We start from the raw sequence: 133,648 nt of genomic DNA on the forward strand, positions 1-133,648 counted from the left end.
GGAGACATGCTCATGGCACATACACATAATTATATATAACCAAATGGTATTATCATAGATATGATAATTTAAAATAACCGATATAAAAAAATACGAATAAAAAATACAGAGATAACATGACTTAAAATTTTAAAACAACTATAAATAGATTTAATAAAATTAAAATTTTATATTTTATATTTTTATGTTAACATGAATTATGACATATAATTTTTATATCAAATACGATACGATACGAATATAATATTTTACTCGCCAAAATAACACAAATTATTAAATCTAATTGTTTGTTGCTGATTTCCAATGCGTAGTCCAAGCTAGAAAATAAACGTGGTTGTGATTATACATGTCATAATAATGTAATGAAAAGTTCGAATTTTCAAACCAGCATCTAATATATATATATATATATATATATATATATATATATTACAACATATAAAGTTACATGATTAAAATTACTTATGAGAATGTTTAAGTGGATAATCTCTTTTAATGACACATAGTATAATATTTATATTATTTTTTTATCAAATAAAATATTTTAATAAATTATTTAAATTAAATATTTTGGATAATTATTTAAATTGAAATTAATATTTATCTAAGATTGAAATTTTTGCATAAAATTTGAATTCAAATATATTAAATCATAATTTATCTTTTCCTTTTAAAATTAATGGCAGTTTCAAATATATATATATTTAATAAAATTTTATTTTTTGTCAAATAATTCTATTTAACAAATTATTTAAATTTAATATTTTTAGATAATTATTTAAATTTAAATCAAAATCTATAAAAAATTAAAAATTATTTGATAGATTATTTAAATTTAATACTTTTAGATAAGTTAATGAATTATTGATCAGAAAGCATGTATTTTTAAAGTAATAAAAGCTTATATCTTTATATGAAAATATGAGACATTTGAATGCCGATAAAAAAATTACATAAAAATATGTTTTTGCTTTGAAAACAAATATAATGTTTTATTTATATTCTAATTCAAATATGTTTATATTATATATTTGGTTAATTTATTTGTTTCTCTTTAGTCCATAACTTTTTTAAACTTTGCTTAGATTGATTATAATTAACTTTTTGTATTATATATTTTTTTTGTTTTGTTCATTTCTTCAATGTTTTTATTCTTTATTAATTTATTAACATATTTGCTTTTATTATTGTATATATATTTAATCTTAACAAATTAATATGTAAATTTATATTCTATATTTCTTTTTGCTATACTTTTTATTATTGAATTTCTTTGTTAATAATGGATGATAGAAGAAGAATAATGATCACTACCATATCTAACTCATAAAAATACTATCAATTATGTTAAAAATGATTAAAAATAAAACAATATTTCTAAAAAAAATGTTTTTAAGCATAACATAAAGAATTATTGTTTTCTTTTTATCCAAAAAATAATTTTATTTTGTTGACATATATAAAAATAATTGTTAACTCAATATATTTGTGTAATAATTACTTAAAATATATAAAAAATGAGAATTAATAAAAAGTAAATGATTATAACAAAATTAATAATTATGATTTGTTGTTCAATCAAATATATCTACACCACCTAATCAACATGACAATAAAAATGATTATTAATTTTAATTATTTAAATATTGATTATTAATTTTTTATGAAACAAAAAAACAATAACAAAATTTTTAGTATTTAATAAATAAATTGAAGAAAATATTTTTTAATGAAAAAAAGATTTTTATAATTCTTGAAATTTACAACTTCTTTTAGATAAATAATATCATTTATAATATATTATGTATAATTTATCATTTAATTGGAGCTTAGCATTAATAAATATATGATTATATAATAGATAAATAATTAAAAAATAAAATTTTAATTTAAAATGCCGTACATTGTACGGATAAATGCTAATATTCTAATATAATGAGAAAGTGATTGAGACATGCCCGTGGTTTCAGGTAGTTAATAATACCATTAAGAGATGGGCAGGGATCCCATGGGCTCGGCTTCATAATTGGGAGGTATATATGAATTCTAGAAATTGAATTACAACTCCTTGAGAAAGTAGTTAGAATAAATTTTAAATCTATAAAAAATTTGTTAGAACTAAAATATAAAATTGATATAAATATTTTACATTTGTTTCCATTTTATTTTCCCCATTTTTAGTTTAGCTGAAATCAAATTTCTTAATTTTGTTAAGGATGGCCCTACATTCCCTTATATCAAATATAGGATGTGATTAGCATTATAAAAAATTCAGGTTGATTCTCTCCCTATGCAGAGCTTTTATACATTTGTTACTAACTAATTTTTAATTGCTATAATGTTCATAGCATGTATTTTCCTTCTTCAGCTGAGGAAAGAATTTTTTGTGGCTCAGGTATAACTATAGAATGTGACAACATTGCTTAATGCTTTTTTTTTTTTTAATCATTTGGCTATTATTTTTATACTATATTTGAAATTTCTTCTATAGAATTTTTAGTACATTTATTTTATTAATATTTTTTGTTGGTTTCAATTATATAATAAGCTGAATAGATTCTGTGTTTAGCTTGTTTAATTATAAAGTAATCTTTCAACCGTTATCTAATGTAAATCCCTGTAGAAGTCAACTTCAATGCTTTCCTGTCACCGTAAGCCATTCCATTAAATAATAACAACTCAAACCCGGGATGATCTTCTAAATTCTGGTTCTGTCATCTAGCAGTTTAACTTTTTGGAACAAATAGTAGCACAAAACAAGACATTCCTATGGCCGGCTCTTACTTTTGTTTTTCTAGTAGTTTTATGCATCTTTGTTTCATTTTTCATTTCTTCTGTTGTCCTCATTGTGTTTCTCCATAAACAAGAACTGTGTTTTAATTCATTCATTTACTGATTGATTTTTGGATAAACAACATTTTACAGTATGATATCATCGGAGATAACAGAGGAACAGGAGGAAGAGAACCCTTATTTCATCAATTCAAGAGCTCAGAAGGAAAGTATCAGACGGATAATCCAGTGTCAGAAATTTTTGTATTGGTCTTCATCTTCATCATCTTCCCTGTCTTCTGCAGCTGCTTCCAGTTCCTCCATTTCTTCTTCTCGCTGAAGTAGCGGTTTATTAGAATTGATGAAAAGTGGAAGCATGTCTCTGAAGAGATTATTTGACATGGAACATATTAGTTTGCTAACCCATTTTGAGAATTACAGTGGCTCACCAATTATAAAGTCTATAGCCTTTTGGGGAAGTGAAACAGAAGGTGAAGTACGAGATCCTTGGGCATCCATCAAGCAGACTGGTTGGTTTAATAATTTGGAGATTGATGGGCGAAGTGATTTTGCTTCAGATGGTAGTTTCATGGATAAATACTTCAGCTTCAAGAATAGGAAAACAACAAATAGTAACCGTAGATTGAGCAGGAAAAAGTCATTTAGAAGGCTTCCAGGATTTAGATTCAGGTTGAGTTTTAGAAGGCTTAGGATCATGATTTGTGGTAAAATGTTCTGATTTTACTCCACAGCTTTTGCAATGACATTTTGAAAAGCTTTCAAAGCAAGCAATCATTTACAGATAATTACATTTGCAATAAGAAAAAGTTAAGGAAACTATTTCTCTCTTTTCCTTTTCATCTATATTTAATTTACATGTGGAAGAAGAATTACAACAAGAAGAAAAAATGGAATCAGACAACCAACGTAAGTCTTGGAAAGAAAGAAAAATCACAGCCCTTGAATTGGGCCTTTTCAGGCAACAAACTGTACAAAATTTTGACACTGGAGACTCTTGCAATTTTGCCATAGGAAGATCTGTTTTGATGGAAGAAGCTTGACCATCTTCAGGCTGGAAAATTTCCTTTCAAGAACTATATATATGTTTACACAAGAGACAGTGCTCTGACATTAATCTTCCCATTACACTTCCCTCTTCAACCATTAGTTTGCTACTTTGCTTATTCCAGAGATGTACTCCATAGGTTTGGCCATTTAGCTGATGCGGCTTAGCTTCTACCCATCTTGAGCCAGCTCTGTCTTTAGGCATCTTAAAAAGGCTCCCTATTTTAATCCAATCAACAGGATAAAAGGCCATTGGAGGCAAGATGGTGAAATTATAACCAGGTCTTCCTTCCACTCTGCGAACTACTCTGGAAACCATATAGGGCCCGTTATGTCCCCATTTGTTTCCGTCAAAGGTTAAAGCGAATTCCTCCATGAATTTGAATAGAAGTGGATGGTTCATATCAAAGACCAGAACTGCATTGTTCAATCTTGTCCAGTTCTTGGACACCACATCAATGCTTTGTGCTCCGATTGTATTCTTTAGCCCTTTAAAACTTTTCAGGACTATGAAGTCCGTATCCAAGTAAACACCTCCATACTTGTATAAAACTGCAAGTCTTATTAAATTAGATAGATTCTGAGCCAGTGGTATCTCACCGGGGTCCTTTTTCCCACTCTTCATTTCATCAAACCAAGCTTTACCCGGTGTATTCTTGAGCAGAAATGGCAAGTCCGGCGTGGTTGCAAGCACTTTGAAGCCACGATCAAGTAGCGGTTTCAGGATCCTGTAACCTTGTTTAGAGTCCATGGTTCTTGATAGAATCATCAAGCAACCATGAGGATGGGCTTTAAAAACACTTTCCACAGCTACGATTTCTCTTCTTCCAAAGGACCCTGCCGATGAAATCCACGTCATGAAGAATTGAATATCACATTCCTGGTTGAAGAATTTCAGAACTCGACCATGAAACCTCTTTGTCAGGTCATCTGACCTGAAAATCTCAAATTCGGGCAGTTTTCTCCTGAATCGCCCAATTCTGCGTTCTTCTCTAACACCCGAGGAAGAAATTACTAGAGAATTCTGATTGTCACTATCAACTTGAATGATCTTTTTTTGTTTAGAAACATTCAATGGTACAGAAGGAACATCCGACTTGATTTTTCTTATAACTTTTGGAGTCTGTAACACTTCAGAATCTTCTTTTTCAGTGAAGGCAGCAGATGGCAGCGACATGCTAGAAATGAGACTGTCAGCAAACATGAAAAATATTAGAAGAGCAAGTAGGATTATAGAGATTACAGGCGATTTGGCCCGGCTAACTAACCGATAACCAAAAATTTCAGGAGAAACTACTCTTTTCACTGCCATGATAGTAGAACACGGAAGGGCTTGAAACTATCAGAAATTCAGAATCTCAGAAAAGCAATTAGACCGCCCAAGTTATAAACCATTCATGGTGGTCAGACCAAAGAGATTATTTCAAGTATAGACAGAGGCACATTCCAATAAAGCGGCTCTACCATAGTATAACATTGTATATGACTTTCCCTTCTTTACCTTGGCTGATATTTGCCTTTTTGTTATTCTTGGGTCAAAGCCTGCCGTGGTGATCCGGGTTTGATTGAACAATTCTAAATGCAATGTTTTTATTTTGTTTTAGTCATACATGGAACGTTTGAAAAGCCCGCAGCGTGACTCCAGGGATAAACCAGTTTGAAAATAAGTGATGTGGTGAGCATTTTCTTTGATCTTTTCTTCTTATCCAAGGCATCCTTTTAAGGAGAGGAACATGTTTTATAGTATTGGGACCCTTTTACTTCTGTTAGTTATTCAACAATTTAGTAAGATTTATTATTTTTTGGATAAATAATTTTTTTTAATAGAAATGAACAAGTACTGCTATAGAGAATCAATTACTTGCAATAATAATTCAATGTACGAAAGAATTTTAATATGTCCTTGAAATTATTGTAGGAAAGTACTATGGGTTTCTGACTTTAGGAATGAATTAATATTTGAAAATCAATGTACTTCCAGAATATGACTGGATCAAGTTTAATACAATTATTATTATTATACAAGTCTTACCTGATTTCTTTACTTTTTTTAACGATATTTAAGTCATATATCCAAGTGGCTAATTTATTCCAATGACTTGCTGTGAATGATAATGATTTCTCCTTACAATTGGTACATATGAGAGGCAAAAATCAATATCTATACATTGTCATATCTTACAGCAGCACAGCAAAGCCTAAATTTCAACGTTTAAGTCCCAGACGATGCAGGTTTCCTTGTATAATTTATTAGTATATAATTACTATTGGTCCCTAATTAAATTTTTGGTAGATGAGAAGTCACTGTTGAACTATGTATTGTAAAAATATTTGTATTATTTACAATAAATATCCAATGTGAGTTATTAAAAAAAAGAGAACCCCATCAATTATTATAAAAATAGTCATGGATCATGGGGCCATATCGTCTAATTATGTATTAATAATTATGATCAAGCCATATCTCAATGTCAAAGTCTTTATCTCTAAACGATTATTATAAATTATTATACATAATATAATAAAAAAAGACAGTTAGTTGTCAATCAAAATTCGATTCTTGTGAAAAGTATTAAGAGTAAAATTTTGAATTATCCATCTGAGCTAAGGTAGCACGCCTTTTGTATCATTCAAGTAAATGATCTAAGTCCAAAAAAATACTTAAAAAATACCCATAACATGTAAAAATATATATATCCAAATATATAGTTTAGCAAATCAAATGCCATTGGTGCTAAACCATTGTTCATCCTAGCAACTTGTTTTCAAGTTGAGCCCACATGGCACTATCAACCAAATTATTATAGGTTTTGTTTAGATGCTTTTCTTTTTTTATAGGAAACAAAATAAAAGAAATTGAATGTTTGTTTCATTCTCTTTTCATTTAGAATTTGAATGAAAAGAAATTTAAAAAGAAAAAAGAATTTGAATGAAAAAGAATAATTTGGTATGTGGAATCTGGCTTAATTATTGTGTTATCGACTTTGAAATTACCATCAAAATGGCGACCACAAAACTCTTCTCTGCAGAAAACTTCAGGCAGCCAAAAAATGACGTTTACATTGACTGGTTCAGCTACAAAAGTTAAAGTCCGACATTGTAATCTAGAGGAAACCATGAAGAAGCATTGTTTTCAAATGTCCAAAAGTTTGATCCTTCTTAGTTATTACACCGAGTTTGATCAGTTTCCGATACAATGGGATATGCTTGTTTTTCAGGGTAGACGACTCTTAGCCTTCGGGTCAACTCGCCATGGCCAGTCTGATAAATTAGGCTCCTAACCCATGCAGTGTTCAAGCGCTTACGATGTGGTCTGATAAATTCCACTGTTATTGGGCCAGCTACATAATTACAAGGCAGGTACTAAAGCAAAGCGTGGGTACGTCAAGTTTGGGCCAGCACAAGCCCATTGTAACCTACACAACCAATGAGGATAATATATCCTCCTGCAAAATAATTATTTTAACTTCTAAAATCAATGAAATCGACAAGATAAATGCCGTAGTCAATCTGTCAGGTTAAGATGAACAAACACGAGCCTATATTAAAGGAACCAACCTGCAAAAAAAAAGCAAGTTAACCGGATATTTACAGCCAAAGAAAGAATCACATTGTTTATAAAAGATAAATAAATTTCATTGAAGGAACACCTTGCGGCCAATTAACTTTCTTCAGCAACAAATAGTTTCTGCAGGGGCAGGTCTAGTTCTTTTGGTTGGTCACATCACAAAGAAAGTAGGAACAGATGAAATTGAAGAATGGTCTAAGCAAATGTAAAAAGGCTTGCAAAGATTGATGGCATTGGTGGTGGCATATATAGTTGGTGTTGAGACTTTGGTTTAGCTGCTGAAAATTAGACTCACCTGTCGTGTGCTGAAATATTGCCAAGTGAGTGGATGACTATGACTATTGTTGTAAAGAAACAAATTGCTTGATATCAAAGACAAGTTTCTTGGATTGAAAAGCTGAAGTAATTGAAAAACAATAGTGTCTTGACTCTGGAAAGAGAATCAAAGTCATTAGATTTATGGCTTTCCAAATTTCCACTGAGCAAGCAAGCCCTACCATCGGTGTTCCTGTCAAGCTGGTCCTTTTGTGATTTCTACTAGGATACGAATGTCCTCATTGACCCATCTTAGTAAAAGGAACTCAGAACTAGGTTGCGAACCAATTCTGGGTTGGACTGCTTCAGTGAAGACCTTAAGTTCCAATAGCCAACTTCCCAATGTCGATAAGTGAATTAATATATCAACTTCTCAGGAATCTTGCAATCCAATTCAAGAGCTGAACAAAAAATAGATGAACTAGATATAGTCCATTGAATGGTATCGAAGGCTGGGTTGTGGAAGTGGATGGTGTTAACCAAGCTTTATTGGCTGGACCTGGACCGTGAAATGCCTCCAAAACTCGTGGCCCAGAGCAGCAGAAATTTCTATATTTTCTTGGCCACAAATGGAGGAGCACCTGGAAGTCAATTAACACAATGAGACAGATGTCACCGCCATCTTTAAATCGAGCGCGGGGATCAAAGCAGGGTCTCTTGAAATGCAAAAGCAGTTGCCAGTTTGTTGAGAGTCTTGAGACTCGAGATTCTCACGATGGAATGATACGTGTCAAAATGCCACGTGACAGCGGATCCGATACCTTTATCCCAATCCGTTCAATATTTAGAGTGTAGAGAACCACCAGAGGCAGATTACTGGGTAAATCACTGTTTTTTTCATGAACAAAAACTGAAGCTCTAGTGAAAGGTATAGCGAGAGAGTTACGGTTTGAAACCGGAAGTGATGAAAACCTTGACGAGTTCTTGCTTCAAGGCAGTCATTGACAATAATAGAGATAAAGGGTCTTCTTGTTTTAAGGATCTTTCTCTTGGTAGAACTGAAGTATGCTTATTACCTTCAAAAAAGCTTGTTAGAATCCGGTTCCTGCATTTGCTTTCTGTGCAACACAGGCGTCTGCAGCCTGTTTTTTCATCTTCTTCTTTGTCACCAGACTCACAGGCAGGTTCCTTTTTTCTCTTTTTGTTTTTTCTTATCATTTCTTTAAGTTTTTTTTGGTGTTTTTTTTTTTTTTTTTTTTTTTTTTACTTCTGTTGATTTTGAATGGTTTTGTTTCTGGAAACTTAAATTCTTTTCGTTTGTTGTTGAGGAAGCTCGTTGCTTGATTCCCAAGTTTTCTTTCCCTGTTACTGCTCAATACTATTATATTTCTTCCCTGTGATTTCCAAGCCAGTGTGGCAGTGACTGCCTTAAATTATGCGTTCATGGTTTCTTTTACAGCCAAATGTATTGCTTCATTTACAATTTCTTTCAAATTCAAGAGAAAGACTAACTTGTATTGAAGTTCAGTTTCAATTGGTAAATTTTCTTCATGTAGGTGGACTTGGAGACAGCAAAATCTCAACCTGAAGAAGAAAGTAAGATCTTCTAGCCCTTTAACTATTTGTCTATTATTGGGCATTCTGAATTTTGAGTCTCATTTCAGCACCTCTGATTCACAGATCCATCAAAGACTACTCATGTCAAATTCCAGTTACGGAAAGAGTGCTCATTTGGCGAGCATTTTTTCATAGTAGGGGATCACCCTATGTTAGGCTTATGGGACCCTGAGAGTGCTATACCACTGACTTGGTCAGAAGGACATGTTTGGACACTAGAGCTGGTAAGGAGGAACTTATGAAGAATGTGAAATATTCTTGTTGAAGGCTATATTGATGAGATCTCTTGCTTTATGCTTGCTCAGGATATACCTGTTGGAGTATCAATCCAGTTCAAATTCGTTCTGAAAACAAGGACGGGGAACCTTTTATGGCAACCAGACCCTGATCGAATATTTAAATCCTGGGAAACTGAGAATACGATTATTGTTTGCGAAGACTGGGAAAAAGCTGAAGAGCAGAAAGTAATAGAGGAAGAACCATTAGCTAATCAAGATGGACCTCTTCTTGATTCAAAGATGGCAATCGTTTTAGAGAACTTGACACCTTCAAAGAAAGAACTAGTCTCTGACATAAATCTGCTATCAGATACTGATAGTATCACCTCTCCTGGAAAGAATCCACTACAAGCATTATCTGAGGAATTGGCCACTGGCACTTTTGCTCCACTAGAGAAGCCGATGGCTATTGTTGCAGAGAATATTAGTTACCCAACAGAAGACTTTATCGCCAATGCAAACAATGGAGTGCTTGGTGTGAAGAGAACGAACTACCTAAATGATGAAGCTTTGGCTATTTCAAATAAGAATGTTTTGGTAGCAGAGGACTTTGGAAGTACCAGCAGAGCAGAAACAGTCCAGAACCCCGCAGCTGCAGATGTTGAGCTAAATGTGGTAGCAAATGAAGGTACTCCTGTTTTAGTACCTGGCTTGACTCCATCTGCAACAGTGTCAACTGAAGAAACAATGTTGGATGAGGACGAGGAGAATAGTACCACTGATGCATCAATTGGAGTTATTGAAACTAAACATCACAAATTGTCAGAGGTAATTGCCTGATGAGTGTGTTATTCTGTCTTTTTTTTTTTTTTTTTCTTTTTCCTCTCTTCCATTCCTCTAGTACTATCACCTAGCGAGAAATAAAACCTCATCATATCCATGAACCTTCTTCTGTGTTAAGAAATCCCATACTACAAAGTTTCAGCTTGTATCTTCTTGAGATGATGTGTAATCAGCAATGCAGCTCTTTCAATCCATCATCATTGATGTTTTGTACATTAATCATTAAGAAGACTGGTATATTAATTATCACGAAATGGGACAAGAAAATCCTTAGCATATGAGAATAGATAAGTGGAATCCCCGCCCTCCTACTTTTCACACACGTACTTATATTTAAAGAAAAAAACTTTGCTGCATTTGAGAATGTTCAATCTAAACTTGAACTTCACTACCTATACCTAACTTGAAGGATATAATTATTTTAAGCCACAAATGATGCAATGTTGCATTTCCAGTAATTCTAATGTCTGATGCCAAAAATGTAAAGGAAAGCCTTTGCTGCTTGAACAGGAACAGAATTATCAATTACTTTCCCTTTTGACAATCTGTGATACTGTGATAGATTGCTGGTGTGCGGTGTACTTTAGAATCATGGGGTTAAGGCAATATCTGATTCTCCTCTTGAAAAATTTACCATGGCTGTTGGTAATTGCAGGTGATATTTTTATATCTTTTCCATATTTATTTGACTACAAATTAATAATTCAGTTAGATGAGAAGCAAGAACCTGAAGGTGAACCACGGGAAGAAAAAACAACTGCAGTACCCGATGATGAGGAACAGCTTGACAACCATCATATTCAGAAGCCCAAACTAGTTAGAGAAGAACAGCCTGACCTGGAGCCTTTTCAAAGTAATGTCTTGCAAAGCGATGTCCAGTGGGGTCGTAAAACATTACAGAAGCTTCTGAAAATTTTAATGTTTCTATAGATAATCTAGACTTAAACTGGATATTCTCAAGTCTATGAAAGACTGTTGCCATCATGTTTCGTTTGTGTTAAATTCTAAAAATGCCCTGGCAAATAAAAAATGTAGGTTAGGTATTGGTAGGGGTGTTGGTATGTACATACAAAAACTGCTTCCTTGATTCTGTTATTGCTTCTTCTACTCTGTGAGATTCCCAGAATTTTGTGCTATTTGTTTTAGTAAGTTTTTTAGACCAAGAATCATTTATATACGCCTAGTAGAAGTAAGTGCTGGACAATTCTGTTCGGGGCAAATCCGGATGTTCTTAGTTCAAATGCTCTGTTTATTTCTGATCTTTTCCAGGCGTGTTTGCTGATATGTTAACATTCAAAACCAGGGAAAATAAAGTAATTCTGTTATAATTTGTTTATGAATCTTCACAATATAGTTTCATATCAATCTTGTTCTATTTCTGCTATAAAACAAATGAGCATAACATTATTATATTTTTTTAACCATTGGTGATATTGAGAGCTCAGACAATAGGTGAAAATGATTGTAAGTGGGGAAATATCTTACACATGAATTAAGGCTTCTTTCAGTAGGTAACCTCGAAAGGAGAGTCAAAGATGATTCCTAGAATTGCTTCCCATCTCAAAATGCAGCTAGCATTTATAATCTGTCACTGATCCTCTGAGTTCGAGCAAGGCATAATCATCATAAATATCATTGAGGTAATTGAGAACGCATCTCAAGAGGGCAAGGCCGTTGCAGAATTATCACTGCATTGATGTCCTGAAAATTGATGCTCTTTATTACTAGTATAAATTACTAAATGACAAAACCAAAGGCGTGCGTCAAGGAGTGCCTGAATTGCCTGCATCTTTACTGTCCTGCTGCTGAGACAACATGTTCAAAACCCAAGCCAGATTCCTAATTGGGATGGCAGAATTCACAACCTTCGAAGTCCATCCATTTTCGTTGTCCACTCCATACTCGAGCAAAAACTAAAAACAAAAAAAATACCATAACGCACCAACAATGTAGTTCTTAACCAAAGAATTATTAACATTTATCATAATCACACCACAATCATTAAATCTCTCAAAATCTTGTAAAAATTGTTGTTTAATAATGCAGCCTTCTTCCTATTTTCTGGTTTCAGGATATTTGGGATAATTCTGCATAAATTTGTGCAAGAGTGTGAGTAAGAAATGCAAGATGGAGACCACCGATTGGATTATCTGGCACTGGGAAATTTTAATCGGTGGATCAGGTGAAGAAACTAGTCTTTGATCATTGGAATAGTGGAATTTATAAGATTAGATCGTTACAATATCCAAGGACAAGCTATGCCTTTGATCATATACAGACCAGGAAATGACGGGGCAAAATGACAAAAAACGGATTGCCCATATTTCCAAAAGAGAAATAAAATTCACATCAGCATTAGTTAACTCCAACCCAACAAAGATTGGAATCCGCACTTCTGCAATCCTAAATTTGTTTCGTCTCAAAACCCTTCTGTGCAAAATCATTACTTCCTATTCTCATGGCTTTTCATGAAACAGGATGCTCATTTTTAGGTTGCAGTGAGGATGATAGACTTCGTAATTGATGCGCAACTTCTTCCTTTGATCGTTTGCTTGGCATAGATTCAGACAATCTGGTAACATTCAGAAATAACAAATGTAAGTAAAACATCCATGTCTAAAAGAACCAAGCTCAACAACAATCCTTTGATCCTAGTACTTGTTAAATAGAAACAAACAAGGTATGAAAAGACAAAGCCCTTTCAAGAAGGAAATTTCCCACAATAATACCGAGTTCCAGTCTGAGGAAGCTTTGTAATAGCAGTCATAACTAGAGATAAAAATGCAAATAAGCTGCCCAATACTGGCAAGCCGTACTCAAAATAAAAAGGAAATGATGTATAAGCCATGCAAACCATGAGGTAAGGACAAAAAACACCCAAAAAAAAGGAATTCCATCATCCATGTAGGAATGCATATAGGAAGTACGTGCCCCTTGAATGTAAAAGGTGACATGCAAAACAAAACAAGACGTAGAATACAGCACTCAAATAGATCAAACTCAGTCAGGACTCGGGGGGGTGAATCCTACTTTCCAAAAATTTCAAGGGTAGGGGTCTGAATACACCCTTCAAACAATTGAGGCAAAAAGAAATCCTACATATTACTTTAGATTCCCCTTGACCTCAGCCCCTTCTTTTGTTACCTTGGTGAATTGGCACGCTTTTGCACTGGTTGATTTACCAGACTGGATGAATTACTCCCAGGTTCCACTTCAGCAGCCTGAAATTTATTTATCAATTAAACAAGTGGTTAATCTGTGCCAGTTGAAATCACTAAATGCAATGGTTCCTGATGATTAAGGAAAAGAACAATAATTATTAAAACCACCATTTTAAAATCTGATTTCAAGTGTTAAGAATCTTAGTCGCCCTCAAATCGTGCCCCAAGCAAAATCAGATGAATGAACACTCTCCAAGTGAATACATAAATCAACTCATTTTGCTAGACAAATTCATTAACACACTTGCTCATGACAATTAATTTTCAGGTGACTATAAAAAATGTAGAATTCACATTTAGCAAAATGTGTCCAGGAAATCAACTTTTAAGAAAGAAAATAAATAGCTGAAAGTATTAATTGGGAGTACTTGGATAATGGGTAGAGACTAAGGACTGACACCAAGTCCTTACCTCTTAAAACGATAAATTGAGCCAGTTAAGGCAGCAGTAGCAGACATGAAGCCAGCCCACTCTACTTTCAGTGTTTTAGCCGTCACATCTAGGTGAAATGCAAAATCCAAAGAGGAGTGGTTTCTCTCCAGATAACCACTACATCTTATCTGGAAATTTCTTGCCCACATACCCTTTATCCAAGCATCACCATTTTTTAACGAAGAAATCAAATCAAGTACTGAAAGAATCGTCAATCAGATTCCCCACCTCAGAAGTATTATCTTTGGGTAACCCATCTTCTCTTGGGGCTTCATTTGATGCAGGATTCGCATCCCATAGAAATCCATTTTCAGTTCCAAGAGAAAGCTTATTGAAATCTCTATCCACAGCTCCCGAACGTGGTGCTATATATGCTACATATTTTTCTGAGAAAACGTGTATAAAAATAGTCAGTTCCTTCCTGCACCTCTTCTCAATCTCATAGTTGAGAAAAACACAATCAACCAGAAGAATAAACTAAGGTACATGTTCAAACCTATCATATCGAAACTAAGGTACATGCTTCAATCAGTTTTGAAACAAACTAACTCTTAAAATAACAAGAACTGCAAGGAAATGACCAAGAATAAACTCACCTGCTAAGTTATGAAGAGCAAGCTCAGCAGCTTGTTGCTGAGCATCCCTCCTTGTCTTGCCCATTCCAACACCAATCTTCTCTCCCGTGAATAAAACCTATATAAAATAAGCCAGCAAGAGAAGCTGGTTTCTCAAAAGACATAAAACAAATTGACAAACTACAATCAGGGAAGTAAGGGAACAAAGGGCATTAGTGCAAGCTGGCTTCTGGAAGAAATACATGTCAATCTCCCCCCGCCCCCCCAAAAAAACAAATAAAGCATTTCACATTTAAGAAGACAAACAGGGTTGAAAACTCAGATCAATCCAGAAGAAATTCATGGATAATCAGCAAGGAAATATAGCTTTCACTGACCTCAACAGAAAATTGCAAATCCTTACTGGTGCTTACCACAGATCTGAACTCAACCTGTAGAGTACAAATGGAAAAACCACTAAATGGACTAAGCAAGGCAATCAAGCTTAAGTATATATAAACTTGCACCTAAAACAATGTACCTTTGAACCACATCTTCGTCCAATTTCTTGTAGAACACTTATTGACAAATGGGAGGGTAGAAGATTTAATTTTCCACAGTCAGACTGCAATTCTCTGCTAACAGAAGCTACATGATTCTGAGTACCACCAATGTCTGCAAGAGAAGTCAAACAATCATTAATTGAATTCAGGAACCAGTCCTCTAAAACAGTCTTAATTCCAAATAGTAATAACAATGCATGTCCATTCCAAATCTTGGAACCATGTTCTTGTCCCACAAGATTTAAATTAACACCAAAAACAAAAAAAAAGGCCAATTCAACTGTTCCATTCCATGTTCAAACTCTTCTACCAGCAATGGTTTTTCTAGACAACTTTTTTTTGTTTATATGTGTCTTTATATAATTTAACGAGCATATTCCATAGCTTATCCTACATGCAGAGCACTTGTGGTTATTCAAAATTCAAACTACTTTACTAAGTAATAGATTCACAAGACCCCAAGCCTGCTTTCCATAGCATATCATGCAACAACTGCCTGAGAAGAAAGAGATGGAGCAAAAGCTTCACATACCTGACACATGACCTGCACGCAGAACATTCTGCTTTGGTGTCTCAAGTCCAGCACGTGCCTGAAATATACAAGATTAAACCAGATATCATTAAGGATGACACATTTTATATGAGATAAATATAAAAGAATTTTGAACAAACCTCTTCAACCTTCACTTGGTATGCATGTGATGGTAAACCAGTGGAAACAGAAACTGGTGCACTAGGAGAGAATCCTCCTAGCTTATCAGTTTTTGTTGCATCAGATTCTAGAGCAGAGCCTGATGATTGATCATTTAGATATGCTTTGTTCATGTTTTCTTCCACCAACCAACCTCCCTGAGGCAGTGTTGACGATGAAGATATCTGTGTGGGTAATTTAGATAGGAGTGGAGATTGGACTGAGCTCTGATTCCTTGAGTCTAAACCCTGTTTTGTGCCAAGGGCTCTTCTCTTCATGTCATAATCACTATCACTAGTGTTGCTGTCTCTTCTTACGGAAGTTCCAAGCAAGGTAGGAGGCGAAAGCAGACCAGAAGCTCCAAGCACACTAGGCATAACCCTACTCTGGGAAGGCAATGGTGCTGTTGAAGATGCAGGCCCAACGATATTGGGAACAATTGCAACAGGTGGCTGAGAGGTGTCAGACCTCAACAGAGGGTTAATTGTTACTGGATGAGTGGAAGAGTCCAAAACATGCTTCTCCTCCTGAATAAACTATAGATATTATAATAATGAAAATTAGGAAAACGTGTTAATAAAAATAATAAAAAATCCAATATGACACACATCAATATAAGCAACTAAAAAGAATGAGCACAGCCAAAAGAAGACAAATTGACACATAACTGCCTCACATGTATAGTTTATCACTTGCTTTAAGAGCATATGTTCTGACCAAGGTCTGTGACATAAATTCATATTCATTCACCATATATTTACCTAAAACTTACCGATTGATTAAGTCTCTGCTCAACTTCAGCTCCATTCATTCCTTCATTAATAGGAGCACCATTATTCCCATTTGGAGCAAAACCAGCATCCTGCAAGTTAGTGATAAGTAAATGCTTTGGATACAACTAGGAATTCAAAGTTTCTCTCAATTAATTAATCAGCATATACTGCCAATTTAAGTACCTCTGACATCAAGTAGTTGCTCACATCAGGAGCAAGTGGCAGATTTACCACCTCATCTTCATAAAAAACTTCAGATGTTTTCCGTAATACATTCTCATCAAACTCTCTGGTAAAAAGTAGAACCAGAAATTAGAAATGCAAACATGAGAGGTGATTAGGATGGATAGCCATCTACAAAGATTTGACCCCACAAAATTAATGGCTTACTTGAAAAACAAACCCCTGACATTGCATGCAACATTTCTTGCTACACAGAGGACTGGAACCGCATTTGCTGTCTAATAAAGGGGGAAGAAATTTTGCCAAAAAAAAATCAGAACATAAAATCATATCTCAATAAGTTGAATTACAAAAAAGGCATTGCATGTACCTCAGCCTGAGGAGCATGATATGGAGCAAACGGAGGAACTACGTGAACTCGAGGCTGATCCTTATCCTCCCAGACCTTTGAACGGTCATCAATTACCATCGCCATTTGTGGATGGCACTTGCCATCTCGGAACACATTTAGCAAAGATTTCCTGGAACCTGCAAAATTAAAAACAAATGGACATTACAAATTTGTAAAGTAGATGGGAATGTGGCCACCAGCAAGAAAGGGAGACTAGCTACTACTATAGGTTCGTTTTCTGAACCATCAGTTTTCAAATATGCTAACAGAAAATTCAAGAATCAGCAACTTAGATTCCAGAAAATAGCAGAATTACTTTCTGGAGTTTCATCTTCAGCATGATAAGGAATCAATACCCAAGAACAAAAGTAGATATTTCAAATTGTTAGACTTGCCAGATTTGACACAAACTACTCGGTCCCTAAGTTGCTTTGGAGCTATCAGATGTGCCTCTGGATCAAGAAGCCTCCACATCTCTAATGCATAATCTCTTTCGGCCATAGTACAAACATATACTTCAAAGCGTTTTCGTCCTTTCGCGGTCAAATAGCTTCTCAATTCCTCCCACGCAGGACGTAACCTCACAAGCACACTGGTGTCACGAATCTGAACAAAGCAAACTATTCATAAATGAGATAACATACACTGCTTCATATTCCAAATAGATGCCATAAATATTCATCAAATGCTCTGCAGAAATGTGATACATTAACTACTTATCATAATGCCTATATTACGGGATGATAATCAGCTCAAGAAATTCCATATGACACTCTTAAGTCCTAAGTTACAACAAATCCAGTTTAAATAGACCATTAAAAAGTCATAATTCTAAAACATCCAATAAAATCTAGTTGAAATATGCTTATCTAATTTTTCAATGAACAATCGTAGTCGATATTCACATATAATGAACACGACTCCACTAACATACAAACAACTAAATGAACACAGTACATCGCGTCAAGAATTCTTTCTCTAACCTCAGGATTGATACGAGTAAGAACAATATTCCTCTCTTGCAACCTAATCACGGGCCGTACAACCTTCTCATTGTCATCAGACAAAGGAGGAACCTCTTCCGTTTGAACCTTAAACACTTTTCCATTATCAACGACATAATCACTCTCCGTGTACTGTTTCAACAGCAACCGATCATCCATGTACCTTCTTAATTCAGCTGACATCCCCGAATGACGAATCGAATCAGTCTCCCGCGCAATCCAACCCCTAAGAGCTTCGATTTTATCCTCGAACGACTTCATTGTGTTGGCAACAATCAGCGTTTCGTCAAGATCGAAAACAATTGCGAGGCACCTTAAATTAAGCATCCCTAGGCAGGAATTGTACAGTCCTGAAGGAATCGAAAAGCACCAAAAGCACGGAAACTTCTTTTGTTTACTCGGCATTGCCACTAAGTGAACCTCCTCATCTCCGACCAAAACCACCGCCGTCTGAAAAACACAGTCAAAAACAGTTGACTAAAAACTAAAACATTGAAAAGTAATTGAAGTTTTGAGTAGAAAACGAAAGACAGGAAAACCTTGAATTCGTAAAAGCAAGAGACGTGGAGGTGAATCAAATGCGGTTGTTCGACTGGAGAAGAGGATTCGAGCTTGCAACGAACGGGAAATGAGGAAATCGTATAGAGAATAGAAAGAGGAATGCATCGTTCGCTGGTAGGGGAGATGCGGTGGATTCGAATTTCGTTGTTTGGGAATTGGAAATTCGTGTCCGAAACAGGTACAGTGTCCAGTTCTCCCAAACAAACGTCCCTGTGATAGACCACCGATTTAAACCCTAAACGACTCATTTAAAAAAAAAATCCACTTCGAACCGATAATAAAGTGATCAAGAAGAAATTTGAATGACGGATGGTAAAACAGTAAATGTGCAGAGTTTTGGGGGTGAAAGAGTAACCCGGGAAGTTTCCCTCTATTATTTTTCTTCACCTCTCACTTTCCCTCCCTTCTTTCGTTGCTGGGCTTTCGCTCACTCCTTCGCTATTCTAAACTACGGGTTTTTCCCAGCAAGCGGGTGGCCTCTATATTTATAGGAGCAGCGCACTGATCTTCTCATTTAAATAGGCATTGGGTTTGTTGAAATTGCGGAAATACCTGGATGTACGGTCCGCTTCCCTTTGGGCCGCGAAAATGCGAATGTAATCAAATCATCATGATTAAGTTCATTTTAATGATGGGACCACTGTTCGTGGCACTATATATGGCTTGTGATTTTCGAAATCGCTTTTACACCGTTTGATCTCCGTGGTTTAGCCATGTTCAAATAAAAAATTAGAAATATTCCTAAAATTTTCCATATGATTAACAAATTTCAAGGATCAGATAAATCCTTCACAACATGTGTAAAAAATAAATAAATATAATTAAAATTGGAATATAATAACCAAAATAACCAATCTTATTGAAGTTTACAAAATTTGCTTTTTTTTTTTTTTCATATATATATATATATACACCTCAAATTCAAAATATTAAAATTTACAAAATAAAAATAAAATATTGGAAAATAAGTTCAAATCTCTTATATTACATTTATATCTCATCTCCAAGATGTAAAAGCATATATGTTCAGTTTGTTTCAAAGAAATTCAAAAGAATGAGAAATGTGTTAGCTTTACCATAATAATTGGTTTAAGGAGTATGGATTGATGCTTTAATATTTGATTTTTTTGGTATTAATATTTATTTTTTTAATGAATCTCATTTATTAAAAAATATTTGATTTAAATAATAAAGTTGAACTGAAATTTTATTTATGATTCATTTGAAAATTCGATTGAAATTTTTTTACAATATCAAAAGATGCATTTTATGATTGAAACCCTTCAATCATATTTTCGAATAAACCCTTGAGATTATAAATTTATATCTTAACATATGCTATTTATTCCGTACAGATTAAAAAAAAAAAAGACAAAAACTTAAAAAGCTCAATTGAGCAATTGACATGCCATTAAGTTTTTAATGGTCCCATACTTTCCTTCCCAATTTTTTAATATAATCTTATGAACCCAAATAAATATGATATATATATATATTTCAGATAAAAAAAGCTATATACAAATAGAAATAATGGAATAAATTATATGACTTACGGATACCAATTTATGAAGGTTAAATTGATTTCATACATTATGTTGTTTGGTATTAATTTGACTGTTAAAAGCTACTTTAATTTTCCATGGAAAAAAAGTAGATGACACCATTCAAAAGTACAAGCTACCACTAGTACCTGCCTGATGTTCAAACATAAAGGGGTAATTGAATGGGTGGAATCATTTCAAATTGAAAAATAAATTCGAAGGCTGTAGGTTTGAATTATTTTGATTTAATATTTGATTTTAGATTATCAAATTTGAATTAAACAAGTTTAGATTGTTAAATTTTTTTAATCAATTTGGATTGAATGACTAAGAACGAGTGAATTTTTCAAAATTCAAATAATTTTTTCATCTTTTAATAAAAATACTACCAATATATATAAAAAATAAATTTCATTTAATAATTACATAAAAAGGGTTGAAGCAAGCTTTCATGAGAAAACAACCGATACATTTATGTCTTACTGAATGTTATAAATTACTACGTTAGATTAGATCTGTCTATCCATGAGAATAGTACAGTTCTAATTATGGATGGAAATATTTACTTATGAATTATCTGAATTATATAAAAATGTTTAAATTCAGTTTAATTATTATCAAATTAAATATGAGTGTTTGATTAATCAAATAATTTGAATTAAGTATTTTAATATATGTTCAAATAATTTGTGAGGTTAATCAAAATTTTAAATTATAATATATTTTTATTATTTTAATTAAAAATAAAATTTTTTATCAATTTAAAACTGAATTCAAATTCACGTAATCAAACTTAAAATTAAATAAACTCAAATAATTTAATTTTTATCTTAAATTAAATTTAAATTTAAAAAATAAATTTTGATTAAATTTAATTGAAATTATAAATAATAAATTTTGAATTGAATTTAAATTTTTTATTATATCAAATTCATTCGACTCATTAATGCTAATTGTAACCAAAGCATAGCATACCTCACACTGCAACAGAGGCTTCTCCTCTCAGCACGCAATTGATGAACATCGGAGGCAGTGACCAATGGGGACACAAGTCAAGCAAAAGGTGGCGCTCAATCAAACTCGAAAAGCATTCGGAGCCTACAACTCGAGAATAGTAAAATACGTGGCAACACCTCATTCACCATCTGGCAACTCTTCGTCAGCTCCAATGCGCGGTATTAAATCATCTGAGATTCTGTTCTGTAGTTTTTGAGAGACACCATGATGAAGCAAACTCAAAGAGAGAGGTTCACCAAAACCGCAGGGATCGGTTAGGGTCAGGGAGAGAGGGAGTCTAACGATGTCGTCTCGTCCTTTTGACGATGATGGCTACATAGGCTACGACCCTCGCCTCGCTTCCCAGCGTTTCGAGTCGTACTCAAACTTCGATGCCGACTCAGTTGCTGATTCCCCTCCGATGTTCAATAATCAGTCATTCGATACGGGAGATGATGTGTTCGTATCTCAAACAATGCCCGAAACACCTTCTCCACCGCCGATCTACGGTATCGGCAGTGGATATTCTGCTTTCTCATCGGAGCAGAACGGGAAGGGATTCAACAGAGAGTTTGGAGGATTAGATAGGCTGATCTTCCCGCCGCCGGCAGAGATGGAGCCAGAGGAAGGCTCTGCTTTGAGAGAGTGGCGCAGGTAACCTTAGGACTACGAGCAAAATTTTCCATAATATTCAGACTTTAGAAGACTTTTTATTTTTATTTATTAAAAATTAAAATATTACTATTAGCTTTTTTTTATTTAAATAAATTTTGAGTTGATGAAGTGTCTGGAAGTTAATTTTTGAGGATCTAACGGTTGAGATTGAATCTATGAATTCACAGACAGAACGCGATTCGGCTAGAGGAGAAGGAGAAGAAAGAGAAGGAGATGTTGGAGCAAATGATAAAGGAAGCAGAGGAGTACAAAGTTGAATTCTACAGGAAGAGAATTACAGCTGTTGAGAATAACAAAGCCTCTAACAGGGAGAAAGAGAAGGTGATAGATCAATCACTAATTTTATTGGCCAAAAATATATCAATCGTAATTGCTCATAGTACAATGTTTTATGCTATTGGAATTGACTACAATATTTTTTGCCCATCACTTCCATTTTGTGAAAAATTGGTGTTGTAATTCAAGTAGAAACACACTTTATGGCCTGTTAAACAGTCTGATTGAATGGTTAGAGGCAAAGTATTAAGGATGTGTTTGGTATATAAGATTATGATAGGATAGGATAAGATGATATTATGAAAAGGATTAGATTAAATAATGTCATCCTATCTTATGTTTGACGTGTGCAAGGATTAGAATAGGATAATTTATTTATTAGTCAAAATTATCCTTATTCAAAGTTTATATAATTTAAATTATTAATGTAATTTTTAAGGGTATAATAAGATATGTATGTTTAATCCCATGGATTAAAAATAATCCTCTCCACTTTGGGAGGATTGAATCATCCTATACCAAGGGAATGATTAATTCTTCCTGTAATCCTATCTGTTTCTTTAGATACAAACCAAACATAATATAAGATGATTACCGTACTATTCTATCAATCATCCTCTACACCAAACATGATCTAATATTATAGTGTTGGTCAAGGTCGACTACCTTAAAGTTGATAGTGTGTATGTGTATGCCTGTATGGTTACATTAAAAGTTGTCCTGAATTTATGTTGAGACTTCTGTCTCATCATCCTACATGGTGGAGTTGGTGAAATTGCTTTACCATTGACTATGTTGGAGCTTATTGTGTAATTCATTCTTCTTTGTGGTTGACTTGTCATAATATATTAGGTTCAAGTATTTAAACATGCACAGGTTCTTGATACCAAATAAATGATATGCGTAATTGCTACGTTTAAATTGCTGGACATAATCATGTTGCTCATTGTGATGCAAATGTCAAGCCAATGACCTATTTAGATTTCGTATTTTGGATCATATATGACAGTTGGGTTTGGGAGCCCGGGAGAAGTTCCATGCTGAAGCTGAGAAAAATTACTGGGAGGCAATTGCAGAACTCATCCCCCATGAGGTGCCAGCTATAGAGAAGATGGGAAAGAAGGACAAAGAAAAGAAACCATCCATTGTTGTGATCCAGGGACCTAAACCTGGGAAGCCAACTGATCTCTCAAGGATGCGACAGATACTTGTGAAGCTAAAGCACAATCCCAAACGGCCACAATCAGCAGTGGCCAAGAAAGATGCTAAAACTGGTACACCTGCTGCCTCTGGTCCCTCTGGTGTCCCAGGTGCCGGTCCCAATGCTCCTTCCCCTAAGAGGGCAGCTGCAAGTACTCCAGAGACTATTGCTGCTGCTTGAGATGAAGCTGCTGAGTGCTGGATCCGAGTATCCATTTGGCAAGTAATTAGTGTGATTATACCATGCTTAGTTTTGTATAATTCTTTGCTTTCTGTTTGAAGGGGCATCTCAAATTAGGCATCTAGCAGTTTTGTGAAGAAATTTTAATTGTACCGTATCAATTTTGGTTGCCCATCTTCTGTGTGGTTTGTCTTTGTGAATCAAAAAAACCTTTTTGTTCTTTGCCCTATGTAGTCTAAGCCAAATTGCTTTGCCTTGAGTTTTTACTTGCGCTAGTTTGTTTGGTCAGGTCTGTAAATTCTCTCCCTCCAACAGTATCTTTAGAAATTTCTGGTAATTATTAATCCAGTAGGCTTGGATATGTTCCTTCCAGTGCCCAACGAGATAGCCTGCGATATGGCCCATCTTCGCCATGCCGGGCTGGGTAGTTACCAGCTTTGCCGTGTTACCGGATAAAACAAAAGGTCTTAGCCTTTCTCTGGTAAATGTAGACCAGTTTATGGCTTGATGCGATCTGTTGTTGGCCAATCTTCGCCATGCCCGGCTGGGCAGTTACCGGCTTTGCCGTGTTACCGGATAAAACAAAAGGTCTTAGCCTTTCTCTGGTAAATGTAGACCAGTTTATGGCTTGATGCGATCTGTTGTTGGCACGTATCTATAAGATAAAATTATGAAAATTTCCAGTTCACTAATGGAAAAAAGATGGATAGGTGCAGCAGATCAGAGCAAGTTCTAGTTCTTACAATTGTACAATGCATATGCAAATCCTCCCTCTCATCCTCAAGGGACTGGAAATTGGGATACCGAGTAGTGACTATTACTGCTTAATATAGGATAAGGGTCCCGATATCGAATTCTCTTTTGTGTCTCTTGACCGTCAGCTTCTTCAAGAAATAGGTTGTTTCTTAATCACGATGCTAACTAAGCTTTCCCGTAAATCAATATATAATTTTGAATGGAAGTCCCCTTGGTTAGCTAGCACGCTGGCTGGTGGGAGAGGAGTTTCCTCTACTGAGATCATTGTCTTCCATCTCACTCCCATCAGTATAGAAGGAATTAGTGTTGACACTTGGTTCAGAGCCAGCATTACTACTTGTGGCGAGAGGAGAATCAGAAACACTTGTAGTCCTGCTCTTTGTGGATCCTGATCTCACACTATATATGGAGGAAGCTGGAACGTTTGTCATAAGAGGACGCTGATTACCTGAAATACGCCGCCTAATATCCTGCACAAGAAAAGATCCAGAGATATTAATGATAATTAAATCCCGACCAAGGACAGTAGCTTGCAACAGTATAGTAGCATGCCATCGACAAGCATCTAGGTATGATTATTCAAGTTAACAGAATATAGTGATGTAAAGAAAGAGATGTATACCATGTGTCTCATAGCCATATCTAGAGACTTCTTCGAGAGTGTTCTCCCAAAGCCTGAGCTATCGAGGGAAGTAGATAACTTTGCTGTAGGGTTATTACGAGGATTGTCATCTGATTTTGGAGGTACCAATTTCCTCATATTTACCACTCTCTCAACCATTTTTGTCCCAATCACTACTGGACTATCATGATCACTACCATTGGTATCTGCTCTACGTACAGAACGAATGGAGCTCCCATTACCACTGACATTGCCACTTGAAGCCCTGCTTCTAGCAGGAGAGCAGGATTGACGTCTTGGTCTTCCATTAGAACTAGCCTCAACAGAAGATGATCTGACACTGAGTGCTACAGGCCTCCCCCGTGAGGTTGAAGCTGGTCTTTCGGGCAGTGACGTCCTTAAATTTGGTGGTGCATCAAGTGAAAAACCAGGGATCTCAGATGGTTCCCAAGGCCTAGACTTAAATGTTGGAGATGTGCCTCGTGATGGTGCTGAATTTTTTGATGTAGTGGGAGCCGATTTTGTTACAGAAAAGGTAGCGGGATTTGATTTCATAACTGAAGAAGTAATGGGAGCTGATTTTGGTACCGAAGAAGTGATGGGAGCTGATCTTGGTACTGAAGAAGATCGACCAGTAGGTGCAGATGCAACAGGCATACCAGAAGAGGAAGCTAGTCGACGTGTTGGTGTAGCTGATCTTGATGTCGACTTTGAAGCAGGCAAAGAGGGTCTAGCAGTTAGTGTGGAAGAACGTGAAGTGGATCTACTTGGAGTTGATGATCTTGCTGTAGAAGCAGCAGGTTTTATGGAAGGCAAGGTCGCTCGTGATGTAGGTGTAGAAGACCTCGAAGGCTTGGTTCCTGTGGGTAGAGTAGGCCGGCCAGTAGGTGTTGCAGGTCTACTAGCAGATTTTGGACCCCCTGAAGAGGATGGCCTTTTATTAAGAGTACTGGAAGAGTTTGGTCTCGCTGATGAAGTTTGTTGCTTGGGTGCTAGAGCGCTCTTTAGAGCAGGTTCCTCCGGAAGATTTGCCAGCTGAAAAGGCAAAACAAAATTGCAAGATATGACAATATGAAAGCAAAAAAAATCTCTAACAGCCACAGAGCAAATAAATCCAGTGAACTGTCAAACTTGACAACCGGATAAGGCTGAAACAACAAATGCCAATAAGATCAAATGCTTCCAATATGACATGATTGAAAACGAAATCCCGTTTACAACTTAATTTTGGCAATCTGCATTGGCCGATCACAGCAGCAGAAAAGGGTTGAAAGCATCCAGAACTCATATCGCATAAGAGTTCTTAGTTCTTACCCTCGTTTTCAGAGCAGTAGGACGAGAATTAGACACCCCAATCTCGCTCATTAGAGCCTTCTGTGATTCCTTCTCCATAGAGGGAAATAATGGTGTACCAGGTGGAGTAAGAAGCCTGAAGGCAGAAGTTATCTCCCATTAATACAGAGCAAAGAAACAATTCAATGTTGAATCACATCATCGTAATTGATATGAATTCAATGTCTAACAGTAAGGACATATCAATTACCACTTATGTATGCATGAGTCTTTGTTTGCTGCCAAAGCATTAAATAATTAATTAATTACTCAGTTTTGAAAAAAGTAAGCTTTTCTTTTTGTTATTTTGGAAAAATATGATCTTTAACAAATCATATGCTAATGGCAACAGCAGCCAAAACAAAGGTTTTCTAAATCAAAGTATAGAAAGAAATATTCCATTTAGAGCTATTAGTGACAACATCCAACAAATGGCACAATGTTATATTAAGAGGAAGGTAGCACAGGGAATGGATCATGGATGCCCTTAGAATTATTAAAATTGCTGAAGCTACAAACTTAATAGAAGTATCAAGCCATATCCTTCCCCTAAAAAACCTCAAGCCATTGAGTTTTGGGACAAATACTCATATCCAATCTTTGCATTCTCACAACTTTTCATCTGATATATGATTGATCTGAACACTCTAAAATGAAAGCAAATAATAAATTTTAATTCTCCATTAAAAAAATAACCTTTTATGTTAAAATTCAAGTTTTGCAAAAAGCAAATGAAGGCTTTCTTTTAAAGATTTAGAATGATGTCAAGTTCTTCTCTTCATGACTTAATTGGCACCCACAAATCTCCATCTTAAAAGGGGGCTTTAAGATCAAATCAAATCATTGCCCCTCATACTACTAAAAAGTTGCTCATAAAGTTTTCATTTTTCTCATTTGAAAAGGCAAAAAAGAAAAAAAGGATTTTTTTCTTTTTTTTTTACATAGGATGTGTATAATCCATGAGAAAGAGGAAGAGGTCTTGATTCGAAACTAATACCTATGTTTCCTTCTAAGAGCTACTTAAAAATCCTAAGCATGTAGATTCGATAATCCAAAATTTAGAGCTACTTAGCTATTATAGTAACCAATAAACAGCCTGATACTATAAACAGAGATCGATCCTAAATGCTCAGCTTCTTAGTTTTTCACTGGATCGCTGAATCCTGTAAAAGACAAACAAAAACAGAGAGATAAGGAGAGATATCTTTAGCATTTACCAATCATAATCAGACTTGTCATTCTCCGAATTTAAAAAATTATCAGCTGCAGCCTTTCGTCCAGGCACAGCCGAGACAATCTTCGACATCGGAGAACCGACAACGCCGCCGTTGCCGTTCACGTTGGATCCTACACAAATCAAAACATCACTTTAGTCAACAGTTAACAGACAAACAATCAGTTGAAAAACTTAATCTTTGACAACGAAGAAACTCAAGCGAAGTCGTGATCGTTTTACGTAAAGGAGCATTGAGTTCTTCAGAGTTATGAAGCGAGAGAAGGTTGCTGCTCTTCTCTTTCTCCTTCTCTCGTCTCCGCATTTCCAGGAACAAAGCTAGCTCTTCATCTCTCTCTTTCATCACCATTTTTGGATCTCTAAAAACTGATCAAACGCACCAAAAATGTCACGAAATGCTCTCTCTTAGATCCAAAACTAAGCTTCAAAGCTACAAAAATGGAATCAGAAAAAAAAAGAAAAAAAAAAAGAGGATGGTTCAACGAAGCGGGGAACTTATTAGTTATATTACAACGCCATTTCCGTGTGAAAGAGGGAAATGTTTAATTTTTAAAGAGGAAGAGTTTTTCTTTTTTATTTTTTAAATTATTATTATTGTTATTATTATTATTATTATTTTGGAGTGATCTGAGGGGGAACAGGTGTCTGAGTGTTAGTTCAGAGGAAATTTGAAAACTTGAGGGAACAAAGGCTGCTGCTGCTGCAGATGTTTATATAAATAACTCATAATCATTTAGATAATAACTAAAATGCCATTTATGACGGAATTTAGTCAATTTACCTTTTTTCATCTTTTTTTTTTTAAGTTTCCTTTCTATTTTTGTTTATGAGAAAAAAAAAAAAGAAGAGAACGACAATGGCAGCAAATTTTTGGGTGTAAAATATTTTAGTGGAGTTATAAAAAATGTATGAATCATAACACAAAACCATTGAAAATGGGCTTTAAAGGAGTTTATTTTTCTTAATAAAAAGGCCGAATTAAGTACCAAATTTCTTAGTTTAATTTTAAATCATTAATACGAATATTTAAAATGCTGAATTTGATTGGAGCAGTAGTATCAACTAATGACTCAAGGGTGGCAATTACGTAGTTATGTTGTAAAAACATGTCTATTTATAAATAAATAATTATGAAGAAAATATTCGAGGTAGCAAGCAAGCACATGGTAGCCGATAGACAAAACTATAAAAAAATAAAATAAGAAACTAAAAGAGCTGATAGACATAGAAAACATATCACTTATAATTTTTTATTATAATATTATAATTATTTAATCATAATAAAAATTTATATAATAATTTATCACTTGTATAAATAAAAATTTTTATAAAATTTTAATAAATTTCATATAATTTTAAAACATAAATGATTCATTATTTGAATTCAAGAACTCCGGCAATTCCCTTGAAAAGATGCTGAGAGTTTCTCGAGATAAATGATAGCCAATCTGACGGCTCAGATTCTAATCTTTAATATCGTTGAAAAAGAATTCAAGTTAAAAAATGCAAAGATATCATCCTAATCGCATAAAAAACAAACACATTTTTTCTAGTTATTTATTTTGTTTCAGTAAACAACAAATGCTTCCATGATTTGAATCTTTAACTTAATGCTGCCGATGCTACCAATACCATTGCAATTAGGGACCTATATGAATTGGCATCTTCATCTAGCTACCAATTTCGCCAAGCCCAGGCCACCAGGGGAGCAGTCGTTTAAAAAAAAAAGAGCAGAAAGCCTTATTTTGAGCCGCAATTAAAGAGCCAAATCGATGACAGATGTTGAAACCACCCATGGGCTTTGTCTTAATCAGTCATTATATATAATGATCTGTATATTGACATAAAATATTAAAATTTATGTATTTATTTTATGTTTTATATAAAATTTATATGTTATAATTTATATTAATATAAAAATATAAAATATTATTTTATTAAATTTATATATAATAATTATTATAATTTTAAATTATATTATTTTTATATTTTATTTTATATCATATTTATATTATATTATAATATTATATTTGAAGTTATTAGATTTAATTAAATACAACATGCAAACTCCCCCGATGATCACAAGACAAATAGTTAACGTGGTGAGTCAGGGGTCACATTCAACTTCAATCCTAGCTTATATATCTGTCTAAGTAGGGGTGAAAGTGTTGTCAATGTTGACATAATCAGGGAGGACGATTAATATCTATTGAGATCCTTTTCAATCCTAAAATCAAACCAAGATTAGAAAAAGTTTCGAAAAGTCCAGATGATGAGATACACCTAATCAAATAATATTATCACCAAAAATCTTTTTGATTAAATATTAAAGGTATTTATATGATCAATTTAATTATTTAAAATTAAATTAATCAAATAATATTTATTAATTTAACTTAATTTATTAATTTTAAAATTTAATCGATCAAATTTAATTTAATTTAATTTATTTGCTTAAAATTTTTAATTAATTAATTAATATATTTAAATTATATTATATTTTAAACAAATTAAATAAAATATTCAAATATTATGTTAAAATCCTAATAATTTATGAAATAAAATAATTCATTTCATTTGTTTTTTATTTTATATTTCAATAAAATTTTTGATTAATTCGATTTTTTAATAGAATTAATTGAAAACTAAATTTTTTTAAAAATTATTTTCATTAATTCATTAACCCAACAAAATGGATCCTTTAGATTGCCTGCCCCGAGCCTGGTAATGGGCCAACAGAACCATAATTCACGCCACAAAAGTTTTTATCAACATTCTGTCATTTACCATCGATCAATGAGGTCCTTGTCCTTTTTTTTTTTTTTTTCCTACTAGGCAATGTTACACCATTGTGAAACCAAAGATATGATAAACAAACCCTTTGAAATGTCGTCTGATTCAGCTGGAGAAGGATTGGGAACAACAATATGCTATCTTTGCAGCGGTGTAAGATCATTCTAATAATACTATTTGCAAAGAATGTTCTGAAACAGAAAATTTTTCCAATTTAAGAGGCCAAATAAGGAGGCCAACAGGCAAAAGTGATGCAGAGAATGTACAATTAAAACATTTGATAAAAATGGCAAACTGAATAGCAATCAAGCATCATCAGCATCACTACTACCACCAACCATAGCTTCCTGAACCGCCAAGTAAATGCTTCCATCAGGACCCAGCACCTTAAACCTGCTCCAAAGGTAAATAGACATTTGAGAACATCGAAATATTACATACAACCAAAAGAAACAGTGATATGGCACCTCTCAAGAATGAATTTTCCCTCTTTGTACTTCTGAGTCTTCTCAAATGCAGCCTCCTAGAATCACTCACACCATTAGGAGATGGGGAAAAAGTTCTATGAAATTAACTCATGCAGCCAAACCTTGAAAAGAAATCAAACCACCAAAAACTAAAAATTTCAGGACTACTTACATATTTCCATCCCACAATCGAGCCACACCCAACACAGAATATATCAACAACAGCGTGCATTCCAGTCAACATCATGCGATCTTCTTTCTCTCCTACTGTGATATTCACACTGTTACACATTATGAAAGAGAATATGTTATTTGAACCATTCATATATGCAAAATGCATATGATATAAGTAAGCCCCTCGACTCTCAATTCCATCATAGGTATTTTGCTTTCACATATTCCATGGTTATTCTTGCAACTATTAGTATGCCTCATTTGTATTCTAGAGTTTACATAAAAAATATGCAGAGTGAAGGGAAACCATAGAAAAGGGATTAATGATTTATTGATTCTGGCTGTCTGTTTGCCGTTGGCTTGTTCTAGAATAGCAGGTAGTTGACTGGTTCAGATTGTTGACTTCTTAGTTGTTTCTTTAGTAGAAACAGGATGATTTCATTCACCTTTTTATGCAGATAAATAAAAAGGAAAGAAAAGGGCATACCATACATCCGTACCACAATCAACACCTTAAAAATGCATAGCTTTCATTGATTGCACCAAAGACAGCACATATGTATTAATATTAGTAGAAAAACACGTATGAACATGGTTTTTAAATAGAAAATAATATTTAAGGACAAGACTCTATGGAGACAAAAATTTGCTTCATAGAGCGCACAACAATGAAACACTTACACCTTGTCAAAGAGATAAGCCTTTCCATGCCTGCAGTGGAAAGACTGAAACAAAGGTAAAGGATGGGGTTAGTATGTATCTGTGTTGCTGAACAATATATGATATAATGCAGAGGACAATGAAAAACATGGCTATGATGAAGAGAAAGATAAGACAGAAAATCCACTCAGATATGAGTAAGGAAGGGTCTATTGCCAATCAGCCCCTACTCTCATCCTCATTCTTTTTTCATCCATCAAGCAAGACAATGGCTTTGCTGTTAGCTGTTAGTTGTTAGTATATGCAAGAAGCCTCATATGAAGATAGTCAAGTGTATTCTATGGACATTGGAACCAGTTGAACTGTATCTACAATAATATCAATGTTAATAGTCAGGAAAAAGAGGGTGAGGTGGTTTTTAAACATATAATACTAATCTAAAATGAAATATGATAGACTGATGTACAACCTACTTATTTTACTCTTCCTTTTGTCTCAAACCTTTTATGTTTCAATTTCACAATATCAAAAAAACATCTTAGGCTTAGCCATGAAATGGAATAACCTCCAATCCAACCAGCCATTGTCCATCAAAGAACTGATACATAATCAAACGAGAAAGGAAGTTATACAGTATTAACCTATTTTCTAGCACCAACCAAAAGCCTCCATATAATTGAAAGAGGCAGCTAAAGTTAGTCACTCTCATGGAGGGAGAATCAACCATCCTTAGACTTTCTCCCATCACAATGACTTCTTCATCCATGAAAGTCGTAAGCAAATATTAATTCCATAGTAACACCCATCATTGCAAAACAAAATGGAGATCACATTGAATGTTATGTGCAGCATTTCTGTGTATTTCTATAATCAAAGAGAAACAGCATGAGGCATGGCATCCCTAAGAAAAAACTTCAACACCCAAAACTAAAGAGGAATCAATCTGTTTCAGTTAACCCTTAATATTATTTAGAATATTGTTCAATCATTTTCATTAGTTTTAGTCCATTTGTCAGAGATTTACTACTAATTCCCATAACCCAACAAAACTTGACAAGGAACCCAGGATCAAGCAACCCCTTAAACAAACTAATGTATTCACAAAGCAAAACAACAATGTAAAAAGAAAGGAAAAAAAAACCTTAGAAATAATGTCATCAAGGAGAGCCAGATGGGTTAAGCAGTGCTTGCAGCTATAAACGCTTCCTTCAAGAGTAATCACGAATAGCCTTCCCATTCTCTCTTTTTTTTTTTTCAAACTATCAATCTATTAAACCTTCAAAAAAAAAAAGAAAAAAAAATTCAAATAACAAACAAAACAACAAAAAATATAATAAAAATAGACGACAATGGATCGAAAAGAAACCAAAGATGAAGGAAAAGTAATGGCGGACGAGTCTAGTATATCTCTTTAGCAGCACTTAAAGGAGAAATCTAAATCGTGATGAAATTCGAGCCAAAATTGCATCGGTTAACCCTTTGATATTTTATACATTCCCGCAAAATTATGGATTATTGGGTTCAGCGTAATTTATAATCTTCTATGAATTACTCTTTTGTGGAATCTTAAAATTAAAAAGGTACATTCTTTTTTTTTATTTAATAATTTTAATTTTGAATTTAAAACGATATTTTAAAAAAAAAATTGTTGAGAGTAACATATTGTTCGGTCTTTAAATTAAAATAAGATGTATCATATTTGATAACTTTAAATAAATAATTACAGATAGTATATTTTAAATGACTCCAATAAATAATTATTGATTAAATTCGAATTCAAAACTTTTTCATAAAAAAGAATGATCATAATTGATTAAACTAACCATTTATTAATAATTTAAAATTATATTTGTCGCTTTATGACGGTAATTTACTGTAGCCGTTAGATTATAATGCTAGTAAAAGAAAAAAAAAAACCAGAAAAGTATTTATTTATGAATTACTCGTGTAATTTTTTAGGTGACAAAAATTAAAGAAAAACAAGGGCAATCGATTTCTAATTATCCATTGACTCAAAATTTCCTTTGGTTTTAATGTAATATCCGTTAGTCCGAGTTATTAAAAAATTTAATTTTTTTTAAACAAAATTTCAAATTAAAATCTTGTAAATAAAAAATAAATATTAAAAAAATTTATCTCCTTATAAATTCGACCCGACATAATTCTAAATTACTTAGAATCCAAAGTGGCTACTCTTAAACCAAAAAATCCAAGGTGCTTAAAATACCCAAAAAATCGTAAATGCTTTGTTTGAATATATTAACTTAAATTATATATAGTCTTATAAACTTATACAATTTTTTTTTTCTAAATTTTTAATCCATCCCAATCCTCTGCCACTATCTTTAATCTCTTAACTCCTATCTATTTTAACTTTAATCCCTTAAAATCCGTAAATTTCAAAATTTTATATGATATACTTATCATCTAAGTTAATGCTCCACTTTATAAACATGTATTTAAATTTATCCGATATACTTATCACTTAAGTTAATGCTCCGCTTTTTAAATATAAACTTAAATAATAGTTATAAGTATAATAATTATGGATCCTGCAACGCGCTTAAATAATCAATCAACTTCATAAATAAATAAATACAATGTTGGAATTGGAATCCAATATATATATATATATATATATATATATATATATATATATCAAAATACAAATTTTATTTTATGTAGTTGCAAGGAATTATGTCATTATAATTAATCTAACAAAACAAATCACTATACAAGATTCTCAAATGAAAATGCATTTTATTAAAATATAATAGAAAAATGCATTAATTATTAAATAAAATGCTCGGATGGATTTTTTTTTTTATTTTGATGGATGGGATTATGTCATTATTGATATACCAAAGCAAATCACTGTATAGGATTCTCAAATGAGAATGCATTTTATTTATATATGATCATCATCCGCAGCTCCATAAGACCCTTGTCCTCACCAAACCACGAATGAGTAATTTTGAGGCTAAAATCATAAATATGATAAGAGCATGGCATGGAAATGTCCCAAAGTTAGACTTAAACTCTAAGCAAGGCCCCTCATAAATATAAATTCTTCAAATCTAATTTGAATGTAATCTTATTCGAAATCTAACCAGCTTGACAGCAACAAAAAACAGAAACAATATGGTACAAAAAATTTTTAACACTTGAGAATTCTTAAATGATGTTAATTAGGAATAAACAAGCAAGGTAAAATACCAACAAGAGATCAGCAGAATGTGAAAATTTGCATGGAATTGCTTGTATTACTTGTCCATGAAAGAATTCTGCCTTGGCATTTGGCAACTGCTTAAAAAGAGGGTAAAAGGAAATTGTAAATTAATCCATTGCAAAATGGGATATGTGGTTCAGATGCAATTAGGAGGAAGAAACTCTGTTTTGAGCAACTTTTCTGTCAATGCTGCCCATTCTATGTGGAGGCCACAGAATGTGGGTGGCCCTCCCATTAACCAAACCCAAAGGAACCTGCAAAAGATACCTTATAGTAACAGGACTGTAAAGAGTTCAACATGTAATCTTGACTGCGTTTTATGTATTTAGTTACAAAGAGGAACACTCTTTGAAGAAACTTCACAAAAATTTAATCTTTGTTTACAAATACTAAGCTATGCAATCATAATGGAGAAACTTACAGGACCAAAAGACCTCGAGTCCTTGCTGGAAGATGAGCTGTCCCCCTCAACCCAACAATGTCCTTCTGGAATCTTCACCACATCGTAACGAGTCCCCACCCAGTCACCTGGTAAGCCAACAATTCTCTTTACATGTTTCTCCTTGTGATCATTTGGAGAGCTGCAAAAGGATGCATCCAAAGCAATGTCAGATTTCAGTAATAGAACTATTTATTTATTATGGTACTGAGTAATTAAAAAACGAGTCTCATTAAACTGATCGAGGAGACAGTGCATTGCAAATATGGAACATGAAATCCATGTTTCATCCAAAGACTTATGGAGCAACAAAAAAAGCCCAAATCTTAGTCGGTCTAACATTTCTTTAACAGAACAACAAAGGCATTTCCAAGGTCATGTCAGATAAACTCATGAAAATGTGATTGTTAATACTATCAATTTATCTACAGTCTCCTCAATCAATTTTAACGAGAAGAAGCCAATGAGAAACTGCTCTAAAGTTCAGTTCTGTAACGATCAAGAGCTTGGTATTGGTTTTCTTTGGTAAAGATAACTATCTATTCCCAACTCAACAGTGTTGAAATACAATATTGACATGCAGAAGCCAAGAATGAAAGGCCAATCGGAAATGTTTCTTCATTCAAGAGTTGCCTGCATTTGGCTTAACAAGTAATCGAGACAGTTTATGAGCAATATCAATGAGAACAATTACCAGAAAACTATCACGTCTCCATGTGAAAATTTGTAATTTCTAAGGCAAAACTTCTCCACCAGAACATAATCATCTGCAGTCAAAGAAATGATCAGCCACTGAAAATCAACAGTGATGCAAAACACTTATTTCACCTCTCTCTCTCTCTCTCTCTCAAAATATATATATATATATATATATATATATATATATATATATATCTGTCTCAAAATATTACCGCTCAGTCTTCATCTTCTTGGCCTAGTGGTTAAGAAGATTTAGGAAGACATATAGGGTGGGAATTCGAGCCCCACCATCCCATCTCCTATCCCCTATCCAATGGACCCAAAAAAAAAAAAAAGTATTACCACTCAAAGAACCAAGCGAGGTATTGGTTTTGGGATTAAATGTGGGAGACATTGAGGCACCCCGGACTGGAACTATACTGGCAAATCGATCTGAAACTGTAACCGTAACAAGCCCAACCGTGAAACACTTCTTTGCAATACTCCACAAAACACTAGGGGTTCCCATATCCACGTTTCCAAGAACAGACGCATGTCAGGCTAAAAATAGAACCATCTGCATTCACAACTGACATTCAGAACCAAAATCAGAAGTGGAACAAAGTCCCAATATTTGCTGTAAATTAGCTATAAAGTTAAATCTCAGTTTATGCAAAAAATTTCAATCAAGCTTCCAAGTCACAGAATTGATATAGGTATCCCAGAAACACCCTAAAATTTGAAATGACGATATAAGAAAACAATTAAACGGAATACAGACAATAGGGCCAACAACCATGAATTACATGTTACAGGAATGCCAATATTTGAAATAGGCAAAACATCGAACACCTTGTTTGCAGTGCGAACTGAACAAAGGAGACACTATAAACGCACTTGCCGAGGTAAGAGCAATAAGAAAACATCCAATGAAGAATTCAATTACCTGGAGAGCAAGCGAAGCAGTAGGGTAATAGTAAGGGCAGGTGCGAAGGAGCTTCCGGTTTTAGCTTTTTTTGGTCTTTTTTTATTTCAGCGGTCACCGTGTAGCTTGGCCGTCACTGCTAAAATAGAAAAAAGGTCTCGCCAGCAAAAGCATAGAGCCATAAAGAGTTGGGCTCAATTAAACTCCATTTTGGAAGTTAAAATCTAATTTGAGCTTGATTAATTTATTGTTATTATTATTATTTTTTATACAAACGAGAGGATGCTTGGAGACTAAGAGAAGGTACTGATACTAAAATTTAAATTTTTTAAATATTATTTTTAAAAATAAAAGTATGGACTAATTAAATTACATATTGAATTCAAATGTTTTTCGATCTTTATAGCATAGCATTAATTTACTCAAAATTAAAAAAGTTAGTATTACAAATTATTTTTAAATTATAATAAAATATTTAACATAATATATGAATTTTAAAAATCTCTAATGAAATATCTAAATTTAAATTTATTAATTAATATAATCTTCATTAATTAGCTTTAAATGATGATGCTTGTCAAATAAATAATATTTTAAATATCATATTAATTAATAAATTAATAATTTAAATATCACATTTAAAAAAATTTATTTTATTATAATTTACAAATCATCCATGTTATTAACCCAAATTAAAAAGAAATTCTCACAGTCTTTCATTTTTGTTTCAAACCTCATGGCAAAATTTTGTTTCTGTATTAGCAATTTTTTTCGGTCCATAATCAGGGAAAATGTGCTTTTGGGTGTGATTATATATATGGCTCTGTTCCAACTTCTTCGGTGCCCTTTGTTGCAGTTAACAAATAGGATGATATGCAACACCTTGCTAATGACAAGCCTTGTTCTGGTTAATCGGCTTAAATGTCTTGTATTTGTTTGGAATTTTGGATGGATAGGTTGGTGTCTTGATTAACATATAGAAGAATTTTCTTTCTCTTTATCAGAAAACCAGAAAATATGATATGAGCTAATAGCATTCTCTGCTGAAACTGTAATGTTATACACTTTTACAACATAGAAGGCACATACAAATAGTACATCGAGTAAGATCAACTCAAAGCAAAGGAATCTTTTAAGAGGTGAAGGTGTCAATAATGGTCGTGTGAAGGGGGTCACTCAAATGGGTAGCCCAGTTGTTGAGAGGACCTTTGCCTGTTACAGCAGCTTGGACTGCAAAGCCCAGGAAAGCAACCATGGCAAGTCGAGCATGCTTGATCTCAGCCAATTGAAGGGTGGCCTTCTTCTCGGGGTCAGAAGCCAAGCCAAGGGGGTCAAAGTACTTTCCTCCAGGGTACAGCCTCTTCTCAGGGTCAAGCTCTGCGTTCCTTTGGAACTCAATGTATCCAATCACCAAGACTTCGATCCAAATCAATGTTGTCATGGAGAATGGAAGGGGTTGGCCGAGGTAAGATGACCCCTCTACTAGCTCAACCTAAAATAACCAAAAAATTTCTGTCATTTATCTGAGTTCCCTCTGCGAGTAAAATTATCATATTGGCCATTTCACTATGATTTTTGTGCAACATTTTAAACATGTAAAGCATACAAGGGTACCAATTAAGTAAACCACTTACCTTGCCGGCATCTTGCCAGGTAACTCCGGTAAGCCATTCGACAGCAAGCGCACCCAGAGTAGCCAACATGGCCCACCGTCCATGAATCAGCTCACACTCACGGAACCTCTGTAGACCAAACACCTCGCTGTAGGGCTGAAACGGTGTTGCCTTTACGTCCGAAACCTCAGTCCTGGTCCCAATGATCTCACCCGCCATGTTCTTTGACAGATTCTGGTCCAAAGAATCCAAATCATATTGCAAGTACTCTGCAGGCTTCCCCAAGCCAAAAGGGTCGAACCCGTAATCACCAACCAAGCTTCCGTCTAGCCAGTCGGGTGCCACAGCTCCCGGGTACCATAGAGGGCGATCGGAGGTTGGTTTTGACTTTGAGACTTTCTTGGCAGCTTTCTTGCCGCCAAAGCCAAACCTGGCCACGACTCTCCCTGATCTTTTGTAGACATCAGGGAGGCGGGTGCTCATAAAAGAGGATGTAGCTGCAGCAGCGGCGGTGGCAGCCATTGTTCAGAGGAAGCTAACGTGAAGCAAAGAAAGGGCAATGGGGAAACTATGAGAGATTTTGGATACTGTGCTTTTTTGTCATTCGTGTTATAATAAAGGAAAGTTGTTATCAAGGTTTTGTGATTTTATCCATGAAGAAAGATGGTGAGCGTCGGATGAAGAAGCGTATCCATCTGACGAATGAAAAAGTATCGGCCTTATCTCTGCCTTATCTAGGGTCTTGAGATTTGACTGTTTTGCTGTTTAGCATTAAATTCTGGTTTTGTGATTTTCTCTGAAATTTCTGTGGTTGATGTTGCTCCGAGAAAATCTCATGTTTCCTAGAAGATACTAAAAATCTAAAATAATGATAGGAAACAAACAAAATCCTGACAATATTTTTTTCTCATTATCAGTTATCAATCCTGAAATTAAAATTAAAATTTCAAAAACCACATTGTATTAAGCATTTTGAAATTAAAATTTCAAATCACATTTGAAATATTTACTTTTAATGCAATGAAAAACCATGTTAGCTGGGATATGAAAATTTATACTTCTAATTATCTCATTCTTATCATTTAAATTATCCACATGTAAGTCTTTGCTGTTAGAAATTTTCATCTCTTTATAAAATCTAATGTAAAAACTTAAATTCAAAACTTAAAAAAGTTTCAATTGATTTTAAACTACTACTAAGTATTTTTTTTCTTCCATAATTGATTTTTAAGGGAAAAAGCTCCCAAACTGATAAAAGGATGCTTTCTGATGAAATCATTTATTTTTATTTAAAGATATTCTAATTTGATAATTTTAAATATAAAATAATAATATAATATAAAAATATGAAAATAATATAATTTAAAATTTTAATAAAATTTATAAATAATTTTAATAAAATAAAAAAAAATATTTTATATTTTTGTATTAACATAAATTATAATACATAATTTTTATATAAAATTTTATACAAATACATAAAATTTTAATATTTTACATTATATAAATATACAAATTACTAGATCTATTTTAAATTCAAATAATAAATAATAATCGTCTAGATTAGTAGTTTTGGATAGTATGAATCAAAGTTTTAAAATTATAAATTTAAAAACTATTTAAGTGTGTAATATTTTTTATGTAAATTTTAATTTTTAAATTAATTTCAAATTTAATTTCAAACCAATGAAAAAAAAAGGTCATTCATTAATCATTATTAATTAAATATTAGTTCAGTTTTATTAAAAAAAAAAAAGTTCAGATGATAATATGTTAGTTATATTCTTTAATATTGTAAGTTCGAAAGGATTTACATATAATATATTTTTTAAATGATTTAAGTAGAATTAAATAAATAAGGATTATGAGTTAAGATTATATTAGAAATTAAAAATATTTATTTCAAATCATCTTAAAATGGATACGTGTCAACTGGTCAAACGTGCAGCAGGTATCTCCCTTGTCGTCGCATCGTACTAGATAATTTGGCGGCAATCCTAATCAGCGTCGCTAAAACTCATCGATCACCCTGCCCTAATAAAAAATCATTAATTAATTAAACTTATAAAATTATCAACCACTCTAGAATTTATCAAACCGGATATATCCGGTAAAATAAACACATTGACTTCTGTGTGTTCGCCGTCAACCCGAAGCCCTAAAAATGCAAACGGGCTGAACCGGTCACATCTATCAAGTTTTTCACCATTCTCTGCCCTATTTCCATTCTTTTTCAGACTCTTCTCGATATTTATTATTCTCTTAAAAATTCTGCGATTCTCTGTTTTTTCTCTCAAAATCAACGCCTCTTCGCGGATTTTCATCTTAAGGTAGCGATGGTGTTTTCTAGATCTCATTCCTTCTTTATTTTTATTTATTTATTTTTCTTAATCGGATTTTATTGGCTCTGTTTGATTGCTGAGAGCGTAGATTTTTTTTTTAATTTTTAGTTTTTTTTTTTTAATTTTGTTTCTGGTTAAAACGAGAAGTAGAACGGTGAAGTAAGTAAGCAAAATTAGTTATTTTCACTGAATTAAAAATTTAGTAAATTGTTATTTTCATGAATTTTTTTTTTAAATCAGGAAATAATCATGTAATAGAGTTATTAAAGCACTTTTATTATGTTATCAAAATTGTTTGATAACTAAATTGTTATTTTCATGAAATTTTAAAGCTTAGTGATTAAATTGATGTCGAATTTGCTTGATTTATTTATTTTCTGCTTTATTTTATATTATTCTAATTTTTTCACTTGTTTTTTTTTTCTTAATCGAAGTCAATTTGTTCATTATGTGCATAATTTTAATTTTCTAAACATTTTTATGTAAGTGATTATTACATATATATATGTATATATATTTATTGTGTTTTACAGTAGAAATGACAGGAGCTAGAAGTAAGGGTGCAGCAAAGAACCCGGCCGAATCCTTGAAGCCTGCTGAGAATAAGTTAGTTGACTTCGTTATCTTTTTGTTTGTTTAAATATAAAATGTAATTTTGCAGATTTTTTTTGGGGTGAGAATTTGAAAATTGTTGTGATTGTCCTGTGGTGATGGCTATATCCATGAGTTTTAAAATTTATATATGGATGGTTGATACAGTGGGTGCATGGATTGTAGCCATGGGTTATGTGTATTTCTATTCTTTTCAGAAAGGTTGGGAAACGGAAGGCATCTGTGGATAGAAGCAGCATACGGAAAGCCAAGAAGGAGAGAAAGGCTAAGAAAGATCCTAACAGACCAAAGAGGCCTCCTAGTGCTTTCTTTGTGTTCCTGTATGTATCTTGCACTGTGGGTTATGAATAGAAATTACTTGAATGTTGTTATTTTGGTTAATTTAGTGTTATGTTTGTGTAACAGTGAGGAGTTTAGAGCTACTTTCAAGAGGGAACATCCCAATGTGAAGGCTGTATCAGCTGTGAGTAATTAGCAATCTTTGATAATTCTTTTGAATTGATGTTTTTTGAATGACTTTAGTGTTGTTTCTTTGAACGTCTTTGCTTGAAGGTTGGAAAAGCTGCTGGGGAGAAGTGGAAATCCATGTCTGTGGATGTAAGTTTTGAAATCTTTATATAGATGGTAACGTATGTTTGACAATTATAGGTCAGTTTGCATGCCAATAAATTTCTCTCTTTTTCTGCTTTTATATTGGTTCATCAGAATTTATGTGTTGGACCTTTATCATCTGCTTCGATGACTTTGGAATTCTTTGTGGCATATTGTTGTCTGAATATATGCATTTTCCTTTAAATATTTGCCATTTCGTATCTGTTGGTAGTGCTATTATTGTCTGAATGTATGCATATGCATATGCATATGCCTTTTCATTTTCATTTTCTTTCTAAATATTTTCCATGCCATTTCTGTTGCTGGTGCTAATTATCGTGTAAAGTAGATTAGTGATCAAAGTACATAAAACTTTCCCCTTCATGTTATGTTTATGAAGGAAAAAGCTGTTTATGAGGCCAAAGCTGCTAAACGGAAGGCTGACTATGAAAAACAAATGAATCTCTACAACAAGAAGCAGGTGAACAAGCAGTGCTTTGCTTGACTTACTACATAACTTTTTTTCTTGACATAATTGGTAGGAAAGTATTATAGTTTTTTCATTTCAAGGCTCAAGCAGTGCTTTGCTTGACTTACTACTTGACTATTTTTTATTGTCATAATTGGTAGGAAAGTAGTGCTAATGGTGAGGTGAATGATGAAGAGGATGAGGAAGTGAATGATGAAGAGGATGAGGCAAGTGCTGAGCTAATTTAATTTTTATTTTTGGTTGCATCACTTCAGCCATGTTTCCTGTGCTATAAGATAAATAATTTACAGTGTACATTATTAGGACTTAGCTGTTAATTGTGGGCTAACTTTTTCATCGAAAATTAATACGGCTTCATTATTATTATTAGTTTATGTTTGTATGTGCAATACTGGTTTGTCTTTCCCTTTCCTTTCTATATTTATGATGTTTTATTTCAGGACGAAGACGAGGAGGAAGAAGAAGATGAGGATTGAAAGAGAATAGTTGACTGGACATGAAATGATTTAACATCCCAGAAAGATTCTAGATTCTGTATGTTCATACTTTTATGTGGAATGTGATACCTTTAAGGAAATACCATAACATCGTGGTGCTTTATCATTTTCTTAACTGTTTATCTGAGTATATTTACTAACAAAAAAGTTATATATTCTACTTAAAAACCATACAAATCATGTTTCTATTTCATTAATTTGTAACGTTGCCTCGTGTTTATATTCCACTAAAATACTATATAAATCATGTTTCTAGTGTCATTTCTAGTTTCATTAATTTGTAACACGGCCTTGTGTTGCTGTTGAATGCTATTCTTCCTCTTTCTGTTGAATAGATGGAGACTTAAAATCTTCCAGTTGATATAAACAATTTTCTTTTTGGTACAAAAAGGGGGGCAAAACCCCTAATTCACAAGTCACTACGTCTGACAATCTAAATACGAGTAAATGAAACGATGGGAATTCGATATTAAAATATATATATATATAAATAACACGATTTAAAATTTTAATAATAATTATATATAAATTTAATACAATAAAAAATATATATTTTAATTTTTTATGTTGACATAAATTATAATATATAATTCTCATAAGCATATAAATTATAATTTTTGTGGTGATATAAATATATAAATTTTAATATTTTACACGTCATCAATATTGTGTCACAATAAACAAAACGGGGGGAATGCAACCCAAACATTATATAACCATTTCTATATCTTGTATGTCTACAAGTGATCTGCAACGACCATTGAGATATACAGGACAGACGGACATTTGTGTCAATAATCAAATGACAGCTTCTTACAAAAACGTACCCTAATAGCAAAGAATGTTTATCTACAGCTTTTAAATTTACTACAATGAAATTAAAAAAAAAAAGACTCAAATCTACAATGAACCATATGTTATTTACAGTGCTAAAATCCAATCAAATAATAAGTGATCAATGATGTTGTGGATCATAAGAAACAATCTTTGGATCTGGAACAATGAGGGGCAACTTCTCAATGTACATGAAGAGACGCTTCATATTCTCCCTCGACATCCAGGACAAATCAACAATGTCATTGCTGCTCATATATATCCAAAGGTCACCTGAATTTACTCTTTTGAGACTGTCCCTACAGAAGGGGCATGACTCAGACCTTGCACGCCTAAAAAGAGCATAAAGCACAGATATTATCCCTCAAGATGATATGCCTAACTTACAATCGCAAGTAAACTTTCAACACAAAAAGTTGAGATGCTAAGCTCTTAAAATTTGTGAGGTCTTCACCATAGGTTTGTGTATGTATGTTTCTTGATGTCTAGCTATCTCTATCATGCATAATTCAATTTCGGGTTGCTTCCTTTAATCTCATCACCCTCACCATACTGCTCTCTTGGTACTCAAAAAAGGAAAAGATGAAAAGTTGCTTTGATAAAGAAAGCATGCTATGACAACTTACCAAGTGCGGTAGCATTTCATACACATTGAATGGTGGCAATTGGGCAATACAATCTTGCCGTCCATCTCCATGCAAATTCCGCATTCTTCTTCTCTCTCTAAATCAATTTCAGAGAGCTTTCCTTTATTCATTTCATCCCTTTTCTTGTACTTTGCAGCAAAAATTTCCTTCTGTTTACTGTCATCCACATCCGCAATTCCTCTTTGAAGTTGCAATAGTGAGGGAAAGATCACCCCTATCATGACAATTCAAACCACTCAAACAGTATAAGATTTTGTCAGAAGTTAAAACACAAGCACATATCAAATTCATTAGGTAAACATTAATCAAACACATGCAAAACAGCAACAAATCTCCTCTTACACACCGTAGAATTCTCTTATGCTAGCTTTCCTTTCATGAATTGACATGGTTGTTTTCCCATCAGCATATACCTGCAGAAAAAATCAGAAATTAATGCCCTTGACATGCTATCACTGAAAACTTCAGAAGAACATCAGGAATTTATTACATAAAAACTTGCAAATCACCTTGTACATAAGAATTCTAAGCAACCCCAAGGCACCAGCAAGATGGCAATCAGTCCACTGAACAAGGAAAAGAAAAAAATGAGCAGCTGGGCTGTAAGACAATCTCATCTGAAGGCAGGCACCATCATATTCTCTTGGATAATCAGAAGCCCTGTTCATTAAAAAACAATTACACACATAAGAAAACAACAAAAAGAGGAACCAAAACGGAAAGAACTGCCCTACTAAGATATCTCTGTAGTGTTGCATGGAGCAAGAATGTATAGTAAACACTTACAATGTAGTCCCTACCATTTATTAATCATTGCAGATGTTAAATCCCTTACAGAATAGATCAAACTACATCATATAAACAATAAAGTAAAGAAGAAAGAAGGAAAATTAGATGGAGGAGGAACCCCAAATTTTGGGGTCATCAGCAGTCACCTAAACGGAAGTCAGAATTTTTAAGTTATATTCAATGTCACTCTGAACATCATTTATGTGATTTGGGCAAACTTGAATTAGTTTGCCATGTGCCATTGACAGGACATGAATATCACTTCAGTACACTCATGACTGTCATCTGAGCCATTCAGTGTTATTTGTAGTTTGAAGTATGTTAACCCAAATATCTTAAAGCTTGACAAAAGAAAAAAAAATGTTATCTACTAATTTTTCATTACCGCAGGAGCAATAAAAATGCTCTCACCAGTAAAAGAAAAACATCAAAGCAAGGTAAAGTAGACTACAACAATTACGAATAAGATTTTTGCCAATTGAGTAATGAATATTCAATGTAGAACCATAGCCATGATAAGAATCATCAATTTATCATACCAACAATCTAAAGTCCCCAAAAGTAATAAAATATTTGTTTACCAAATGGCAAGAATTCTAATACATTACAACATAATAGAAAAAGTAACATCAGACATTGGATACTTAGAAGAAAATTCAGAAAGCTCTCCACAATTAAAAACACATACAAGTTTTAGTGTTATACCATAAAAGAAATATATATATTTGAAACAAATTAACAAAAAAAAAAGGAAAAACGTGGTCAATCAATATTCTCCATGCTCATGCATAGAAAATCACAACAGTACAAGGAAAAGAGAAAAAGAAAAAGGAAATTAGACATGAAGCCTGAAGAAGAGAGAAGAAATTACAGGGAATTGGCGAATTGAATATCAGCTTCAACGGCCTTAAGAGAATCCTTAAACAATTTCCTCATTTCCCTTTCTCTCTTTTTTTTTTTAAAACACTCTGTAACTGATTCACAGCTCAAAATCCAAAACCCCAACTACCCATTTTACTCAAACAACTCTTCTACGCATCATCATCATCATCATCTACAATTAACCAAAAAACTCAAACCAACCAAAAGAAAAACCTTTTTTTCCTTAATTTTTCAAAAATAAAAAAGCAGACCCAGTTCAAAGCTTAGATTCCTTTTTCTCTCTGTATAAGAAAATCATTTTCCAATTCTGAAGAAGCTGAAGAGTGTGGGAAATAGAAAAAATAATAAACCTTTCGTGTTTTCGCTTGGAGCACACGTAACAGTATTTCCCTCTATCTCTCAGCAGTCGGCTATAGGATTGAAAAGATTATTTTATCTTTAGAAATTTACAGAACTACCCTTCGTTTTCTCTTGATATTTTCCTTCCTTTTTTCCCGGTGACCCGGTTCTCGTCACAGACCAATCTACGCTGGTTAGTTGGTTGGGTGTACGAAGGAATGCGTGCGTGAATGGGTGATGTGTTAGTTCTTAGTTGAAATAGTACTGTTTGATGAATAGAAGAGGAGATAACGAAACCAAGGGCAGGAGGCGGTGTCGGCGGGAGGCCGAAGATGACACGTGGCGAGCATATACTATCTATAATTATTGTAATAAAATTAGTTAATTATTATTTAATATTATATAAATTTATTAAAAAATTGAAAATTATAATTATAATTAATTATAATATATAATAAAAAATATGAATAATATGAATCGTTATTTAAAAAAAAAAAAAAGAAAAACAGCAAATATATAGAAAAAGAATGTCCATGTTTTTGCCTCCCACTTTTTCTTCCTTGATACTGAAGACAGGAGAATAAAGTTTAGCTCAAAATGCAAGCTAAAGCTATTGTGGCGACAAATATATATTTAATTAGGTGCTAACACTAATCCCAAACGTCAATACCTTCAAAGAGTCCATTTTCATTTTAAGATTAATCATTCATTTTGTTGTTTTAACAGCTTAAATTTAGCCCAATCGTTACAAAACAATGGGAGTTTTGGGTTTAAACGTCATATTTTTGTCTGAAAGGGACATGTCAACCTATAGTTAAGGATGACACCAAACAGAGATAGCGTTTCAAGTAAAGTCACCAGCAACATATCAAAATCACTATGTGGATAATGACCAAGTAAAATCAAAGACTTTACTTTTAATTTAACGTCAAAGGGATTGAACTCTTTTTGTGGAAGTGAGGTTGCTCTTTACCCGAGTTGAGCTCAAATGAAACCTTACTGTGCAGAGGCATGGTAGAGCTGCAAGATCCCGCTTTACAATAACTCATTAAGCCTTATATTTTATATTTTGAGATCGATTGTATAAAAAATCAAATAAAATATTATATTATATTATAGTTTGAATTTTTTTGTGTTATTCATTTTTATCAATAATAACTTTTTAATTAATTTTTTAATTATCATATTATTTTTTGTTATTTAAATTAATATTTTTCGTGATTTATTTTTAAAAATTTTGATTTCTCATAAATCTAGAAAATCAATTCTCCTAACCGATGCATAGCTAAATCTATGTTTTATATATCCAAATAATCTCAAACTATACTTTCTCATTTTCTCCTCAAGTTGGATTAATCTTAATTATTTTCAAATTTTTTAATTTTTAATTTTATCTTTTTTACTCTTATCATACATTCATCCAAACATCTTCGTTCATTTTTTTCTCGTAACGGTCCAAACACTCAGTTATAGCACTGCAAGATCCTGCTTTCCTCATCAAAATTCAACACGCAACTACAAGAGCATTGGCACAACAATGCAATATCCAAGAGGGGCTGCAAGCATCTACAAATTTGGATTAAGTCAAATTAAAACCAACTTAAGGCATGTCACATCCAGAAGCATGTAGATGATGGCCCATAGACACTAACATGATGTTGAAAAAGAGTATTTTAAAAGATACTATAGAACATAGCAGCAACAAGCAAGTATAGGAACTTTCATTTCTGACCTGATGAAATCCTACCAGCTACAGAAATTTACATGGTTGGGAATCTAACACACCTTAAATTATAGCATTAGAGAATGCAAAATCACGGTAAAGAGATATACAAATATAATGACAGTAACAAATAGTAGTGATGTTTTTTAACACAATATGACTTCCTAGTGTTGAACCATGTTTACAGATGCCAACGCCTGTTTGAGGGAAACCAACGCCTGAGTTACCTCATTTGCCACTACTATACTCGGCGTAAACAAAGCAAAAAAACCAGTGACAGAACGCTGTGTTGTATACTGTAGCCTGTCTTCATCAAGTTTCAATGGTATATATACCAATGTAAACCATATATTTATATGTAGTATCCATCTCAGCTTTGAATTTTGAAGGCATGGCAACATCTATGCGGCGGAGTGACTGCGAATTGTTAGCTTTTGGGCAGGCCCATTCCATAATAAACGAATGACAAATGCATGAAATCTCTGTTGAAGTTCCAAAAATATGTGTATAAACAAAGTGACCCCAAGACGGCAAAGCCTGCATTCATTAACAGTTTATAGCCAGTTAATCTTTAGTGCGATTTATAATATATAATTAGAGACTCGATCTGCTCTCAAGCTGTTTAAACACTGCACTTACTTATAATCAAGTTCCGAAGATTGTGTCAATGGTTATTTTAGTTCCCGAGTTTGTGATGTTTACTTGGTCTGAGGTGAAAATGGGGAAAATCGTTAGAAGAAATAGTGAGTGATGAATATTTCTGAATCAGTGACTATGAGAATCCTTACTTGGAGGTGTTGTGGATACAAAAAAGCAAGTTCCAATAACAATGTAGAGCAGTAGAAGAATCAGTCCTTTCATGTAGTGAGAAGTACCATCCTACAAGATTTTGGCTCAACATGGTTAATATATAATTAACCCAAGAAATAAAATTGTTATTTGCGTGATTGGGAAATGAAGATAGTGATAATTACTTGTAAAGTGAAGGCAATGGCAACAATTGATAGAGCGAGAGAGCCAGTTTCGAGGAGACTGAAATTAAGATCCATCTTAATACCCATAATCCAAGCCACAATCACGGAGAGTGGGACCTGAGTCACATTGAAATGTTAGTCTTTAAAATCAGAAGTTCCAAAATTTTAAAAGACTACTGCATGCTCTTCTCTGGATAAAAGCCACTGAAAGCTTGAATTGTTATACAAGTTCGTACCACAAACATGGAAACTTGAGTTGCGGATCCTAATGCAACGCCCAAAGAAATATCCTGCATTTAGTTTTATTACAAAATTTCATTAGTGATTCTGTCAACATATTTGCTACATTGATAAAACAGCTGCTGCTTGTCAAACTAAAGGCTATATATTACTCACCAGCTTGTTTTTAAAAGCAAAAATGATTGCTCCTGCATGTTCTGGTGCATTTCCGACAATAGGTAGCAGAATAATGCTGATGAAGCTAACAGAAATTCCCCAAGAACCCGAGACATCCTGAAATTTATAGTTTGTGATAGTTCAGTTGATTTTACATTAAAGAAAATAACCATAAGTGATAGATAATCAACCAAAGAGAATTTGGAAAAGAATAGGGCTCGACCCTTCTCTTGTCCGTTACGTACTGCTTATGGTACCTTAGCATAATTCATGGTTGGTAACTTGAATTGAAGTTGGTATACTAGCTATATATGTGGCTAAGTATAAAGAAATTAATACCTTACTCTCAAGGGTCTGGATAGGATTCAGCATCACTTACGGATGATCAGTAAGAGTAGGTAGAAAAAACTAATGCTGAAGATTTATAGTAAACCCCACAATGAAAATGAGGTAAATTAATTACCTCAATTGTTTCTACAACATATTCAGACAGCAAAGAGATGGCAGCAGTCATTCCAACTAGCCAGATAAGTCCACTCCAAAATCCAATTACTGGTGCTTCTTCTGATAGTCCATCTTCGTCATCTTCTGATTCCTGATCAATTGCACCATGGAGGACTTATCAGCTATAGTTCAGAATGATCACTTTCATTCCTTTCCAGTTCACCAAAAATTGTAGAAGCTGGCTTTTAGTTAGAAGCTAAGATTAACATTGATGAACTACCTCCTGAGCTTCAAACAATTGCCGATGTGTGAGTAATTGGAAGATCAGGTATGAAAGGTACGCAATCAACATGACAATGCTGCTTGCTCTCGACAACTGCAGTGTTGGGTCGGCGGTGACAGCAGTGAATTCCCCAGTCATTCGAAACAACAATGGCAGCGAATGGCACAATAACCCAAGCAGCAGAAGGAGGGAGTTCACATCGGCTTGTCTCTATCAAATCAAGTACAGTTTTTTAACCTTAAACCCTAAAAAAATGACTATAAATAAATCTCACTTTGTAATAAAATAACGTTTCAGTGGTGTAAGCTTGATTTATGTGTGATAATATATATTGCATGTAACATTTGACAAGAAACTTACTCTATCATATTTTTGTTCCTTTCTCAGGTTGGCAATACCGCCGCAGAAGAGAGAGGTTCCAAGAACCAAAAGCAGGTTTGATAGGATAGAACCCAGCAGGGAATACTTGACCAACTCTATTTTATATTGGCTTAGTGCAAAAATTGCTATGATCAGCTCTGTAGCATTGCCACAGGTTGCATTCAACAGCCCTCCCACTGCAAGAAGATTAAAATATAATCCACAGAATAATTAATTCCATGATTGAAAAGCCCTTTCATAAACTTCATACAAGTAGTAAAATTCTGATGTTATTTTAAAGGTACCACTCATCTAATATATATAGCCAAAGTTCAACACAATAAAGTCAAGAGATTATAATAATAGCGTGATGTTACACAAAATATAATAGAGTCTTTTTCTTCGTGAATCATCTCAAGATTAATCACCATTAAAGCTCTTCCAGCAGTGCGATATGAGAGTTTTCCACTACCCCAAATGTCATTTAAGGGTTTAATTATAAAACACAATTATGATACGCTAAAGAATCTTTTCTGCTTATCTGGTAAAGATACCTTAAGTAAAAGACAGAAATATGAGGGAGAAAATTTGTACTTCTTATGAAGTTGAAAGAGTTATTATCTGACAAGGTATCGAAGAAACCACTCACGCATGCGTGGAAGATGAGGAACAGGATTGACTAGTGTTTCCTACGTTTCTGGTTTCTTTCAAAACACTTGGGATTCCCTGGTAGTTTTTGAGGTAGAAATATAGTAGCAAGGTTCGGAATCCTAGAGAAAAATAAAGCTGATACGACCGATGTGACCTTGTAATAAGTATAGTATACGAGTTTTATCAATTACCTGCTGGACTTGTGTAACAAGCAATTTGCCTGCAAGTAACACAGAAAGGAAAGAACATGAAAAAAGAGGAATTATTTGTCAAATTCAATTCTAGATATTGACGATCAAGCACAAATATAAATCTGCCTTACTCGGTGAGAAAGCTGACTCGTTCAGCTAATGGTATAAGTCCAAGTAAACTTAATGCGAAAACCCAGGGCCGTTATTTTACAGGAAAATCATAAATGTTAGTACTAACTACAATTCAGAAACAGCAAAGTGGACATTAAATTAGATGTTGAAGACATCAATCATTAATTGATTGATATAATATTTGCATTTGGCAGGCGTTGAATTTTTCAAAGATAAAACGTTTGATATATAGGGAAATAAAGTCAAATTAAATTTAATCCAATTCAGAGTCAATGATCAATATTCTTCTTCAGTACCACAGGCAGCAATCAATGTTTTATCAAAAACCCTAAAAGCCAATGTTTACAAAACAATGAAAAAAGCAAAGAAAAGAAGAAACTCACTCTTCCAAACCCATGGCACTCAGCAACAACCGCCAGTGGAATAGCCGGAAAGAGAACCGAGAGTTTAGTCCCTAGAATGACCTCTTGAATATTGGTGAGGAACTGCCTAAGCCTTCCATATCGAACTTTGGAAACAAGCGTCAGGTCCGACTTTTTCCGCAATGAGGAGGACGACATGTTGTGTGCAGTCCTGCCATGGCGAATCTCCTTGCTGGAACCTTTCAAGTTTCCGTTCTCCAATAGCCATGGTTCTTGCAAGGAGGCCATCTTTTCTTTGCCACACTCACACATATATTTCTTAATTCTAAGACAGTACAAAAATTGAGGACCGTGAAAAACAAAAATAAAGGATCAAAATCTATCTCGATGAGTTTGAGAATAAGATACACACTGTTATAAACACGAAACTGGTGGTGGTTTGAAAATATGGTAAGTATCAAATAATTATTAGAGAAATTGCAGCTTCCCAGAAGCTTCTTCATATAAACAAAATTGGGGGCTTTAGTGTAAGGCAAGTTAGGATTTTTTTAAAAAATTTTAATTTACTTTAAACCTTCAATTACCTAATTCATCTAAAAAAAACATTCTGCATCTAAATCCTCACAAATCCATAATTTCTAAAAATTTAAGTAATTAACATATATAATATCCGAACTAATACTTCATTCATACGTCGATTAAAATTTAATAATTCTCTAATTTTGGGAAAATCATATAAAAGAATGTTTTAATTTCATGATTGGGACATATATGTTTCGTACTATATTTATATATGATTTTTGTATAGTCTGGTTCATGGCTGATTGGTTCAGAAGGTCATTTTCATCATTGAATTTTGCCCATACGCCTTGAAAAAATATACAGGGAATTTATATTTCTATTTTGTTCATGGCTATTGGTTTAGAGGGTCCATATCCTGTCTTACTTTTTTGCCCGTACGTTTTGAAAAATTAAACCGGAACTTTATATTATTGTTTTGTTTTGGATGACAGGAAATACATGATTATTTAAAAGAAATTTATGTATTTGAATTGTATTGTATTTTGCTTCTTCTTCAATTATTTAATTTCTTCTAATTTTGTTTGTATAAACAACTCTTTTTTATCTTAGCCAAAAAAAAAAAAAAAAAACTCTTTTTGATCTAATTTTCTTTGCCTAATTTCTCTTTAATTCGACTAACAGTTTATTATAGGTCCCAAACAATTCCAATACCCATGAATATGCTCAACGAGCTAGTTTCATAACTAGAATATATATACATCAATGAATTAATGTTCAACACTTAATATATTATAAGATATAAATTTTTGTTACGGTCATTTAATTTAATGATACATGCATGAATTTTTTTTACTTGAAGAGTTAAGTTTAAATTTTTTATTTTCTCGAATAAAAAAAATACTTAAAAATGTAAGATTCAACTATCAAAATAAAAAGGATTAATCAAATTTATATTAATGAAGTTGAATCCTGTAATTTATGGGAAACAATAGAATTAGACATTACTTACACCCTGCTATATATCATACACAAACAGAATTGCACTTCCCTGAATGCGTTCATTGATAGCACTAACAAAAGATTTTTCTCTGGCTGTGACTATATGTATAATTTGTGCCTTAGCATAGTATCAAAATGTCGCTGTCTTAGATGATATACGTAAACATCAACTTTGAGTTGAGTTTTCTATGGCTTCTACGTTTTTTTCATAAGCTTTAAATGTCGTTTTTCCTTGTTTGGGATGTGTGACCATCATTAAAAGTTTTTGCATGGATTTTGAGCAAGAGAAAGCAAAGTCGGAAACCATCATTATCCCAAGGAGTAGAGAAGATCAGGACGTACTGTCCTGTACTGATATGGCGAAGGAACCTTCCACGAAACTTCTAGTTCTCGCAAATTTTTTTATCATAGTTTGGCTTTTAAATTAGGTGGGAAGGCAAAGGCAAATATGCACTTTACAAGTGTCATCTCCAAACATGGCTAACGCCAAAATTCCTTATAACTAGAGGCATATATCTACTTTTGCTTCAGCAAAAAGTCAAATTAGGGAAGGCCAAAAGAAGTTTCCCCGTTAAAGTGTTAAGAATTAAAGCCTTTCCAGAACCTATAAATTTTGCAGTTCAAATTGTAGAACTTATCATGAAGTTTTTCAATCTCAAGTTTTGAAGTGTTTTACTCTGAAGAATAATGCTCTCGGAGACGATGCTTTCGATTGGTAGAGATATTTTGATTGCTCTAAAGGTAAAAAACTTACAATCATATATATATATATATATATATATATATAATGAATGAAATTATTAGTTTTTGATGGTTTATACTAATCATTTTGAGTGTTTTTTATTATTCTTTCTTTTATAAAGTTTGGTGGGCAAAGGTAGGTATAGTACGTAGTAATATTTTCCTACATTTGCTGGAAAATCATTTTTGGAGTGCCATAGAAGATAGTAAGTGGAGCTAAAGTCAACTACGTGCGAGATTAGCTGTCTGGTTCAGATTTGGCTAAACGAGTCAAACGCTACATTTACAGGAAGGTTTATTTTTACAGATTAGTTTTGGGAATATTCTTGTGGCCATTGAAGCACCCACAGCTAAGCTCTCCATGTGGAAGACTGCTAACCTTGGCGAGCTAGCTAGGTATCCTGTTTTCTTCATTCATTTCTTTAATTTCCTTCATTTTTCACTTCTTTTTTGATAGGAGTCCTTATTTTTCCTTTAGCTTCTGAAGGATTTGCGTTTTATTATATATCTTTCAAACAGTTGAGCAGTCCTTTTATTACATTCACTTTGGTCAGAAATGAAAAAAAAAAAAAAAGCAATGTCTGGAGAATAACCAAAATTCATTATCAATTTGATCTGCGGATTTTGCTGAAAACATCAGTTAATTTGTTGTAGGTCAAAAATTCAGGATGGGGTGGAGCCAGGAAATCAGGAAGGAAAAGCATGAAATATTGTTGACCTAATCAATATTTGCCAATGCTGGTTAGCATTCGGCAGGTCCATGTCCATTTCTATAATGGCACCCCTGATCAATAAATCCAAGCAAAATAAAACATCTGTTGTTTGCATATTTCAATTTCCTCCCTTACATTAGAGTTATTTCCTACCCAATGATCTGCCTTGTAAGCATGTGTATAGAGCCCTGGACAGCTTCCGGGAAGTTTCCTATATGACGTCTAAAAAATGTATAGCTTGTTTCATCCAAATCATATATGGGGCATCAGCTAGTCCATAATAGTTTACAAAAAAACGAGGCTCTTGCTAGATTTTCAAACTTTATAAGATGTCAATGTCATGAATTATTTCATTTATTTGCCCTTTATTCCCTTTCAAGAGTGGAGAACTATTTGTGCACCCAAACTAGTGATGTTGGTCTTCTTGATACTAACATTTGAAATAATTTTCAGCAGAAATGATGTACATATATATACGTCAATGATAGGGACGCATAACGGCATGCAGTTTCCAGGAACTTTCCTTTAGATCTGTTGATAAAGTCAAGACAAAAACCAGCAGATATGTCTCGCCACTGTTTTTGGTTGCATAGCTTCCGGATTTTTCAACTTCAAGAATTGAAGTTGAAAAGCTATATTTTTGAATTCAAGCTTTAGTTCAGATGATCAAGTTAAGTTAGAATTAGATATTCAACCAATTAATTAGGCACCTGTTTGACTGGAAAGCAATGGTCTTGCTGTTAAATGCTTAAAGTCTAGAATTTGGCATGCCAAAAATACATGCTGCAAACGAAAATTGAGGAATAGTTCAGCATTTGGATTGGAAATGGAAATGACAGGAAACAGAAGCATGCAGAAGTGCAACTGATATGAAATGGAAGACTTATAAATGATTCTAGGAAAAAATACATTAGAGGGCTCTAGTGCAAATGCAAAAGCTATAAAGGACGTAGTAATAGTAGTAGTTTGTAACTCAGATTTTCAAGGCCTTTTTTTTCTTACAAGGTTTATTTGGGCCATTGCAGACGGTCATTCAGACCAAAAAAGACTAGCTTTTAGGCAGACAGGACAAGTATCAGCCCAAAAGCACAGTTTTGGGGTGATTTATTTGGGCCAATAGGGTAGTGATGTACCCAAAAGATTAGTGGCTTAGTTTAGCTGAGAGGTTAGGTGTTAACCCAATAAGCTCGGGTTTGTGTGAAAGCGAATAAGAATCACGCGAGCAAGGCGCGTAAATGGGAATATGAGTGGGATAGAAAAGGACAAAAGCGACTTACTATATTTCTGTTTTGGAATCATTCATTAGAAAAACTCTGAACCATCCAAAGAAGATTCAGCCATTCAAAGTAGAAGTGATCAATAAAGTGTTAAACCAACCGCAGCAAGGAAAAACCTTAAAAGGTTTATAAGATCAAGCATGGTTGGTCCAGGCAGACCTCTCTTCGTTCTTTTTGGATCTTCCATCGTTCAGTTCAGTTTTAGCAACGAAGGGTGGGGTGCAACTCTTGCTGATATATATGCTCGCAAGGTATATATCTCTGTTTTTTTTTTCTTCTTTGATATTGCATTTATCTTTTTCTGGGGTTAATATTAGTATAAATGAGATTTGAGAGTGATTTCATTGATACCCATAATTCGTATCATCTTAAAAAGTTGTAGATTTGGTGTTTTGGTTTTGGTTTTGTTTTTGCTGAGGGAGTCAACATGCTCTTACCCACCCTAGCTTTCCATATTTTGCAATTATTGCTAATGAAAATAAGAGCACTATTAGCTCAATAGATATAGATTGTTATTTGAAAAGAAAAGCTGATAGAACCACCTTGACAATCTTGTCTATGGATAGAAAGTTGAGGATGAAACCTTTATCCACTTGTAAGCAAATGAGAATGACATAATACCTTTTTTTTTTTTTTTTGCCTTTCTGGAAAAAAAATTAAAGAGATAAGGCAAGCTAGCCAAAATGGTTTTTGCTTTTTTATGTCAATTTCTAAGCTTTTGATTGTCTACACCTGTTCAGGGAAAAAAAACCATTATTTTGTATGTAAAAATGTTTCACATTAAAATGAAGATAACAGCAATAATGATTTCTGTTATTAAAGTGGAAAGAGTAACATTTCCTTCTCATTTTCATGCCATGAATATCAATATATTTTAATCATAGTGATATGATATGTTTGGATGAACCTAAAAGAATGGAGATCTGTGACTTGTGCCAAGGTTAGTTTCTATAAGTAAGGGCTTTATATTGTATGGTCCATTCTTAAAAAACATCAGTGTTAAAACTAAATTTATCTGTAATTGGACATAGGCAGACATAGTAGTACGAGGATACTCTGGCTGGAACTCAAGGCGTGCTTTAAAGGTTCTACATCAAGTGTTTCCAAAGGTATAATATGTTTTATGGCTTACTTCATACCTGTTCTTTGATCTTTGTTCTCAAAGCCATAAATTATACAGTTGCTTAATTATCAGCTGTTCTTATTTTTCAATGATATGAAGGATGCTGTTGTACAACCTTCGTTGGTGATAGTCTATTTCGGAGGCAATGATTCAGTGGAACCCCACCCATCTGGCCTTGGCCCTCATGTACCTCTTCCAGAGTATATTGACAACATGAAGAAGATTGCTCTACATCTCAAGGTACATTACTATTTCACCATACTATAATTAAGTAGAACTCGACAATCTGGTATAAATGCCTGAAGATTGACATTAAATTATCTGGTATAAACCATGAGCGCTGTGTCACTGAACCACCTTCAAGCACTATATGGTACATTAATACACGATTCTCTCCCTATATATGCTCTTAATTAGTACATATTGTGATGCTTTGCTTATTTTTTATCTTCAGGGCCTATCAGACAAGACTCGCGTAATGTTTCTTAGTGCTCCTCCAGTGAATGAGGAGCAAATATTTCAAACCATTGGTGTTCAGGGTCGAACCAATGAAGCCTGCCGGATTTATTCTGAAGCTTGTTTAAAACTATGTGAAGAACTGGATGTAAATGGTATTGATCTTTGGACCGCACTCCAGCAAAGAGATGATTGGAGAACAGCTTGCTTTACGTAAGTTTGCTTTCATATCATTGAAAATATATAATTTTTTTTTCTCTCTAGCTTTTTACCGATAGAACTGTTTTAAGATGAAGAGATTTCATTCTGTGTTTTTAATGATTCCAATGAAATGCAAAGCTCATAGAAATGTTGTTCCTCCATATCGTGAAACTCTTCAACTGTTTTTTTTTTTTTCTTAATTTGAAGAAAGAAAAGAAGCCTTGGCAACTTGGAATGATGTCTATGATTCTTCTTGTGCAGGGATGGCATCCATCTCTCCTCCGAGGGAAGCAAGTTAGTTGCTGAAGAAATCTTGAAAGCCCTGAGAGAGGCAGAGTGGAAACCAAGTTTATGCTGGACGTCATTACCAACTGAATTCGAGGATTCATTCTTTGATCAAGTCAGTCCAGACGGGAAGAGCAATATTAACATTTTCAGAGCTTGAATTTTCATGAAGTCTGCAATGGGAATAGTCCTAATCCTAATAAGTAGGCCTTTCATTTCTTTATTATGGCACATGTTGACTTGTTAGAACCATCTCATAACAAAGTGGCCTTCCTCCATGCTAACATTGCATGTAAATAAGGAGGTCTATTTTTGCCTCCTAAAAGAAAAAGGAGTAGATAACGACTACAAATGTAATTCAGCAACCCAGGTCGAAGGCACCCAAACAAGAGCATTTACATGTTTCTGGTTGACTCGGAATAAAATGATACCTTACAGCTGCCATTGCCAGGACTATACAAGGGACAAAGAACCTAGAAGACATTCAAATGAGAAATTGATAACAGAAGCTAAAAATGAAGATGGATACACAATATTTAAGTATTGAAATATTTTTTGGATACAAGAAGCCTTAAATTTTCTATGAAATTTAAACAGAGATTTCAACAAAAGCATAAATTTTGTTCATTGTATTTTCTGTTCTCTAGAGGTTCCATAACATCAAAACAAGTTCTACAAACCCAGTTTCCATGTGTAAACCTTCAAGGATACCTCAATTACATGCCCAAGCCAAATGTGTTAACATCAATCAAACCAAAAAAAAAAAAAATAGTAATACATACAAAAGGCGAGGAAAGCAAGCACAAAGAAAAGCAGTAGCAGCAATCGTCATGCTACTACTTCAGGCAACCAAATTGAACTCCGATGAAATTTGCCTATCTCTATAAACCTTCCACATTACGACAAAACCAGGCTGTAGGCATCCGAGCATATGAAACACACTTTCAATTGGGATGCTAAAACAGAGAATTCTGATTACTCGAGAGGGTGCTTCATCTTCTAGGGAAAACATTTTTATGAGGAAAGTTGGAACCTGCCGCTAGGTTTTTTTCTTCTCCAGCCCTGAAATGTCCAAAACAAGAACAGAATCAGACCTAGGAATCGAGGAAGCACACAGCCAATTACTAAGAAGAATGAAAGAAAAAAGAGAAGATAGCTAAAAGCTTACAAAGACAACGTAATATACAAAGGTCAATCCCGCTAGAACAATGAATGCAATTTGAAATACATTATACCTGTAATGACAATAGAACATCAGTAGAACACGTACATGCCCGATCAGGGTAAGACGGGGATTCAAACAGTATATACTCACTTGTACAAATATTTAATTCCACGAAGAGACTGCAATGTGTGGCCAAATATTTCCTGGGCGGCAGTTGCTTGAGCATAGTACCCAAATGCAGTGGCACAGAATTGTATGACACTGAAATTCCAAATACAATATTCCCGTCAAATAATTGTTAAAAATAAGTTCCCGTCAAATAATTGTTAAAAATAAGTTCCCATCAAATAACAACATATAATTCCATAATACAATTTCAGCAAGCACAAATATGGAGATAACATTTCAACAATGTTCTTACCGCAGACACCTTGAGATAACATAGAAACAAGATTGTGTAAATGAGCCAAGTCACCAACCTTATTGAGCACAAAAGAATAAGTCCCACATTGAACAGAAAAGAGTTCATTAAAGTAGCTCCCCACCTACAAAAAAGTCCATTAAACATATATCAGCTAGCTAGTGATTTTCTCAATGATAGAAAATTAACCAAAATAGCATTAATATAAAATCCATTACTTCATAGGATGAATCGTAATGAAAACTAATCTCAGACCAAGCATCATTGCACCAGCAATCACAGAAAGCAGAAGGTAGAAGCAAAAGAATGCAAATGCTGCAGTACCCAGAAGACCTAACAAAATACAAAACATAGATCTCCATAAATTTTAAAAGCAACAGAATAGAAAGAAGTAAATTTGTAAATGGTTTAGGAATTACCCCATATATCATCCAGCTTGATGAAAACCTCATTCAGGAAGGGAGAAAGTGGTGGATCAATAAGAAGGTATATGACAATATGAGCAACCCAAGCCACTGAAACAATCAACCTAAAAATGTGCAAAGTGCAGGACAAATTGCAAGTTAGATAACTCCTGTTAGTAAGTGCGGGGGCAACCTATTCAGTTTAGTGGATGCAACGAGACTTTAGCAAGTTTATTGTGATCCTTTATTCTAAGGATAGCAACAATTTTTTCTATTTGGCGCATGTATAAGGCTCACGCTTTAAAATTTCCTGTTATGCTTATTTGCATTAAGCACTGTCTTCCAGAGGGTCCACAAAAATATCCAAACTCAATTGCTAATTCATGACAAAAAATACAGCTATGAACATAAAATACCATCTACCGGTACTAAAATACATGAATTAAACACTCACCCTAGGATTCCCAACACAAGTTTTGCCAAGTATCCAAGAACCGTCAATGCCCAGGATGTTTCAGCCTAAAATGTCATGGCAAGGGAGTTTATACTGGAAAACAGAAAAATAAAGGAGGGGGAGCCATAACCAAGTGTCATGCGTACACTAAGTTCAGCAAGTCATATAAATACCTTTTCTCCTTGAGGGTACATCTCTTCCAAAAGCTTTACATCTTCTTCCAGCTGAAGCAACTCCTGCAGAGTTAATAAAAAAATGTAACAATTTCAATAGCCATGAAAAATGAACAATGGCATATATGTGTTAACACTGTGGGACAGCTATTTTATCATCCCCCTAAAAAACATACCCTCACTAGATTAACTTCAGCTCTTTACTAAGCAACTGTTAAAGAAACTGCCACAAGTTAATATTGTGGTCAAAATATAACTAATCTTAAGAATTGTAAAGATTATAACACAAGCCAAATTGTTGAAAGAATCTGATCTTTAAGCCTAATAAGAAAACTTAATAAACAGATAACATTAGAACTAGAGGGATCTAGAACTCAAGACTAAAGCTATCTTTGTCAGCATGATTATTATCATATAGAAGGGCAAAATATAGAATTCAAAGAAAAATGCAAATTTAGGACTTTGCACATACCTTTTCCACAGCCTTAACATTTTTACGCCACTTTCTACCCTTAGAACCACTTCTTTCTTCCTGATGAAGTGTATCAGCTGCTTTCTTCAGTTCTCTTGCCTTTTTACCAAGTTCGGTTGCTTCCTACAATATCCATTACAACGATGACTATGAGCAATTACAATACAATGTACAAATATTAATACCATCTTCCATCTCCAGTGCTTGGTTTCATATGGCAGCATCATAATAAAAAAAAAGAAGCACCTTAATATACTGTGAGCGAGTGATAACAGCCTTTGGACGGCGGATAAATGAAGCGATAAGCCCAAGAGGCAGACAAGCAATACCTACACCACCAAATATCTGACAAGAAATTTCCAGATGTAAGTAATATGTTCTAACAAAAAAGTCAACATTTGCAAACTAGAATTGCTATCCAAGTTCCAATCAGAAATATAATATTAAAAATTAGCAAGAAATTCAATACCGAGAAAAGAACAGATCCAACAACTGTAGCAAGAGCAACAACATATTCTGGAAAGGTAGTGCGCATAGTCCATGTTTTTTCTGATGAAGCATTTGCAGTATATGCTGAGCACTGTAACCAAAGGGAAAATAAGGAAAGAGAAGATAAACCAATGGGGCAAACTACAATAGTCTACTATACAGAAAGGATAACATTGCATATTAAATTGGAAAATTAATTACTAACCGCACGTGCACCACTTCCACCAATACATGGCTGACTGCTAGAGAAATCCCAATTACTTGGGAAATTAGTAGTGGCAGAAGACAGGTGCCTAACAGTAAAATCCACCTTTCCAACTAGCCCTGATATACCATCAAAAAGGATAAAATCAATGGTATGCCTACTATAATAAAACCAGAAAATACACAAACACTCACATTCAACAAATGCAAAAAGGAATTGCTTAGTTATCCGCTCAAATCAAGTATCAGTTCTAGCATGCCTGTCTATCTAAAACATTTGCTAAAATCTTCTAATTGTAATAGCACCTTCAATCAAACTTTGTACTGAAAATATTAACTGAATTTTCCAGTAATCAATATCATAGTCCTCCTATTCCTAAATTAACATTCAGCTCAATACTTCCATGGCATGAAAAAACACTTACTGATTAAAGAGAAAATGCTAATGAAATTAAGATTATAAAAGGTTAAGAAAAACAACCGTATAGAATGCCAAGCAGGAGAGCACAAACAATCGCCGTCGTCACCACCCACAGCAACGCGCTCTTTATCCGTTTGCCAACACTCCTGCAAACAAAACCAAAAGGATAAAATAAAATAAAAATTTGAGGAATGCATCCATATAATCAATGGCTTTTAACAATCAAAGTACTAGAAACACATACTTATCCTGGTCTCCTTCGTAGTAGAACATGGCGAAGGGGATTACGAAGAAAACGAGCACGGCATCGATGATATAAACAGCGAGCCAGAGATCTTTCATAGGCAAGGTGAGACTACATGCACCATTGTATATCGCGTGCCTACACGCCTGCCGATTGGCGACATCAGCCGGTAACATGAGTATGGAAATGACGGAGATGGAGAGTCCCAAAACGACGACGAATTTGGGGAAATATGCTTGGTTAGCGTCGTCTGGGTGCTGGTAATTGACGAGGAGGTAGACATTGAAGAGGAACACTAGGACACATATGACTATGGCGACGATTACCAGAGCGAGGTTAAAATCGCCCATCGATTTTTGCTCTTGATTCGAATCGAATCGATATCGAGAGATCTAGAACGAGCTTAAGAAATTATCGAATTTTAATTGGGATTTTTGTAGATCTCAGCTTTCTTCCGTGTGTTTTTTGAAAAGGAAAAGGGGAGGTTGGGCTCCGGTGAGGTCGCTTGTTGAATTTTGAGGTAGATTTTATGTGTTGGAATTTAATGACATTTTTGTCCTTAACCAATTAATTAATAGCGGGATGAAATAAACCAGGACGATATATGGGGATGGGGTTTAATGTAAAATCATGTTATACCCCCGTGACAATCATCGAACCAGCCTGTCCAAAGCAAGCAGAAGCCTTTTTTTTTTTTTGGGGTTTAAACTTTAAGGCAATTTGAAATTTAAAACTACATCTGTTTTCTTTTTTTAATTTATTTATGGTTCTAACTCTAAAATAGGGAATTTTTTTTTTTGTTTTTTTTTCAACAAAAATAATAAATATGTTAGTAAAATTAAGAATTTTTTATATGATGTGTAGTATAAATTTGATAATTTATATATTTATGATATATCAAATATTTATATATTTATATTATATTTTATACAAAAATAATATATCATAATTTATATTGACATAAAATATATTTTTATTTTTGTTAAACATATATATAATTTTCGTTAAAATTTTAAATTATATTATTTTTATATATTGTTTCATATCAATTTTTATATTATATTATGTATTATATTTTAATTTGTTAGATCTAATGTCATTACATCTGATAAAAAAATTCTTTTATTCTTTATTTTTTTCATTATTTTTTTTCGTGATTGTATTATTCCCTTCAATTGTTATAGATAGTAGAAGTTAGGTCTAATGTCATTACATCCAATTAAGAAATTCTTTAATTTTTAATTATTTTCACGAGTTTTTTTTTTTCATGATTATATTACTCCCTTCAAATGCTATAGAGAGTGGAGATAATTCCTTTTCGGTCCTTAAGATTGAAAATGATTTATGCAAACAATTCTAAAAAAATGTAAGCAACAAATGTTTTATTTATTTATATTTTTTCACTTAGCACTTAAGAGTTTGTTTTTCGGATATCTTGTTATTTTTACTATCAAATCGCTAATTATACTTTTATATATGTGGTTTATTTTTTATATACGTAACATTAGATTATACAATTAAGAAATAATTTTTCTATATCGTCTATTTAAAATTTCAACCCAAATCTTTAAGCATAAAACCTTAAACTTTAATAGTCAAGTTGTTCCATTGGATATACTTAAGAGCTTTTGTGTTCTTACTTGAGCCTTGAACATTGGCTTTCCTTGCAAAATAGCACAATATGTGAACTTATATCGTGTTGTGAGTTATTACATTAATTAATGTTAAATTATGAATAATTATAGTGATATTATTTTGTAATATATTTTAACATATAATATAATTTTTATTAAATATGATCTCAGTTTAGTTTTATACTTAGATTTATAATCTGATAAGTCAATTTTGATTAGTATATTAAAAGAAATCTCTATTTTTATTTTTATATATATGAGACCGATTTATTAAATTTTATAATTTTAATTATTGAAAATAAAAAATAAAATTTTTTTTTATAGTTGTTCGATTGGACTTTAAAAGGCAGTATTGAAAAGCTCATAATAATGACAATGCATCAATGAACCTTGATTAAATAAGATTGAACTTTCCCTTGCATTCAAATCAATTTTAATTTAAATTAAAATTGTATTAATAACCCGATGAGTTTTTTTGTCAAACCCTACCCAACGTGATTTGAAATGGAAGAAATATCAGGGTAATTGGGCTAGACATGCACCGGAAGAGAGGCAAGCTATGATAGGAAGAGTACCTGAGTAGTGTCATATACTACATATTTAATACATGCATGTAAGTTCTACTATCAAGCTTATATTTTCATCATAATTAACCAATACGATTTTTTTCTTGGTTTTCAAGTAGGATAAATGCAAATAATGTTAGGAAAATGGGTCTAGCCCATGTAAGTGATTTTGGATAAAGAAAAGGTCATGACCTTGATTTTTTATTTTACACAGAATTATAGTTACTTAATAAAAAAAGAGATGTAATTGTTTTAAGGGGTGTTGAAAATCAAGTAAAAAAAAGAAAAGTAAAAAAAAGCAAAGAGAAAAAAGAGAAGGGAGAATTAATTGAACGAAAGTCGATTCGTGATCCGATTGAGTTAAAATTTTATCAGAAGGTTTATGATTCAGAGTTTTACATTTTGAACGTTGAAGATCGGATTTGAAGCTCTTTAAGAATAAATCCGGATGTATTTGTTGAGTCACTTATTTGATGAGATTTTTTTAATTATTTATTTAGTTATTGATTAGCTCTAATTTTAACTAGAGAAAAATTTTATATACCTATTATTTGATAGTGAAGATTTTTTTGATGGTCCGTATTTTTTGAAAGGTTTTTTAAGTAAATCTTATTATATTTTATTTTTTTATATTTTTTATTATTGATTATTATTGATTACTTTTGTATTATTATGATTATTGCTTCAAATATAACAAATAAATAGCCATTGCTTATTAAAGATGGCGTAGCAAAACTTCGATCACCCTAATATAACTTGAATTGTATATAAGAATGGCAAATTTATCCATAATTGATAGATTTCTATCAAATTTAATTATTTATGATTTTTTAATTAGATTTTAAGTTAGATAACAATAAAAAAAATTTTAGAGTAAGTTAACAATAAAAAAAGTTTAGGAGCAGGTTTCAAGACTCAATATATATTTATAAAAAATTATTTTTAATTATTTATTTAATTTTATATTTTTAATATTTATTTAAATTTATATTAAAAATAATATTTTTTTAATTTCAAATATAATCAGAATATAATTTTATATAATATCATATACTATCAAATTTGAATATAAAATAATTTAAAAAATTGAATCAATCAATTTCAAATATTATTAATATAAAATTAAATCGAATTAAAAAGAAAAAAAAAAAACACGTCGCAACTCACTCGATTTGTCGTCATTCCTAATTATATATATATATATATATTTCATATCCTTTTCTGGTGGTTCCAGAGGACGGTAACCACTGACAGCAAAAAGCCCTGTCGGTTATACAGCTAACCAATATTTTGTTTGACTTTCAACCACCCAATAATCAATCGCCACGTATAAATCGCAATATATTAGTCCACGTATAACGACCTTTAGTAGAAAAGAACCGTCGCCCAAACCCGTTTCCAACAACTGCCGGTCATAGCAAGCAGAGGAAAGACCGATTGGTGAGCTTTCAGTTAAACTCCAATTCTTCCACTCTCATTCATGGGCTCTTCTCCCCAATTCTCCAAGGCTGAGGTAGCATTTCTTTAATCCCTAGCGTTAGGGTTTCCTTTTCAATTTCTCATAATTTTAACCACATTTTTTTTTCAAATCTTCCAATTTAGAATGGCTGAGCCAACTCGGAGTTCACCTTCCGCTTCCTCCTCTTCATCTTCGTCTTACAGGGAGGATTCAGGCGCTGCAGCGTCGTCTTGGGATCTTCTTCTCAGGTTCACGAGGAAGCGGAGGAGCAAGATCACGAGTATCCGCAGGAGCGTCATTTTCATAATCCAGAGGTAGAGAATCAGCACATTGACGGCCTTGTTTCTTATAGAGGAAACTTATCTACTTTCGATGATTCATCCATTGTGATTAGAGCTGACACTTGGTCTTGCACCATCGCGGTTATCACTTTTTGGTGATTCGGTTCATATCTTTTTCCTTTTTTCTCTTTACCTTTCTCGTGAATCTCTCGCTCTTTACAATTATTACTGTTTCAAAAGTAAAGCTTTAATCTTGATGGTGAATCCTTTTTTAGCCTAAACTTTTGGATGGAACAGTTTCGACGACTTTGATTTTGGGGGCTTATGGGGTGGTGGATATACGACTCGGTCCAAATTGTTCCCTTCTTATTCAACCGAATCCTATTTTTGTTCAGAGTGTAAAGGTAATTTGCCGTTTATTTTCTTTTTCTAAATTTTTTATTCATTTTAGCTTTTCTTTAGAGGGAGGGTGTTTTTTGGCTTTATAGCTTATTTGGCATTGTATTGGGTAGAGGAGATAGATGACAACAAGCCAGGGCTCAAACTATATGGATTCCATAAATCTCCATCTCTTGATGTGGTGACTACCTGGTCTGAAACTTATACCGCCACTGTTCAAGTTGATTCTCACAAGGCAAGTTTGATTTTGTTTTGTTTTTCACTTGAGGCATTTGGTTTTGGTTCTAAATATGTTTTTGAGTTCCATTTTTCTGATGTTGTCCAGGAGTGGATTCATTATCTGAACAGGGGCTCTCAAGTTAAGATTTCATATAATGTGAACTCAGCAGGCTCCTCTGTTTTCCTTATAATTGCTCTCCAGGTATACTAAAACAGTACAAGCTTTTCAAAAAGTGTTTCCAAAGGAATTATCTCCAGAAAGTGTGTGTGGAAATGGTGTAGATTAAGTGCTAGAATCTAGGGAATTTAATGCTTCAAGTTATTTGGTCGCATTGCAGGGAGTGAGGGCCTTTCTCAATGGCTTGAGAACCCAACATATCCTAACACCACTCTATCGTGGAACATTGTTTATGATGATATGGAACTGCAAAACTATGAATGTTCTTGCCATAAAAAATTTTTTATACTGACTTGGATTTTAATTGTTTGGTAGGGAGTGACATGATTGAGCAGGACATTTATAGATCTTCAAGTTACTATATTGCATTGGGTAATTTGAACTCAGGGGATGTGAAGGTAATTGTGAAAATTTGAATACCTATCTCGGCTTGTTAATTTGGTTCATTTACTCAAGTGCTGCCAAAATATTTGAGATATCAAGATCTTAATTATCTTCTTTTGCCGTCTTCAGAAATAGAAACATTTCATGTTGCTTGTCCCTTTTAGTTTGTCAGAATTGGTATTAACATATGATTGAAGAATATTATCAACTTACTAAGGGAGGGCTTCCATTAAAGCATGCTACCTTATAAAGTGGTAGGAAATGTCACATGTGCTGCAATTTCGAATAAAACTTTGGGATGGGGATGTTTATTTCTGCAAGGCTGCGGTTATAGAAGTATAGGAAACTATAATATGGATTGATATTTGTATGATAAAAGTAATCATTGTAGTGTGTTCTTTAATAACGAGGACTTGAAACATGAGAATATTAATGTTGGTTGTCTCAAATTATTATTTTAAAAGTTATATATGAATATTAGATGGGCTAAGTAATTGCAATGGATCCTTTTTGCTAACAATTATATTAATGTATGACTTCAAAATATTAGTTCCAAGAAACTCTGAACCTGCCAAGTCAGATTTGAAGGGCTTTAGGTGACAACAGAGCCTATCATTCCATCACATTTCACTAAACCCGTTTCTATCAGATGCCATGCCCCTGTCCTCGTCTTATTTGGTTTATTCATCTTTTTCACATAAAAATTATGTTGATTTTAACAGTGTCAGGTGGAATTAAACCTCACAATCAGGGCTTTCATTTACGATACAACTGAAGCTTACTACAAGTGTACCTTCACTGATGGGCTGTGTAACTTGAGTATCTTGTTTCATCAGGGAAATTCTGTTGTCTTGACTTCTTTTGGTCCAGAACAGGTAAATCTCTTCTTTTAAACCTAAAATCCTACTTTCTATGTCTTTCTTTTGATTATGTGGTTTTGAAGGCAGTTACAGAGGCATTCCCATGTCATTAGAACCATAGATTCACACATCTTCAAAGCAAAGGCGTGATAAATATGTTATAATGCTTCCTTCGTTACTGAATATTTTCTAAATCCTCATTTACAAAGTATTTACATTTTGTTTTCTCTCTTTCTTTGGATTCTTTGGAATACAACTGCAGATGACTGGTCTGTCAGACTGTCATATGGACCAAGATGGATTACATATATTGTTGGCATTGGTAGAGTTCTTTCTTTTGGTTACTCTTATTACAACCTTTACTAACATACCGTCTTTAAATACTATTTTTCTCCTGAAAGGTGGAATGAGTGCAGTTATGTTGGTTGCCATTAACTGCTTGATTAAGTTTCAATATAGTCGTGAAGATGAAACGAGTGTTTCTTACCGTTCCACAAGAGCCCCTCTGCTTTCTAGCAAAGATGATGACATCTCAAGTTGGGGTTCATCTTATGATTCTGTCTCAAGTGATGAAGCAGATCTTGAAGACTCTCTGGCAGTTTCTGTTGAAGGGACATCAACAAGAAATGGTGAAAACAGTAACAATACCCAGCGACTTTATGCAATTTGCTTTGATGCTCCAAGGGAATGCTTCTTCCTTCCATGTGGGCACTGTGCGGCTTGCTATGCATGTGGAACTCGGTAAGTACTATCCTCATTGATAACCCTGCATCAAATTTGCAATTGCATGCTGATTGTCACCCTCAATGGTTCTCAGATTTAGCTAACTAGTTAGCCTGGTTTACGAGACATATCTTGTCGAAAACAATGCAAAATTTTCTTATTTGACATGTGTTGTAATTAATCTTTTGCAGAATAGCAGGGGCTTTTGGAACTTGCCCCATTTGCCGTCAGAACATGAAAAAAGTGGGGAAGATTTTCACAGTATAATGCGGCACTTGCACAGCCTGCTTCAATGAGTTGTTGCATGCTGTACATTTTTTTATAGGTAACTGATTTTTATGCTGATGGATGCCTCAATCAAGAAAATGACATTCCGAATGGGTCATCACATCAGCATAGTTTTTTTAATGTGGAAAGAACGAATGAGCCATGCATTTTGTTTCCCTGAGTGGCCCCTCCACCATGTATTACTCTCATAATTGGTATACAATGTCCAAGCATGCTTTTGGTCAAAATGAGTTGAATAATAATCAAAGATAATTAATAAATAAAAGATAAAGATGAGTGTAAAGCATTTCATGAATGGAAAAAATTGACAGAAGAGAGAGAGCAAAGATTTGTTTCTTCTTGCAGGAGGAAATGGAGTGGTGCGGTTGTAAGAAAGTCAAAAGTATATTGACAAGCATCAAGTGTTTGACGATTAACGAAGACAAGTTGAAGACGCTTTCCTTCTTTTCCAACTTTAGAACGTGGAATGAAAATCATACTTGCCACAGATTGGAAAGGAGCGGCGGCCTTTGCTGCCTCCCTTGCCAGCCTCTTTATATACTTTTTTTTTAATCTTCTCTATGTATTTAGAAAAACAAAATAAACCATATTCATGAATTATTTATCCCCGTTTTTGGGCCACCGGTTCTTTAGACCTTGGTGGCAGCTCTCATCGATCATCATGATAATATCGAAACATATAAAGCCATAATTTTTTTAATGTTAATAAATAGTAGTTGTATAAAACAAAAAGAAAAATAGTCAACATATTCACTGGACTAGGTCGACTTATAATTTAAAAACCTCCACGAATCCAAATCCAAAATTCTCCAGATGATTCAAGAATATTTTATTTTATTGTATTTTATAATCGAAGAGAAAACCAACTAATAGTTGATTATTTCCAGCTAATTAAGGTAATCAAAGGTGGGGAAAATAGTGACACCGTCTCCAACTTTTGTCAACAAATGAGTGGAATCCTTTCTTGCCACGTATGCACCGGATCACATAAGGCAGGTTCGGGCGGCACACCAGAATTGCGTGGCATCCAAGGCTACTACGTACAGTATCTATCCATGTATCCTTTTAAATTCCATGAAACCTTTTTCTCTACCGTTGGATAGAAACTATGTAATCCGTCACAAGCATCATACGGGAAAATCACGACGAGAGCAGGTCAACTATCCCACACCCCAACTCTCCTCACCTCCAAGCAGGAACCGTTCAAAACATTTCCTTTACTTAAACCTATCTCTCGCCACCTTCTCTGCTTCACTCCTTCTCTCCCATCCCATTCAATATCTTCGTAACTTCTCTTATTTTTTTTCTTCTCTTTCATTTTCAAAGAAAAAAAAAACCTCTGTAGCGTTTTTTTGCGATGGCAGGAACCGGGGTGGTTGCGGTTTATGGAAATGGGGCAATAACTGAAACCCACAAATCCCCTTTCTCTGTGAAAGTCGGGCTAGCGCAAATGCTCCGAGGTGGGGTCATAATGGACGTGGTCACCCCCGAACAAGCTCGCATCGCTGAAGAAGCCGGTGCCTGCGCCGTCATGGCTCTGGAACGAGTCCCCGCCGATATCCGAGCCCAAGGTGGCGTGGCTCGAATGAGTGACCCACAACTCATCAAGGAAATTAAGCAAGCCGTTACTATCCCCGTCATGGCCAAGGCCCGTATTGGTCATTTCGTTGAGGCCCAGATCCTTGAAGCTATTGGCATCGACTATGTTGACGAGAGCGAAGTTCTTACCCCGGCTGACGAAGAAAACCATATCAACAAACATAACTTTCGGATTCCTTTCGTTTGCGGGTGTCGGAATTTGGGAGAAGCCCTTCGGAGAATCCGAGAAGGAGCTGCTATGATTCGGACCAAAGGAGAAGCTGGAACCGGGAACATTATCGAAGCCGTCAGGCACGTCAGGTCCGTGATGGGAGATATTAGGGTTCTCAGAAACATGGATGATGATGAGGTTTTCAGTTTCGCTAAGAAAATTCAGTCTCCCTACGATTTGGTAATGCAGACGAAGCAGCTGGGGAGGTTGCCAGTGGTGCAATTCGCTGCCGGAGGAGTGGCGACGCCGGCGGATGCGGCGTTGATGATGCAATTGGGCTGTGATGGAGTGTTTGTGGGTTCTGGGGTTTTTAAGAGTGGTGACCCAGCTAGACGGGCTCGGGCGATTGTTCAGGCCGTCACTCATTATAGTGACCCGGACGTGCTTGCTGAGGTTAGCAGTGGGCTTGGTGAGGCAATGGTTGGTCTTAATTTAAATGATAAGAAGGTTGAGAGGTTCGCAGCTCGGTCTGATTAGTGTTTTTGAAGCTTTTGGGGTACGTGAAGGTGAGAAATTCCATTGTTTTTTTTTTTTAGCATTTAAGCATAAAATTTTGATGATATATAATATTTTTAATGTTTTAGTTCAATTTTTTTGTGTAATAGTTAATTTTCTAGTGCTGTTTTTATTGGTTTTTTTGTTTTTGCATGTCAAATTTCTGAATTGGGCGTTTTATTTGGCTGTGAATGTGGTTTGATTGCTTTGTTTTCTTTGGTGGTATAAAAATCAGGCTTTATGTAATATTTTAAGTTAGGTAAGAAGAAAAGCTGCCTGCTAAAGTGATGAGTTGTTGAGAGATGCGTGGCTTTCCTGTTTTTTCGGTATTGTTGAAGTATTCATAGCTTTGGATCCTGCTATAATTTTCAATTTTCCATATAGTGTGGTGGCAATTTTGGCTGCATCCTTTTGATTATTCACATAAATTGTAGTTTGATGCTTTGTTGTCATATTGTTTTGTTTCTATTTTCAAATAGTTCGGAGGGAGTGATTGATAGTGTAAAATGATTTATGTTATTATTGGATTTTGACATAAATGATACTACCATAACATGCTTCGAAAGTGATAGTTTTAAACTTCTAATGTGAAATCATTGGTTAATTCCTTTACATTTGTCATCTTGATCCTCCCACGAGAGTATATTGGACTTTTGTTATTATTTTTTTACTATCTTTCCAATGCATTGTACATTTCTTGTAAATGTGAGTGGTGATAATTTGTTATATGCATTGATTGCTATTAATATTTGAGCAATGTTTTTGAAGCATTGAACTCACTGTGGAGAGATTCGGTTGTGTTTGCAGGTATCCTGTGGTTGTGTCGCCACCATCGCCTTCATTATATGTACTTTTCCCAGATTATCCAAGTCAAGTGTAGTCTTTCATACAGTGGGGTCAACTGTTATGTCTAAACGTTCATTTAGTGACAGATGTTTTCAATAATTTTGCTGTTTCGTAATCTAAAATTTGATTTTAAGATTGCTAGGAATCAAACAGCTCGTCTCAACATCTTGCAACTATAATAATATATTTTTTCATTGATTAGGCTCAGAAACTTTACCTGCATTTTCATGTGGTATTGGTCTATGATTTCAGTGGCTTTGCTGGTTATGAAATTTTGTTTGTCTAATCTTGAGCTGCATTCCGCAATTTTCTTGTATGCTACTCTTTCTGCTGATTAAATGTTATGTTACTTGCTCATCTAGCCTGTAGAACATTTTGATGATGACTGAAATATTGAATAGTTCTCTTTGTTGCTGGTAGCCCTTTGGGTTTTCCCCTGATGACAAGCTTCATACAACACTAGTGTATAAACACTGCATATACGTGTTTGTATTTGAGATGATATACATGTTTTTATTTGAGATGAATTATAGACTCATTGTTTCCAACTGTGCAAAGTTGGCTTAGACTTTATTTGAATCACTTTCTTCCCAATAAATTGGGACATTTCTTTTTCTGGTGTACATCCATGAGGGCAAATTGTTTAATGGGCATTCCCAACGGAAACGAGATTATTACAGAATTGATAATGACAGACCCAAAGGTGGGTTGGTCATGCACTCCAGATTTTGCAGCCTTTGCCTTGGTTTGAACCGAACTGACAAGTGATGACTGCCTTATTCAGAAACGTTGCCAATAAAAGACGTATGGATTTAATAAAAAGAGCTCGGGACTCAGAAGGTGACATATGGAATTACAGCCAACAGAACTTGTGCGGTACCAGCTAGCTTGCTGATTAGCAGAAGTTGAAACTGCTTCACATTGGTAAAAACTTGCCCAGAACTGACTCTAGCTCCTCAATTACTCTTTGCGCACGGCTTGCAAGAGGAGCAATTGAAAAAAGTAGTATGACACACCTCCAATTGTAGCATTATGCAACTTTTCAGGCCCTTCCAATTCTGGGAAATCACCATCTGCAGCACGATTAAATACTCCAGCCAACCACCCCGAGTTCTTGTATCCTACCTCATATAATTTTGAAATCGCCATCATGAACCTAAGGACACAGCAACATCATCACCCAAAAGCAAAAAAAAAAAAAAAAATCGAATAGCGCTAATGGCTGGGATGAAATTCCCCCCAAAATATAGAAATTTTACCTCAGCTCTTCGCCGCAAGCTATAAGTGTCAAGCAGGCAAGCATACTTGTCAGGAACAGCAGCTTCTACCTCCTGGATGAAATTAGGATTAATCGTGGAAAAGTTTTGGCCAGTCCACAGGCCAATGTAACCAAAATGCACCCATTTCTTCAAAAGAGTAATGGAACTGTTGTCCAAGTCCTTGAAGAGGGGCACATGAAGTGACCCTTTAACGTATGCTTTTTCTCTCTCCCACTCCGGTCTAATGTCCAGTAACTTGAATCCCTTGGAATTCATGGCCATGGCTGCGTCCTGAGGCAGTATAGGCTTGACCTCACCCGACTTTATTAGCTGCTGGGAATTGCTTGAAGCAGCGGTACTGACCCTAAAGGTTCTGGTTTTTGAGGAAGTGAAGAAAGGTGGCTTCGGTTGCTTCTCGTGCTTCAGCGTCGATGCTTGGAAGTGGTTCAGTTGAATTGCCAGCTTTCTCTTATCCTGAAAATGCTACTTGCCGTTGTGTATAAAAATGGTATCGAGCCTAAAGCTTGTCATGATAATGATAAGAAAAACATATTTCTAAAGCTTTGAATATTGAAGTTGAAAAAAAAAAAAGTTAAAAAAGAATCTTATTTTTATGGATCTATCAACTCTTAGTAATTCTAGCTCTCAACCTTCTTTTTGTAGATCTTCTTTTAGTTTATCTTATTAGGTTATTATTTTTTTACTTTTTTTTTATATAAATAAGATGATACTTTTTTAAGAAGGAATCATTGATCAATCACCAACAACAAGATTTCTCTCTTGTAACAAACTTTCTTATATAAAATATATTTGGCTAAAAACTTCTTTTTTTTTTTGGTAATTTTATCTACTTTTTTCATAGTTAAATCTTTTAACTTCATGTATTTTTTTAAGCTATTTCATATTATGGATACTCTACATTAGAAATTCTTGTCAAATTGATTAAATAGATTATTGATCGCTTTCTCTCAATCAAAAAAAAGTTTTACTAATCCAATATCATATTAATAGTAAGTTATTGTAGTGAAAGACATATATTCATAAAAGTCAGGCTCCCAATTCGACATTAAGTCAAAATTGCGCTCAGAGTCTTGAACACCGGTTAGAATACATTGGTTATATGTCTGATTTATAGAACGTTTATGATTTGTATTATCTTGTCAAGTTGATCGATCTATACATTATTGTTATAATACCAAATAATATTATCAGGATTCTATCATCTGAAGAACCTGAAACTGAAATTGTATTAATTGTCATAACCTTAACCATACTACCTCTCGCTATGTATAGAAATGATGCCAAAGACGTTTTCTCAATCATTTATTATTGGATTAATATGTAAAATGGCCCCTGTACTGTCTCTTGCATCAGTTAATTACTCAAAGAAATAAAATTCTCATTTTCATACTTTAACTTTCATTCCTTTAATATTTTGATACCTTCCACTATCATCATTAATTAAATAATTAATATTGTTTGAAAGTCCAATAAAAATGTCATGTATTATAAATATTCAATAATCATCACATTAGCAAAAAAAGCTTTAAAATAAAAAATAAAATTTGATTTTTTAAAATTAAAAATTAAAAAAATAAATTGAAAATAGATAATATGTTGATAATTAAATATTTATGTCTATGTGTTGTTTTATGATTTTATTAGATATTAATGTCATGTAATTTACTTAATTGTGTTAGTTTGGAATATCAAAATGTTTGATAAAATAAAAATTTGAGTATCAAAGTTAAAATTTATTTTTTAAGTATCAAATTGACAAAAAAATATAGATGTAGCTATTTTTATACTTAACCCTTTATTATTTGATGTTATTTGCTTTTTTAGCATTCGGCCCTTGGGGTTTGTGTTATTCTGATTTGACCCACCAAAATTTATCAAAAATTGATCCCTAATAACGAACGGTAAGAAAACCCTTCTCTCCGTTCCATTTTCTCGCCCCAATCCCTCCTCTCCATTTCAAAATCAAAAAATAAAAATCGCCTTCATGAAATAAAAAAATAACAATTTTAGGGGTTTTCCAGTTTTCCTTGCAATGGTGAATCCAGTTTCGAGGGAAATGCTTTCAAGGTTATCCAACTCAGTGAATCTAGCTATTGACTTAGCTTCAAAGCTCGACCTCTGTCGTCAATTGAAGCAAGACTTATTGAAGGAAGACGCTGCTGCTCTGTCCGAGTTCCTTCCTCGACTCTTCGACCTTTACTCTGACCCGTCCGGTCCGGTTCGCAAATTTGCTACTGAGTACGCTCCTCTTGAATCCCTACCTCCATCCGCATTATATTAGCTTCTCTATTGCTTATAAATTGAAGTATATTTGTTTTCTTTTTTAAATTGAACGTAGGATTATTGGTGAAATTGGTGTGAAGCACCTTGAATTCGTAACTGAAATTGCACCGTTTCTGATAACTGTTTTGGAAGATGCTACACCTGCTGTTGCTCGACAATCTATTGCTTGCAGTATTGATTTGTTTCGCCATACGCTGGAAAAAATTGCAATTCAGGTATGTTTACTAATTCATAATTTGACTTGTCTGAGTTTGATTTCTATTGTAATTTGCTTTTTGTTGAATCTTAGTCCGTGAACACTGGCTTTTTAGGGATACAATTATTTACAAGGAAAACTGTTTTTGTTTTGTCTCCACTTGCTGTTAAGTTGTGTTAATTTTAGCCGTAAGGTGATGATTTGGCATCATTTAAGCTCTATATTTACCTCTCGTTGAGCAGTAGGCTATTTGCAGCTAACTAACTTTCTATTGAACCCTTCAAAAGTTCAGATGCTGTTTATGTTTGTTTCAGGGTCTATACTCCAGTGAGTTGGACAGTGATCTTGAATCATCGTGGTCATGGATGTTAAAGTTAAAGGAGAAGATATACTCTATAGCTTTTCAGGTAGGAATTGATTCTTTTTGTTTCATGACAATTGGAATTTGTTCATTGCCTGATTCATTGTAAAATTTAATCAGCCAGGAAGTGGTGGGATAAGATTGGTGGCTCTGAAGTTTGTTGAAGCAGTTATTCTTCTTTATACTCCTGATCCTAATGGTTCTCCAGAGCCCCCTTCTGATGGAGGTAATTTACTTAGATTTCCTCATCAGGGTTAGGAGGCTTGAAGAAAGACTGTCATATTGTCATTTTAATATGTTATTATACTAGCATTTAGTATTTTTTATATGTCCTATTCAATTTACTTTGTAGGAACCCCTATAGAATTTAACATAGCTTGGCTTCGTGGGGGCCATCCTTTACTCAATGTTGGGGATTTGTCGATTGAAGCTAGCCAACGTTTGATTTTGTTGCTTGATCAGCTTAGATTTCCAACAGTAAAATCGCTCACCAGCTCGGTCATTGTTGTGCTTATTAACAGGTATGATTTCCACTCACTTCATTTTACTGCAACTTATTTCCTGGCATTCAGTACATCTGGATACTATCTTTAGTTCTGATGTGAATAACCAGGAAATGTATCTATGTAGCATTGTTATAATTTTCAATACTTGTATAAAGAAGAGAATTGAAAATTTTAGTATATATCAAAATTTTCGATCACAAGTTCTGTGTAGAAAAAGCATTACTGGTGTGCTATTGTCCTTGAATATGAATCTTTAAAAGTCCACTTTTTCTTATTGTACTTAATTATCAAATTGTGGTTTTCAACTTTTGGTTATATTGCTGTTTTTACTTTCTAGTTTTTCCATTGTTTTCATTTTGTTTTGTCTTTGATGTCAGTCTTTCAGCAATTGCAAAGAAACGGCCTGCATATTATGGACGTATTCTACCAGTTTTGCTTAGTTTGGATCCCCCAAGCTATGTTATCAAAGGGGTTCATGTGTATGGAGCACATCATGCTTTGAAAAATGCCTTACTCTCCTGCTTGAAATGTACACACCCAAGTGCTGCACCGGTATTTATTTTATATTAAACATGCCCTTTTAGACTCTTATCCATTACTAAGGTCGCATCTCCCCTTATACTTTGGTGTTTCTTTTACATTTTACGTAATCAATGATGATATTATACTTGTTTTTTCATGTAACTTAAACATAAGTTGCTAAGTACTTAGGGATCATGAGAGTTGAGTGGCAATTGTTTTATGTTGGAAATGGTGAATGCGTTCTTTAAACTATTTGACATGTTTGTTTTTTTAATCAATGATTTGAAAGATGTTTAATGAGTTTAGTGCACTGGTTTTAACCACTCAATTTGTTTTCTAATATGGTACCATTACTTATTTTGTACTTGTTTACTTAGCATTATCTTTATTATCTTGAATAATTGCACTATTGTTACTGAGCATCCACTGAATACTGAAGTTGACTACCATGCCCACTTTTGATATGTACTTTGTTTTTGGTTTACACAGTGGAGGGATCGTTTACTTGGTGCCTTGAGAGAGATGAAAGGTGGAGGACTGGCAGAGCTAGCTCTAAACCAAGCTCATAAAATTAATGGAAGTGTGGAAGAGGAAAAAGATGATTCTTCAGTCATAAAGGTATCTACAATGTTGTTTCATGTATATTATTGGCATACGTATGTGCTGGCTTGTGCAATCTTTTATTAGCACATGAACATATATGCATATGTATTGAGCTTAATAATAATAGGTTTAGGAACTTGCAGGAAGAAAAACCCTTGATTAAAGCATGTGATGTTGTTGGTACCAATGTGGGAAGGAAAAGATCTGGAACTGAGGACAATAGTGATTTGGCTGAAAATGATGATGTGTCTGGAAAACGTGTCAGGTCAACACCTAGTGTCTCAGAAGAGTCAACAAAAGAGTTAAACAGGAATACTACTATGTCTCAGGGTGACATTTTTTCAACTCAACCTACCACAAACAAAGGAGATGTTGATACTGGACCAGTCCAGCAACTTGTTGCCATGTTTGGAGCCTTGGTTGCTCAAGGAGAACAAGCTGTGGGATCTTTGGGGATTCTTATTTCAAGCATATCTGCTGACTTGCTGGCTGATTTAGTGATGGCTAACATGGGTAACCTTCCTCCCAGTCATCCTCACACTGATGGAGATGATGAATTGCTGGAGAACATGTGCATAGTTGGAAGTGACACTCAAGCGAAGTATCCACCATCATTTTTAGCTGATGTTGTTTCACTGTCGAGTACTTTCCCGCCAATAGCCTCATTACTTAATTCTCAGCAATCAGTTTCCAATAAAATAGTGGTAATTTTTTTTTTTATTTACCCCAGCAGAAGTTATACACATGACCGAGACCAACAATTAATGCATAGAAATCATATCACAAATTCATTTTCTATAAAGAAGCAACTAGGTTTTTAGTGGATGCCTATTGACGTTTGATGGATTTGGTGGGCGTAAATTTGTATTTGACCATACCAAAGATGGGCCAATAAACAAAAGCTTGATTAAAATTTGTTGTGGGGTCAGTCATGTTGACGGAGACTCCTTTCTCCTCTTTAATTTTGCCTTTATCATGTGTGCATCCCTTTTTGTTTTTGGTCTAACATGTCTATTTTGTTAAAGATACAGAAAACAGAAGGGGAGGAAGAAGTTGATGTTGTGGCTGGCCCAAATAATGCTGTTGCACATGCTGGCATGGCTCATGAGGCTGAAAATGCTTTGTTGGCTGCTGATTTACCAGTTTCTTCTGACATTGTTTTGCCTGGAATGGAGAAGATTGATCTACCTACTCCGTCTGATATCCAAGATGTGGGGAATCTTGAAAGTGAGATACCTGGTTTGGATTCTTCTGTTCATAATGATGGATTGTCAGATACCCAGGCAGCTTCCTCGTTGGTCTCTACTGATCTAGAAGATGCTAGTCAAGACCAAGTTACAAGTTTTGGTGGAAGGTCACTGCTGCATGTGTTTCCATCAATTTCAACAGATAGGTCTGAGGAGCTTAGTCCAAAAGCAGTTGTTACCGATTCCAACAGCATGATTTCCTCAACAGCAACTTCCGTTGTTTCATCCTATTGCTTTGTCTTGCCCAAGATGTCAGCACCTGTTGTTAATCTTTCTGATGATCAGAAGGATGATTTGCAAAAGTTGGCTTTTATACGTATCATTGAGGCATACAAGCAAATAGCAGTAGCTGGAGGTTCTCAAGTTCGCTTTTCTCTGCTTGCTTATATGGGAGTTGAGGTGCTAGTTCTGATTTCTTATGGATGTTCAGATCTTTCTACTGATAACTATCTGGTTGTGATATTTTTGTTATTAGTGAATGTCTTGCTAGTTTTGGCATTTTGTGCTAAATAATTTTATGCTTTTCTTTTCTCAGTTGCCATCAGAGTTAGACCTACAGAAACTTCTACAAGAACACATTTTGTCAGATTATATAAATCATGAGGTAACTTGATATTTCCAATTTCTATTCATGTTTGGATGTGCCTCAAGCTGTTCACTAGACATGAACTACTTTAATTATGACTTTATAGCTGAAACACGGATGCTGAGACCATCATTGTGTTCTAATATCACCTCAACTTTCCAATCTGCTCATATTTTTTCTGGTCTTTTGTCAATTGATTTTTAAAAGTACTACTTTATTGTTCATAAATTCATATAAACTCTGTTCTAGCTGACAATAATTATTGATGGCTTCAGGGACACGAGTTGACATTGCGTGTCCTCTACAGGTTATTTGGAGAGGCAGAAGAGGAAAGTGATTTCTTCTCATGTACAACTGCTGCTTCCGCATATGAAACATTCCTTCTGGCTGTAGTATGTATTCTTTTTATTATGCCTATCTTGTTCTTCCTCTGAGAAGCCCATCTTTCTGAGGAAATTTCTTTAAATGCAGGCTGAAACTCTTAGGGACTCTTTTCCACCTTCTGACAAATCTTTAAGTAGACTACTTGGTGAAGCTCCTCGCCTGCCAAAATCGGTTTTGAATTTATTAGAGGGTTTGTGCTCTCCTGGAATCTCAGAGAAAACTGAGAAGGAGTCACTAAGTGGAGATAGAGTTACTCAAGGCCTCAGCACCGTATGGAGTCTAATTCTATTGAGACCCCCCATTCGAGATGTGTGCTTGAAAATTGCTTTGCAGGTTTGTGATTTATCTTGGATAATACATCTTAATTGAAGTTTTCTTTTCCTTATCTTTTGTTTGACTTTTATTTTCTCTTTACCTCTTAAAGAGTGCTGTTCATCACTTGGAGGAAGTTCGAATGAAAGCAATACGTCTGGTAATTGTTCATAACTTGCCATTGAAGTAACTAGTTGGCTGCTTGCTGTTATCTGTTTTACAATTGAGGATGTCTTTCATTTTATAGGTAGCTAATAAGCTTTACCCTCTATCATCCATTGCTCAACAAATAGAAGATTTTGCAAGGGAAATGGTGCTCTCTGTAGTAAATGCTGATGGTACAGAAAGAACAGATGCTGAAGGATTAATCACTGAATCACGTAAGGTAATAATATGATCTTTGTGATTTGAAATGCTGTCATTTCCAACCTGATTATGCACAGTTTGTTTTACATAAGTCATGAAATCTTTTATGTCTGGTTAAAATTGGAATAGCTTGATGTTGTTTTTGAACACTTTCTACTTATATAAATATTGAAAAGGTATATGCTCATATAGATGCAGATATATGCAGATGTTGTGTGTGTTCTTGTATATGGACTTTATAATATGAAACCATTACCAGGTACATAAAAAAGCCATGAGCTACTAGTTGTCTTAGAATTTCTTCTGTTGTATATATTTTATTTTCTTTTTTCTTTTTCTTCTTTTTTGGTGGATTGGAGGGGCAGGGGGGGAGGAAAGGGAGAGGTACACTTTGCTTTCCAGTACATGAAGTTTTAGCTATCTTCTTTGACCATTTCTTTTCTTAAAAAAATAAATGATTTATGTCTAACCTGGGATATACTTCATTTTATTTCCTCTGCTTCCTTGGTTGAAAAAAATGCTTAACTACTTGACAGGTTGGTGATGTAGTGGTTCAAAATTAACTGCAAAATGTGTTATTTTGAGTAAAACGTTTTTAGTAATTTTTTGAGAGTTTTGTACTGAATTAAATTATACATAGTTGAAGGATCTATCGATGGATTTCTTAGTGAGTTTGGCCTGCAACCTTTAACAGGATTCTGATTCAGAAAAGCCGTCAAATGAGCATCAGTCAATGAGTTCCATTAGTAAAGACATCTCTGATGATGTTCATCAGTCAGAAACATCTCAGAGTGTGTCATCCCTTTCTGTCCCTGAGGCACAGCGGTGCATGTCTCTGTATTTTGCTCTGTGTACAAAGGTGTTACTTTTTCTATTTTGATTGCTTGTTTCTTCATAACCCTCTAAAGGGATTAATATTTTGCTGTTGTTATCATTTGACAGAAGCACTCTCTTTTTTGCCAAATATTTCTTATCTACAGTAGTGCATCAAAGGCAGTTAAGCAGGTTTGGTTAATGCGTATTGGAATCTTATTTTAGAAATTTATCCAAATCCTTAGTATTCTTCCTGTGTTTTTTTCTAATTAATTAGGCAATGCAGGCAATCCATCGTCATATTCCCATACTAGTTCGTACCATGGGCTCGTCATCTGACCTTCTTGAAATTATTTCAGATCCTCCTAGTGGAAGCAAGAATCTTCTGATGCAGGTTTTGATAGTTAAATAAACTCTATAATTTTCTGAACCCCAAGCAGAAGTTCAAAATTTTCTAAACTGGTTTGCCTTTTCTTTTTTTATCAACCTTGCCTCAATTATGCCAGGTATTGCATACACTGACTGAGGGGACGGTTCCTTCAGCAGAATTGATATTTACCATTAAGAAGTTATTTGATTCAAAATTAAAGGTACGAGTAAATTTTTTTTTTTTTAAGACCCAGATTGCATTGAGGATATTGGCTAAGGCGTGTATAGTTTGGATTGGTGACAGGATGTTGAAATTCTAGTTCCAGTATTGCCATTCCTACCAAGAGATGAGGTTTTCTCCATTCTCTGAATAATTTCCTTTCCCATTGCCTACAACCATGATTGTTTTGCTCTGAAGAATGTTGTCTTGATCAATTTTGTGGTGTAAATGGATTATATCTATCAGGAATGTGACTTATGTCCAGACAAGGCAAGATATTGCCATCTAAGTTTCAAGTCCTTAAACGAAAGGAAATTCTTGGTCCATTCATTTCTTACTTCATGGATCAAGTCGTTAGATTTTGATTTAGAAGATGAACAAGTTGGATATTCAAGAAAAAAAAGATACATAATGCTGACTGCACAATTCCTTTTTCACTAGAATCAAAGGCTAAGCCTTATTAAATAAAGATGAAAGGTTGCTATTAGGGATGCCCTTGCTATAAAAAATTTCATGTCAAGAAGATACATCACAACTTATTGCTTCAATATCACGAACAAGTCTTAACCTTCTTTGGGTTGGCTGTCATTTACCCATCTACTTTCATTAAATTGAGAATCAACCTCAAAATGTGATTTAGAGTTTGACACAAAATGTTATCTATGAGAAATTGGTGTGATTGTGTAATATTGTCTATGTGGAAACTGGAAGTTTTTTGTGGCATTAGCAGCATTGGTTCCATTGTTTCTCTTAAAGATATGTGATTAAAAGATTTGTTTATAATTGTTGTATATGTTGACTTTTGGTAAGAATAATTTGCTTACAGAAGTAAGCAAATGCTTGTTCATGCTCTTTCTTCATTCTGCTGTGGATTTCATTCGAACAAATTTACTTCGTTTACTTTTTGCTTACTATTGCCTAGTTTAAATTCTTACTAAATAGTTTCTCCAACGTCCTCTTGTTTAAGAGGTGATCTTTGAATGCATTATATTGGTTTTCGTTGGTGTTGCTTTGGCCTTCTCTGCTGCATATTGTTTTAATAGTTTATTTTTTAGGTTTTGCTGCTCTTTCCGTATCTTGTAAATCTTCTGCCAGATAAGTTCCAAGCTGCACTTACCCATTTGCTACAGGTATCTTTCTTGGCCCATGCCCCCTTGCCCAAAAGTTAAATTTGTCTAATATAGTGGTTTTTCCTCTAGCTGTCATTTCTAGGGATCATAAGGTATGGTTGATTACATGCTACAGCTGCACTTTTCTTTTGTTGCTTTTTAAATTCATTTATCTGGAAATATTTCACTAGGAATATATTCAGTAGCATGTGAAATATTATGATGATCTATTGTCTTTGTCCATTTTATATTTTGATTGAAAATTTTGCTTTGGGGAGCACATAACCTGCATTTATTTTAGTTGCATGTTCTGTTTCATTGCTAATTGGACTCTCCGTACCTAGGGATCTTCTCATTCTGGTCCAGTGCTCTCCCCAGCTGAAGTGTTAATTGCTATCCATGGCATTGATCCCGAAAGAGATGGAATTCCCTTGAAGAAGGTTTTTTTTGCCCTCCTTAATCTAGAATTTCTTGATCCTGCTGTTTGTTCCTTCTTTTAAACTTCTTAACGTTTAGAAATTCACAATTTAGTAATCTTTTGTGCTGCAATCAGGTCACAGATGCATGTAATGCTTGTTTTGAGCAACGGCAGATATTCACCCAGCAAGTTCTAGCGAAGGTCTTAAATCAGTTGGTCTGTACTATAACACTTCTTTATGTTTTTATCACCAAAATTTGCTACCATCTCTGGCTGAATTTACAGATGATGAATGTTCTTCCCTGTAGGTTGAGCAGATTCCTCTTCCTTTGTTGTTTATGCGTACTGTATTACAAGCCATTGGTGCTTTTCCTGCATTGGTAAGGAAATATCCTTTAACTTGCTTACTTGAAGAGTATTATAGATAATTGTAGTTATTTATTACTGAAAAAAGAAAAAGCTTTCTAGGTAATTTATTTTGTCTGCTAGGTAGCATAGCAATTGCCAAAATGGTTTCATGTCCAATAATTAAGATTCATAGTTCCTTTTTATTTAATTTCTGCTTTTTTATTAAAAAAGTTACTACCTCTGGCTGCTCTTCGTTTTATCTGAGGGAGAGTGTAAAAGCTGTTTAAAGAATTTAACATGATAATAATAGATATTCACGACTCATTGATGACTTGATCACTCAAAATTTTGTAGGTGGAATTTATAATGGAGATTCTTTCTCGTCTTGTAAGCAAGCAGGTGAGTACTTTTATCACAGTAAGCTGACCCTTCTTTTCTTTATGGATCATGCTTATATTATCATTTAATTAATGGGTTATTGCAGATATGGAAATACCCAAAGTTGTGGGTAGGATTTTTGAAATGTGCACTCTTGACAAAGCCTCAATCTTTCAGCGTGTTGCTTCAGGTGCATGTTCTTTTGTTAACTGATTTTAAAATTCCATTTTGTATCTCCCGATATCATGTTAACATTTTAGAACCAAAACCTGTTCTTTTTGTTTATAATTATATGATTTTTGTCCTTCAGCTACCTCCTCCACAGCTGGAAAATGCACTGAATAGAACTGCAGCGCTCAAAGCTCCTTTGGTTGCTTATGCTAGCCAACAGAATATACGAGCTTCACTTCCAAGGTTCAAATGAAGACTGATTTTTTTTTTTTTTTTGAATGGATAGAAAAGAATTCAACGTATACTCTATATATGGCCCCATTGTCTGTTCCTGATCATCATTTACACCCACTTTTTTATCTTTTGGCATTTTTGTCTATTTCCAGGTCTGTATTGGCAGTTTTGGGACTTGCTCCGGATTCTCAGTCTTCCAGTCAGGTACAAACAAGTCAGGCTCTTCACACTGGAGATACAAGCAATTCAGAGAAAGATGCAGTGGCAGAGAAATCTAAGGAATCATCTAGTGCTAGCTGAAGTTCCAGAAATAAAATTTTGCAGGAACTAATGCTTAAAGGTTAACGTTTCTACATCTCTGACTGCCATGGGTCCACGAGCTCCCGAATCTGGTCTTCGATCAAATATATCTAACCCACATATATATAAATGCCATTGGTAGAAAATGGCTGGCTGAAAATATTGAATCCGCAGGAATTTCACAGGTTTGTAATCATGTACAATAGGGTTGGTTGGAATTTTGATGAGTTGAAGTAGAATTAGCACAATCTATCTCGTTTATTTGATGATGTATTGCATTATGACTTTTCTCAAGCGGCCTGTGAATAATAATAATAATAATAATGTTGTTACATTGATAGATAGTTTTTAACGAAAAACAGGGTTTTGTTTTTTAGAACATTAAGAATCCAATGACAGCTCGTGTCAACAGAATCTTACAAAGGAATCAGATTGGCCCCCACAAACCTTGATTTTTTTGTTTTTGGGAATCGGAGGTGACCAAATCCAACATCTAGAAATATGAGTATGACAGAGAGCCTACCTTATTATTAACAGAGATGGGAAAAACATGCGGCTAATTTCCTGTAGCATGTAACGAACTATGAGATAGAAGATGTTCGTTCAATTTGGAAGAATATTATTATCAAGAAAAGGTTGATTCAGTTGGTAAAAATTATTTATTCTGACATAAAAATGTCAGAAATTTTTTGTTGAAATCTTTTGAATAAAATTTTATAATCATTATTTTTAAATTATCAGATATAATAAATTTTGTCAAAACATTGAATAATTTATTTATCTTGAATTTAAAATAAAAAAATGTAACGAACTACTACTTGGGCCGCAAAGCTTAGAAAAGTTGAGCCTTCCTGTAGTAATAATTTGATAATGGGATTGGGACTAAACTTGACCGCCTGTAATTTTGTAAGTAGATAAAACCACACCCCACACCCCCCCCCCCCCCAATTCCCACCACCCCATCAAGGGCTTTCCTTTCGTATAATAATTCATTTAATAATTCATTTAATAAACTCATCAAGTCTTGGTGGAGAGCAAAAGGCAAGATTTATAAAAAAAAAAAAAAAAAAGAAAGAAATCGCCAAGCAGCAGCAAAAGAAATCCGTAGAAGAGGAAAATCGCCAAGCAGCAGCAAAAAACAAAAAAATTTTTTTTTTTGAAGAATGGGCGTTGATTATTACAAGATTCTTCAGGTCGACCGAAATGCAAAAGACGAAGATTTGAAGAAAGCGTATCGTAAACTGGCCATGAAGTGGCATCCCGATAAAAACCCTAACAACAAGAAAGAAGCTGAAGCCAAATTTAAGCAAATCTCTGAAGCTTACGATGTAACAATTTTTTTTTTTTACTTTTTTTTCCTCTCTTATTCTTTTTTAATGAAAATTTCATTTAATTATAGGTTTTGAGTGATCCCCAAAAGCGTGCGGTTTATGATCAGTTCGGAGAAGAAGGGTTAAAAGGCCAGATGCCTCCTCCGGGGGCGGGAGGGTTCCCGGGAGGGGTGGACGGAGGTCCGACGATGTTCCGGTTCAATACTCGGAGCCCCGACGATATTTTCTCGGAGTTTTTTGGGTTTTCGAGTCCGTTTGGAGGTATAGGTGATATGGGCGGGTCACGTGTAGGGGCGTCGGGGTTCCCCAGGGGCATGTTTGGAGAAGATATTTTCGGCTCGTTTAGGGGTGGAGCTGGAGAGTGTTCTACAACTATGCCCCGTAAAGGACCCGCAATTGAAAGAACATTGCCTTGCAGCTTGGAGGATTTGTACAAAGGGACTACCAAGAAGATGAAGATTTCTAGGGATGTTTCTGATGGTAGCGGGTAATCTTTTATTTTCAATTGTTTGGATTATAGTTTTTTTTTTTCTATTTTGTAAGTTAATTTAATTGGGTAATGCTTATTGTTTCTATATTGATTTTGCTATGTGGATAATGATTTTTCAGCTCGATTTATGTGTAGATCTAAATTCAAATTTTATTAGCTTTGAATTATATGACTTGTGATTACTGTAGAACATCTATAATTGAATCCTGTGGGAGGTTTTTAGGCATAAGAGAGGGAATAATTAACATTTTCAAGTTATGGTTATATGAGCATAAGTCACAAAGGATGTTTACAGAAGTGGCCAAGTTTGACTTTTTGATAAAGATATTGCTACTACTTAATAGGATAATGGGTTCTAATCATTTAAAATGATTGGTTGTTTCCTGAGTGTTGACAAAGTTGCATGACGGTTTGTTTTGAACTGAGAAAGTTGTGATTATTGAGATCTTATGATCGTAATTTTACATTGCTATTCAATTTTGTCCTTTCTCGTTTGAGGTCTTAATGTTCACGAGAGATTTAGATTGGTCGCATTAATCAGAAAAAAGCTTTATTTCTTTGCACCAATGTCTAACCTTTCTATGAATTTGTTCCTTCTTCCCTACTTAGCAAAATGATTTTGTCTTTCATTCTTCTTTTCCCTTTTTGTTTTTTGGTCTTGTTTTACCATCTTTTAAGCTACTCAAAACTTAAGTGCTTGTCGTCAGTTATTCAATTTGCATGAGTGATAGAAATACCTTTCATGGTGTTATATTATTTGTTTGGTTGGTGTGATTATTTCTTTCTATTTTGGCATTCCCTCCTCGATAAAGCATCTTTTTGTACTTTGTTCTTTGTTAATAAAGATTAGATTGATCTTGGAGCTTCCTTGTTGATCTTTGTGTTTGTGACCAACTTTGGGGATTTCTTGATGCTTGCCCAAGATTCCTTTTTAAATTCTATTATTTATACCAAATTTGTACTTTGGCTTCATTCAATGACCACTAACGCATTATAAACATGATGGTGGATTTGCTGTGGTATGTCCTTGATTAGTCTTGCTGTTGTGCTTCATTTTAGATTATCTGTTGTGCTTCATTTTAACCAGATTATCGACAGACCAGTAGTCTTTTAGGCTGGCACACTGGATAGAAGTTCCTAGAGCAAAACTTTACATAAGCTTAACTTTCCGTGTGAATTCAGCTTTTGAAGTCTGAAGTTTGCATGCTACTTATTGCTTATTTGCTAATATTGTGAGAGCTCACAATTCTGCACTGTGTATATTTTATACAAGACATAAGTGGTCAAAGTATGGTGAGTGAAGTTCCTACTTTTTAACCATTTATATGTAGTATAGCACAAAAAAAAATAAAAAATCACAAAGCCCTTATATTTGTTGTTTTCGGAAACTGTTTGATATTCTATATTAACCATAAAACTATGATTTTTTTAAACATTACAGGAGACCTACAACAGTGGAGGAGATTCTTGCTATTGAGATTAAGCCAGGGTGGAAAAAAGGTACAAAAATTACTTTTCCAGAAAAGGGAAATGAGCAACGAGGGGTCATTCCTTCTGATCTTGTGTTCATCATTGATGAGAAGCCTCACAGTGTGTTCAAGAGGGATGGTAACGATCTTGTTGTTACTCAGAAGATATCTCTAGTGGAAGCTCTAACTGGTTATACAGCACAGCTGACAACACTTGATGGACGGAATCTGATGGTCCCTATTAACAACATCATCGGTCCAACCTATGAAGAAGTTGTTAAAGGGGAGGGAATGCCCATTCCCAAAGAACCTTATAAGAAAGGAAATTTGAGAATTAAATTCAACATCAAGTTTCCTACCAAGCTTACAACAGAGCAGAAAAATGGCCTGAAGCGGTTAATATCAACTCCCTAAGAATCAGTGGTGGCCCTTGCTACCATTAGGCAACTTGTGTAAGTTTACATTTGTTTTTATTGCTCTTTTTTTTTTTTTTTTTGTTCTTGGAAAGGAAATTCATGTGTTGATGAACTGGGATATCATAATGGTTATCTAGAAGTTTATAAATTATTTTCAAATTTCCATTTTCTCTGATTGTTAAAATTTTTCTTAACCTTGGTGTAACTGGTTAGAGCTTATAGTTGTGTTCCTTAATTTGGCCCAATTCTCCCTTATTTCACTGTATACAAGTCTTTTATTCCTTTAGAACTTCATTTGGAGATTGTGCTTGACCACTCCTTTCAGTGATGAAAGGGGAGTGGAGTGGCATGGACCAGGTCAATTTGCTCCAGTTAAGGCCGGCCGGCCAGCTTTATCTATGAACAAGGAAACCATAAGTTCAATCCATTATGAATGTCATTTAAGTTCAATCCATGCAAGTTGGGACGAGAAATGGAATGGCTTGTTGGGTTTACCATACGATGAAAATAATTGAAAGGTACAGCCTCTTTCAGCTCATGATGAACTTTCAGGTGCAGCATGGTATCGAGGAATAGAACAATGTAACTCGTGAACATGCACAGGAAAGATTCGTTAGCCCTTGACATGGACCGTAATGGCTTGTCATAAACCTAGCTCTGCTCTAGATTGTGGTTGTTTATAGGATTTGTAATTAAAGAGCAGCAGCAGCTAGTTTTGTCAAATTGAGCGGTTTTGAAAACAATGTTGTTGTATTCCCAAATCCCTGTCTTCATTAAACCTAATTATAAGCAAGTTTTATGCTACTACTACTAATTTTTTTGGTTTAACTAACTTCCTACTTGCATTTCTTTACCAAACATTGAACATCAATCATTAACTACATTGAATAGCATCATCTAACCATTACCAACTTAAAACTTATTCTATCAATATTTATATTATTTTCTCAAAAAGTGAAACTCTAATTACTTTTCATGTCTCTAAGATTGCACCAAGTAAATACCATTTTGGACAACACAAAATTATTATTATTATTATTATTTAAAATAAAAAAAATAGTATGATAGCAATAGTGAAATTTAATAATTTAAAATTTAATGCGATGATACATTATGAATATAATATTAAAATAAAATATAAAAATGATACGATTTAAAATTTTAATGATAATTTTATATAAATTTAATAAAATTAATAAAATATATTATATATTTTGTGTAAATACATAAAATATAATTAGAATATATCAATTTTATTATTACCAGTCTAGTGACAGTTTTTCTGAAAACAGTGTAGACTAGAGTGGTGAGCATCTCGCAGTTACGGGGTCCCATGCAACAACCAATGGGAAGCTCCAAAGCGTGAAAAGGAGGGGAGCGGCACTAGCAAATTTCTCTCTCTCGTCTCTTCTAGTCTCGCCCTTTGCTTCGCCCCCCTTTTTTTTTTTTTTTTTATTTACATTTGTGTTTGGGTTTGGATCCCTTCTCTCTGCCTCCTCATCCTCAATCCTCTATGTATAGTTGCCGTGGATAAAGATTTCATTCGTTGATAATTGGCCATGCAAATGGCTTCCACTGCTCGAACCGTCGAGGAGATCTTCAAAGATTACTCTGCTCGAAGAACTGCCATCGTTCGTGCTTTAACTAACGGTAAATTTATTCCTTCACCTCTTTTTATGCTTCAATTTCTTTAAATCTCTTTATCATAGCTGCTTAACGCTGCCTTTTTCTTTTCTCTGTCGTTCTCTCAGATGTGGATGACTTTTATGGACTCTGTGATCCAGGTAATATCTGATTGGAGATCTCAACTCTCCTTTTCCAATTTCAATTTCAAATCTATTTTTTGATATTGATTTTGCCTAATTTCGTTGTTTTATTATTATTTTTTTACATGGAAGTATTAGGTTTCTATTCTTAATTGAATTTAGAAATTTGCGTTCCTCAATAAATAGAAAGAATCTCCAAATCATCGAAATTTTGGTAATTAAAGTTACTGAATTCCAGAATTTTCTTTGCGTTTTGTTTGGTTTAGATAAAGAGAATTTATGCCTGTACGGACATCCAAATGAAAGCTGGGAAGTAACTCTGCCAGCGGAGGAAGTTCCACCGGAGCTTCCTGAGCCAGCGCTTGGTATTAATTTTGCAAGAGATGGAATGAACCGGAAAGATTGGTTGTCCTTGGTTGCTGTGCATAGTGATTCTTGGTTGATTTCTGTGGCTTTTTATCTTGGTGCACGTCTTAACCGCAATGAAAGGTACTGTCTTGTCTCTCTTTTTGCTTCATGTGTGGAACATATGAGTATGCGGTTATAATGTCATTGAAAATCAACAACTTTGATTACTATCAGGAAAAGCTTCCCCCCTTGTTTTTCCATTGCAATTCAGTTTCAGTTGTTAGTCTAATGATGGTTCAGCCTTGAACTATTTTTGCTTTGTTGGGGAAGTCCCAGATTCGAGGCTATGCATGATTGCCAAAACGAGTATAGAAGTAATTTCTTGTGGCGCTTGGCAGAGTAAAAACTTGATATATGCTTGCATAGGTGTCATGCTGTTGTGTTCATAGTTTTCTTGTTTATAGAATACAAATTATAATTGTTTATTACAATTCTTCTATACAGGAAACGTCTATTTAGCATGATTAATGATCTTCCCACAGTCTTTGAGGTTGTGACTGAAAGGAAGCCTGTTAAAGACAAGCCAAGCATGGATAGTGGGAGCAAATCTCGGGGCAGCACAAAGGTTAGTCAATTAAAACTTGTTATTATTTGAGCTTGCAAAGTTTCAATCACATACTTTTTTCCCAAGTTGTAGTATGATTGATGCCCAGTTTGGGATGAATGAGGCCTGCATAGAAAGGCTAATGTTCCCCCCAAGAATGAATGAATTTTCTGTGCTTAAACCGTGCAGAGTTTAGATCTTTTCATCTTAGTCATTAACTGGGTTCTTAATATATAGAGATCAAGTGATGGAGAAGCGAAAAGCAATCCTAAGCTTGCAGATGAGAATTACGAGGATGATGAAGATGAACACACCGAAACACAGTGTGGCAGCTGCGGTGGAAATTACAGTGCAGATGAGTTTTGGATCGGTTGTGATGTTTGTGAGAGGTGGTTCCATGGAAAGTGTGTTAAGATAACACCTGCTAGAGCTGAGAGCATTAAGCAGTACAAATGTCCATCTTGCAGCATGAAGAGGGCAAGGCAGTGATAGTGACTAAAATGATGAGAAGACGACAGAGAGACATTTCAATTGCTGACAAAGTAGTATAGCAATATTCCTGTGTTCGGAAATGTAATGAAGCTTATTGTCAAAATATATGTTTATAACAGATGCTTGGGAAGTTCTACTTCCTTGCTGACACCTTTTAAAGAGTACTTTACGTGTCCATCCAGCCATTCGGTTATGTTTGGGGGTGGTCTTCATGTTATGGTAAAATTAATAGTAACTATTTTTCTTTCTCCCTTGATCTTGGAGGAGATCATAGCCAAAAAAGTTTGAACAAGGAGCATAACCCTTTGAATTTAAATTAAATAATTCATTTGGACTCTCTGAATTCCGACAATTAAGAGACACAATAAGACATTGTAGGGCACCCGTTAATCCTATCAATTTATTCTTAGCGCTTATCGCCACTTTTTTTTTTGGTTTCCAGTTGTTTTTATAATCCCTCATACTACAAGGCGAATGCTCGTGCTACAATCGAGCCATTCTATCCACAATGCGCTGTTCTAGTTGCTCTGATGGCTTAGCCAAGGAACGCCTGAGATGGACTCGAGAGCTTCAGGATCTATTCGAAGAAGCTGTTAATTAGCTCGGAGGTCCAGAGTAAGTTTTGAGCTATGGGTGTTTTTTTTTTTTTTTTCTTTGATTCATGGTTGGTTTTCTACGTCTCTTTGGTTTATGGTGGGTGATTTTTGCGTAAATTTTGGGTGGCAGGGGCGAACGCCAAAGGGTATTCTGAAGGATATGGCCTTTGATGGACTGACCATTTACAATGTCAAAGTCATCTGCAGGTTAACTGATCTCTCTCCAATGGTTATTTCTGCCTTAATTTCAAGATCATTTACGTATTGTCATTGATTTATTCTATAAACAATTAACTAATCTTTGGTCTTCATCAACTGATTCATATATAACTAATCTTTGATCTTCATCAACTGATTCATATATCTTTAATATTGTTTTTCCAGAAATACAGGATTTTAAAGTTTGTACCAGAAAGGCAGAAACAAATACGAGTTAAGTTTAATGAAACTTCCGTCTTTGACTAACATTGAAGTTAGGGAAAGAAAGAACAGTAAGATGGTCTATCTAAAGCAAGTTTGAGAGGAGAAACATTTCAGAGATATTGCCTAATTTCGGTACAACATCGTGAGTTATCATTTCTTTTCTGTTTTGCTGGAGAATTATCGCTGTAGTTTCATATATATTCATTACTCTCATTGTTTGCTTATTGTATCATTGGCTGTGATTGAAAAATCATTGAGGAGGCGCTCAGTTTCATGAATCCTTGCAATTGCATCTGGAAGCACAAAGAAAACAAGGGGATGATCAACACCAGTTATTTCCATTTATATATATATATATATATATATATATATATATATATATATCTATGTAAACATATATCCATGCATGAGCAAAACATGAAAAATTTTCGATTCTCGTTTTTTTCTGTTTCCTTACAAAGAAGAAAGGTATAGCCCCAGGGATGTAGTTTAGCAATTTCTTGAGGATTTATATTGAAGGTGGAAAGGAACTTGAAGATTAAGATTGAAGCTCAGGTGAGATTCCTTGAGAGAATTGCAGGCCAACATAGAAACCGACCCACCCCAACAAATGCTAACAAATCATTCTCTCCCGTATCACTGCCTTCACTCTGTGAGGAGTCTGAGTCAAATGCAAAGGATTTCGAAACCGATTTCGAGGCTGACAAAAATGAAATAGAATCCAGAGAAAGAATTACTCAAGCTCTAAAAAAGCCTGGAGTCGAAGATAATTTGGCATCATCAGTGCATACATTTGCATCATCCGATCCAGATGCTTATGATCAAAACATGCATCTTAACAGGGAAGAAAGACTTTCGTACACTGCTAATGATATCAGCTTAGGTATATCCTAGTTTGCTCTTCTCCCTCGGTGCCCAGCTTTTTGTGAATTTTGCCACAACTTCCATATATATAATTGAATTCGTAAATTAAAGGAATGATCCTTTATTTATTACGAGCAGATTGCAATTTAAATCGTGAGGACATAACGTCTTGGCTACATCACTGGGAAGAAGATTCCAAGTGCTATTAACAACCCAAAAAGCTCGGTCAACATCTCAATGGTGAAAGGGATCGACCTTTGACAGCTGGACTTAGTTACCATCCATATACAAAGAACGGAAAGGGAAAAAAAAAGGCTAGGCTTGATGCAGCTTGGCTTTTAGGGATTTTAGTAATTGTCACATGCCAAAGTCCTGAACATTTACGGGAATCAGGATTGTTGTGAAAACCAATTGAAGTCCGGACTTCTTCATGCCTAAAGCTTATCTTGGGCCACGAGATGAAATTTTTACTTGAGACGCCCTAAAAGAAAATTAGCCCCTGCAATGCCGGCTGATCTTGGGCTGAAAATACAAAGATCCAGTGGGTTACTGGAGCTTATCTAATGTACCAATGGGGCCCAACGACAGAGTTAGAATAATAATGAATCAGACGAGGCCCGACAAAAACACAATAATTAACCTCGGGTCCAGTGGACTGGAGAGATATGGCCGAAGGAAAACATCAAGCTTTTGTCCCATGTCGAACACGAGTTATCCTTTCGAGAACTGACAATTTGTACTACTAACTGACGCTTATGAAACAATGGGCATAGTTTAACGATAATATAATATAAACAAAAGAGCCTCCCAAGCGTGAGCCTACGCACCACACAATTCAATCAAATCCCATGTTGTCAACCGGAAACAATAATTATCAAAAGGTGGGTAGTGGCAGAGAGAATCATACGTGCCTAACATTAGCAGAGACAAACAAGATGTACCAAGCCCTTCTCAGAATCCTTGTAAACCACCAGGCAAAAGGACCCCATGTAATGCCAGAGTCCTCCACAAATAATCACAAGAGAAAGCAAAAGTCTTAAGATATACAAGAATGATCCAGTACTTTTCTTGCAAGGATGAACTAAAACAGAGAACTGGTATGATTCTACTCGCCTCCCAAATTCAGAGAACCATCTTTCATCAGCTTTATGCTTAGACTGTTGAATCTCCCTCTTGAGTAATGTCGAGAAGCTTTTCTCCAATCTGTACCTGTTTTCATCATGGCTGCAAATTCATCGTAGCTAATGCATCCATCCTGCATTTCAAAAAGAATTCTCGGTCAAATTGAAACATGCTAAATGAATTTATTTGTGACAAAATATCGGGTCATTACCTTGTCTGTATCCACTTCTTGGAAGATGTCATTTGCGACATTAGTACAATCATCTGCTCCATCCTCCATTAATGCATTCCGAAGCTCATCAGGCTCAATGAAACCATTGCCATCTTTGTCGAAATAGGAAAAGGCCTTTCGAAGATGCTCGTCATTGGCCATTCTTTGCAGATGGAGAGAAACAGCAAGAAATTCCCCATAGTCCAATGTTCCTTTCCCATTAGCATCAACCTTTTGTCAAGAAACTCATTTTTAGCTTGGAAAATCAAAATTGAATCGAGCCTAAGCTATGATGCCGTTATCTGCGTTAAAATTGGATATGATGGAATGCAGCCAGAGTATTACAGCCAGATTAACAAAACATCTTGACAAGTACGAAAACTGCTGAAGGTGTGTATCAAATTCAAAATTCACTAACAGTTAGGAAATGAGATAAAAGGAGGGGAATAGCATTACCAATGAACTCTAGTATCAACACCAAAAAAATACAACTATAGGAACCACTAAAGTAAAATTGCTCATCAACTACTGTAGAAATCCTTGATGCTGAGTAGCTGCTTAATACTCTCTTTTCCAATAGACCAGTCTACTCTTTCAAAAACGAAACTGCTTGTTGTTTCTCAGCTTGGAAAATGTAGTCACACTGAATGCTAGGCAACCTCAGCCTCCCTATTATTATGGTTTTTGTCTGTGCATGCTTATAATTGCAGGAGGGTAGGACATTGTGCACAAAGGCCATCCACTCCTTCAAATTGTTACTTAAACTATCATCAGACATCCAACTTCTTCAATGCTGCTCTATCAGTGTACAAACATACTACAAGAGGATTTTTTTTTTTTTTTTAATAGAAAGCTAGGCAGACAACAATGTTAGTACTAATAAACAAAGTTAGCGTGACAGACAACAGGAGATCCATGAATTTTTACAACTGCAGAATAACATAATAAATTCTGATACCTTACAGGATGCGATACCAAAAAATTCAGCTCAAATTAGTTAAAGATCCTACATAGGTGGCCTCCAACCCAAACAAAATAAGTTCCAGTTATAAAAAGTCTTGGTCAACTAATAGTTCTTATGATCACATTTACTACACCTGCAAAAGGTATATGTACTGAGAAAAACAAAAAGAATCTTGACTGCTCTTTTGCTTAGAATTAGTAAAAACCAGGAAAATAAAGTATCATAATACTAGTTAATTTATGGCAGGGTATAAACCAACCATACTCACAGCTTCAATAAGCATCTGCACTTCCGACTCTGCAAGCTGTGAACTAAAATTTCTAAATCCAGCTTTCAGCTCTTCGATTGAAACAATGCCATCATTGTCAGTGTCCATTTTCTTGAACATTTCTTTGATGTCTTCAACTTCTTCAATAGATAAGAACTCAGCAATAACCTAATTCAAATTAACTTTTAGGATTTCCCCATCAATGAAAAAAATAGATCTAATAGCATTCTTAGTGTCAATGAACCAACCCGCAGGGCTTTTCTTTTGAATCTGTTCATCATTGAAAATTGTTTAAGCCTTGACTTAACAGCATCACCAAGAGGAACATTAGGAGCCTTTTTAGCATTTTGGAGCCAAGGATGCTCTGCGAGAAGAGGCAACATATAGATTAGGCAAACTATCACTAATCATTAACATTAATGTTGGGCAAATTAGAAACATAGATCTTGGTATTTTGAAGTAAACTTGGAAAGCTGATATTAATAAGGTTTTAACTGTTATATTTGAAGACGCAGATAAAGCTCATTACAAGATCAATAGAATCATGAAAGGATGTGCCTAAATGCCTATTCACCCCCATCCACCTCCCTCCCCCAGAAACATACACACAAGAAGTAGCAAAGAGGAAACATTAGTACCAAGCACTTGCTTTGCAGTGAGTCGAAGCTTTGGGTCTGGTTCCAACATTTGCCGAACTAGACTCTTAGCACTCTCTGAAATATTTGGCCATGGGTCACGTTTGAAATCTATTAACCCACGAAGAATTGCCTGTGCAACACCTTGTTCAGACTCTACATAAAAAAAACACTCTTCAGGTAGGAATAACAATTCAACTCATTTTTGATACACTAGTGCACATCCAATAGATATGCATGCAGCTGCATACAGACAAGGGAATTCCAGAGAAATATGCTTACCAGCCCAAAAAGGAGGAACCCCGCACAACAAAATATAGAGAATGACTCCTGCACTCCATATGTCTATTTCTGGTCCATAATTCCGTTTGAGCACCTCAGGAGCCATATAATATGGACTTCCAACAATCTCAGAGAATCTTTCACCTGAAATTTAAACGTTATATGCATTAAAACACAGTATTAAAGAATAAAAAGCACAATCAACAATAATAAAAGGAAAAGTGGTCAAAATATGGGTACACAGACCTTATCCTATTTAGCATAATATTTACTCTTTCATACCCCCACCAGTGTCCCCACGCCACATCCTACCCAACCACACACTTTTTTGCAATCAAAACTGAAAAAATATTCACCAGGCAGAGACATCCTTAGGCAGAGATAGATGGTTGTAGCTGAGAAATTGGGGAAAAACTTTTTTTTTTCAGGAAACCTCGGGTTACTGTGCGAGCTATTACGGTTTACAAGCAATAGAAGTACTAAAAGAATTAATACAAGCAAACTCAGCCACATCTTGGTGATAGAACGTGAACACCAAACCTAAAGCAGAAAGAAGGTTTATAGCATTCTAGAATATTGCAAAAAATAAGACCATTCATCTGGTGGAAGGAAAATCTACTTAATATGAGACACTTTGGCAATAAGGTTAACCAAAGCTATCCCATGACAACCCACTATAGGAAATAGGGAAATTTGTATCAATCAGCAAAGCTACACATCCGACAATTGTAAGTTAAAAAAAAAAAGGTAAGCTTCCAATTTCCACAATAAGAGGAAAGGAATCAAAAGTGATTCTAATGCAAAAGCACAGATAACAAAATGAAAAAACAGCTGTTAACAAGGCCTAACCATGCACTACCTCATTCTTCTGTTTGTTCATTTCAAGCAAAAAAAGTGCCTAGTAACATTGCTTCAAAGTAATCGCACCTATTACAGTAGCTCATTCAAGCTACCTTTAAAGCATAGCCAAATAAAATTATCAAGTGCTTATTTCGTCACTACAAAGACAATAAACAAATAGATGCACACAGACGACAGCACATGGGCATGTCCAATCCGCTAACTTAGATCATTCTTTCCATGTACTTTCCCTTTGGAATCAAATGTTTCCGTGGCAAAATCAAAACCAAGCTTCGCAAAATATCATCTTTGCTACATAATTAAATGTAATTCTAACCTTGTATTATCACTAATAATTCTTACTAAATATGGTTCATTCTTGAAAAGGGCACTCATTTATTTATGCATTCAAATTGCAAACAACTTGCCTGGCTTGAAAAATATCGATAACCCAAAATCGATAGCTTTTAATGGCGAATTCTCTTTCTTATTAGCGAACAAAAAATTCTCAGGCTTCAAATCTCTATGAATCACTCCATGCTGATGGCAAAGCTGAACCACTTCCACAATCGTCCTCGTTACTGTCGCGGCGGCTCTCTCGGTGTAATGTCCTCTGGCGACGATCCTATCAAAAAGCTCACCACCTTCGCAAAGCTCCATCACCAAATGAACCGCATTGTCATCCTCGCACGCTTCTTTCAAGCTCACTATACTCGAATTCTCCGGCAAGTGCTTCATAATCGCAACTTCCCGTCTCACATCTTGGACATCCACGGCAGTCCTCAGTTTCCTCTTAGAGATTGACTTGCACGCAAGCAACTCGCGAGTGCCCCGGTCGATGCAAAGATAAGTAACTCCGAACTCACCTCGGCCGAGCTCCCGATCCACGAGGTATTTCTCTTCGATGTTCTCCTTGGGAACTCCGGCGAGCACGGTGATCGGCGGCTTCTGTTTGGAAACGGAATCTTTACGGGCGTGATCATGGCCAGAGAAGCTCGATTTCACGTCTTCCCTGGCAACGGCCGCCGGAGATCTACAACAATTCCCCATTCTGCCAAACGCAGCCTTATCCTGTCTCCGGATCTCTTCGAACCAAAACCAAAAAAAAAAAAAAAAAACCTAACTGAAAATACTTGGTTAGGGTTTCACATTATAGTTTAAAAGCCAAAAAAACCCTGGCTTTCTAGCTTCTGTAGAGAGAAATCAAAGTAAAGGCAGTGATTGAGAAAGAGAGAGAAGAAAGAGAAGCAGACACTTTAGTGAGAGTTCGTCTTTTGATATTTTTATTTATTTATTTATTTTGTTTTTTAAAGTTTTTTTTTTTTTTCAACTTTAAAATAAATGAATTAGCACTATTTTTAATTTTTTTTAAGTGTGGATGTTCTTTGGTTCTGTGAAATCTGTCGGCTAATCGAGAGAGAGAGATAAATTGAAACGGGACGGTGGAGTGGGAAAAGAGCAGGGAAGGGCGGGGGTGGCTGGCTGGGGAAATAATTTTTTGGGTTGGTTGAGTGTTTGCGGGGGTCTTGTGGGCATTTTATCAAACATCTAGAAAAACAGACAGAATGATAGGACTGAATAAATTAATGAGTTTATTTTATTACCAAGCCCTTTCTTTAACCATAATCTTTTCCATTCCCAATGTCAATTCTCATTTGTCTTTTTTTTTTCTTCTTTTAATTGTTTTCAATTTGTTGAAAAATGGTAGCAGTTTTTTAATGAGTTTTTCAAAGAGTAAAATAAAAAGGTTACAATTATTTTAAGAGCATTTACATTTCATAAAATAATAATAAATATAAAAAAGTGAGAAATTTTGGATTATGAGACGATTCTTGTAATTAATTTGTTGTCTATTTTAAAACGTGGAAACAAAATTATCTTACCAAACAAGATTTATATTTTATGCTACGAATTTTTAAAAATAAAAATAGAAAAAGAAAATAAAATCGATTTCAAACTATCTCTAAATTTTTCTGTTGATTCCCTTGCGAGTATGAAATATTGTCGTGGCTTTGATTTGATGATGTTGCATGATACTTTGTTTATATGGCTATGCAAGAAAATTTATCGTGTATTGCTAGGCTTAGAGCCTTTATATGCTATTGTGCATAAAAAAAAAATTTTTTTTCTGAAGTAAGGATTGAAGAGATTATAGTTTCAAAACAAGTGTACATTCAATGGTTTTGAACATTAATAGCATAAGAAAAATCACTATACACTTATTGTCTCTTTCCATTTGCATACATTTGATATTTAGGAATGGTCCTCTTTGTTTGTATTCCTTTGTCTTCATTGGTCTTTGTTGTAAGTCCAGAGTGGGTCTCATTTGGTCCTCTGTCAACCTTCTTGCGTTTGACACCAGCAGAACTTGACTGCAACAAATTCATGATTATTGTTTTTGGAGGAAAGGGAAAGCCATGCTTGTTTTGAATCATCAGAAACCTTGCTTTGACTGATGGACCCTCTTCTATTTTTCAATCGAATTTAAATCGATATAATATTAATTTTTAAATTAAAAGTATAAAATTTAAATTTTGATTTAAATTTAATTAAATTTTATTATTTTAATTTAAATTTAACTCGAAAAATAAATCAAACTACTTAAATTCATTCGATTAATATATAAAAATAAATTTGATTCTTATATTTGATAAAAACTCAATTATTTACACTTAAATTTAAGTTGAATTCAATATATTTTATTAATTAAATTAATAAAAATATATTAAAATATAAAAATTAGATTAGATTCATAAATTACTTAAATTGATAATAAGAATATGTGAATTCAACTCGATTAATAAATCGAATTATTTGAACTCAAATTTGATTCAATAATAATTAAATTAAATTTAAATTTTATTTAAATCAAATTTAAATTATTTACTAATATTAATATATATTTTTTATTTTTTCTGCTGCATATATCAATTCTCCCAAAGTTCAGGCAAAGACAGAAAGATTAATGGAGCAATGAAAAAAGCAGATTCAGCAAATTTTTTTTTTTTCTTTTGCTGCAGAATTGAATTCTGCTTCAACAAAATATGCTGCTTTTACGTTGGCAAACGAATGATTCCTGTTGCAACTACATTAATTAAAGACGGCCACGAGGATCTGCCAATCTGCCACTGTTGAAAAACTTTAACGATTATTTATGAAGGATATGCTTTCCTACGAATTTTTCACCCAAGTAATAATAATGCTGAAAGCAACAGAAGTAGAGACTCCATATAATACTGTGGCGCGCCAATTATCACATTGCTCTCATTTCTTAAGAAAACCAAAGACACTATTTCTATTATATTATTTTCCAAACATGTTACTCACAGACTCGGACACAATTACTTCATTGTCTCGTTAATTTTATCATTGCGTATTGTTGAGGGTATTTTTCATTCAAAGGATAATTTGATTTTTTTTTTTAAATTATCAACAAATGATCAAAAATATTTTTAATTTTTAAATTGATCTAATATGTATAATATTATATCAATTTAATTATGTTATTATTTAATTTTATAAACTCATTATCTTTTACTTATAAATAAAATCATTAATATACTATTTATTCATTTTATATTTCTTTTATTTTTTTATTTTTTACTCTATTTTTAACCTTTAATAATCGGTCACGGACTTAAACATCAAAATACAAATATAAAAAAAAACACTTTATTTTTCTCCTTAATTATTGTTTTTTTTTTTTTTTTGGTTATAATTTTATAAATTTATCCCTCGACTCAAAACTCAACACTAACCCGCTTGATAATGGATTTTTAGCCAATTGATATTTTCCTGGGTATAAAATATAATGGCCGTACAGCCGCTCTGATTCAATTTGAAAAACTTGCATAAAGATGAAACGTTAAAATGAAGATTGTAGGGAAATCAAAGAAAGAAGCAGAGAGATAGATATATGCTTTAATTCTACGTAAGCTAATATATCAGCTGTCATTAAATGGACTTGATGTTTCCAGGCACGATCGAGCTATCGTCACTGTGAAGCTAAAGACAAATTAATTAAGGGTTGAAAAGTTTTTCAGTATTGGAATTTTTACTCCTGTCAAAAACAATATATTTGTTTATTGTTTCTTCAGATTTAGTGTTGGCATTTTCTGAAACACGTTATCTGAATTTTAGGCTTTAATAGTGGAAGGATACAAAAAATTCAGCATCTCATCATCTTGGTCTGATTATTTTAATATAACCACATTAAAGGTCATGAAATTTACGATGGCAAGGACAAAATGCTGAGGGCAGCAGTTGGGTCAAGAAAAACAAAGGGATTTGACCAAGGTTTTTTTTGTTGTAGCAAGAAAACTTGTTTTCTGTTTGAAGGATTATCAAATCCTGAAAAACTATGCGTTTAACAGATGCATTGCTACAATAATGTTCGTTGAAAAACCTTTTGATGGAAATTGGAAAAAGAAAATTTCAATGTTTGAGAAACGAGATGTCAAATTTTGAAGGGATCCTACAATTCCCAGGTCCAGGAGCGAAGGGTCTGTCCTCTCCCTTTTCCAGGCAACTTCCAACAGTATGACCTTTCCCTGTAGAAGAAGCAAAACGAAAATAAAAGATAAAGAAGCCACTTTTAAATACCAATGGCAGATAAAATTGCATGAAATTGCAAGTAAACTTCAAGCCTGGAAGATGAGGCTGAAATCTGAATCTTTTGGCTGTTTCACTTAAAATTGGATTACTACTCAGCATTCTAGAAAGGACGTAGAAAAAAGGAAAATGACCAAAAAGCAGTCTTGCTTTTATTGTGCATGTGTACTTGCATATGCTTCTAGAGTTTGTAAAGTCTTTTGTTAAAATTTATTAAATTAAAATTAATATTAAAATTTATAATTGATGTATTAAAGGTTTTATTATATAAATTAAGTAGGTGAAATTTTAAATAAATTTAATAATTTTAATATATTTTTTAAATAATATTTTTAGTAAAAATATTAATAAATTTTTTACCATTAATAAATATCTATCAAATTTAAATTATAAAATGATATTGTTAATAATTTTTTTACATTAAACTTTATCAATCAATCCATTTAAATTTTTATTAATTCATTTTAAAAATAAATTTTATAAATTTCACCAAAAGAGATTCATAAAAGTTTGGTCTTTTCTTGAATCTACACTGGTCAATTGACATGCATAATAGTAAGGATTTTCTTAAACAGTCAATTTTCCAAATATTTGTTTTTTCCCACATTATGTATAACATTTATTTTCTTTTCTCAAGTGGACATTATGATATTTTCAATAAATATATTTCATCAAATCCAAATACTAATATTGGTATATATCTACAAATATATAATTAAAAAAAATGAGGCTTACATACATGGTCTACATGAAAAAAAAAAAAAAAAAAACTAACATCTAACTCTAATATTGTTGAAAATGGATTATTCAAATCTACATGTGCCATAAGTTTGATATGTTCTCACCATTTGATGGAACATAATAATAATAATAATAATAATAATAAAAAGAAAATTTACTTTCCTAGCTACACGATTTTTCTATTTTAATAGTCTTGTTTTAGGAAAAGATGAAATCAAAGTTCCTTTGCTTTGCTTTGCTCACTAATATACCTTTTTCCTTTCTACTTGGCATGAATATCCCCCATTTAATGTGGATTTCTAATGCCATCATGTTAGGTAAAACCATGGTCTTTCTAAATTTATAGTTGATATGAATTTCATATCCATAACTTGGTCTAATACATGTGGAATGGAATTCCATTAATTAAACGTGCATGACCAATTCCTTGAAGTAGTTCTATCTTAAATTCTGCTATTTTTTTTTATCTGTTTTTTTTAACAAATTAGTTTTTTAATTGGAATTGAAAAAATTCCAATGGGGAAAAAAATAAAAAGAAATGGAAAGGTCGTCCGCATCGAAATTCAAAAGAAAGAAATCCAGAAGATGGTTAAATGGAAACAATTTTCACTACCTGCGCCACGCCAGCCAATAAGAATTCTTAGAAGTTGGTCAACGTCTCAAGTGGCTCACGTGTCTATCCACTTCTGCCCCCTCCGGCTCGTCCGGCGACAAATCATATCACTACTCCACGTGTCTTCTTTCAGCAGAAAATCAACTTTGATTTGAAAAGTTCATATTCTTCCACCATTAATCCTCACCAAATTACATCACACGATCTTTCGCAGTGAAATTTGTCCAAAAAAAAAACAAAATTGTTAATCAGATAACATTACTAACCATTTCCTTCAAATCATTAATTAGAAATCTGTTTATGATAATATATTTTTTAGTTGAATATTAGGCTACGAGCCTACCACATGACTTGATAGCTTGGTGTACTTAAAAAAGTTTTATCTTTTATTTTCAAATTTTAAAGTTAAAATCTATAAATTAAAAATTAAAAATTTTTAAGATTGAAAAATCCAATTTAAAACAGTTTAATTAGTTTCCATTTGACTGAAAGAAACTACGCATTAATAACTATCCTAAAACTCATATCAACTATATTACTCAATTTTTAAAATTTTTTAATATATCTTTAAATTATTTTTATCTAATTATATACGTCATTAAAAAATATATAAATATTTAAATTATTTTAAACTCATAATTTTTAAATATTAATTTTAATAATATATCGATTCATTCAAAAAATAATCATTTTTAATTAATAATTTATCTGTCTCAAATTATTAGTTAAAGTTTTGATTTTAATATATATAATATTAATTAATTTTCTTAATTTTTGATGTTTTTAAAATTTTTTAATATAAAAAACTCAATCCAAATTCCTAGAAGGATCGGCCCAATTGCCAAATTACATTAGTTTCATGTGTTACTTCAAATGATTACCTTCGGCCACCCTGCGTTTCCCTTTCCCTCCTATAAAAATAAAATTTTATTTTTTCGTAAATCACGAATAAATATTTTTCATGTTCATATTACCATTGGGTAATGATTAAATCCATTTCTTTTCCATTCTCATGTAAATTAAAATAAAATAATGATGGGTCAAAATGTCAAACATACTTGGGAAAGGGGTCTAGAACTAGAATGGGTCATAGGCTTATAGGTGTGAACCAAGGCCAGTGCGTCCTTTTCTTTTTCATCATATAATATCTGCATGCATGCCACGTGGATGGTGATGAGCGCGTCTACACGTGGGACACGACTGAATAACGCGTTGGTGATCATCATTAAAAAGCAAAAAAAAAATAAAAATGAACGGCTTAAAGATAGCGCAAATGTTAAATTAATTAAAACATGGAAAAAGAAAATTGCAAGTATATACTACTATATGCATGCAAAAATTGTTAGGCTTTTTATCTTTGTTTTTTTTTTTTTTTAACCTTTTGATTTTTTGAAATCCATGCAAAAATAAAAAGCGTTACCGCCTCCACGTGCAGTCTGGGAAAGCCATTCTTGTCACCTACACGGCTTCGGAAGAGAAGAGAATGGACCGGAAAGTTGACAATATTAGTTAATTCAAACTAAATAAAAAAATAAATGAAAAGAAAAAATAAATAAAATCTTTGTGACGCAAGTTTTATACGGCTGGTTGCACAAAATAAAGCCCCCACCAACAGTGAATTTTTTGATCGTCAGCGTGACACCATATGAACGCAATGGGAACAAATGGTCCAAAACGGGGACCAAAAAAATTAAAAATAAAAAAAAAAGGGGAAAAGAAGAGAGAGAAAGAGTTTCCGCGTAGACAGATAGGGACGGAGAGAGAGAGAGAGAGAGAGAGAGAGAGGAGAGACTGTTGGTAGAGAGAAAAGAATGAGCAGAAAGAGAAGGCTTTTTGGTTTCTTTTTCTTGTATTTGAACGAATAATAAAAACGCTCCTTTGACACCGATGCTTATAGCAAATCTATTCTATCTCTTTTTTTTCTTTTCTTTTTTGGGTGAGGTTTCCCCAGGGTTTTTCTTTTGATCTTCTCGAGGGTTCACACTTGTTGTTCACACCATCTCCATATAAATCTTAGCTGCTTTTTCTCTCTCCATCTTGTCTTCTCTTCGGTTTCTTTTCGAATCGATAATCTTTTGGTGGGTGCAAAAGAAAGACTTAATAATCTTGTGGCTTTCTGTGGTTCGCTTGTGGTAGTTGGTATGGAGGGACACCATCACCATCATCACCATCATCATCCTCAGCAGCAGCAGCAGCAGCAGCAGCATCATCAGCAACAGCCTATCAGTGTTAACGTTGATGCTGATAGATTTCCTCAATGGAGTATTCAGGAGACGAATGAGTTTTTGATGATCAGAGCCGAGCTGGATCGAAGTTTCATGGAGACCAAGAGGAACAAGCTGCTTTGGGAAGTTATCTCTACGAGGATGAGGGAAAAGGGTTATAATCGAAGCGCTGAACAGTGCAAGTGCAAGTGGAAAAACCTCGTTACTCGATACAAGGTATATATATAATATTCGATTTAACCCTTTTTTGACGCAACGGATTATGTTTCCAGGAAGCTTTGTTTCTCTGTTTTCTTTAGCTAAAATATGTATCGTGAAAACCCTATTATCTATATCACTCATTTAGGGATGTGAAACGATGGAAGCAGAAGCTGTGCGGCAACAATTCCCATTTTACAATGAGTTGCAGGCCATATTCTCAGCAAGGATGCCAAGTATTCTATGGTCAGAAGGTGAAGGAGGAGCGACAGGGTCGAAGAAGAAGGCGATGCAGCTATCTTCAGATGAGGAAGAAGATATGGAGGAAAACGAGATAGATAAGGGAAGCATTAGGAAAAAGAAAAAAGGCAAAACTGGTGCAGGTATGGGTGGGGCTACAAGCGGAAGCAGCAATAAAAATAATAATATAAAGGAGATTTTAGGGGATTTCATGAGGCAACAGATGCAGATGGAAATGCAATGGAGAGAAGCGTTCGAGGCAAGGGAAAACGACAGGCGGCTGAAAGAGATGGAATGGAGACAGACCATGGAAGCTTTGGAGAACGAAAGGATAATGATGGATAGAAGATGGAGAGAAAGGGAAGAGCAAAGAAGAATGAGAGAAGAAGCTAGGGCTGAGAAGAGAGACGCTCTCATCACAGCACTGTTAAACAAGCTCAGAAGAGAAAATCACATGTAGTGAAGGGTCAGCTACCGATCAGGAGGGGTCACTTGTTTATTTTTCATGTTTTTGGAGAAGAGGAAGCTTTGTTTGAGATCAGGTTTGTCCTAGAACTCTCATTCTATATATGAGATCAATATGTTTTTTAGTTCTATGGATTTCTCTCCTTCTGTTTTGCCAACTGACGCTTGATCTTATGCTAGTAAGAGAGAGCTTCCATTTTCTTAGTTTTATATTGTTATTTTCTTCTTCATTGCCATGGATCTGTTAATCATTAAGAGGTAGCCATGAAAGCAAATTTCAAAAGCACCATGAATAAAAAGCTCCAAGGTCTTTAGATATTTTAGGTGGTAGTTTGTAAAGAAATTAAACAATCTACACAGCAACTGCTCCACAAATGATAGTGTTTGAGATAATGCTAAGCAAAGTAAATATTCATAGTGGATACTGTCGAAAATGGTCTATTCTTGCTAATGCCTCTCAACTTCTTCAAAGTGTCGTATCTTTCACTTGCATACATAGTCCAATCTCTTCATAAATATCCCTGGTATGCAGGTTTAGTGCTATCAATTACACATTCGTGATCGCAGTTGTGGGAGCTTCAATCCCACAAGTTTAAAATGTAAACGTGTTAGCAGCTATTTTTTTTTTTTTTACAATAACAATTTGGGTTTTTGGTTTCCACTAATCCTAAAGTTGTTTGAAGACATTATTCTTTTCTTGCTTTACAATACTAGGACCGAATGACCCAGAGTGATGGTGTCAAAACAAAATGGTCCATTCTTGCTATTGCCTCCCAACTTCTTGAAAGTGTCGTATCTTTCGCTTGCATACATAGTCCAATCTCTTCATAAATATCCCTGGTATGCATGTCTACTGCTACTCATTACACATTCATGAACGCATTTGTGGGAGCTTCAATCCCACAAGTTTAAAATGTTAAACGTGTTAGCAGCTACTGTATTTTTTTTATAATAAGAATTTGGGTTTTTGGTTTCCATTGATCCTAAAGTTGTTTGAAGACATTATTATTTTCCTGCTTTACAATACTAGGACCGAATGACCCAGAGTGATGGTGTCAAAACATGTGTTTGACTTTACCGGATTAGACCTCCCTTGTGTGTTCATGCATTTTCTAATGAGCGAGGTAGGTAAACTAATGAGTGATAAAGAAGGCTACAATATGTGAGCCATACTCCCCAAAATGATTTCCCTCCATGGAAAACTTAAACAGTCAAAATATGTCAAGGCGATAGTTGAAAGGTTTCTATCTTGATATAAGAGTGGGTTAAGGTCAAACAGGTCTAGCTGATGATTTTTAAGATGTTTAAGTAAGACTAATTATTCCTGCATTTTTAGTTTAGTACCAAATACCTTGCTCAAGCTATGAACATAGATTTTGTTTATTTGTTAGTCTATATACTAGTAATCATTTGAATGTAATATGCATGGATTTATTTTTTATATAACAAAATAATTGACAATAGTATGTATACATGTGGATTGTTCATGAGCCCCTTTTTTATTTATGTTCATACTTGTTAAAAACAAGTCATTGTCTAACTGATTGTATTTGTCTCATTGTAAGTGGAGTTTGAGTGGCTTGCAATGGGAGTTTTCCTTGTTCATTTATATTTGTCACTATGAGAATAATTCAAGATGAATTATTTCTTATACTCATATATATTATGTGATATTTGAACCTAATTTAACTTTATCTTTATTATGTATATAAATATGGATTAAGCATATTTCTTTACATTCAATTAAAAGTGTTTTGGGGTATGATCATGACTATGTTATTTATGTAAATTTGCATGCACAAAAATCTAGCCAACTCATTTAAAATTCATTAATTAAAAGAACTTTCGAATAGCCATTAATTATAATTGAGTTTAATTAACTTTAGGATTTCACTTTTTAAGGTGTTAATATATATTTTGTGTTAGTGGTAAGATCACGATAACAAATGGATAAGCGTTGGGTTCATTTCTAGCACCTTCAAACATGAAAAAAAAAAACATCATGGGAACTAGTAACAAGAATTCCATGGAGTATTGAAAACATATTTACGATAAAATTTATAAAAAAAAAATTATATTTGATGCATATTATACACTATTAGTGCACTACTTTTTTTTTATGAAGACAGTGAATTATTGTTAGACCGTCATGATTTCTGTTTGTCAAGTGGTGTACGATCAGTCCAGTGTAAGTAGCTGCATTTGTTGTGCTGACCCAAGTGTTTTTTTTTTTTTTTTTCATGTATCAAGACTGATGTTCATCCATGCTCAAAACGATTTTACATATAAATTAATTGAAAATTTTTGTCTTATCAAAAATAGAATAATTTATTTTCTCATACTTTATTAAGATAATTGTTTCATTACATGCAAGCTGCTAAATACATATTTTTATATTATTGTTTTTTGTGATAGTGACAAGTAGGGACTCATGGATTTATTCTTACTTGAGTTTATTAGGATTGAGTTTTGATTTCTAAGGTTAAAGATATAGTTACAACTTTCATTTCTTACCTATTCTTACTTTATAATATGATATGATATGTGATATCGTATTTAAATTTAAATACGTAGAGAATATGATCAAGTAAAGAAAACTAGCTGATTAAAAAGAAATCTAACATCAATTAGTTGATTATTTATACGGATTGATGTACGTTATTGTCACTATATCATTGAAAATGTTTAGTACTATATGAAAAAGTGTGAAAGCTAGCTAGCAATGAGTCTTCACGTGATTGCAACACATATTTGTCTGCTAGAGTTTGCTTTTCATATCTCATAGCACTTGTGCTCTCTCTTATTGTTTGCAAGTGATTCAAGTAATTAATATTTTGCTGACTCCAGATTTCATAAGTTATGGCTTTTTCTCGACAATATTGTTTTCAAGTTTATAGTAGCATTGATTGCTGCATCTTCCAAATCCATATGCACTAATAATGATAGTTTCTCCTTTATTTTCCCATGAACTTTGGCAATATTATTTCTTGTACTGACATCATTTCATTTTTTTCCAGTTTGCAACTTTACAAACTACCCTCCTTGCCATTGACTCTTATGCTCTGTCTGCAAAAATATGCCTGAACTGGTTCCATTTTTGTATGGTGATGTTGGCTTTTCACCATCACACCCCGATGTCTTGTTTAGGCAATCGACGGCAAATAATTGTACTGTATGTTTTTTATTATCTTTAGATATGATTTGATTTTCAAATAGTTTCACATATTATCTTTGCCGGTTGGATATTGGAGACAACCAAGCTTCCAAGAATTTCACCATGTAATCCATCAATATATGTGAGACATCTGAAAACATACAAAAAGAGAAAAAAAAAGAAAAACCTTCATATTTGCAGGACAGCTAACGTCATTACCGTGTTAATTCACCGACGTATATATACATATATATATATATATGGTATGTTGTGCCAGCTGGATTTATGATTCGTACGTGGAAAACTTTGCAAATTGTGGCAATAATTTTTCATTTAGGTTTTAGATTTGGCTTCTCATCTAACTTAATTCACTTCTTTTTCTTTTCTCTCCCTTGATTGCTAATGGTGGTCCAATGATAAATTGCATGTTTGTATTATTTTGGCATCAAATATGAGCCAAAGCAATAAAAAATATACATATTTCACGATTTAGTTATTACCAACTTATTCTACTGGTTTTGTCGTATACCATGTTGATTATTGTTGGAATGTGTTTTGCATGGTAGAAAGTCAAAAGTCAGCTAGATCTATACAGACTATGATATATATTAATTACCACGTGAACCCACCACCCGATGCAACGCTTTTCTCTTCTGACCAGATGAAACTTCAAAAAATTGGAGAACAATTGCAGTATAATACAAATTTTTTATATCCTAAGCAGCAGAATTCACGCTAAAGTTTGAGTGATTTATACTTCAAATTAAAAAATATTAAGGAACATTACTCTTGTCTTTCAATGAAAATAAACTAAAATGAATTAAGTTTAATCATCACATAATAAATGCATAGGGTGAACTATCCAATTTTTTTTTATAGATATAAAAAAACATAATATGGAGATAAAAGAAATATATATGGAGATTTAAATTTTAAATTAATAAATAATATTATTTTTTAAAATAATTACATAAATTAATATAATTAAGTCTCGATCAATTATCAAGTTTTCTAACACATGCAAATATATGCTCATCAAAATGGTCGGTTTTTCATGTTCTTTCGCCCTAAATCAAACTTTCCAATCCCAGACAAGATCTCAATGAAAGAGAAAAAAAAAAAAAAAAGGCTTAAGTGATAAAAGCAGTTAAGCAAACCCTGGCCTTGAAATTGACTATATATTAACAGTATTAATGAGTAATACTAATACAGCAAGCAACACTTAGCAAGTATCGCATCAAAGGTTGAGGGAAAATGATGTAAAGGACAGAAAGCAAGCTTCTACAGAAATCACAATTATTTCAGTAGCGCAAGCAACGCAAGTTAGATGTGACAACCTTTTTAGCGTCGGTAAACCATATACTTGTCCACCCATTGTCCTCACATATTACTTTTGTTTTTTTTTTAGTTCTTTTAATTTTTCAAATTTTAAATGATTAATTGGAAAAGCATATTATTAATTAGGATTATCATACACGAAATATATGTTCGTATATATATATATATAAATTGATAAATTAATATATGCAAGATCAGTGAAATGCATAGTCCAAATTATTTTATGCAACAAAATTTATTTAATTTCTTGACAAGGCTGCAAGTTTAAATGTATTATTAGTATTAACTTTCAGTAGTTTATATAAATATAGGAATATTATACGTAGTATTTGATAAATAATTGTCTGGACTCGGGAGTTCAAATTTTTTCCTCCAACTTAAAAGATTAATTTGAATTTCTTAAAAAAGTTAAGATTTAAAAATTGCTTTCCATTGTTTAACTCAATTTTATTGAATTTTTGCAGAATTATAAATATAGAAGGAGACAGAGAGAGAGAGAGAGAGAGAGAGAGAGAGATAAAATGTGTGTATTAAGATTTTATAAAGTGATTTGCAAAAAAATGTATTTGCCAAAAAAATCTTTTATTTTAACTAAGCAAAAAAGAAAGAAACAATAATGACTTAGGCATGAAGTCGGTGACCCTACAAATCCAAGAAAATGTGTTGGGAGTGATTGTATGCTTTATGGGGTGACAATTTGGTGGTGAGTCCAAATCACTTTAATTAATTTGTGCATCATTTAATTAAATTAATTAATCATGCAATTGATCGGCTGATTCAGTCCTTTGAAAACAGAAGCAGATTGGAAGGAACTTGGGTTGACTTGTACTCCCCCTTTTCCCAATACGTTGTTTATGAGTTGGTCAAAATTTTGGATCATACTCTATTCATTTTGCCAAGCCTTTCTCCTCTGTTTCTTTTATCAACATTAATTAGATATATAATAATTAATTTCATTTCATAAATGAGATTTTACTTTTCCTGAAATAATAAATAATGAGATAATTTCATTAATGAGTTTCATCTTCGTTTAACATTATATTTTATTTATGTTAAACAACAACATAAAATAATGAAATCGTAAATGTATTTGTTTAATGATGACGTGGCTGGATATTCCTGCTTTATGTGTGAAAGCCTCTACGTATATTCTGCCTTAGGTGTGAAAAAAAATGAAAATTAACTTAAAATTATAGTGTTTAATTTGAATTGATTTTTTTTTATTTGATTTGGATTAATATTATATTTATATATTAATTCTAGATTTATATATCAAGTTCAAATAAAATTTTGGATCGAAATGTAAATAACAAATATAAATCGAACCGAAATAAATTATATATTTTTATTAATTTTTTAAATTTTTATAAAATAAAATAATTAATATATATAATTATTTAAATATATTAAAATTTTTATTAAAATAATATAAAAAAGTAAAAGCATATAAACTGGATCAAAACCTATTAAATGCAATTCAAATTAATTAAAAAAATTTTGATTCAAAATCAAATAAAATTTTAAAAATTTATAATTTTATATATTATTTGTTAGAAAAATGGGATCCACCCTCATGTATTGATTTTGGATCAATTAAAGGTCATGAGCTTTGATTTTTCTTTTTATATAGAACCTTAGTTACTTAATAAAAGAAGTGAGGCTATTTTAAGGTGTTGTCGCAAATTAATAAGAGAAATAAGAAAAGCCAAGAAAAATAGAAAGAAAAAAAAAAGGGAAAGTTAGTTGAACGAAAGTCGATCCGTGGTCCGATTGAGCTGAAACTTTGTTAGCAAATTTATAATTCGGAGTTTTACATTTTGAACGGTGAAAATCGAGTTTTAAGCTCTCTATGATCAAATCCATGGTATATTTGTTGAGTCACCTATTTATTGAGATTTCTCCAATTATCTCTTTAGTTATTGATTAGCTCTAGTTTTAGCTAGAGAAGAATTTTATGTATCTATTATTTGATAATGAAGATTTTTTTGATAGTTCGTGATTTTTTCTTCTACACTAGAGGATTTTTCATATAAATTTTGGTGTGTTTTATTTTTCTTGCATTGTTAATTGTTATCTATTATTGTGAGTTTATTGCGATATATTACTTTTGTGTTGTTGTATTTATTGCTTCAGACCCAATAAGTGGTATCAAAGTGAATGTTATTTTTGAGATAATGATAGAGAAGTAGCCCAAAACAAAAGTAAATTTTGTTTGAGATCATAGAGGGTGATACAGGTTTCATGATAAAATTGATAGTATCAAATTATTCAATGTGAAAACCTACAATGGAAGATCATTTATACTGTAAAGATTTGTATGAGTCGGTATTAGATGATTTGACTAAACTAACAGATATGAAAAATGAAAGCTAAAAGAAGTTAGGCAGAAAGACATTGGCTACAATAAAAAAATATGTTGATATTAATGTGTTCTATCATATAGCACAGGAGGCAGATGCTCACACTGTTTGAAAAAAATTGATAGTATTGTGTGGGAGAAAAACATGTATGAATAAAGTTATACTTGTTAAAAAGCTTACAACTTTACAGTATAGGGATTGACGATCTATTATAGAGTACTTGAGTGATTTTCAAGACATATTTAATCGGATAACTACTATAGTACTTAAGATGGATGATGAAATAAAGACGTTATTTTTTTTTGAGTTCATTGTCAAACAGTTGAAAATACTCTAGTTGTGACTATTCTTAATTCAGCTTCTGATTATAAGATGACATTGGAAATGGTAAAGGACAGTATGCTTAATGAAAAAGCAAGATGAAAAGATGTAAACCCTAAAATTAAGCTCTGGTCACAAATAACATTGGTAAAAACATTGATAGAGGTCAGAACTTAAAATGTCATAGTAAGTTTAAACATAGATCAAAGTCTAGAGATAAAGTGAAGTATTTTCATTATGATAAAGTAGGTCATATAAAACGATACTGTAAAATCTTGAAGCAAGAGCGAAAAGATGAGAACGACAAGAGTTCAAATGATGGTAATGTTACAGTAATGAATTCAGATAGTGTTTCAATTACTTTGATTTATACATGATGATTGTAATAATGTTGGTGATCCTAGTATTGAGTGGATAGTTGACATAGGAGCAGCATATCATTATGTTTCTAAGAGAGAGTTGTTTACAACTTACAAAGCAGAAGACTTTTGTTGCACCAATATGAGAAATAAAAGTGTGTCATAGATTGTTGAGATTGGTGATATTGTTGTACAAACTAGTACAGGTTGCATGTTAACTTTGAGGCATGTTAGATAAATTTTGAATATGAAAATAAACTTGCTTGCTATTAATGTCTTTGACAATGAAAGATATAAGAGTCGACAAAAAAATAAACAGTGAAAGTTTCTCAAAGGATCTATGATAGTTGTAAAAAAAAAATTATGCTATACAATGTATAAGAAGACATGGATGCAATTGAACAATAACTAGATAAATGTCATTGAGGATGATATTTTAGCAAACTTGTGACACAAAAGGCTGGCACACATGAGTGAGAAGATGTTACAAGTTTTGGCAAGGCAATCTTTCATTCCCTTGACCAAAGATATGTCTCTTGATTCATGTGATCATTATTTGTTTGGTAAGCGTCATAAAGTTTCTTTTCATAACTCAAAGAAAAGAAAATAGATTGGAATTAATTTATTCTGACGTATGTGATCCCATTGAGGTTGAGTCATTAGGTGATAGCAGGTATTTTATTACTTTTATTGATGATGCTTCACGTAAAACTTAGGTGTATATGTTAAAAAATAAAAGTCAGGTATTACAGTATTTTTAAAAATTTCATACCATGGTGGAAATGATAATAAGGTTGCCCTTAAAATGTTTTTGGACTGATAATTTTGGAAATACATATCCAAAGACTTTAAAGAATACTGTTCAAAGCATTGAATCAGATGAAATAACAGAACCTGAAAACATTATAACATAATGGTATAGTTGAAAGGATGAATCGCACCATTATGAAAAAAAGTAAGATGTATGTTAAAGATGACAAAATTACCAAAGCCATTATGGGGTGAAGCAATCAACATGACTTGTTATTTGCTTAACAGATCACCATAAGTTCTTTTGGGTTTTGACATTTCAGAAAGAGTGTGGATAAAAAAAATGCTTCATACTCTCACTTGAAAGTTTTCGGGTGTAAAGCATTTATGAATGTGTTGAAAGAGCATAGGTCAAAGCTTGATAGTAAAGCCACACAATGTATGTTTGTGGGATATGGTGATGAAGAATTTGGTTATAGAGTATGGGATCCAGTGAAAAGAAAGATAGTCAGAAGTAAAGTTGTGATCTTTCATGAAAAAGAAATCATAGCAGACCTTGAAAAAAATGAGAAAACTACATAAAGTATTGTTCATTGTGATATTTCAACATCGATAGAGGTTTCATAGGAAAAGTCATAGATGGTGGAAATGAGCAAGAAACAGAACTTGAGGATATGAATAAGTCAGCTACAATTAGTGATGAGCTAGATGCAATCAGTTTTGAGCAGGATGAGCTACTTTTAACATCAAGTGGTATAGAGATTCAACCTAAAAGATTTACTAGAGAGCACAGACTATCTATTAAGTAAATAAATAAATAAATTTATTTAAATATATTAAAAATTTTATTAAAATAATATAAAAAAAATTAAAAACATATAAACCGAATCAAAACCCATTAAATGTGATTTGAATTAACTTAAAAAAAAACTAGATTTAAATTCGAATAAAATTTTACAAATTTATAATTTTATATATTATCTAAAAAAATCGAACCCTATAATATCCGTTATCACTTTTACTCTGCACTTTCTTCATAATTTAGCCACTTGTTTTTTTCTCAAGGTACGTACGATCCCATGCCAACTCTTTCTTCTCAATTTCTTGGGATGTGATGTAAGCCTTGCGTTATCTTTTCATTTCTACTTCCATTAGCAAATTAAACTGTAATCATTTCTATTTTTTGTTTTATTTAATCAGGCATTTTCTTTTGTATATATAGTATTGTATTCTGCTTTCTTTGATTTTGATTTAAAAGCTTACGACTCTTGATCAAGACTTGGAAATCTTGTGTTTGCTTTTGACTTTTGAAGTGAAATATGTTCCTCAAGTCGCATTTAGAGTGGTTAGTTATATATACAGAAAATTATGGAACCCCACATGGAATTATACTATATATATATATATTTATAGACTGTTAGGAACAAAAGTTTTCTTGAAGGTTATGTATGGAATATTATGGTACATTGGGTTTCATTTAATTAACTGTAATATTAATTCTGTTCGGTTCACAAGAAAATTTATGGTGTGGGAAGAGATGAAGAATTTATTAGAAGTTGGAATCCTAGTATCAATCAACTGTCTTCTAAGAGATTAATAACTAGTTAGCAGTGTTTAGATGATTATCTTGTTTCCTTTTATGTTTGCTCAGTTACCAAAGAAACCAAAGCCAACTGACAAACATTAATGATCTAACTTTCTGAACTTGAATAAACTGAAGTGAATCCTTGCTTCCATGCTTTTGTTTATCGAAATGCGTGATACTCTGCCTTCACCTCGATTGGTTTCTGTTTGTTAAGCTCACTATAGTCATTGAAGTGAAATTTCTAGCGTGAAATTTTGCAGACAAGGACTGCATATATAACCTAGGAGTTGGCCATAGGAGAGAATAAGTGAGATAACTGGCAAGCGATCAGTTTCACCATGGAGCGTGCTTAAAAATTACTTAGATTTGGTTGAATCGTGTCTCATGGTGGAGAATGAAGGATGAAATATTGATGAGGATTTCCCATGGTTGAGTTATCCAATTGTGTCTAACAACGCCGGGGTTTCGAAGAGGACACCTTTGATGATTGTTCCATTATATACAAGTTCAAAAGTGGTAGAATATATACTTTCAATCTGGTCGGGTCAATGTTGATAAACCTTGCCCTTCAGATGGAGCCACTGCGATCGACTGTGCTTAGGATGTTTGCATACAAGGTGGAATTATGCAAAAAAGGGTGTCAGGTTCTCAATTTTGGACAATGCCCTTACCTGCATCCAAAGGATAAAGGAAGGAGGGACTTGAGGAAGCATTTTTATCAGGTTCGGGACTGCGAACATTACCGTATATCCAAAAGTTGCTTCCTAGGAAATCACTGCCTTTTTTTCACATGGAATAAAGGAGAAACTGTGTCATCCTTTTGTATATCGGGTGCGAGATTGCAGAAATGGATCTTCATGCAAACGACTCCTCTGCTCCTATGCTCACAATGCAGAAGAAATTAAGGCATAACCCTGATCCCTATGCTCAGATTGAAGAAGAGAAACGTAAAATTCTGTCCAGATATTGTGCAACCAATGTTGATGCAAATAACAGGACTGTGGTGGGTCCAGCCCTGGGTGGTTCTGCTCCTGGTCCTGGAAATGCTGCTGTTAATGATGATGATTGGCCATCCTTGATGGACTACATTCTTTTAGAAGTGACAAAATTGTTGAATTCAACACTCTAAAAAGTGGAGCTAATTAGCATGGGGCAAGAACCGAGTTACTATCCTTGATGCAATCTGCTTGCTGAGACAACTGGACCGCTAATCAAAGTCCACAAAAATGATTTTTGGTGTCAACCAACCAGAGACAATTTTGTTAGTTGAAAAGGGTTTATATTTGATGCATTGATAATATATATACTGCAAAACTAGACCGAACATAAAAAGAGGAAGATATGGAGTAATTTGAGAGGGAAGGAGTGGCAAGCTTGAGATCAGGATGGACAGAGCTTGGAGTTAACAACCTTAATTGAAGACATTTCTCGTGATGTTGGCTAGTTATGGAAAAATGGATTTTGTGGATCTGATAACCAATGATGCTTGCTTTCTTGGCTAAGGGCTCTTGCTCCATTAATGATTGTTGACGGCCGATTATGGTGATGCTCCATCAATAGTTGTTGAAGGTCAAAAGTGGTGGCCGGAGTGGTGGCTAGTTGTGATCGACATGGATCACGGTGGTTGGGGTTCATCCAGACAAGTCAAATCAATTTCAAAATTTTAAGTTGTGATTAAGTTTTCAGAAAGTAGAAAACAATAACTTTGTTTTCAAATTGTTCATTAGTATAACTTACATTACCAAAGGGAAATTTAAGTACCAAGTAATCCTTTTTATGCAGAGTTTTACTTCAAGCTGTCATTTTCTAAGCAGAGACAGAGAAGAATGTAAGAGCAGAGGAAAAAATGAATAACGGAGGTGGGATCGATCCCTTTATCTCCCACATGCTAAGCGAGCGCTCTACCCATTGGAGCAAAAATTGATTTGGATCGCAAGGGTTTCAAATTTTATTTATAATTATTTAATTACAGAAACACTAAAGTCCAAAGTTTGAAAGTCGCTAAAAAGGTGTTGTATCTCATGCAGCGAATCTATTTGAATTTCCTGCAATCACATGCTTCAGCAATCATATCTTGACAGCTGTCAAACTGTCATGCATACAAGTCTTAAAATGCGGATTTTGGAGAGTTAATAATAAGGCTCAATGCAGAAGATTAACACCCACGACAAGGCGACAACAAGCCATTCCGTTTCTCTCTCTCTCTCTCTCTCTCTTCGGGGTTAAAACAAGCTATATTTTCATCTTGACTAAAGGCGTGACAAAGTCTCAGCTTTTGCATCATTCATTGGGTTAATCATTGAAACTAAGCAAAGAAAAAGTCTTTAACATCCAAAGCATAAAAAAAAGAGAATATTTTCCTCAGATTTCGTTTCATCTCAATCTGGATTCGCCATGTTCGCCAAACGCCTTCTTCAGAATACGGTTCACCATTCTCAGGTACAAAAACGAAATTCTTGTATTGCTTTTAGATTCTTCAGATTCTTTTTCTTTTAAGAGTAAACATCTGATGGAGCTTCTTGGTTTGGTTTCTGTTTTTGAAAAAAAAAAATGGTTTCAGCAAAATGTGCAGCATGGGAATTTGAAATCAGAAGACTTGGATTTGCGAGTTGATATCCACTATGGGATCCCCTCTACTGCATCAGTTCTTGCATTTGATAGTATTCAGCGCCTCTTAGCTATCGGCACTTTGTGAGTTTTAAGTTTTAAGCTTAATAACTACAAAATATCATACGACACCAAAACGCCTTGAGTATCTTGAAGAATTGATTCATCTACAAATATTTGATATGTCCTAACTTGGTTTTTTCTTTACTTGCTTTCTTATTATATGTATTTTGGTTCCTTAGGGATGGCCGGATTAAAGTAATTGGTGGTGATGGAATTGAGGGGCTTTTGATATCTCCGAAGCAATTGCCTTACAAATATTTAGAGGTTTGCATATGTACCACACTAAATGCTTTGATGGCTTGCTGGCTATATTCTTTTTTCTTTAATCCTTAGTGAACCCAAAGATCAATAATGTGAATTTCTTCAAGGAACTTAAATACCAGTCGTTTTTCTATTGAGAGAAAGTTGATTGTCCATCTATGAAAGTCATATAGACATCAGATTTTGGATATCAGCAAAACAAAGGGATGTCAAAGGCTGTAACTTGATTAACTCTTTAATCTATATGAACATCAGGTACACTTTCTTTTACATTTAGCTGTGAACTAACCCTTTGCATGTTGATGGCAGTTCGTACAAAACCAGGGTTTTTTAATCTGCATCACAAATGACAATGATATTCAGGTATTGATTCTTTATCAACTGTGCAGTGGTTAGGTCCTAAGGCATCATATACCTTTTATGTTCAACAACTTCCCAATTTTTTACAGGTTTGGAATCTGGAGAACAGGTTTCTAGCATGTTGCTTACAGTGGGAGTCCAACATTACTGCCTTCTCTGTCATCAATGGCTCACATTTAATGTATAATTTGTTTAACAATATCTAATATATTTCTAAAATCAGCTGTAAGAGTGGTAGTTATGGAAGTGGTGCTTTGTCAATGCTGTATCACATTCTGCTCTATCTTTTCACACAGGTACATTGGAGATGAGTATGGTTTGATGTCGGTGATTAAGTATGATGCTGAAGATGGAAAACTTTTGCAGTTGCCCTATAATATATCAGCAAATTCTTTAAGTGGTAGTGTCTTCTTGCCTTTCTAGTGGCCAATAACTGATTTGAACTGTTATTAAGAAAATTAATTAAATTTTCATATTTTTTCTTTGGCAGTTTGGCCTTTGTTACTTGGATTTCTTATATATTATTTCTTGTGTATCATTCTTTTGGTTTACAGTCATATTATGTACAATTTTCTTTTAGCTTTACTAAATATGTAATTGCAGCATGATGAGTGTAATTGATTCAAAGGATCCTGAAATCCTAGATATATTATTTTAAACTTTTTGGTTCTCTATTCTTTTAATGGACTGTATGGTGCTGTCTCTCAGAAGCAGCTGGGTTTTCATTTCCTGATGACCAACCTGTTGTTGGGATTCTTCCTCAACCCCATTCTTCTGGAAATAGGTACGGTGCAATTGCTTAAATTAGCTTAGCTTTTGAAATTGATAAGGACTGAGGCTCAACTTAATATCAAGCTTATCCAATCCATAATGCTTTAATTTGAACCATCACCTTTACATTTGTGTGTATGGTAAATGTGAAAGAAACTTGGTGCAATTTGATGCGTTACCATAAAATAATATATTTTAGACTATGGTGTAAAATTGGATCTAGTCTTTGATTCCACCAGCATCTCAATATGGCTGCAACATTGCTAGCATGAAACTGCCACCTTAGGTTAGAAATTAATTACCCTAGATAATAAGGAAAAAACAATCAATATTATTTTGGTGTCTTTTCATCACTTTAATATTTTGAACTATATTTTTTTGCAGAGTTATAATTGCATTTGCAAATGGTTTGATAGTTCTTTGGGATGTTTCTGAAGCTCAAATTTCTTTTGTTGGAGGCGGAAAGGATCTTCATTTAAAGGATGCAGTGGATTCGGATGTTCATGATGATACATTTGAGCATCATCTACAAGGAAAGGAGATAAGTGCTATTTGTTGGGCATCTTCTGATGGATCCATTCTCGCAGTGGGATACATAGATGGGGATATCTTGTTTTGGAATACATCAAGTATTGCCTCTTCTAAAGGTGAACAAAATGGACAAAACAAAAATGTTGTTAAGCTGCAACTGTCATCTGCTGAGAGGAGACTCCCTGTCATTGTCTTACAATGGTCCCCAAACTATAGGTCCCACAGTGATTATAATGGCCAACTTTTTATATATGGTGGTGATGAAATAGGATCTGAAGAAGTTTTAACGGTGCGTTATGCATTTGACTGCAATTTGACACTTTCTATTCTATAATTTATGTAATTGCATCTATTTCTAGTCTCTATTTGGGAGACTATATACCATCAAAGATAAAAGGCTGAATTAAGAGCTTAATGTGGCTGGTACAGGTTTTGAGTCTTGAATGGTCATCTGGGATGGAGACTGTTAGATGTGTTGCTCGTGTGGATCTTACACTCACTGGCTCTTTTGCTGACATGATTTTGTTGCCAACTGCTGGGGCAGCAGGGGGCAATCACAAAGCTGATCTTTTTGTGTTGACAAGTCCTGGACAACTGCATCTTTATGATGATAGCATCTTGTCTACATTGCTATCTGATCAAGAGAGGAAACAATTTGCCTGTCCGGTGGAATTTCCCATGTTAATACCTACAGCTGACCCATCCATTGCTGTGGCAAAGTTCAGTGTGCTACCCACAGGTGGAAACTCATCAAAAGTTCTGTCAGAGGTATTGGATTTCTGTCATAAAAATCTTCACTATTTGAAGTCATTGAGTTCTGTAAAAGTTTTTCTTGATTAATGTTTTCCTTCTGTTCCGTCAGTTTGCACCAATGATGAAACTTGGCACAACACCAACCCCAGGTGGTGGCATAAAGTGGCCCTTGACAGGGGGTGTACCTACTCATCTATCTGTCACTAAAGATAACAGTATTGACAAAGTGTACATAGCAGGTTACCAGGATGGATCTGTTCGGATATGGGATGCGTCATATCCTGTCCTGTCACTTATCTGTTTTCTAAAAGGGGAAGTGAGTTCTGGTAATATTGTATGTGCTCTTACCAATTCTGTTTGCGCCAAATAATTTCTTATGAGTGGCAGGTGCAAGGTACAAATGTGGCCGGTTCAAGTGCTCCAGTGACAACTCTGAACTTCTGTTGGCATACTCTAAGTTTGGCTGTTGGAAATGAATGTGGTGTGGTCAGAATTATTTCTTTAAATTTTCTCTCCCTCTTTTTAATGTGTCAAGCTTGGGTATTAAGCTGTCACTTTATATATGTTTTTAACATTTTGCCTTGTATAGGTTCGCATTTATAACCTTGATGGCAGCTCGGATAAAACAAACTTTCATTATGTCACTGAGACCAAATGTGAAGGTAAGCTTTCATATTGTAATACTTTTGTTAGACCCTTTGCTTTCTCAAATTAATATCATTCAACTTGCCTCACAGTTCAGAGCTTTCCCCAAGGAAAAGGACCTCAGTATAAAGCTGTATTCTCCCTTCTTAAATCACCAGTTCAAGCCCTGCAGTTTGGGAATTGTGGAGCCAAGCTTGCTGTAGGATTTGAATTTGGTCGTGTAAGTTTCATCTGTTTTTCTTTGTTTGACACATCCTCTTCATTTTTCTAAGAAGCTAGGTCATAAGTGATTTGCTGGTCATTTCAGCTTTCTATATCAAAGGGATTCATATTTCTTTATGCTTCCACCACAGGTTGCAGTGCTTGATGTGACTTTGTCATCAATTTTGTTTGTTACTGATAGTGTATCTAGTTTGTCATCTCCGACTATTTCAATGTCTTGGTTAGAGTTTAAAAATGTTCGTAACCTTGTAAAAAGCTCAAAGCATTCAGAAACAGAAGCTGCAGTCAAACCTGAAGAGGAAATACTATTTATCTTAACCAAGGATGCAAAAATTATCTCCATTGATGGTTGTAATGGTAAGATGATACACCCTCATCCATGGCACTTGAAAAAAGAGGAAACTGCACTTTCCATGTACATTATAGGCAAGTACCGTAATAAAGCTGGATGCTTATTCTTAACAATTTTTTGCACTTAGTATTAACTGATAATAGAATTTTGATAATATTTTGAACTCCAGAGAGCAGTTTTTCATTATCTGAATTAAACTATGAAGAGCAGCTGGAGGAATCCGGCAAGGATACTACTGCCAAGAGTGAGCCTGAACTTGCTGCTTCGATAACTGGGACTGAACATCTCTTCTCTTCTGAAACTGCATCCTCACAGGAATACTCACTTGATGCACTTGTTTTGCTTTGTTGTGAAAAGTCATTGTGCTTGTACTCCATGAAGTCTGTGATTCAGGTGCTTTTATGGTCTTCACTATGTTTTACTTCAGAATGTTGTTGTGCCTCCATTTGTACGCTAAAGAGATATAATTTCTGTAGGGGAAGGACAAAACAATTCATAAAGTAAAACATACAAAACCTTGCTGTTGGACCAGCACTTTCAAAAAAGAAGGAAGAGTTTGTGGACTGCTCTTGCTATTTCAAACAGGGGATCTGGAGATCAGGTAAAATGTTGATATTTCATCTTTTTTTTTATCCTTAACTAGGGTGTCGATTTCTTATTATGTCCTTTAATTCCCTTGTTTTAAATAAAGGTTCTCTTCCTTCCTTTCATGATCATTATTCTGTACCTATCTCCATGCAGATCCTTGCCAGACTTGGAATTGGTTAAAGAAAGCTCCATAGTGTCAATTCTAAGGTGGAACTACAAGGCAAACATGGATAAGTTGATGACTTCTGATAATGCTCAAGTTGCACTGGTACGTTCTCTTGGAATCTTTATCTTCAAAAAGTCGTTCAATGTTTAAGATCATTCATTAAATTGATATATTTATATATCTTTATGAAACCCAAAGACCTGGCCTCAATTTTTGACATGTGTCAAGGCCTCATTTGTTGACACATGTATTTTTATTTGACAAATTACAAAAAGCTTACATTTTAATAAGTTCTTTGGGTGATTTTTTTAAAAGTAATTTTGACAAATTACAAAAAGGCAAAACTTTAATAAGTTTTTTTAGTTACATCTTATTTAATTTTAACAAAATTTCCAAAAAAATTTGTACTTTTTTCTCTACTTTTTGTAATTTCACAAATTACAAAGAAAATACTCTTTAATAACTTTTTTCATTTATTTTCCTGTAATTTTGACAAATTATAGAAAAAGTCTAATAATTTTTTTCATTCTATTATATTAAAAAAAATTTGTCTATCTTACTTTTAAAAATTTTACACCTATGCAATGTGCAGGCATCTAGTACTATAGATGTAAGAACATACATTAACATATGCTACACTTACAAAATCAAAATTACCTCTAACATTAATAACCCTTTGGTCAATATATTGGTATTCTTAACAATTCATCTGATGATATATGCCTAATGTTTGGTATACAATAGACAAGTGGATGTGAAGTGGCATTCATCTCTCTCTTAGCTGGTGAAAATGATTTCAGGTACTACCAGCACTTGCTTAACCAATGTTGTGATGAAAATTTAAAATTTAATGAAGAAATTGATCCTGAGAACTTGCTCTATTGTTTCTAGGATTCCAGAATCTCTGCCTTGTCTCCATGATAGGGTTCTTGCAGCAGCTGCCGATGCCGCCTTAAGTTTCTCTTCAAATCAGAAGAAGAAACAGGTCCATGGAAACATCTCTTTCTTGGTTTTAATTTCTGAAGAAGCAAATTTGCTTATACGGTCTACCATATTACTGCAGGGTACAGTTCCAGGGATTATTGGTGGTATAGTCAAAGGCTTTAAAGGAGGAAAAGTGAATACTTTTGCAACACCCGAATCCAATTTTACTCTTTTGGAGAGCAAATTTTTGAAGACCCCATTCAAAGACACAACTCAAAATGTTATAAATGAGCAGAAAGATGAAGAGCTTGACATAGGTTCTGTCCACACCTATATCCACATTCTTTCTTCCTTCTTGGTTTTTGTCTGACGGCACGTTTTTCTTTTGGCACTAGATGACATTGAAATAGATGAAACTCCACCTGTAACTAGCTCCTCATCTCATGAAGCTGTTAAAACTAAAGGAGGTAAATCTGACTTTCTAACTCACTTTTCCTTACTCCTAAGCTTCTAAAAGGAATTGGAAGAATATTCTCTACCTTGCAGAAAAGGAAACAGACAGAGAAAAATTGCTAGGTCCCCTTGATGATTCAACGCCAAGACTTAGAACACCTCAAGAAATTATTGCTAAATACAGAAAAGCTGGGGTAACATATCTTGACATCTTTTGGTTTTAGCCATTCGTCTTTTTAACAGTAGCAGCTTTCTGAGCAGATTCCATTATCTGATATTGCAGGATGCCTCTTCAGCAGCTTCGCATGCAAGAAATAAACTGGTAGAGCGGCAGGAAAAGCTGGAGGTAAAGAGAATAACCTATCAAATTTAATTGTCACATAGATGGATAAAATCTCATTCTAATTGAAAATTGAACAGCATGCTCTTTTAATATTCTTAGTTAATAAGACCAAAGGGAACAGAACTGTGGAGAAATAGTTCCCAGAATAACCAATTTATGCCGTAAGATGAACATTATAGTGCAAACTTAATAAAATTTAAAACCTGTTGATGTAGCATATTCTGGCTTTCCTCTAACGTAGCTTCTTTCTGGTTGCTTGATTGTACCAGAGAATCAGCAGGCGCACTGAAGAGCTACAAAGCGGGGCTGAAAACTTTGCATCATTGGCCGATGAGCTTGTCAAGGCAATGGAAAATCGCAAGTGGTGGCAGATATAAGGGGAGACGGGTGGGGATCAATTATCTTGAGATTAGTTCTTCGACATTACTTGATCACTTTTCTGAACAGGAGACTTAAACCCGAGAGAATCTTTGATGGCTATTGTCATTGCACACTAGCAAATTTGTTCGAAGCATATGGTCTGCATGATGGAAAATTGAGGGTCGGAGCTTCAGAAGGCAACAATATTTGAGAGCTCACTGGCTCTGATATGATTCATGCTGATAAAAAACCTTAAGTTGAATATCATAGATTTGTTTTTTCTTTCATGCAATGCATCGTGAACAGAGAATGTAAAGGATTGATGTTGATTAAGTATACACGTGTAAAATTGTTATTTTGAAACAATCTATTATCCATATTGGGGATGCCGAATTTTCCAAACTTGCATTTTATTCCATTGATAACAAAGAACACGAAACAAGCAGTGTTTGAGCTTTGTACCAGAGTTTTTCAAGAATACACACAGCATCATAAGCACAGGCAATTTCAGTGGCTGGCTCCATCTGAAGAGGAAGGTTTGTCAACATTAACCATACCAGAGTGAAGTATATATATATTCCTCCCCTTTTGAACTTGTATATATTGCAGCACTCATCAAAGATGTCCTCATAAAAAATGGACAACTCAACCATGGAGGATATCCTCGTCCCTGATGCACCATTCAACCTAATCTAAATAAGTAGTATTTTCAGCACGCTCCATGTTGAAACTGAACATTTGCCAAATATTGGTTTTCAAGCAGTTACAATTAAAGTCTAAAAGAAAATAGAAAACCCAGCGTCCCATGTGGATATTTCATTTTCAATGGATAAGACTGCAAATGGTTGTTTCTATTGTAAGAACTGAGACAGAATGAGAAAACGAGTCATTTAAGAAAAGAACAACAACAATACATTTTCCTGGATTTGTAGGGTCATAACATAAGTTCTTACTCTTTCTTTTCTGTTTAAAATTTTGTATTATTTTATAGAACATAGATATGAAAAAACTTGGTGGAAATCTGTGTATAACATTCCACTAAGCCGGCTGTAGGCTTCAAATGGAAGCCAATCAACTCCAACGACTTGTGAAAAAAATGAAAAATAAAAAAAATAATATAAAAATATTTTATTAAATAAAAATAAAATAAATATGTTTTCATACAAGTATGCACTTAATCAAAGATAAAAATATCAATTAATTATTAATTTTATAATAATAAGAAATAAAAATGTAATCATCCCACTGTTTTTTTTTTTTTTTTTCTTTTAAATTTAAATAAAAGCCTAAACTTGCTTGGCGACCCTATCTTCTTCCTCCATAAAATAAAATCTATAACTATCACCTCGCCTGCTGGGATTTTCTATTTTGTTTCTATCTTTTCCGATCCCAAACCTTTTACTTTTTTTTTATCAGAAAAAGAAGAAAAGCCTCTCATTTGATCACCATGACACTTCACTCAAAGTTTCAAGGTTCGTTTTTTATATATAAATTTATTATCAAAAGTTTTACTTTACTTTCTTTGTTTGTTATTCTTTCTCGCCATTTGATTTTAAAATTTGCTCTTAAATGGTATAAGGAACAGTGAATTCAATTATCGGGAAAAAACAGTGAAATCGAGTGGCAAAGTTGACTTAACGAAGTATATTAAGCAATTCCCTGCTTTTTCTGTCTATAAAGTTTGGAGCTTTACATATTATTCCTGGATGAATACATGGAAGAGTAAAAATTGTGGGTCTTTTTAACAATTTCTATTAGCTTTTTTCACCTATGACATCTGTTAAGTGATGGTCTTTATGATTCTTGTGTTTGTTTGGTCAAATAAATTGGTTGACTTTGATGCCTCACAGATGAAACTGACAAAAGTGCCAAGCCGTCTTATTTTAACTTACCACCTTTGGATGTTTCGGTTGCATTCCCTCAAGCAACTCCGGCATCTACTTTTCCTCCTTGTGGTATGAATTTCATTCATTATTCTCTGTTTTTAGCTCTGCTAGATATTTTTGTTGCTTATATTTATGCATTTGAACTTGTTGAAATGTGGTGCAAACTTTATTTATTTATTTATTTTTGTGGAGAACAATTGTTGGTTCTGGACTGGTAGATGATTACAATTGGTAATTTTTGTTTTTGTTGCTGCAATGGAAATCTTGATTTCTAATTATATGTGTGTTTTGCTCTTGGAAAAAATACAGCTTCTGATTATTATCAATTTGATGATTTATTGAGTCTTGAGGAGCAGGCTATCCGTAAGAAAGTAAGAGAGTGTATGGAAAAGGAAGTAGCTCCTGTAATGGCTGAGGTATCTTTCTAACGTTGTTCATGAACCTTTCTCACAACATGGATTGACAACTTGGTTTGTGTAAATGACAACTAAATGCTGTGATTTTAGGGTTTAACTACGTTTTTTCTTTTTATTTGTATGTTTATGTTCACCAAAACAAGTAGCTGATTTGCATTTTTCCTCTCAGTATTGGGAGAAGGCAGAGTTTCCATTCCAAGTTGTTCCAAAACTTGGTGCTCTTCATATTGCTGGTGGTACTGTCAAGGTTATTCCTGTATGGATTTTGGTTCTTAAGTTATTTCTTTCTTGAAGTGGAAATCAAGTATGATGTTTGGTTACTTCTCACTTTCAGGGTTATGGATGCCCGGGTCTCTCCCTCACTGGAAGTGCTATTGCAATTGCAGAGGTTGCTAGAGTTGATGCAAGTATCTCAACTTTTTTCTTAGTGCATTCATCTCTGGCCATGCTTACAATTGGTGAGATCTATGTAATGACCTCCATTTTTCTCTATATATTAGTTCTTATTGCTCGCATCATTTTTATATTAATTTTTCTTTAAAATGATAAACATTTAACTTTGACCTTGCATAACTTGTCTGGGCCATCAATATAGCATTATGCGGGTCAGAGGAACAGAAGCAGAAATATTTACCTTCTTTGGCACAGTTAAAAACCATAGCTTGTTGGGTAAGTTGCTCTTTTTGGCATTAACATCTTGGGAGGTCTTTAATATTTTTTTTTTTCAATTATAATTGAAGAAATTTTAATATTATCTTTAGGCTTTGACTGAGCCTGACTATGGAAGTGATGCTAATTCTCTGAAGACAATTGCAACAAAGGTCCATCCTCAACCTTCTATTTTGGTTTGCACTTGTCTTCTTTTAGTATAGCTAATAACAATCACTGCTCAATATTTTAAATTTTGTGCTATATCATGTTTGCTGTTATCTCAAACATTCAGGTAGAGGGAGGTTGGATACTTGAGGGACAAAAACGCTGGATAGGAAACAGTACTTTTGCAGATGTGTTGGTTATTTTTTCCAGGAATAGCACAACCAACCAGATAAATGGGTAAGTGAAATAGTATATAAGACGTAGTATTTAACATTTGGTCTTACACAGAGATGAATCCATCTAATGACTTAATCGATAGACATGATCGTATGCTTACTAGAAACTACAAAGTATTAGTATTAGCAAGCATAGAAGGAGGATCCAAGATCATACTTTTGTCGAGAAATTGTTGAAACTTGGTACTAAGTTTTAAAAAATGGTAGGCCATACTGAATTTACCAATTGTTAGGATTTTAAAGAACAAAGATGGAATACCACTGTTTGCAAACCTTGAGACCACCATGGGCCATAATTTCCCAAGTTTACAGAAATTGTAACCAAAGAGAGAAGCATTGAGATTGCTAATCAGAAGGTGGTTAGATTCATTGCATGCTCTTTTTCCTTCAACTTGGAATGCTTCTGTCTTCTGTTTCAGATATATAGTTAAGAAGGATTCCCCCGGATTGACAGCTACAAAAATGGCAAACAAGATTGGATTGCGAATTGTTCAAAATGGAGATATTCTCTTAAAGAAAGTCTTTGTTCCTGATGAGGACAGGTTACCTGGTGTCAACTCTTTTCAAGATACAAGCAAGGTTTATTCTAATGACCGGCCTTAAATGATACCTCATCCCAATCTTTCTGTATTCTAATTGGTGATAGGGATATATATATTTTTAATGTATCCTGCTGGATCTTATGAGTTGTTCATTCACTTATGAATTGCCACCATGGGAAAGCAGGTACTGGCTGTTTCACGAGTAATAGTTGCATGGCAATCTGTTGGTATATCGGTGGGTGTCTATGATATGTGTCACAGGTATTGCAATGGATGTTGTTCTTCTCCAATTTGAGCAATGACATATCAGCTTCAAGATGACTTGTTCTGGATTTGCTATGATGTAGGTATCTGAAGGAGAGGAAACAGTTTGGAGCACCATTGGCAGCCTTCCAAATTAACCAGCAGAAACTTGCTCGCATGTTGGGCAATGTTCAAGCAATGACCCTTGTTGGTTGGCGCCTTTGCAAATTGTACGAAAAGGGTAAAATGACTCCTGGTCATGCTAGCTTGGGAAAGGTATAGACATTTAAATTATAGAAGCCAATGATTTCATATGAGGTTTTATTTTGAATTCTTAGCCATTACAAACTGTTATGATCTTCAGTCGTGGATTAGCTTGAAGGCAAGAGAGACGGTCGCTCTTGGGCGGGAGTTACTTGGTGGCAACGGAATTTTGGCTGATTTTCTAGTTGCAAAGGTTTTCATTCTCTGCTCTCAACACAAAATCACTTTTTCACTTCTAACTGCGAAAGGATAACATTTTAGATTGATCTAGGTTAGATCTGCCTTTGCTTTTAAAGAATAAAATTCTTCAAGAAACATCTTGAGTTTTCTTGTTTTGGTTGCCATGCAGGCATTCTGTGATTTGGAACCTATTTACACATTTGAAGGCACATATGACATCAACAGCTTGGTAACTGGTAGGGAAATCACTGGTTTTGCCAGCTTCAAGCCAGCCCCAATGAGCCAGCGAAGCCGCCTGTGATAGCGTGAACTTTCTTCCTGGGCTGTGTGGGAGGTGGTTTCTTCAGTTTTGTAAAAACAAAGCTAAAACAAAGTCGATGAACTTATTTTAGAAGAAGTTAACAAGTTCTGTATAACACGTTGCATTATTGTAATAAAAGAATAGCTTGCTTATTACAATTCTTGGATACCGATGCTCGTAAGTAACAAGCATCCCTAGGCACTGAACCATAATTAATTAGCTAGGCACGGAAATGCACATACAAAGAAGGGTAAATCAAAGGGTAGACATCAAGTCATCAACACGGCCGGTGAGGACCTTAGCCCTGTCCTAGACTAATTCCTGACCTGATCGATAGCCGTTAAGACTTTGAAGTTGTCAAAAAATCCCCTGAACAAATACAAAAGATATCATATATTATCAACCATGTCTGTTCCTACCTATAATCTCAAAACTATCCATGAATAACAGTTTCATTCCTTTCTCTCTGAATCTCTCTGCAACCCCCAATTCCTAAGCTTAACCAACAGCTGCGTCGCAGCTGTCAGAAACCTCACATTCTGCGCCGGGTTCAGTATCTCCATCACCTTCATTGCAGTGGTTATCCTCAGCATATCAGCGCCTGCCACCACTTCCTCCATTGCCTTCCTCAAGGTGACCAGTGCTGCCTCCTCTTCTGCAATCTCCACATTCATCAGTCTTGCTCGTTTCCTGGCTATCGCAAGCAAAGCCGGAGCCGCCATGCTCTCTTGAACCCTCGCCAACTCGTCATTAAGCTCCCTCTCTTCGCATCTTGTCTCCTCCATCAGTTTCTTTATTCTTACGCCTTGCTTTGGAGATAGGTCTTGCACGGAGTTACAAACAAGCTTCAATGCAAACCTGGGTTTGAAACCTGCTATCCAAAGCGTTGCACGCTCAAAGGAAGAGAGCCGGGTCGTAGAAAAGCGAAGGAAAATATTGCCTTTCGCTAATCGAGAATTTTCTTCAAAATACTGTTGGTAGTGGGAGAGTACTCGGGTGATGAGGTCCTTGAGATCATCTTCTCGGAATTCATGGCAACTTTTTTGAACAGAGAGTAGCTCGTCGAGGTAATGCTCTTGGCGCACGAGCCAACCCTCGAAGAATGTATCGATGGAGCCAGCATTCTGGTTAATACTGTTGGTGCTGGTACCTAGATTCATAACAGGCAAGCAAGCCAGCAACAAGAAGAGAAAGAAATATTAATAGAGAAGAGAAAAGAGTGATGCGTGTGAGAAAGAATAAAGCAAAATGTGGCTTACATAGCAGGGGGTTCTGAAAGGTGCTTTTAGGACTGACGTAAGATAAGAGTTTTTATTGCTTGGTGGAAAGTA

General features: G+C 34.1%; 22 protein-coding genes, 1 long non-coding RNA gene and 2 pseudogenes across 59 annotated transcripts; 13 read left to right on the forward strand and 12 right to left on the reverse strand.

Moving 5' to 3' along the window:
- Window positions 1-3,600: 3,600 nt before the first annotated feature.
- On the reverse strand, window positions 3,601-5,563 carry LOC111297022 (uncharacterized). The gene has a single exon (XM_022891553.2). The coding sequence runs from the start codon at window positions 5,147-5,149 to the stop codon at window positions 3,860-3,862; it is 1,290 nt and encodes a 429-aa protein (XP_022747288.2). The 5' UTR covers window positions 5,150-5,563; the 3' UTR covers window positions 3,601-3,859.
- A 2,816-nt stretch (window positions 5,564-8,379) lies between these two features.
- LOC111297858 (uncharacterized) lies at window positions 8,380-11,433 on the forward strand. Of its 2 annotated transcripts, none has more exons than XM_089741523.1 (5): window positions 8,380-8,840; window positions 9,217-9,256; window positions 9,341-9,501; window positions 9,583-10,323; window positions 11,047-11,433. In XM_089741523.1, exons 1-5 carry the CDS (start codon window positions 8,625-8,627, stop codon window positions 11,266-11,268), a joined length of 1,380 nt encoding a protein of 459 aa, XP_089597649.1. In that variant the 5' UTR covers window positions 8,380-8,624; the 3' UTR covers window positions 11,269-11,433. The 2 variants fall into 2 exon arrangements, with proteins under 2 accessions (XP_089597649.1, XP_089597650.1); XM_089741524.1 differs by having other exon boundaries at window positions 8,507-8,840; window positions 10,994-11,169.
- Window positions 11,434-12,521: 1,088 nt separating this feature from the next.
- On the reverse strand, window positions 12,522-19,163 carry LOC111296438 (RNA polymerase II C-terminal domain phosphatase-like 2). Of its 6 annotated transcripts, none has more exons than XM_022890740.2 (16): window positions 18,690-19,163; window positions 18,130-18,600; window positions 17,542-17,752; window positions 17,126-17,283; window positions 16,963-17,033; window positions 16,756-16,861; window positions 16,572-16,661; window positions 15,781-16,326; window positions 15,641-15,698; window positions 15,087-15,220; window positions 14,944-14,997; window positions 14,588-14,684; window positions 14,220-14,377; window positions 13,971-14,143; window positions 13,483-13,559; window positions 12,522-12,910 (listed from the first exon to the last, which is right to left on the reverse strand). In XM_022890740.2, the coding sequence occupies exons 1-15, from the start codon at window positions 18,957-18,959 to the stop codon at window positions 13,517-13,519; spliced, it is 2,640 nt and encodes an 879-aa protein (XP_022746475.2). In that variant the 5' UTR covers window positions 18,960-19,163; the 3' UTR covers window positions 12,522-12,910; window positions 13,483-13,516. The 6 variants fall into 6 exon arrangements, with proteins under 6 accessions (XP_022746475.2, XP_022746474.2, XP_089597646.1 ...); XM_022890739.2 differs by having other exon boundaries at window positions 15,781-16,335; XM_089741520.1 differs by lacking the exon at window positions 13,971-14,143.
- Window positions 19,164-21,230: 2,067 nt separating this feature from the next.
- Window positions 21,231-23,846, forward strand: LOC111297187 (clathrin light chain 2-like). Its single transcript, XM_022891825.2, has 3 exons — window positions 21,231-21,902; window positions 22,091-22,244; window positions 23,209-23,846. Exons 1-3 carry the CDS (start codon window positions 21,553-21,555, stop codon window positions 23,578-23,580), a joined length of 876 nt encoding a protein of 291 aa, XP_022747560.2. The 5' UTR covers window positions 21,231-21,552; the 3' UTR covers window positions 23,581-23,846.
- A 397-nt stretch (window positions 23,847-24,243) lies between these two features.
- On the reverse strand, window positions 24,244-28,047 carry LOC111297186 (uncharacterized). Its single transcript, XM_022891824.2, has 5 exons — window positions 27,747-28,047; window positions 27,508-27,637; window positions 26,273-26,387; window positions 24,959-25,993; window positions 24,244-24,806 (listed from the first exon to the last, which is right to left on the reverse strand). The coding sequence occupies exons 1-5, from the start codon at window positions 27,871-27,873 to the stop codon at window positions 24,552-24,554; spliced, it is 1,662 nt and encodes a 553-aa protein (XP_022747559.2). The 5' UTR covers window positions 27,874-28,047; the 3' UTR covers window positions 24,244-24,551.
- A 2,390-nt stretch (window positions 28,048-30,437) lies between these two features.
- LOC111296346 (protein yippee-like) lies at window positions 30,438-33,161 on the reverse strand. 2 transcript variants are annotated; one of them, XM_022890608.2, is made up of 6 exons: window positions 33,013-33,161; window positions 32,760-32,894; window positions 31,640-31,683; window positions 30,957-31,065; window positions 30,785-30,840; window positions 30,438-30,710 (listed from the first exon to the last, which is right to left on the reverse strand). In XM_022890608.2, exons 2-6 carry the CDS (start codon window positions 32,853-32,855, stop codon window positions 30,623-30,625), a joined length of 393 nt encoding a protein of 130 aa, XP_022746343.1. In that variant the 5' UTR covers window positions 32,856-32,894; window positions 33,013-33,161; the 3' UTR covers window positions 30,438-30,622. The 2 variants fall into 2 exon arrangements, with proteins under 2 accessions (XP_022746343.1, XP_022746342.1); XM_022890607.2 differs by having other exon boundaries at window positions 32,985-33,138.
- A 1,685-nt stretch (window positions 33,162-34,846) lies between these two features.
- LOC111295918 (uncharacterized) lies at window positions 34,847-37,193 on the reverse strand. Of its 5 annotated transcripts, none has more exons than XM_022889761.2 (5): window positions 36,911-37,193; window positions 36,328-36,541; window positions 35,981-36,053; window positions 35,269-35,428; window positions 34,847-35,101 (listed from the first exon to the last, which is right to left on the reverse strand). In XM_022889761.2, exons 2-5 carry the CDS (start codon window positions 36,491-36,493, stop codon window positions 34,994-34,996), a joined length of 507 nt encoding a protein of 168 aa, XP_022745496.2. In that variant the 5' UTR covers window positions 36,494-36,541; window positions 36,911-37,193; the 3' UTR covers window positions 34,847-34,993. The 5 variants fall into 5 exon arrangements, with proteins under 5 accessions (XP_022745496.2, XP_022745492.2, XP_022745494.2 ...); XM_022889757.2 differs by having other exon boundaries at window positions 36,328-36,553; window positions 36,911-37,190; XM_022889759.2 differs by lacking the exon at window positions 36,911-37,193 and adding an exon at window positions 36,817-36,877 and having other exon boundaries at window positions 36,328-36,553.
- Window positions 37,194-37,912: 719 nt separating this feature from the next.
- LOC111295916 (chlorophyll a-b binding protein CP29.1, chloroplastic-like) lies at window positions 37,913-39,238 on the reverse strand. The gene is made up of 2 exons (XM_022889753.2): window positions 38,524-39,238; window positions 37,913-38,381 (listed from the first exon to the last, which is right to left on the reverse strand). Exons 1-2 carry the CDS (start codon window positions 39,022-39,024, stop codon window positions 38,022-38,024), a joined length of 861 nt encoding a protein of 286 aa, XP_022745488.1. The 5' UTR covers window positions 39,025-39,238; the 3' UTR covers window positions 37,913-38,021.
- A 1,454-nt stretch (window positions 39,239-40,692) lies between these two features.
- On the forward strand, window positions 40,693-43,149 carry LOC111295919 (high mobility group B protein 1-like). Of its 3 annotated transcripts, none has more exons than XM_022889763.2 (8): window positions 40,693-40,832; window positions 41,378-41,450; window positions 41,654-41,776; window positions 41,862-41,919; window positions 42,009-42,053; window positions 42,448-42,528; window positions 42,678-42,743; window positions 42,978-43,149. In XM_022889763.2, exons 2-8 carry the CDS (start codon window positions 41,383-41,385, stop codon window positions 43,011-43,013), a joined length of 477 nt encoding a protein of 158 aa, XP_022745498.1. In that variant the 5' UTR covers window positions 40,693-40,832; window positions 41,378-41,382; the 3' UTR covers window positions 43,014-43,149. The 3 variants fall into 3 exon arrangements, with proteins under 3 accessions (XP_022745498.1, XP_022745499.1, XP_022745500.1); XM_022889764.2 differs by having other exon boundaries at window positions 41,381-41,450; XM_022889765.2 differs by lacking the exon at window positions 40,693-40,832 and having other exon boundaries at window positions 41,382-41,450; window positions 41,604-41,776.
- Window positions 43,150-43,729: 580 nt separating this feature from the next.
- LOC111295917 (E3 ubiquitin-protein ligase AIRP2-like) lies at window positions 43,730-46,594 on the reverse strand. Its single transcript, XM_022889756.2, has 5 exons — window positions 46,176-46,594; window positions 45,025-45,175; window positions 44,862-44,928; window positions 44,495-44,729; window positions 43,730-44,200 (listed from the first exon to the last, which is right to left on the reverse strand). The coding sequence occupies exons 1-5, from the start codon at window positions 46,238-46,240 to the stop codon at window positions 43,990-43,992; spliced, it is 729 nt and encodes a 242-aa protein (XP_022745491.1). The 5' UTR covers window positions 46,241-46,594; the 3' UTR covers window positions 43,730-43,989.
- A 1,393-nt stretch (window positions 46,595-47,987) lies between these two features.
- On the reverse strand, window positions 47,988-52,518 carry LOC111296233 (vacuolar cation/proton exchanger 3-like). Its single transcript, XM_089741525.1, has 12 exons — window positions 52,062-52,518; window positions 51,679-51,745; window positions 51,548-51,576; window positions 50,706-50,902; window positions 50,343-50,555; window positions 50,082-50,213; window positions 49,619-49,735; window positions 49,459-49,512; window positions 49,223-49,339; window positions 49,037-49,127; window positions 48,888-48,955; window positions 47,988-48,785 (listed from the first exon to the last, which is right to left on the reverse strand). The coding sequence occupies exons 1-11, from the start codon at window positions 52,351-52,353 to the stop codon at window positions 48,894-48,896; spliced, it is 1,371 nt and encodes a 456-aa protein (XP_089597651.1). The 5' UTR covers window positions 52,354-52,518; the 3' UTR covers window positions 47,988-48,785; window positions 48,888-48,893.
- A 1,679-nt stretch (window positions 52,519-54,197) lies between these two features.
- Window positions 54,198-58,802, forward strand: LOC111296128 (GDSL esterase/lipase WDL1-like). The gene is made up of 7 exons (XM_022890207.2): window positions 54,198-54,303; window positions 54,426-54,699; window positions 55,470-56,544; window positions 57,325-57,402; window positions 57,516-57,656; window positions 57,871-58,085; window positions 58,335-58,802. Exons 3-7 carry the CDS (start codon window positions 56,434-56,436, stop codon window positions 58,516-58,518), a joined length of 729 nt encoding a protein of 242 aa, XP_022745942.2. The 5' UTR covers window positions 54,198-54,303; window positions 54,426-54,699; window positions 55,470-56,433; the 3' UTR covers window positions 58,519-58,802.
- Window positions 58,803-58,958: 156 nt separating this feature from the next.
- LOC111296127 (LIMR family protein At5g01460-like) lies at window positions 58,959-63,321 on the reverse strand. 7 transcript variants are annotated; one of them, XR_016326216.1, is made up of 14 exons: window positions 62,806-63,316; window positions 62,622-62,707; window positions 62,142-62,260; window positions 61,917-62,027; window positions 61,694-61,792; window positions 61,448-61,570; window positions 60,976-61,038; window positions 60,803-60,867; window positions 60,364-60,473; window positions 60,163-60,277; window positions 59,945-60,068; window positions 59,674-59,784; window positions 59,527-59,593; window positions 58,959-59,420 (listed from the first exon to the last, which is right to left on the reverse strand). XR_016326216.1 is itself a non-coding variant. In XM_022890206.2 (14 exons), exons 1-14 carry the CDS (start codon window positions 63,153-63,155, stop codon window positions 59,373-59,375), a joined length of 1,533 nt encoding a protein of 510 aa, XP_022745941.1. In that variant the 5' UTR covers window positions 63,156-63,312; the 3' UTR covers window positions 58,959-59,372. The 7 variants fall into 7 exon arrangements, 4 of the variants coding, with proteins under 4 accessions (XP_022745941.1, XP_089597655.1, XP_089597654.1 ...); XM_022890206.2 differs by having other exon boundaries at window positions 60,003-60,068; window positions 62,806-63,312; XR_016326217.1 differs by lacking the exon at window positions 59,527-59,593 and having other exon boundaries at window positions 59,594-59,784; window positions 62,806-63,317.
- Window positions 63,322-66,608: 3,287 nt separating this feature from the next.
- LOC111296090 (E3 ubiquitin-protein ligase APD2-like) lies at window positions 66,609-70,890 on the forward strand (annotated as a pseudogene). The gene is made up of 11 exons (XR_016326219.1): window positions 66,609-66,908; window positions 67,043-67,159; window positions 67,258-67,379; window positions 67,470-67,565; window positions 67,683-67,770; window positions 67,851-67,939; window positions 68,654-68,799; window positions 69,034-69,107; window positions 69,187-69,526; window positions 69,700-69,833; window positions 70,684-70,890. The product of XR_016326219.1 is annotated as an E3 ubiquitin-protein ligase APD2-like (transcript).
- Window positions 70,891-71,032: 142 nt separating this feature from the next.
- LOC111296089 (putative pyridoxal 5'-phosphate synthase subunit PDX1) lies at window positions 71,033-73,158 on the forward strand. Its single transcript, XM_022890143.2, has 2 exons — window positions 71,033-72,112; window positions 72,909-73,158. The coding sequence occupies exon 1, from the start codon at window positions 71,154-71,156 to the stop codon at window positions 72,081-72,083; it is 930 nt and encodes a 309-aa protein (XP_022745878.1). The 5' UTR covers window positions 71,033-71,153; the 3' UTR covers window positions 72,084-72,112; window positions 72,909-73,158.
- Window positions 73,159-73,907: 749 nt separating this feature from the next.
- LOC111297859 (rhodanese-like domain-containing protein 10 pseudogene) lies at window positions 73,908-75,066 on the reverse strand (annotated as a pseudogene).
- Window positions 75,067-76,130: 1,064 nt separating this feature from the next.
- ESP4 (HEAT repeat-containing protein) lies at window positions 76,131-86,312 on the forward strand. 7 transcript variants are annotated; one of them, XM_022889908.2, is made up of 27 exons: window positions 76,131-76,465; window positions 76,566-76,725; window positions 77,021-77,113; window positions 77,188-77,293; window positions 77,420-77,588; window positions 77,951-78,125; window positions 78,585-78,713; window positions 78,842-79,402; window positions 79,724-80,344; window positions 80,481-80,549; window positions 80,807-80,923; window positions 81,003-81,248; window positions 81,340-81,387; window positions 81,475-81,612; window positions 82,288-82,452; window positions 82,536-82,598; window positions 82,693-82,800; window positions 82,913-82,996; window positions 83,080-83,127; window positions 84,051-84,125; window positions 84,449-84,544; window positions 84,658-84,738; window positions 84,831-84,902; window positions 85,225-85,269; window positions 85,355-85,438; window positions 85,559-85,662; window positions 85,806-86,312. In XM_022889908.2, the coding sequence occupies exons 1-27, from the start codon at window positions 76,260-76,262 to the stop codon at window positions 85,951-85,953; spliced, it is 4,011 nt and encodes a 1,336-aa protein (XP_022745643.2). In that variant the 5' UTR covers window positions 76,131-76,259; the 3' UTR covers window positions 85,954-86,312. The 7 variants fall into 7 exon arrangements, with proteins under 7 accessions (XP_022745643.2, XP_089597658.1, XP_089597660.1 ...); XM_089741532.1 differs by having other exon boundaries at window positions 79,730-80,344; XM_089741534.1 differs by having other exon boundaries at window positions 77,192-77,293; window positions 79,730-80,344.
- Window positions 86,313-86,903: 591 nt separating this feature from the next.
- Window positions 86,904-89,828, forward strand: LOC111296697 (uncharacterized). Its single transcript, XM_089741545.1, has 3 exons — window positions 86,904-87,281; window positions 87,353-87,771; window positions 89,216-89,828. Exons 1-3 carry the CDS (start codon window positions 87,117-87,119, stop codon window positions 89,655-89,657), a joined length of 1,026 nt encoding a protein of 341 aa, XP_089597671.1. The 5' UTR covers window positions 86,904-87,116; the 3' UTR covers window positions 89,658-89,828.
- A 1,121-nt stretch (window positions 89,829-90,949) lies between these two features.
- On the forward strand, window positions 90,950-93,117 carry LOC111295895 (PHD finger protein ALFIN-LIKE 2-like). The gene is made up of 5 exons (XM_022889694.2): window positions 90,950-91,309; window positions 91,411-91,443; window positions 91,692-91,914; window positions 92,278-92,398; window positions 92,615-93,117. The coding sequence occupies exons 1-5, from the start codon at window positions 91,219-91,221 to the stop codon at window positions 92,864-92,866; spliced, it is 720 nt and encodes a 239-aa protein (XP_022745429.1). The 5' UTR covers window positions 90,950-91,218; the 3' UTR covers window positions 92,867-93,117.
- A 227-nt stretch (window positions 93,118-93,344) lies between these two features.
- LOC149515936 (uncharacterized) lies at window positions 93,345-93,987 on the forward strand. The gene is made up of 3 exons (XR_016326223.1): window positions 93,345-93,484; window positions 93,596-93,672; window positions 93,850-93,987. It is a non-coding gene; the product is annotated as an uncharacterized LOC149515936 (long non-coding RNA).
- Window positions 93,988-95,354: 1,367 nt separating this feature from the next.
- LOC111295894 (calcium-dependent protein kinase 13-like) lies at window positions 95,355-100,534 on the reverse strand. Of its 2 annotated transcripts, none has more exons than XM_022889693.2 (7): window positions 99,503-100,534; window positions 98,235-98,378; window positions 97,956-98,108; window positions 97,566-97,681; window positions 97,318-97,485; window positions 96,086-96,316; window positions 95,355-96,007 (listed from the first exon to the last, which is right to left on the reverse strand). In XM_022889693.2, exons 1-7 carry the CDS (start codon window positions 100,122-100,124, stop codon window positions 95,858-95,860), a joined length of 1,584 nt encoding a protein of 527 aa, XP_022745428.2. In that variant the 5' UTR covers window positions 100,125-100,534; the 3' UTR covers window positions 95,355-95,857. The 2 variants fall into 2 exon arrangements, with proteins under 2 accessions (XP_022745428.2, XP_022745427.2); XM_022889692.2 differs by having other exon boundaries at window positions 95,523-96,007; window positions 97,309-97,485; window positions 99,503-100,343.
- Window positions 100,535-106,919: 6,385 nt separating this feature from the next.
- Window positions 106,920-111,526, forward strand: LOC111296847 (trihelix transcription factor GT-3b-like). The gene is made up of 3 exons (XM_089741546.1): window positions 106,920-107,480; window positions 107,611-108,244; window positions 111,185-111,526. Exons 1-2 carry the CDS (start codon window positions 107,181-107,183, stop codon window positions 108,160-108,162), a joined length of 852 nt encoding a protein of 283 aa, XP_089597672.1. The 5' UTR covers window positions 106,920-107,180; the 3' UTR covers window positions 108,163-108,244; window positions 111,185-111,526.
- An 8,765-nt stretch (window positions 111,527-120,291) lies between these two features.
- LOC111295998 (exocytosis protein SRO77-like) lies at window positions 120,292-127,826 on the forward strand. Of its 8 annotated transcripts, none has more exons than XM_089741539.1 (25): window positions 120,292-120,473; window positions 120,595-120,725; window positions 120,884-120,968; window positions 121,275-121,328; window positions 121,415-121,506; window positions 121,622-121,725; window positions 122,034-122,109; window positions 122,481-122,916; window positions 123,057-123,395; window positions 123,490-123,529; window positions 123,620-123,696; window positions 123,768-123,866; window positions 123,970-124,042; window positions 124,118-124,245; window positions 124,379-124,677; window positions 124,773-124,992; window positions 125,076-125,200; window positions 125,341-125,455; window positions 126,098-126,153; window positions 126,245-126,338; window positions 126,417-126,594; window positions 126,673-126,744; window positions 126,824-126,924; window positions 127,014-127,076; window positions 127,343-127,826. In XM_089741539.1, the coding sequence occupies exons 1-25, from the start codon at window positions 120,429-120,431 to the stop codon at window positions 127,448-127,450; spliced, it is 3,210 nt and encodes a 1,069-aa protein (XP_089597665.1). In that variant the 5' UTR covers window positions 120,292-120,428; the 3' UTR covers window positions 127,451-127,826. The 8 variants fall into 8 exon arrangements, with proteins under 8 accessions (XP_089597665.1, XP_022745687.1, XP_022745690.1 ...); XM_022889952.2 differs by having other exon boundaries at window positions 124,379-124,673; window positions 124,769-124,992; XM_022889955.2 differs by having other exon boundaries at window positions 121,073-121,328; window positions 123,490-123,696; window positions 124,379-124,673; window positions 124,769-124,992.
- An 824-nt stretch (window positions 127,827-128,650) lies between these two features.
- LOC111296251 (acyl-coenzyme A oxidase 4, peroxisomal-like) lies at window positions 128,651-132,469 on the forward strand. Of its 3 annotated transcripts, none has more exons than XM_022890448.2 (13): window positions 128,651-128,905; window positions 129,284-129,388; window positions 129,629-129,735; window positions 129,882-129,971; window positions 130,070-130,193; window positions 130,331-130,404; window positions 130,497-130,556; window positions 130,679-130,788; window positions 131,207-131,366; window positions 131,514-131,590; window positions 131,677-131,848; window positions 131,937-132,029; window positions 132,186-132,469. In XM_022890448.2, exons 1-13 carry the CDS (start codon window positions 128,881-128,883, stop codon window positions 132,315-132,317), a joined length of 1,329 nt encoding a protein of 442 aa, XP_022746183.2. In that variant the 5' UTR covers window positions 128,651-128,880; the 3' UTR covers window positions 132,318-132,469. The 3 variants fall into 3 exon arrangements, with proteins under 3 accessions (XP_022746183.2, XP_022746186.2, XP_022746187.2); XM_022890451.2 differs by having other exon boundaries at window positions 129,905-129,991; XM_022890452.2 differs by having other exon boundaries at window positions 129,905-129,982.
- Window positions 132,433-133,606, reverse strand: LOC111296252 (protein ZW2-like). Its single transcript, XM_089741547.1, has one exon. The coding sequence runs from the start codon at window positions 133,475-133,477 to the stop codon at window positions 132,770-132,772; it is 708 nt and encodes a 235-aa protein (XP_089597673.1). The 5' UTR covers window positions 133,478-133,606; the 3' UTR covers window positions 132,433-132,769.
- Between the last annotated feature and the right edge of the window lie 42 nt (window positions 133,607-133,648).

Source organism: Durio zibethinus, chromosome 12, assembly GCF_047325235.1.
Source record: "Durio zibethinus cultivar Kanyao isolate XHJ-2024 chromosome 12, ASM4732523v1, whole genome shotgun sequence".
Taxonomy (NCBI): domain Eukaryota; kingdom Viridiplantae; phylum Streptophyta; class Magnoliopsida; order Malvales; family Malvaceae; genus Durio; species Durio zibethinus.

Bases quoted from the DNA above. Each gene is read 5' to 3' on its own strand.
- LOC111297186 (XM_022891824.2), bottom strand. From the start codon at position 27,873: ATGGTGATGAAAGAGAGAGATGAAGAGCTAGCTTTGTTCCTGGAAATG. The intron at 27,638-27,746 runs GTAAAACGATCA...TGATTTGTGTAG, and splicing joins AGAACTCAATGCTCCTTTAC to GATCCAACGTGAACGGCAAC. The intron at 25,994-26,272 runs GTAAGAACTAAG...TTGCCTTTTCAG, and splicing joins CTACTGCTCTGAAAACGAGG to CTGGCAAATCTTCCGGAGGA.
- LOC111296346 (XM_022890608.2), bottom strand. From the start codon at position 32,855: ATGGGAAGGCTATTCGTGATTACTCTTGAAGGAAGCGTTTATAGCTGC. The intron at 30,841-30,956 runs GTAAGTAGTCCT...GAGTGATTCTAG, and splicing joins CGATTGTGGGATGGAAATAT to GAGGCTGCATTTGAGAAGAC. The intron at 30,711-30,784 runs GTGCCATATCAC...CCTTTGGAGCAG, and splicing joins GGAAAATTCATTCTTGAGAG to GTTTAAGGTGCTGGGTCCTG.
- LOC111296127 (XM_022890206.2), bottom strand. From the start codon at position 63,155: ATGGGCGATTTTAACCTCGCTCTGGTAATCGTCGCCATAGTCATATGT. The intron at 60,278-60,363 runs GTAATTCCTAAA...GTATTTTGTTAG, and splicing joins CAAGCTGGATGATATATGGG to GTCTTCTGGGTACTGCAGCA. The intron at 60,069-60,162 runs GTAATGGATTTT...ACTTTTTTGTAG, and splicing joins ATTACGATTCATCCTATGAA to GTGGGGAGCTACTTTAATGA.
- LOC111296697 (XM_089741545.1), top strand. From the start codon at position 87,117: ATGGGCGTTGATTATTACAAGATTCTTCAGGTCGACCGAAATGCAAAA. The intron at 87,282-87,352 runs GTAACAATTTTT...ATTTAATTATAG, and splicing joins AAATCTCTGAAGCTTACGAT to GTTTTGAGTGATCCCCAAAA. The intron at 87,772-89,215 runs GTAATCTTTTAT...TAAACATTACAG, and splicing joins GATGTTTCTGATGGTAGCGG to GAGACCTACAACAGTGGAGG.
- LOC111296252 (XM_089741547.1), bottom strand. From the start codon at position 133,477: ATGAATCTAGGTACCAGCACCAACAGTATTAACCAGAATGCTGGCTCC.
- LOC111296089 (XM_022890143.2), top strand. From the start codon at position 71,154: ATGGCAGGAACCGGGGTGGTTGCGGTTTATGGAAATGGGGCAATAACT.
- LOC111295895 (XM_022889694.2), top strand. From the start codon at position 91,219: ATGCAAATGGCTTCCACTGCTCGAACCGTCGAGGAGATCTTCAAAGAT. The intron at 91,444-91,691 runs GTAATATCTGAT...TGTTTGGTTTAG, and splicing joins TTATGGACTCTGTGATCCAG to ATAAAGAGAATTTATGCCTG. The intron at 92,399-92,614 runs GTTAGTCAATTA...CTTAATATATAG, and splicing joins AATCTCGGGGCAGCACAAAG to AGATCAAGTGATGGAGAAGC.
- LOC111295998 (XM_089741538.1), top strand. From the start codon at position 120,429: ATGTTCGCCAAACGCCTTCTTCAGAATACGGTTCACCATTCTCAG. The intron at 120,969-121,274 runs GTTTGCATATGT...TGTTGATGGCAG, and splicing joins TGCCTTACAAATATTTAGAG to TTCGTACAAAACCAGGGTTT. The intron at 123,697-123,767 runs GTGAGTTCTGGT...TATGAGTGGCAG, and splicing joins TCTGTTTTCTAAAAGGGGAA to GTGCAAGGTACAAATGTGGC.
- LOC111295918 (XM_022889761.2), bottom strand. From the start codon at position 36,493: ATGGGAACCCCTAGTGTTTTGTGGAGTATTGCAAAGAAGTGTTTCACG. The intron at 36,054-36,327 runs GTAATACTTTTT...CTTTGACTGCAG, and splicing joins CTCGCTTGGTTCTTTGAGTG to ATGATTATGTTCTGGTGGAG. The intron at 35,429-35,980 runs GTAATTGTTCTC...ATCCTTTTGCAG, and splicing joins GGAGACGTGATAGTTTTCTG to CTCTCCAAATGATCACAAGG.
- LOC111297022 (XM_022891553.2), bottom strand. From the start codon at position 5,149: ATGGCAGTGAAAAGAGTAGTTTCTCCTGAAATTTTTGGTTATCGGTTA.
- LOC111296847 (XM_089741546.1), top strand. From the start codon at position 107,181: ATGGAGGGACACCATCACCATCATCACCATCATCATCCTCAGCAGCAG. The intron at 107,481-107,610 runs GTATATATATAA...TCACTCATTTAG, and splicing joins ACCTCGTTACTCGATACAAG to GGATGTGAAACGATGGAAGC.
- LOC111295916 (XM_022889753.2), bottom strand. From the start codon at position 39,024: ATGGCTGCCACCGCCGCTGCTGCAGCTACATCCTCTTTTATGAGCACC. The intron at 38,382-38,523 runs GTAAGTGGTTTA...TGGTTATTTTAG, and splicing joins CCTGGCAAGATGCCGGCAAG to GTTGAGCTAGTAGAGGGGTC.
- LOC111295917 (XM_022889756.2), bottom strand. From the start codon at position 46,240: ATGAGGAAATTGTTTAAGGATTCTCTTAAGGCCGTTGAAGCTGATATT. The intron at 45,176-46,175 runs GTAATTTCTTCT...TTTAATGAACAG, and splicing joins ATTCAATTCGCCAATTCCCT to GGCTTCTGATTATCCAAGAG. The intron at 44,730-44,861 runs GTGTGTAAGAGG...TTGTCATGATAG, and splicing joins TAGCATAAGAGAATTCTACG to GGGTGATCTTTCCCTCACTA.
- LOC111297187 (XM_022891825.2), top strand. From the start codon at position 21,553: ATGTCGTCTCGTCCTTTTGACGATGATGGCTACATAGGCTACGACCCT. The intron at 21,903-22,090 runs GTAACCTTAGGA...ATGAATTCACAG, and splicing joins GCTTTGAGAGAGTGGCGCAG to ACAGAACGCGATTCGGCTAG. The intron at 22,245-23,208 runs GTGATAGATCAA...CATATATGACAG, and splicing joins CTAACAGGGAGAAAGAGAAG to TTGGGTTTGGGAGCCCGGGA.
- LOC111296128 (XM_022890207.2), top strand. From the start codon at position 56,434: ATGGTTGGTCCAGGCAGACCTCTCTTCGTTCTTTTTGGATCTTCCATC. The intron at 56,545-57,324 runs GTATATATCTCT...AATTGGACATAG, and splicing joins CTGATATATATGCTCGCAAG to GCAGACATAGTAGTACGAGG. The intron at 57,403-57,515 runs GTATAATATGTT...AATGATATGAAG, and splicing joins TACATCAAGTGTTTCCAAAG to GATGCTGTTGTACAACCTTC.
- LOC111296233 (XM_089741525.1), bottom strand. From the start codon at position 52,353: ATGTGTGAGTGTGGCAAAGAAAAGATGGCCTCCTTGCAAGAACCATGG. The intron at 51,746-52,061 runs TGAGTTTCTTCT...TAAAATAACGGC, and splicing joins GTGCCATGGGTTTGGAAGAG to CCTGGGTTTTCGCATTAAGT. The intron at 50,903-51,547 runs GTAATTGATAAA...ATCTTCTTGCAG, and splicing joins TTGTTACACAAGTCCAGCAG to TGGGAGGGCTGTTGAATGCA.
- LOC111296251 (XM_022890448.2), top strand. From the start codon at position 128,881: ATGACACTTCACTCAAAGTTTCAAG. The intron at 129,972-130,069 runs GTACTGTCAAGG...TCTCACTTTCAG, and splicing joins TGCTCTTCATATTGCTGGTG to GGTTATGGATGCCCGGGTCT. The intron at 132,030-132,185 runs GTTTTCATTCTC...GTTGCCATGCAG, and splicing joins CTGATTTTCTAGTTGCAAAG to GCATTCTGTGATTTGGAACC.
- LOC111297858 (XM_089741523.1), top strand. From the start codon at position 8,625: ATGAAAACCTTGACGAGTTCTTGCTTCAAGGCAGTCATTGACAATAAT. The intron at 8,841-9,216 runs GCAGGTTCCTTT...TTCTTCATGTAG, and splicing joins CTTTGTCACCAGACTCACAG to GTGGACTTGGAGACAGCAAA. The intron at 9,502-9,582 runs GTAAGGAGGAAC...ATGCTTGCTCAG, and splicing joins ATGTTTGGACACTAGAGCTG to GATATACCTGTTGGAGTATC.
- LOC111296438 (XM_022890739.2), bottom strand. From the start codon at position 18,959: ATGAGTCGTTTAGGGTTTAAATCGGTGGTCTATCACAGGGACGTTTGT. The intron at 17,753-18,129 runs GTTAGAGAAAGA...TGCTTTGTTCAG, and splicing joins TTACTCGTATCAATCCTGAG to ATTCGTGACACCAGTGTGCT. The intron at 16,862-16,962 runs GTAAGCCATTAA...ACTTTTTACCAG, and splicing joins GTCAGGGGTTTGTTTTTCAA to AGAGTTTGATGAGAATGTAT.
- LOC111295919 (XM_022889763.2), top strand. From the start codon at position 41,383: ATGACAGGAGCTAGAAGTAAGGGTGCAGCAAAGAACCCGGCCGAATCC. The intron at 41,451-41,653 runs GTTAGTTGACTT...TATTCTTTTCAG, and splicing joins TTGAAGCCTGCTGAGAATAA to AAAGGTTGGGAAACGGAAGG. The intron at 41,920-42,008 runs GTGAGTAATTAG...CTTTGCTTGAAG, and splicing joins ATGTGAAGGCTGTATCAGCT to GTTGGAAAAGCTGCTGGGGA.
- LOC111295894 (XM_022889692.2), bottom strand. From the start codon at position 100,124: ATGGGGAATTGTTGTAGATCTCCGGCGGCCGTTGCCAGGGAAGACGTG. The intron at 97,682-97,955 runs GTACTAATGTTT...CTCTTCTCGCAG, and splicing joins CACTGCAAAGCAAGTGCTTG to AGCATCCTTGGCTCCAAAAT. The intron at 97,486-97,565 runs GTTGGTTCATTG...AATTTGAATTAG, and splicing joins TCAAAAGAAAAGCCCTGCGG to GTTATTGCTGAGTTCTTATC.
- ESP4 (XM_022889908.2), top strand. From the start codon at position 76,260: ATGGTGAATCCAGTTTCGAGGGAAATGCTTTCAAGGTTATCCAACTCA. The intron at 81,388-81,474 runs GTAATTGTTCAT...TTCATTTTATAG, and splicing joins GAATGAAAGCAATACGTCTG to GTAGCTAATAAGCTTTACCC. The intron at 85,439-85,558 runs GTGCATGTTCTT...TTTGTCCTTCAG, and splicing joins CTTTCAGCGTGTTGCTTCAG to CTACCTCCTCCACAGCTGGA.